At 35.9% G+C, this 139,842-nt stretch overlaps 12 protein-coding genes across 22 annotated transcripts; 7 read left to right on the forward strand and 5 right to left on the reverse strand.

The window, feature by feature from the left end:
• The first annotated feature begins 245 nt into the window (after positions 1 to 245).
• LOC109009549 (U-box domain-containing protein 34-like) lies at positions 246 to 5,392 on the forward strand. 3 transcript variants are annotated; one of them, XM_018990061.2, is made up of 10 exons: positions 246 to 849; positions 1,048 to 1,157; positions 1,337 to 1,458; positions 1,801 to 2,039; positions 2,170 to 2,230; positions 2,366 to 2,678; positions 3,021 to 3,122; positions 3,201 to 3,629; positions 3,747 to 4,505; positions 4,807 to 5,392. In XM_018990061.2, exons 1-10 carry the CDS (start codon positions 651 to 653, stop codon positions 4,900 to 4,902), a joined length of 2,430 nt encoding a protein of 809 aa, XP_018845606.1. In that variant the 5' UTR covers positions 246 to 650; the 3' UTR covers positions 4,903 to 5,392. The 3 variants fall into 3 exon arrangements, with proteins under 3 accessions (XP_018845606.1, XP_035538611.1, XP_018845608.1); XM_035682718.1 differs by having other exon boundaries at positions 1,804 to 2,039; XM_018990063.2 differs by having other exon boundaries at positions 760 to 849; positions 1,348 to 1,458.
• On the reverse strand, positions 4,391 to 14,863 carry LOC109009550 (oligouridylate-binding protein 1B-like). Its single transcript, XM_018990064.2, has 14 exons — positions 14,686 to 14,863; positions 14,330 to 14,459; positions 12,988 to 13,049; positions 12,548 to 12,650; positions 11,525 to 11,601; positions 11,096 to 11,157; positions 10,904 to 10,991; positions 10,551 to 10,626; positions 9,956 to 9,986; positions 9,730 to 9,849; positions 8,634 to 8,719; positions 7,213 to 7,386; positions 5,414 to 6,394; positions 4,391 to 4,496 (listed from the first exon to the last, which is right to left on the reverse strand). The coding sequence occupies exons 2-13, from the start codon at positions 14,441 to 14,443 to the stop codon at positions 6,140 to 6,142; spliced, it is 1,248 nt and encodes a 415-aa protein (XP_018845609.1). The 5' UTR covers positions 14,444 to 14,459; positions 14,686 to 14,863; the 3' UTR covers positions 4,391 to 4,496; positions 5,414 to 6,139.
• A 913-nt stretch (positions 14,864 to 15,776) lies between these two features.
• On the reverse strand, positions 15,777 to 40,492 carry LOC109009551 (DNA topoisomerase 1-like). Of its 3 annotated transcripts, XR_001999076.2 has the most exons (23): positions 40,160 to 40,492; positions 38,555 to 39,322; positions 38,010 to 38,431; positions 37,061 to 37,715; positions 36,483 to 36,569; positions 30,149 to 30,195; positions 29,803 to 29,912; positions 29,577 to 29,677; positions 29,289 to 29,381; positions 27,298 to 27,381; positions 26,871 to 26,954; positions 25,433 to 25,501; positions 24,639 to 24,698; positions 22,504 to 22,575; positions 22,043 to 22,150; positions 21,882 to 21,958; positions 19,754 to 19,837; positions 19,484 to 19,592; positions 19,274 to 19,363; positions 18,155 to 18,220; positions 17,974 to 18,069; positions 16,369 to 16,643; positions 15,777 to 15,972 (listed from the first exon to the last, which is right to left on the reverse strand). XR_001999076.2 is itself a non-coding variant. In XM_018990066.2 (22 exons), the coding sequence occupies exons 1-22, from the start codon at positions 40,286 to 40,288 to the stop codon at positions 16,521 to 16,523; spliced, it is 3,531 nt and encodes a 1,176-aa protein (XP_018845611.1). In that variant the 5' UTR covers positions 40,289 to 40,492; the 3' UTR covers positions 16,159 to 16,520. The 3 variants fall into 3 exon arrangements, 2 of the variants coding, with proteins under 2 accessions (XP_018845611.1, XP_018845610.1); XM_018990066.2 differs by lacking the exon at positions 15,777 to 15,972 and having other exon boundaries at positions 16,159 to 16,643; positions 38,010 to 38,428; XM_018990065.2 differs by lacking the exon at positions 15,777 to 15,972 and having other exon boundaries at positions 16,159 to 16,643.
• Positions 40,493 to 40,580: 88 nt separating this feature from the next.
• LOC109009552 lies at positions 40,581 to 46,170 on the forward strand. Of its 4 annotated transcripts, XM_018990071.2 has the most exons (5): positions 40,581 to 40,686; positions 41,538 to 42,144; positions 42,232 to 42,616; positions 44,585 to 44,853; positions 45,138 to 46,170. In XM_018990071.2, the coding sequence occupies exons 2-5, from the start codon at positions 41,607 to 41,609 to the stop codon at positions 45,884 to 45,886; spliced, it is 1,941 nt and encodes a 646-aa protein (XP_018845616.1). In that variant the 5' UTR covers positions 40,581 to 40,686; positions 41,538 to 41,606; the 3' UTR covers positions 45,887 to 46,170. The 4 variants fall into 4 exon arrangements, with proteins under 4 accessions (XP_018845616.1, XP_018845613.1, XP_018845614.1 ...); XM_018990068.2 differs by having other exon boundaries at positions 41,538 to 42,616; XM_018990069.2 differs by having other exon boundaries at positions 41,543 to 42,616.
• A 1,931-nt stretch (positions 46,171 to 48,101) lies between these two features.
• LOC109009555 (UDP-galactose/UDP-glucose transporter 7-like) lies at positions 48,102 to 55,953 on the forward strand. The gene is made up of 8 exons (XM_018990073.2): positions 48,102 to 48,517; positions 48,628 to 48,804; positions 49,781 to 49,886; positions 49,993 to 50,238; positions 53,250 to 53,360; positions 54,209 to 54,367; positions 55,156 to 55,299; positions 55,560 to 55,953. Exons 2-8 carry the CDS (start codon positions 48,764 to 48,766, stop codon positions 55,722 to 55,724), a joined length of 972 nt encoding a protein of 323 aa, XP_018845618.1. The 5' UTR covers positions 48,102 to 48,517; positions 48,628 to 48,763; the 3' UTR covers positions 55,725 to 55,953.
• A 6,632-nt stretch (positions 55,954 to 62,585) lies between these two features.
• LOC109009557 (probable xyloglucan glycosyltransferase 5) lies at positions 62,586 to 66,574 on the forward strand. The gene is made up of 5 exons (XM_018990076.2): positions 62,586 to 63,785; positions 64,387 to 64,695; positions 64,794 to 65,084; positions 65,208 to 65,321; positions 65,437 to 66,574. The coding sequence occupies exons 1-5, from the start codon at positions 63,063 to 63,065 to the stop codon at positions 66,079 to 66,081; spliced, it is 2,082 nt and encodes a 693-aa protein (XP_018845621.1). The 5' UTR covers positions 62,586 to 63,062; the 3' UTR covers positions 66,082 to 66,574.
• A 2,850-nt stretch (positions 66,575 to 69,424) lies between these two features.
• On the reverse strand, positions 69,425 to 75,380 carry LOC109009556 (probable cyclic nucleotide-gated ion channel 14). The gene is made up of 7 exons (XM_018990074.2): positions 74,692 to 75,380; positions 74,029 to 74,605; positions 73,308 to 73,520; positions 72,919 to 73,223; positions 72,221 to 72,332; positions 71,335 to 71,571; positions 69,425 to 70,592 (listed from the first exon to the last, which is right to left on the reverse strand). The coding sequence occupies exons 1-7, from the start codon at positions 74,709 to 74,711 to the stop codon at positions 69,858 to 69,860; spliced, it is 2,199 nt and encodes a 732-aa protein (XP_018845619.1). The 5' UTR covers positions 74,712 to 75,380; the 3' UTR covers positions 69,425 to 69,857.
• Positions 75,381 to 77,937: 2,557 nt separating this feature from the next.
• Positions 77,938 to 83,346, reverse strand: LOC109009558 (serine/arginine-rich splicing factor RSZ22-like). The gene is made up of 6 exons (XM_018990077.2): positions 83,258 to 83,346; positions 82,674 to 82,776; positions 81,551 to 81,639; positions 80,502 to 80,730; positions 80,189 to 80,308; positions 77,938 to 79,706 (listed from the first exon to the last, which is right to left on the reverse strand). Exons 2-6 carry the CDS (start codon positions 82,760 to 82,762, stop codon positions 79,670 to 79,672), a joined length of 564 nt encoding a protein of 187 aa, XP_018845622.1. The 5' UTR covers positions 82,763 to 82,776; positions 83,258 to 83,346; the 3' UTR covers positions 77,938 to 79,669.
• A 10,878-nt stretch (positions 83,347 to 94,224) lies between these two features.
• On the forward strand, positions 94,225 to 95,631 carry LOC109009496 (UDP-glycosyltransferase 90A1-like). The gene has a single exon (XM_035682610.1). It carries the CDS (start codon positions 94,225 to 94,227, stop codon positions 95,629 to 95,631), a length of 1,407 nt encoding a protein of 468 aa, XP_035538503.1.
• Positions 95,632 to 111,831: 16,200 nt separating this feature from the next.
• Positions 111,832 to 113,248, forward strand: LOC109009560 (probable sarcosine oxidase). Its single transcript, XM_018990081.2, has one exon. It carries the CDS (start codon positions 111,957 to 111,959, stop codon positions 113,175 to 113,177), a length of 1,221 nt encoding a protein of 406 aa, XP_018845626.1. The 5' UTR covers positions 111,832 to 111,956; the 3' UTR covers positions 113,178 to 113,248.
• A 1,921-nt stretch (positions 113,249 to 115,169) lies between these two features.
• On the reverse strand, positions 115,170 to 127,534 carry LOC109009559 (centrosomal protein of 290 kDa). Of its 4 annotated transcripts, none has more exons than XM_035682719.1 (10): positions 127,438 to 127,534; positions 126,899 to 127,030; positions 126,209 to 126,476; positions 119,862 to 126,076; positions 117,653 to 118,511; positions 116,873 to 117,558; positions 116,111 to 116,252; positions 115,909 to 115,990; positions 115,710 to 115,825; positions 115,170 to 115,462 (listed from the first exon to the last, which is right to left on the reverse strand). In XM_035682719.1, the coding sequence occupies exons 2-9, from the start codon at positions 126,947 to 126,949 to the stop codon at positions 115,723 to 115,725; spliced, it is 8,406 nt and encodes a 2,801-aa protein (XP_035538612.1). In that variant the 5' UTR covers positions 126,950 to 127,030; positions 127,438 to 127,534; the 3' UTR covers positions 115,170 to 115,462; positions 115,710 to 115,722. The 4 variants fall into 4 exon arrangements, with proteins under 4 accessions (XP_035538612.1, XP_018845624.1, XP_018845623.1 ...); XM_018990079.2 differs by having other exon boundaries at positions 119,862 to 126,065; positions 126,222 to 126,476; positions 126,899 to 127,036; XM_018990078.2 differs by having other exon boundaries at positions 126,899 to 127,036.
• Positions 127,535 to 134,748: 7,214 nt separating this feature from the next.
• On the forward strand, positions 134,749 to 136,880 carry LOC109009561 (probable WRKY transcription factor 11). The gene is made up of 3 exons (XM_018990082.2): positions 134,749 to 135,627; positions 136,292 to 136,417; positions 136,509 to 136,880. Exons 1-3 carry the CDS (start codon positions 134,897 to 134,899, stop codon positions 136,690 to 136,692), a joined length of 1,041 nt encoding a protein of 346 aa, XP_018845627.1. The 5' UTR covers positions 134,749 to 134,896; the 3' UTR covers positions 136,693 to 136,880.
• The last annotated feature ends 2,962 nt before the right edge of the window (positions 136,881 to 139,842 follow it).

Genomic DNA, 139,842 nt, shown 5'->3' on the forward strand with positions numbered 1-139,842 from the left:
TTTTATTTATTTTTATGTACTTAGCACTCCTCTTTGTTTAATAATGAGTAATTCTAAGACAGGAAAGGAAGAGGTTCGAGAAAGCCCTCGAAGCGTTTTCGACCTCCGTTTTATGAGGGATTGAGCCTCGAGACGACGATGAATTGGACAGCATCTGAAATTTCAACGTAAGATAGACTAGAAAGGTCAACAATTAGCCGCTAATGACGGTCTCTCATGCAACTGAGAGAGAGAGAGAGAGATTTTTGTGGATTGATTCGTTTGAAAAGATCAAATTAGCTAAAAGAACCCAACTGCTAATTTAGGAAGACTGAGAAAAACAGAACTCATGTCAAATTGAAAGTCTTCTTTGTCCCTCCTGTCGTGGAACTTGGAGGGAGACCAGGAGATCCAAAACTTACAGAGAACCTATCTTTTTTACTGGATCGTTTAGAGGCTCTCGAGAATTTCTGGTGACAGAAAAACATATAGAAGTTCCGAGGTGATGATCTCTTAGATTGTAGCGAAAAGAAAGGTCGTACAGCAAGAAGATCCAATCTTGACTTTTCTTATTGGGGTTTTTCCCTGATCTCTTCCGTTTTGTGTTTTGTTTGAACAAAACATAGTAAAGTCAAACAAAACACAGTAAAGGGTTCTTAGAGAGAGAGAAGATGTGGTTGGCTAAAAATCAAGTAGAAAAAAGAGGAGGGAGCGGGTTGGTGGCAGTGGCAATAGACAGAGACAAAGGCAGCCAAAATGCTCTAAAATGGGCTGTTGACAATCTCCTCCAGAGAGGCCAGACCGTCATTCTCATCCATGTCAAGCTCAAATCGTCTACATTTTCCTCCGCAGCTTCTCTTTCTTCCTCGAGTGAGTATCATTCTTGGAAATGTTTTCTTTTTGGGTCATATCACGAGGAGTCTCATGATCTAATTAATGATTGAGCCAAAGGTGATGGGTTTTCATTTGTCACGAACCGTTTCGGTATAACATGCACGTAGCTAGCTGGATTACGTTTCTCATGATCACACGATCGCAATGAGTTCATGATTTTCGTTTCGGGTGCAGGGCTAAGGGCTGGTATTGTTGATGAGAGTTCGCCGGCATGCTACCTCGACCTTGATAAAAAAACCAAAGAAATGCTCCTCCCTTTCCGTTGTTACTGCACGCGTAAAGATGTAGGTCATGATCAGGCCAGATCCAACTGATTTTGCTTCTCTTCTGTTTGGTCGGCCACCTTAATTAAAAGGAAAAAAAAAAAACATTATATATATATATAGTACGTACGTACACATGTTCATACGTACATTATTAGCAGCGAAATTCTTACTTTTGATGATTATCTTTTTGACATCAGATACATTGCAGAGATATCATACTAGAAGACACAGATGTAGCGAGAGCATTGATCGAATATACAAGTCATTCAGCTATTGAGAATTTTGTTGTTGGTTCCTCGTCGAAACCTGGCTTTCTTAAGTACGTACTCTCTCTCTTATCAAGTTACCCTGCTTGCTGCACCAAAATTTATGAAATTACTCATGATCCTCCGGTACATGATCAACGTCTTTCCTAGCTTTACACGAGTTCAAGTATCTCTAGAAATCATGCAGGCACGAGTTTCATTATTTCTCATTCTAATTTTAACAAGGTTACAAGAGTACTGGTAACGTCGTAAAAACACAAAAACGAGATGCCCATAAATTATAGGTCAGGGGAGCATTATATATATATATATATATATGAAGATGTGAATGCATGCCTACCTAGCTAGCTATGTTATTCTGAAAATGATTTTACTTCAAAAATCTGTCTCCTCAGAAGATTCAAGGCAACAGATATTCCAGGCTATGTATCAAAAGGAGCACCAGATTTTTGTAACGTATACGTGATATCCAGAGGAAAGATTCAGTCCATGCGATCTGCCTTGCGTGCTGCACCATCACGGACGACTTCGACAACCTCTCTACGTTTCCAACTTGCTAAATATCGAGGCAGCATCAAATCAGATACACCAGAGCCACAAGTCTTCCTCCCGGCTACTTCTTTTAATATCTACGGTACTTTAATTAAACTCTCTTATTTTCAAGCATATATAATAATTAATATTAATGCTCTTTTTGGCTTTATTATTTTTTTTTTCTCTGTGCCACTTCTCATAATTGATCATCCCCTGGCCTCCTGTATCAGGAAAGCCACCATTAATTGAGCCAGCGCGTAGATTTCAAGCTGATGAGGCAGACATAATCAGGTATATATATATATATGGGCACTTGTATATATACATGATGTGATTCCCCTGCATATACATCATGTGATTTGGGATCACATGCAGCCAATAATTCAAAAGCTCTAATCTAAGTCTCATTGGAATATTTGTAAGCAGGTCACCATTGCCTGGGAGATCAGGCATAAGTGGGAAATCATATGGGGAAATCCATTTGTCTGATACTGATATATCCTTTGTTAGCTCTGAGAGGCCCAGCATCGACCGTATGTTTCCTTCATTGTATGACCGCCTGGAGAGAGACCTCATCACCCCCTCACGGATGTCATGTGTCTCGGAAACAGATGACATCAACCAGAGATATGATTCATCTGAGCAGTTCGACCGGAGGTCACTAGATGTCATTTCTCCACTGGATTTGTCACCAATCTCGCCGGATAGTGATAGGCTATCAAACGCATCTCAGTCAGTGGTAAGAACCATGCGAGTACTCGGCTCATTAATTAATTTGGACTTTAATTAGATAGCAGCTCCCACATGATTATGTGGCATGGACATGATGCATGTATATATTCTCAAACCTGATACGTGTGATAAATTTGAAGAAATTGGAAGATGTTATGTTCAATTTGTTTAAGCACAATTTAAAATTTTGAAAAGCTAGCTTCCTATATATATAGATCAGATTTTTTATTAATTGTAGTTGGGATTTCAGAAACATCTCTATCATGAATATTGTAACTCATGTACAGTTACATGAAACTTGAAGAAAGGGTGCAAGATGAATAACCTTGTATGGAAAAAAATAATACAGGAAGAAGTGGAGGTTGAAATGAGGAGGCTGAAGTTAGAACTCAAGCAAACAATGGAAATGTACAGTACTGCCTGCAAAGAAGCACTCACAGCAAAACAAATGGTAGGTGAAATTAAACCTACTTTATGCCTTGTAATTTCTATAAACTCCAAGCAGGCACTGATACAATTTACATAACAGGCAGTAGAGTTGCAGCGTTGGAAATTAGAGGAAGAACGAAGATTGGAAGATGCACGATTGGCTGAGGAAGCTGCATTAGCGATTGCAGCAAAGGAGAAGGCCAAGTCCAGGGCTGCCATTGAGGCTGCTGAGGCAGCCAAGAGGATAGCAGAACTAGAAGCGAAAAAAAGAATCCATGCGGAGATGAAAGTGTTGCAAGAAACAGAAGAGAAGAAAAAGGCATTTGATGCTTTAGCACAATCAGATGATCGGTGTAGGAGGTACACAATTGAAGATATTGAAATTGCCACAGATTTCTTTGCAATATCCCGCAAGATTGGGGAAGGGGGTTATGGACCTGTATACAAGTGTTATTTGGACCATACACCTGCTGCAATTAAGGTTCTTCGCCCAGATGCAGCTCAAGGAAGGTCACAGTTTCAAAAAGAGGTATACTGAAAATAGAAGTACTTGTCTACACAAGCATCAAATCAAAAAATTATGCTTGAAAGTTCAGTTAAGTATTTAGAAATAGTTTCGTTATGACTCACTAACAACCATTCTCAGGTTGAGGTATTGAGTTGCATACGACATCCGAACATGGTTCTCCTACTAGGAGCCTGCCCCGAGTATGGTTGTTTGGTGTATGAGTTCATGGCTAATGGGAGTCTGGAGGACCGCCTCTTCTGCCGGGGTAACACTCCACCTCTTTCTTGGCAGCTTAGATTTAGAATTGCCGCCGAAGTAGGTACTGGCTTGTTGTTCCTTCACCAGACCAAACCAGAGCCACTAGTGCACCGTGACCTGAAACCAGCCAACATCTTACTTGATCGCAACTATGTTAGCAAGATTAGTGATGTCGGCTTGGCCAGGTTAGTACCCCCATCTGTGGTCGATAACGTGACACAATATCGGATGACATCCACAGCAGGCACATTCTGCTATATAGATCCAGAATATCAGCAAACAGGCATGCTTGGAGTGAAGTCTGATATATATTCCCTTGGAATCATGTTTCTACAAATGATAACAGCCAGGCCGCCGATGGGCTTGACTCACCTTGTTGAAAGGGCTATTGAAAAAGGGACTTTTACTCAGATGTTGGATCCAGCCGTGCCTGATTGGCCAATTGAAGAGGCTTTGTGTTTCGCCAAGCTGGCACTAAAGTGTGCAGAGTTGAGGCGAAAGGATAGACCAGATCTTGGCAAGGAAGTCTTGCCAGAACTTAACAGATTGAGAGAACTTGCTGAGGAAACCATGTACCACACTTCGATAAATGGCAGTCCAGCCTCCTCACCAGGCCACAGCCAAGTTTCCCTGCAGCTAGTAAGTTTGTGTTAGCTTGACAATATAATCTAATGGTTAAATTCATCCATTTTTTGGACAATTACTAACTTGATGAGGATTCAGATCGATGGTCCTAAATTCAACTTTTGACTCCATGATTTACTCTATTTTAGTTAAATATTTCACGGTTAATTTCTTTTTCATAAACCACAAAACTATTCCAATTAATATTTCACGGTCATTCCTGTAACGGTTCATTTAGAATTCACATAATGCTTGTTTGACTTCTACCTCACGATGAAAAGCCTAATCAGAAATGTATTGATTTGACTCTTTGCAGGAGGGGGATCTTCCACCTGCACTTTCTGGAGAGAGTTCCATCATCTCCCTTACGAGTAAAGATCAAGTTCTGAGGAAAAAAATTGGTTTAAAATGATCGTGCCAACTGTTGGAGGTAAAAGCTGATTGATGTTCATAGCATCTCTGATTCTCAAAGCCGTGTTTGCAAACTTTGATATCATGTACAGCGAATCAAGATGAAGTTCCAAGTTTCTTAATCAACGTGTACATATATACACATTCCTTCTAGTTCTAGAGAAAGATTAAAAAGAAAACACACACACAAGCACCCACATACTGTAAAGCCTGGTGCTTCACAAGACATGAATGTGGTTGTCTTGTAATGATTTACGTCTGTGTCATCAGACGGCCGGTAGTCAATGAGGCTGTTCATGAAATCTACTTTTTTGTTTCCTTTCTTGAAAAAAGCAACACGTTGGTATACGAAATTCCGGAGCAAAAATACTCTAAAATACTATTTAAGGTAGAGTTCGTAACGAAGAACAATAACTTCTCAATCTTTCGCATTATATTATTATATTTTTATACTGAGACACCAAGAACCAATATGTTATCGGAAAAACGACTGAGAGTTGGAGAGGCAGAACCTGGTGTTGACAGTGTTCCCTTTGTCCCTCAGAATCTTCAATGCTTTACAAGGTCTGTCCTGAACAGATCCATTATCTAGTACACAGTTTTGTCGCCAACTTCAAGTGTCAAGGAAAGTATAACGGACTGGCTCATTGTAACAAATGGAGACCGCCTTAAGCGATATGGGTAGAATCTAGCTAATTAATATACAATTAGTTTCATAACTCCATTTATTACGAAGAGATTACTTGGTCATACTTGAAAGTCTTATTTCAAGAAGACAGCTATTTCCTGCAAATTATGCCGCAATCGAGTAATGAAGCTCAATTCACTTTCCTTTCCTACAAATAATCCAGAATATTATCTTTCAATTAAAAAAAATTCAATGAACTTAATCTTTGCGCCCCAAATTCGATTAAAAAAAGTTACCGCTAAAGACAATACAAATATCTAACCATGATCTTAACTTAAACACATCAAAAGCACCATAAATCAGTGTACTATGAATTTTTTTTTTTTGGGGGGAGTGGTTCCAAAATCCGACCCCTTACAAAGCGAAGCAAACCTAATCTGACGCAATACTGCATAAGAGACCAAAATTTTTAAGTAATTGAAGACTAACTTGCATCTCAACCGTAAAGCTTAAAGTTAATAAAGAGACATACTGACCAGGACAAAAGAGGAAAATTATTTGCTATTAACCCTACCCAGACAAGGGGGCAGAATTCCCATGGAAACACCCGCTACCGATAATACATGAGCTGTTGGGCCGATGAATTATTAGGATATCCATCATACATGGCTTGCGATCCCCCAGAGCTCAACCCCATGGAAGCAGCAGCCTGACTCAAGGCAAGTTGCCGCTGATAAGCCAACAACTCAGCTGGTGAATAGCCTTGGTTCATGCTTGCAGTCGGAAGGATCTGATATGGTTGACTTGGAGGAGGTAATGGATTTGAAGCAGTCCCAGGAGGAGTTGGCTTGCTACCCCAAGAGCACTGCATTCACGCATGCCAAAAAGATGAGACATTTTCTTCAACGGGTAAAAATGCTGCTTAAAATTTACATGAAAATCATTTAACATGGAACACAGTACTGCTTGTTCTTCTGATGATGGCACCATGCCAAGGACCTCCTAGGTCCTACATTCAAACTGATCACTTAAATAGCAAATCCGCAACCCATAAAGAGTTAAATGCCTAGAGGCCCTAGACTAATGCAAAATAGCTGGAGACCTGAAGTGAACTGGAAAAACGGACATGCAGAAATTTTTTGTATAAAAAATATATATATATCCAGTTCCCGTTTTATCTTTATTTTTTTTCCTTTCCCTTTTTTGCATAACTCAGGTCCTCAAAAATACAACCATCAGCAAATCAGCAGGTTCTAAATATACCATTTCCGGCAACAATATATATATATATATATATATTCACATTTTGGCCTTTTAGTTGACCAGCCAAACAAAAGTCTTTCGTGTCTCTCAAGATCAGTAGTGTATAGCATTCATTCAAGGGCATGGAAATCAGACACAGGTGGGGTTCATAACATGCATGACCCAAACAAGGTTCTCTGTGCATATGTGGAAGGGTGGGTGGGTTGTAATGTGTGTCTTCATGTACATGCATGTAGGAAACTCGTTTGATATTGTCTAGCGTCATGCATCCATGGCCCTGCCAAGGGCTTGTTAGCCCATTCCATCTTAGGACAATAAGGATATGCCTTGGAAGTATCCAAGCCACGATATTATTGTTATATTAAGATCAAATAAAGCTGACTGTCAAATTAAAACGACCTCCTCATAAAGTTTTCTTACCTTCAGGGGCTTCCCACGAATAATCCTCCCATTAGCCATCTGAATGGCTGAGGCTGCTTCCTCATGAGTGTTGTATCTGACAAACCCAAATCCTTTATCCCTCTGGACACGCACTTCCTCTATAACCCCAGCACCAAGACCATGAAACTGACAATGGAGTTCAGCTTGAGTTACCTAAGCACATGATGAAATTGTCAGAGACAAAGTAAATTTCTCGCACTTGACTATGAAGATTATGCCATGGATCCACATTTACAAGATAAAATTAAATAGTGGAAAAACAATCTGTGAAACTGAACAAAAAGATAAATGGAAGTATGATGAACAAATACACATCAAGATGAAAAAGAAAGATAATCAAATATGTACTTGTTACAAGGAATTGGAATGTCAAGAAGTATGGGATCTCATGGTCAAGAGAGCACATGAACTATAACCATTTAAAGAAGGCCAAGATCTAGCTTTGTTCGGAAGACTGATAGGTACAATATTCATTATGAAAGCGCTTTTGCATATGTATACTTCCCGTCTACTTGGGTTTTGCCTATTTACTTGATCAATAAAACTTTATTTTACCTATAAAAAAAAAAATATTCGCTACGACAGCGCTTTCGCATGGCTCCACTACCAATGGGGTAGGCTTGGAGCAAACTGCAACATTGGCCATGTGGGAATCGAGAAAAGAGATGTAAGAACCCAACATGGATTCAGAGCAGGTATATAATTAGTTTTCCGTGCCTCGATGACATACTTCAGTGATTCCATGCATTGTTTAGTAAATTATTAAATTTCAACATGTATAGACATCTGAGGGCTCCAGTGGAAGATGACACTCTTCTGGGACATTTCAGTCTCTCATATTTGTAGAATTCTTTTTCTCTTGTCTGTATTTCTTTCTTAGGATACTAAAAGATTAAATTGCAACATCAGTTACAAGTTGTCAATTTAAAGTTATTAACTTGGGCTATGCCTATTTCTATTAACAAAATTTGTTTACTGATAAAAAAAAAGTTATTAACAAAGGATTTATTGATTCTTAGAGACAGAGCTTCGGTGTTTTTTCACAAGAGCTCCAGTGTTATACGCCTAGTGTGATCATTTTGAACCACAGTTCGCTGGGTGCCTTCCTAATTTTTCTTTTCCCTTGAACTTCCTTGTGTTAACTATTTCTTTTCACCTTGGGCTTGAAGTTTGAATGCAAACACAGAAGTATGAATCAATTATTTGCCAAGAAAACCAAGAAAGAAATGGAGCAGGCAAAGCAGTTACAGGGATGTCAAATTCTTGGTGGAGCAGAGATGGTGAAACACAGTTCCCCCAGATGTTACTCATAAAAAAATAAAAATAAAAGTTTGCCAGGATGCAGGTAGGGTTGAGCAGAAGGGGATATGAAAGGACAATTCTGTGCATTTCTTAATTACCTCGTGAGAGAGGTTGCCAACATAGACAGTGGTGTATGCCAGATTGTTTTCAGGGGCCTCTTCATTGATATTCTCCAGACCTCCATCTACAAAATAAGGAAAACAGAATAACTGTCAACATCCAGAATATCCAAGCAATTTATAGCATTCCAAATCTTTTAAGTAGTTCACATACTTTGGAGACGCAGGAAATATGTCGAGTTTAAACAGGTCACAAAACAAATTATCATAGCTCTTCTGACAAGCTGACATTAGTGTTTACACTCCTGAAGTGATCACGAGGATATTGAGCAGAGAAATATGATAAGCCATATTAAGGAGATGTGAAGAAGGAAACGTCTTTCTCCACTCAGCCCAATTTTACCCTTGATTGCATGCCAATGCCAATGGTCGGGCCAAGTAACTCCTCCCCATAAGAAGTGGGGCGGAGCTTCAATCCCACACAATTGCATGAACTGTATACCCAACAAGAGAGTGTGTTCGTGTGCGTACATGCGTCTCTATATATAGTGCATCCATATTCTTCATTGATTAAATATAAATATTCAAGTATCAATATGCTGCAATTTATTACGCCTTAAAGCATCTCAAGTTGTCAATGGAATGAAATATGAACAAGCCTAAACATTTTTTTTTTTTTTATGAATAAGAAATATTTTATTAATATGAAAGTAGGCATAGCCTAAACAGTGGACTATCAACCATTTGCGATTTAAACAAACAATAGCAAAATACGCCTCCTGAGATTAGCTTGTCACCGAACAGAGTAACCACATTGGAAACTAGCTAGGAGCCTAGGACTGTGGTCTGTGTCATCAAAGTAATTAACTTTTGGTGACTGGTTGTATTTAGATTGAGTGGGTACAATTGTCACTTTTTATAAAAGCTAGTCATAATTATGCTTCTGATATACACCAGCTTTTGGTTATCGAGTTCCCAACATTATGTTGTTATTCCACATTGCATGCATCTGGATATTCTGAGTGAATGTGGTATCCAGAGCCTGAGTCGTCCACAAGCCCTAAGCAGGTGCCTCCATCCTAATTCACCAAGATTCTACAACATGGACTTAATCAAGTAGAAGCTTGCGTGCTACCTGAAGATCCATTAGTAAGTACAACTGCATTTTGGCTGTCATTGATCTGCTTGTCTTCATTAGTACCAGCACCTTTGGCTGCCCAGTTGCATCTTATTTGCCTATTCCCAAGCCATTTACCTACAAGATGGTGGGAAAAACAGATCATACATCCTCAAAAACATTGAGAACCAGGCTACTTGAAAAAGATAAAAACTAAGCAACGAAGGTCAACAAGATGCCTAACCAGTCAATTCATTGATAGCACTCTGTGCATCCTGCAAAATGATTCCACAAGGCTATTTATCAGTTTGTTCGACTCTCTACATTTTTAGTGTTTTTTCCAGAACTCTTAAAAGAAATTTTGTAATGCTAGTCCCACAGCTGTAGCTGGGCTAATTTGGCTCCCTTTTCTTTTTCAAACAAGTAAAGAATAAATGCTAGTTCCACCACCAAGAATGAGCTTACTTCCTTTGTGTTAGAAACCCTCTATGTTTGGATGTCAGCGCAGAACAGTTCTGGTTTTACTAATTATCTTGAATTTATGACTTTTTGTTTTCCTTCTTCTCTTTAGTCAGGTATTCTCTTGTATACTCCCTGTGTACTTGGGTTGCGCCCCTTAGCGCCTATAATATAATAAACTTGAATTACTTACCAGGAAAAAACAAGATATCCAACTGTCCAACTTTTTTTTAGGAAAAATTATGTTTCTTCATGCATCTTCATGCTCTGTAGTCAACCAAATTTAGACAGCTTTGCATTCTTCAAAAAAAGCTTTTCTTCTTTGAAGAAAGGAGGGGGGGGTTAAATATTTTCAGGAACTACTACTTAATAAGCAATACCTGCTGATTACGAAAAGAAACAAATCCATATCCTTTTGAGCGACCAGTTTTGTGATCCCACATGACCCTTGCATCACTAAAAATGATGAAGAAAAAAGAAGGATCATAAACCAGACATCTAAACACACACAACATAAATTATAGCGGTTCACACCATGATCAACGGGAAGTACAAGATTCAAGAAACTTAATGATAATACTTAGAATTTCCCCCATGAACTTCTGGTCATGGACATGTGAAAGCATGAATTTGACTGCAAGCATCAGGAAATCTAGAACGTGCTGCCCTTGTTGGTATATGTACATGAAAAAAATGTACGACTAATGAATATTCAAGGCAATGAGGAACTCACGAACAACTAGGATAGACTGAGAAGCACGCAAATAAAGTCGCATCAGTAACCTCTGCACTCAGATCACCAACAAATACATTGAAATGTCCTGACGATTTTAAAAGCACATTAAACGGGAGCACATATCATTAGGCACTCAAATAAGAACAAAACAAAGAAAGTAACAGAATAAAAATGAAAGGCTTAAGAAACCTGAAGTATCCTCCCTCTGATTACTGGTATATGCCCAATTCACCTTAAGTGCCTGACCATAACTGAAATTGTGCAAAGAAAAAAAGTGAATCCAGTAAATAAATAAAAATAGCATAAAATTAAATAAAGAGGGAGTTGACCGTCAATGAAAGTGAAAGCATTGAGACAATTGTTGAACCACTCAACATGAGGAAAGACTGTTGATTTGAAAATAAAACCACAAACTAGGCAAGAGGAGAATTAAATGGCAAAGTCCATACATGATTACATGGAAATTTAATTACAAAATGTTTAAATTACTAAGTGATTTTTAAAGTAAAAAAAAAAAAGAATCCCCTCCCTCCCAGTTGTGGCCTAACAAAATGCACACATAAAATTCCAAAGAGCACCAGAATGGCCACAGTTGATATCTTATGAGCGAATGCTTACAGTTGGCGGCCATGCAAATTCATTATTGCCAGGGCTGCAGATGTCCGGTCAAGGTAGTCCACAAAACCATATGATGACTGCAGTAAGAATGAATCAAACCATCAAATTAAGAAAAATAATGAGAACGTACAGTGCACAAACAATGAAAAATATCAGTAAACGAATTCCAGCAAATGCATGTGCTGATGTCATACGATGTGATACCCACTGAGCACAGCTGCTAGATGGCAGAGCACCCAACTCTTAGAAACAATGTTTTTGTTTTTTTTTGTTTTTTGCCCTTTTTTTTAAGGGTGGGCAAGGTGGTAGTTGACCAGATTTTATTTTTTAATTCATCACTCAAGTTGGTCTAGATCACCACAGATTCTGTAAAGATGGGTCATTTTCTTGGGAATTTACTGTTGAAAAAATTCATGCTCCACTATTTCAACTCCAGAAATAAACAGCACCAGCTTCAGGTACCATACACAAAGCAAGACCTGAAGGCTTCCGCCACCTCATCAATCACAACCTCACCTCAGCTTTCAGGATGTCATATTATCCATCGCTACCTCACCCTCAGCTTTCAGCACAACGGGTTAACTATGTCCTCATCTTCAGCCAAAAAGCTTGAAAATCACAACAGTAAGAAGATGAACAGATAGTGAGTTAGAATTTTGCCTACCTTCACATGGGATTTTTATTTTTTTAAAAAGTAAGTGCTTGTATATGTTAATAGGAAGTTTTCAATGGGCGAGGCATACAGTTGCCAAAAAGACTGCATCACCAACTTAGTTTATGCACTAATTGCTTGGCAAGTCGCCTTAGCAAGGCCTCAATGTCTTTACTAAATTGAAAATCTCAGAGTGTAGGGTACCATGGAGAATAGACGTTTACATGAATTATTACTGATAACATAATTGAGTAGTTAAAAGGAACTAAAGAAACTAATTTCCACTGTGGACGTTATATAATAAAGCTAGTAGAATGAAAAGTGAAAATTAAGTGATGATGCAACAAAAAAACCTGAGTACTAAACCGAACCTTATCCTTTCTGATGAGCTTGCATCCTGCAAGAGGACCAGCAGTCTGGAAAACTTCCGCAAGAAGCTTCTCTGTGACATTTACATGAATATTTCCTACATAACTGATCATCAAGCTATCAGACCAGTAATTGTATAAAATAAAAAAACGAAATAAAACAACATCTTAGGTAAGCTAGTGCAAACCACACCAGCTCACACATCTGATACCACGAATTTGATTCTTAAAAAGCAACTTGTAAAAAGTAATTTTGTCTAACAAACAAATCCTGACCACTCCATTCACAATTTTTTTTTCACATGTTATGCAATCTTGTATCCTATAGATGTCACATTGAAAAATGCTTACGGAAGCTAAGCAAACTAAGAAACAGAGAGCCAGCGCTAAAGAAAAGGGGGGGGGGGGGGGGACAAAGAAAGGAACTGTTGCACAGCACTCACACACTGCAGCATGTAGATGAGTCAAAGCCAGGGGGCAGATTCCCACCAGGGATGGGCTCCATCTGCAAAATTAAAATTAAAAGGAAAAATGAACAAAATAAAGCTTAGCAGTTCCAAGATGATGTCCTAGATAAAATTAAACAAAGATGCCAAAGAAAACAGAAGCACCTAACAGAACTCTACAAGCCCGGTATAAATCTAACCTGTGTAACTTTTTCATAAATTCTGAAAAATTGAAATAAACCATTTTATTTATAGATGCCTTGGGTAGTGCATATTCAACAATTGGGAATTCCCTCAAGGATGAACAAAGGGAATATAATCAAGAACTAGAATTCTGCAGTTTAAGCATAGGAGAAACACAAACAAAATATTCAAGAAGCAATCATGCCCAATATAGATAGTTGATGCATTAATAATTATGTCAACCAGGAGAATATTCAAAATAAAATCATGAGAGTGAAATGTTGAAAAAAGGTCCACGTGAATCTATAAATGTATATAAACAAGTCTGAAGAAAATTTTGTTTGATTTTTATCAAAAGAAAAAATTAAATGAAATTTTCCAAAAAGCTTTCAAGGAATATAAGCCTTGACTAGTTTATCTCTAAAATCACCACAAATTCAAACCAAGAATACATTTCCACCGTCCTTGTCCCTCCTTTCCTCCAAATAAGAATAAATTTAGAAAACAGATGAAAAGGTGAAAATAAATAGATGACAATGAAAATAAATTTCTAAAAGCGAATAAAAATGTTGCGAAGTGGGACACCACCAGAAAAGTTATTCAGATGAAATATTTTAGCAAATATATCCTTCAAATTCATGCAGTTTCAGTCGTATAATTACCTTTGAGAAATAAATAGGAATGACTTCACTATTCCAAGGCATTCCAAATGATGATGTCAGGTTTTCATAACATTTTAAGCACAATGCACACCAAAATTTACTATAACTGGGCAGAACTAAAAAAAGTATGATATAGGATGGGTGAACTGTGAAGGCATTGTGTGGGTATCAAGTCTCTTTTTGGTTATGTACTTACTCTCAGGGCCAGGGGCTCCAAATATAAGAATATATGTTAGATCCCCCAACCCAGATCCAAAGAAACCAGGTTTTATTTGAGATCGATGCTCCAATTGTAAGTTCAACTACTCCTTTCGGGACGTAGTATCCTTGATCGTGGCATTAATGATATCAAGTAAGACGTGAAATGCCAAATGATACACACTAAAAACAATAAAATCAAAATTCCCTATCGTAAAACATATACATGGAGCATAAAGGAGATAGAAGGTAAAAAAAGACACAGATTGATAATATATATCATGATATATACACACCTGAGACATAGCAGCGGCGATGACGCCAGGGTGGTACATCTGAGGCTGCTGAAGAAGGGCTTGTTGAATTAGGGCTTGCTGTTGTTGTTGCTGAAGCTTCAGCCTCTGTTGCATATTCCTCTCTCTCCCTCTGTATTTTGTTCCCAACAAACAGTTAGATATATCACAACTTTCAAGACGATAACGTTATTATGATTCCCTCCGTTTGTTTCCGAAACAAAACGCAGGAAAGCGTTCGAGCAAGAATTACGATTCCAAGAACTCTGCAATCTCTTTTCATTCCTTGTTTCCTTTTGTCGAGAGGTTTTTTCAGTATTATTATTAATTAATATTGAAAGTCGAAGAAGGAAGAGAACCTGGAGAGCTGATCGACGAGAAGTGAGTACTCCGTTTCTCGAACTTTGACGTTGCAACTTGTTTTCTTCGTACAGGGTTCCGTCTCTGTATTTTGTAACGTAGTTTATCGGAGCATCTCTAGACGGGGAAGGCGCTTTCTCTTCGGGTTGTTTGAGGTTTTTTCATTCTTTATTTTTGTTTTGCTTTTCAAATTATATTGGGACGAAACAATAATAAAGTTATAACTCTTTTACAAATAAAGTTAGGAAAAAAAATAAAATAAAAAAGGTTAGGAAAATGCTTTGTCGACCGACAAAGCATACCGATGGAGTGTACCCACTACTGTTTTTTTCCCTTAAATATTTGTGTTTATTTTTAGTATTTTTTAAAAAAATAACATATAAATATGTTTAAAAAAAATAACAATGCACTATTCGGTACTCGATTTGGTACCCATAAAGTTATCTCCTTTACAATTAATTTATTTTACAAACGATAACTAATGAAATTATTTCATTTTATTAAAATAATTTTAATTTTACATAACTATAGAATTATAAAGATAGTAAAAGCATTAGCGGTGTATTATTATTCGAGAAATAATAAAGTTATAACTCTTTTACAAATAAAGTTATTTCATAATTATTTTACAACAGCAACTAATGAAATTATATCATTTTATTAAAATGATTTTAATTTTACATAACTATTCTTAATTTGAAATAAAATTATAAAGATGGAAAAAGCATTAAAGGTGTATTATTATTCTTAAAAATATTATTATAAGAACTTTTTTTATATTTATATAATTAAAAACATCTCATTCAAAATATATCTGACATGTTATAAAGTTTATTGTATGAAAATTCCAATAAAAGGACAATGAATTTAATAAATGGAAATACTGGGGAGACCGATGAAGTAGACCCCCCAAATCGACCGATACTACCATAGCAAGAGGTAATAATTCACTGAAATCTTCAGCTTTGAAAGCAAGAACTAGCAGTAGCAGCGTTCATAGCTAGTGAAAAAGACGGCTGAGGGTTGCTTAATAAAAAAGAAGCAAAGAGAACAATTTCATACCACATTAAAATATTAAAAACTTGAAAGGAATGTTATTAAACTTTAATAAAACCAGACACTATTCTTAACCATTATTACTGTGAGGGGACAAGGGGCTTAAATAAATGAATACAACAAACTAAACGCTGTTCGTAAATCGTAGGTTCCGTTCTCCAAGCAGACAATATTGCATGCAATATGATTTCACCTGAAAGATTCACGAACGCTTGCATATTCTGCATCTTCTAATTAACCATAAAGAAAAAGGAGAGAATAAAATTTCCATAAGAACAGGATTTATTAAAAGCTTCAATAGCTGTTGAATACTCGTCACCAATATCATTTGGGTTGTTTGTAAAGTTAAAGAGCTTTCTTTCATATAACAAGGAATATATGCTTACTTCTATAGAGAGAAAAAAAACAGATTATAAAGACATCAAAACTCCGGGGATCAGATAGAAGCTCTTCCCGATATTCCGAATAAAATGCTAGTTGCATATCTCAACCGACATCATTATTTTGACATAGCGATGAAGTGGGATCAAAATATAGATGATCCCAAAAGAATCTACAACAATTGTACATGATCATGCAACAAGAATTACAAAAAGACCAATTACTATCACAGTTTGTGTGCGCACCTCTTCTTGATGCACAAAAGAATCTCCAGGTGATGGAAGTTGATGCTCCAGCATTGATCAAATCTTGTTGCAGAGTGGACAATTTGCCACTATTTAGTATTCATAAGTTATTAGTCTGCAAAGAACTTGCACTCTTCTACTATTTGCCGAGGCTACATGGCCTGTGCAGCTTCTTCAACCTTTGGTTTGTTCTTAGGTCGGCCACATCGCCTAACATCTTTACTTGACAAGAGCTCCAATGCTTTCTCGAGGGTGATTTCATTTGGCTTCACATTCTGCACATTTCAGAACACAAATAAATTATTTTAAAATTAACCATGGTAAGCCTCACATTGATAATCACTTGAAATTAATAGAGCCAAGTTTTGCAAAGACATCGCCAAAGAACACGAGGAAATGGTAGTACAACAAGCTCACACATACATTGGAAGCACTGACGTAAAGTTTTTAGTTTCAAGCTTATCATAAGCAAACAAACAAATAATCAAAACAACACACATTTCAGAACGCAATCCATCAACAAGTTAAATATGCTACTGAACCTTTTTTTTTATAAGACAGACCAAAAAAAAAAAAAATTGGTATCAACCCTTGTAACAATCTAGAACTGCGAAAAAGCAGAATGGACCAATTAAATTGCAGAAAGAATACCATAGCATCATACTCCATACTCATTTGACCAGAACTCACACCAAAGTTTGTCTACTTAGCTAACGTCAAGAAACAACGCTATGCAGAATGTGCTCTGATATCTTTAAATGTATTTCAAGGCACCAAATGCATTTAGAAGATGATTGATCAACATCATACAGAGAGGGATTTAGAAAAGCATATTTAACCGCTGCTAAAGAGATTGAACCATAAATTTTGCTAGTGAGGCTCACATGTCACCCATAAAATAACCAGAATCTTTATGAAATCCACACCATAAGCGTGTACATCAACAGGAAGCCTCATAAGCGTGTTTATCAAATTCAAACCATACTTTATAACTTCTTCTTTTTTTCTTCTACTGGGTAAAATGTTACCGTATCTAGTCAAACAAATAGTTCCACCACTGATATGACAGGGTTCTAATGAATCAGGTAGCAATACCGTTTGTACCTTCCAACTTATCAAAATAAAGTTTGTACCTTCCAAGTACAATCACGAAATTCAAACAAACAGAGGACGAACCAATCTCAAGTTAGAAATTATGTGTGAAATGGTGAAATTATAAGCTAAACAAATATGATAAATAATGGTCCACTTGTCAGTTAAGAAACAAAATTTTGCACAATATTTCAAGCTTTTAACCATCTGATAAATAACTTCTCTAGATACAATATGTAAACTTTTGTCGTCTTTATCACGTGTTATATGCCTCGACACATTTTAGGTGAAGTATTATTTTTCCATGCTAGATCCCCTTTTACATTTCCCATCTAAACATTTAATGCCTTTACATCATCACATCTCAGACACTGCAAAATGAACTTATAACAAAGCTTTGAACTGCATAGCGACTAAACTTACAAAAAAAACCATAGCAACCAAACTTTAAAAATTTGTTTTAGTCTGATCACCACCATGTTACCGCAAAATGCTAAACAAATAGAAGCATACCTTGGGGACTGGAGCATTTGAACGTCGATGTCTAATAGAAAATCCCAGCTTTGCAAGCCTTAACACCACTGGTTGGCCATCCTTTGGATGGTTCCCCTAAGAAGACGTTGAAATGAATAAGCTCAGCAATACATAAAGAAATAAACGAAAGAAAACTCAATTTAGAGAATGACAACCATACCAATGTCACAGGGTAGCGCAGCAACTCAAGAGCATCTTCAATAGTAATAGACTCCACATCCTTTATCTGAAAAGAACAGATTTTTAGTTTTCCCTAATTTTAAAGTACATAAACCCAATTAAAAGTATCAAATAAGAGCATTTGCATGGGAGAAACTAGGGAAGAAAAAAGGACAAAACAGTGGTAACGGTAAGACAAGTAAATAGTTGTTCAAGCATGACCACTAACACACAAAAACAGCTAATTAAGCAAGACCATGAACATTCAGTTTTACCATGGTTGATACAATTTAATCATACTGGGAGCTGACAATCGATCCATATAAGAGAATTCTGGAAAGACAAAAAAAAAAAAAGAGAGACTGAATATGGATGGAAGCAGAAAGAAAGGGACCTTTGGTGAAAAATACGGCTTTAGAAAGGGTAATGGACCACCAAAAAAGTTGGGAAGCAGATGAACTACAAAGGTGATGTCCATTAAACAACATGCAAGAAATCCCAGGAGAGAATGATAAGTTGCCGTATTTATTTATTTTTTGTTTCGGGAAGTGAACCTTGCCAAGGAAGAACCCTCCGGAACACCCTTAGGGAGTAAACCCTGATACATGACCCCAACTGCCAGAATGGTGTAGGCAATACCTAGTGCGAACCAAACCCAAGATGTACGAGTCTACAGCTCATCCTTTGACCACTAGGTTGCACCCTGATGGTAAATAATTTTTTATTTTTATTTTTATATATATATAAGTAAAAGGTAATAAGTTATAGTTGATATGTTGCGTCTGCACGGTTTATCGGATTCCTCTTAAAAAAATTACAGTACTTTAATTCCCCTTGATAATCATTTTGCAAAAAAGACATACAAACACAATTCATTTGTTGACAAGATAAACGATATTCCACACAGCATGACCAGAGAGGAGCACATGTGCGTGCCAACAGACAACAAATGGGAATTATGAATTATGATATTTGCTTGAAACATGAAAGATGCAAAGATATGTGTGTGTGTGTGTGTATATATATATATGCATATATTTAATAGGATCCACTTCAATGCAAAAGCTTGCAAAAAGACAGGAGTTGGTTCCAAAAGGTCGTCAAGAATAATGTTACATACATGGGAAACAGAGGTTCTTTTAGGCAAGTATCCCTTCCTGTCTTCACCAAGCTGTACATAGAATCCATATGGACCATTCTTCAAAAGGACCTGAAAGGATGGAACATTTGCACTTGACTTGTACAATAAATATGACAATTGCATCAAAACAAATCAAGCTCCACTGATAACATAAAACAAGTTATTCCAAGAACAAAATTCAATCCAAACCTTTTCGGCGGAACCAGGATTAATACCCAGCACTTTTGGCTCCTCCATGTTGTTCTTTTGAGGAGCAACTTCTTCATCATCATCACCATATAATGTCTTGGCAATATATCTATTCACAGCAACCAGAACAAATAGCAGGTAATCAATAAGGAGTTTTTCGTCACCATTGACACTCTTTATCACAAGCATGGATTTCAGTAGAAAATGTATGAAGAACTTTTAGGCATATAACACAGAAATTAAGCTGTTATCATGCAGTTTCGTACTCACTTGCACTTTGGGTGTTGATCACAACCAATGAAATATCCAGCACCGTATCTGCTTACTTTGAAAATCAAAGTGCCCTCCATACAACTGAGATGTGTCCAGACAAAGATTACCATAAGACCATTGAAGAGTGAAGAAATAAAAAACGTGTGTAGGGAAATTTTAAAACAAAATATTAAACCATCATATTAGAGCTAAGAACTGCAATAACTCCACAAAAACAAGAAATCGAATCATATTAAATTACATCAGAACAATTTCCAAGTGTTGCATCTGTGGTGGCCTATACTCCAAAATGATTAGTCAATGATACAATTGGAGCCCTATTGGAACCTTATAAAGAGCAAGAACTTCTCATTCCCAAGCAATGTGGGATCTCATACACCACCTACCCTTATCCATGTCATATGGGGTATCACAACATCATTATTTAGAAACTGTGGAACGCATAATTTGGCAAGCTCATGATTGGTTTCTCTCCTTTCCATGCCCATCATGCTCACCAATATCAATTTGTCCATAAATTGAGTGCTTAGAATTAAAATTCTATTGAAGTATTTTATCATTAAATAACTGTATGAACAACAGTATATCCCGTATTTTGCTTGAAAGATGTGGGAGGATAACATTTAATCCAAGTGAACCACAAAGAAACGTCCTTGGGGTGTAAAATAGGAAGTTGCGTGCATGGTGTGCTTTTTTTTTTAGGGGGCTAGTGTATGTGCATATATAGAAATCTCAATTATTTTCAAAAGCCTCTTAAAGCAAGAAATCAGAATTTTTTTATGTTAATAATTTAGTGATCTAAAGGCAGCATTTTTTTAATGGATGGCTTCTTTGGGGAAGATTCTCACTCTAGATAACTTGAGAAAACGTCAAATCATAGTCATGGATTGGTGTTGTATGTGCAAGAAGAGCGGAGAGTCTGTTGACCATCTACTACTTCATTGTGAGATTATCATGACTTTGTGGAATGAAGTTTTTACTCGGTTTGGACTAGCTTGGGTGATGCCGAGAAGGGTAAGCGACCTCCTAGCTTCTTGGAGAGGCATTCGGGACAACTCTCAAATTGCATCAATATGGAAGATGGTACCAATATGTCTATGGTGGTGCATTTAGAGGGAGAGGAATGAAAGAAGCTTTAAAGACTAAGAGCGGTCAATGGATAAATTTAGAAATTATTTTTTCCAATACTTTACTCCATTGGTTGATTGTAACTGATTTTTATGGCATGACCTTCCAAGAATTCCTTGTATCACTAACCTAGCACGCTTAGGCGTTGCTCTTGTATACGTCATGTATACTTGGGCTCTTGCCTACTCTTTTGATCAATAAAAATTTGTTTACCGCTAAAAAAAAAATAAGTTAGTGATATATGCTTAAGGCTTGATACACAGATGCAAGGAATTAATCAAATCAAAAGAGCATATAATCTGATGAAAGAGGGATAAAAAGTACACAAATTATTTTCCTCTGAAATCTAAAGCAGTGTTTTTAATCTCGTACCGTACTGGCTGGTACGGTCAGTATTTTCCATACTGGCTACTGGGCTGGTATAGGTATCATATATGTTTCGTACTGGCCCAAATACCAACCGTACCGACCTATATTTCGGCCTTTATTTTTTTTCATTTTTTCAAACTAGAAGCTTATTTTTTTATCCCCAATTCAGACTAGGCTATTGATAATTTATATATATATGTATTTATATATAATTTATTCATATATAGACTATTATTTTAGAATATAATTTATATATATATTTATATATGTAATTTATTCATGTATCGACTATCCCAAAACGGTACAGATACCGAAATATTTCGTTCCAGTGTTTTGACTAGTACGGTATTCAAAACATTGATCTGAAGCATCGAGCACAGTACAAATGTCAAATTAAGCATTTTTAACAGTAAACCAAATGGTCTCTGGACCAAATGGCATCACCTTCCCCATAAACAGAAGGTTGAGTGTGAGGTCATGGATCCAATCCCATACATGCACGATATTCACCATTAAAAAGCCAATAAATATTACCACTTCAGACAGAAGTCACTGCTCCTTTTCATAATTATGTGCATTTTTCAGTTCCCACAGAACACAGAAATGGAAGCATGTGCCATATACATACCTCGGGCATGTTCTGCTTTTATCTGGGAGAGAATCGAATAAGGAATCCCCAAACTTTTTCTCCAACATTTTCTCCACCTGAAAATATTTTTAAGCAATAGTAATTGAAAGTTTCTGCCATGGGGATAGCACACTAAAAACCTTCAACGAAAGAAAGCCAACCTGGTGAATATGGACGCTATTAGCACGATCACAATATGAGCTGAATCTTGTCCAATAATCTCTGAGAAGGCCTTTCCATTCAGTTAATCCAGCAGAAACATTATCAAGCTGGAGCAAGAGTTAAAGAAATCAATAACAAGAAAAAAAAGGGTTGAAAAGCTATCCAATTCTGAATCAATTATGTGATAAGAGATAAGGTAAGGTTAGCTTTTTCTAATTCCTAATGTTTAACTAGGTGTTTCCTTTGTATACTCCTGTGTACTTAGACTATGCCTATTTCTTTAATAAAACTTTATTTTACCTATAAAAAAATAGAGATAAAGTACGGTAAGTCATCATATAACTAAATGTATAAATCATAAAGCTATGCAAAGGAAGATAGTACATTGAAAATTTCACAAAGAAACACTAGCTAATTACAACCAGAGCAAAGTATGCAACAAAAAGTGCAACTATGTTACCTCAGTCTCCATGTCGGCAGTGAAACTGTAGTCTGTGACCTCTGAAAAATGGTGACAAAGATATGCTGACACCTAGATAATCAAACAAAAGCAGATTATAGAAGAGGAAGACAAATATTTCAATAGCATTCCAGAAATACAACATTAAGCATGATATAAATAGGAACTGTTAATCAATAACAAGGCATGAATGGAAAACATTGAGAAGAAAAAAAGTGATCCAAAAGAATCCACAACAAGAGAAAGTATTAAATTTCTAGTGGATAAATAGAATAATGACAAAGCGGCCCAAGATTAGAAAGCTGGTGACTTCACAGAATTTTTCAACTTGCTATACTCCACAGATGTAAGCAATGAAGAAATGAGATGCTTTGGATTCCCTCTAAGAAAAGGAAATTCTGTGGGCGTTCTTTTTATGAGGCCATGACTTTTCAAAACAACTCTTTTACTTGAAGAAGTATTTGGAGGAATAAAGCGCCTCTAAAGGTTGCCTTCTTCGTTTGGAGGATCTTGACCATGGATAACTAGAGAAAGCGCCAGGTCATTGTTATTGATTGATGCTGCATGAGCAAAAAAAAAAGTGGAGAAACAAGGGACCACAGGTTACTTCACTGTGATGTTGCCAGGCCCTATAGGGATAGCTTTTTCAGATGAGTTGGTCCGGCATGGGTAATGCCTGGGAGGGTGGTTGATCTCCTAGACAACTGTAGATGTTTCAATGGTAGTTTCCAAATTGTAGCAGTGTGGAAGACAGCATCTATATGTCTATTGTGGTGCATTGGTTGGAAAGGAATTACCAGAGCTTTGAAGATCAGGGATATTCTCTTAATGAACTTTAAATTTCGTTTTTAATACATTGTTTCTCTGAGTTATAGAATGGATTCAGTTTTCATGATTTCCTTGTATCCATCTCTAACCCTTTATTAGGTGTCTTCTCTTGTATACGTCCTCTCATCCCAGGCAGTGGCATGGCAGCAGCAACATGGGTATGAGTCGTAAGACCCAGGTCCCAGGCCACGCCTGAGTAGCACAACCCACAAAGTCCACTTTTTTATTTTCTAATTTTTGTTTCTAAATGATTTTTTATTTTCTACACAACATGTGGCATCTAGTCATAGCTGACATGGCATTTTTTAGTAAATTATTGATGCAAGAACTGATTGATCAAGATTGAAAGCAAAGAGAGTAAAAGATTTAAAATTAAAAACCATGAGGACTATTTTACTCTGTAGCCATATAGTTTATCTCAACATTTCAATGGGACTAGACCAACCAATCTTCAAGTTTTTGGTAAGAGGAATTACTTGTCAAAAAATTTTTATGAGGAAGGAATTAGATGTTCCTAATTGGTTATAGGGACAACTTTCATACTTTAGGCAACAGGGGCAGGTTTGGGGGGTGAGATGAGAATTTTGTGTTTTGTTTTAGTGTTTAAAATATTATGTTTTAGTATTATTATTGTATTGGGATTTGAAAAAGTTGAATTGAGATTTGAAAAAGTTAAATTGTTTATTATATTTTGTATGAAGATTTGAAAAAGGTGTAATGATGAAATGAGATGAGATGAGATAAAAATTTTGTGTCTCATCCCGCCCCCCAAACCTGCCCAGACTTTTCATGAGAAATTTTCTTCTAAAGGGATTTGTTAGTTATTTTCTAACCTTCAAGCCCAACAAATTTTTATCTTTTCAAAAGTGGAGATTTCAGGTCTGACAAAAACTGGAAGCTCACCTTCATCCCATGCTTTTTAGCAATTTCAGAAACACCCAATTTGCAAAAGAAAAGGAAAAACTAAAATGAAGGAATTTTGAAACTTCAACATATTAGAATCCTGAGAGTTTTAAATACCCATGACTAGAAAGCATCCTGATAAGATCAATCTGAAGGGAATTTTTTAATAGTTTTGTAGAAACTGACTTCTGACCCACATCTACACCACTAAAAAGATAAAATCCTTGAAATATTGCTGTTCCAAGTAGCCCCTTATATAAGCAGAAATGAAACCCGCAGTAAATGTAGTCCTTACAGAAATGGCAATAGTATTAGACTGTTCTAGCAAAAATGCGGTATTTAAATGCCCACACGATCATTGAAAGGATAATAAATCTAAGTATTTAGTGGTGGCCAGAACATACCATGCGACCACGAAATTCTGGATGCAATACACGGCTTTTCACAGTCACATAGTTTCTGTCCTGATGCCGAGAATAAATAAGAAGATAAAACAATGGAGAAAAATACAGATGAGACAAGTTCGTTCTCCACAAATTTGAACACATACAAATCAAAGATTACACATCAATGCTGATGAAGAATGTCCAATAGATATATTTACCTATAAAAAAAAAAAAAAATTTTTTTTTTGCACTGACTCACCAAAATTTCACTAGTTCATGAAAGTAGACGAGAATAATTTTCAAGTAATAATCATATGCAGTATTTATAGGCATACTGTGTCTTATGATAAATTCAAATACTGCCATTCTAGTCAATATAAAATATTAGAAAAAGAGACTTTAGTTAAGATCGGAAAAGGCCCTTCAAAAGGAATTCCACCCATTAAAACCTAAAACAAAAGGGTACAACAAAGGAACGCAACCCTAAGAACATTTTTTTTAATTTGGCACCAGGTGTCCAAGAACAGTGTCCCGACTAATCCCAGGGATGCACAGACCCTCGGCAAGGAGTTTCCCACAAGTACACCTTTGGTAATTCAAGGGGAAAATTCCTCAGTCCGATGGCTTCTAAAGATTGTTTGCACCCAAGGGGATTTGAATCCTAAGAACATAATGCAAAGATCTGTCAATTTGACAATTAAATTACAGTATAACCCTCAGCAAAATATATTGATAAGTAACCATCACGCTATGTATATATAAATATCAATAGATATAATAGATATTCGTTTGACCATTTGCGCACTACTTACCTGTAAAACTTTTAGTGTGCTGGCATATGTCGAAGGTCTTCCGATTCCAAGCTCCTCTAGCTTCTTAACCTATAAATTTCAAGATAGTATTGGAAGAAAAAGAGAAACCCAACATAAGACAGTAGTTCGTACATTAGATAGCAAAACCATGCATGTGTGTAAGTGGGACAGTTTCCATTAACAGTATTATCACATTAAAATGCAACTTTTGGGAGAGTAAATTATCAAAAAAAAAGAAAAATATTTTTATGAAAGATAAGTTTTTATAAGTAATAAAACCATATTAATAACGAGACGCGTCCAAGTACACAGGAAGTATACAAGACAGTCACTTATCTGAGTATAAAAAATATAGAAGAAAATCAAAGTTTATAGAGACTGTCCAGAAGAAAAGAGCATTATAAAAATAAATTATTGAGCTCCTCCAGCATAAAAAATATAATAGTGCACAAACTGATTTTTTAATACTTCAGGAGAGCAAAAGAACAACCTATCATATAGACAAGGCCATCAACCTTTTTTTTCTTTTGATAGGGTACATAGGCAAAGCCATCAACATTTCCAGGGGAAAGTTTGGATAAGGCTGCAAATGACTCAAAACAAGGCAAATTAGAGATTGTTTTAGGTTGGCCAGCTAGAAAGTAACTTTGTTAAGCCTGGCATGAGCTCGAGACAAGCCATCCAGCTTTATTTCAAACTCAGCTCCAAAAATAAACAAGCCATTCAGGTTTAGATAATCCCATGTGTTTACTAAATATACCAATCATTTGGTGGAATGCTCATGGGGTTGGGTTGAAGCTAAAAAATTCAATTGTGGCATGTATAGACAGGCTGGCTGCAGAATACCTAAACCAGCAAAGTGACATGAGCGTGTAACAAAGAGGCAAACAATTGAGGCAGGTTAGTAGAATTGATTTCGTGTATAATAAGTGTGTTCTTGCTGAAGACAACTCAGGAATTAAGTTATAAGAAATAAATGGTAACAAATCTTTTCAAGCTGAAACCCCAATATTGCTCATGCTCAGCTCATTAATAAAATAGCACTAAAATTGTGCTAAACTACAATTATAAAAGTTACAAGCAGGTTTAAAGGAGCCCTTGCGGCCTTAGTCTTGAGTAGCTGTAAAATACAATACAAAATATGCAAGAACAAATGGGAACTGACCCTATTAAAAATATATTAAGAGGCTGTTGGCAGCTAGATCAAAAAACCAAAAGAAGAAGAAGAAGAAGTGTAGACATGCAACAGAACCTTTGCAAATATTGCAGGCTTGGCTTTCTACATCTTTGTTTATATTGTACTAGGCTGTTACAGAACAAAAATTACACAGTTTCTATTTGGGCATGACAAGATGAAGGCTATGTCATTGGGGAACAACGTCAGAGAGAAACATGTTCTTAAATGCTACAGATATCGACAAGGGTGCTGATTATGTACCAATGATGCCTCAGAGTAGCGTGACGGAGGCTGGGTAAAGTGCTGCTTAGGTTCCACTTCACCAAGACACAATGGGTCTCCACACTACAAACAAGTTAATAAAGTTACACTCCAGAGAACATGTATAAAAAATTACTAAGGTTAAAATAAATTTAAGAGACATATTCATGCAAAACACATAGTCAAGTTAAATATTGGCCTCATGATCCATCAAAATCTGTGGCTAGCCTCATTTAAAGATATGAACTAGTATGGTACTGTCAACCCATAAAAAAAAAAAAAAAATGATACTGTCTTTCCTAGCAGTCGGGAGGAGGCATATGCCACCTTCGGTAGGTGAAGAACGGAATTAAGAAAGAACACCTATTCAAAGTATAATCTAATATCATTCCTGTCATAACAAATACTAGGAATGAGAATTTACTACCTTCAATAAACTAAGAATTCCAAAAGCCTCGTTGCGATCATTCTCTTCCTTTTCTTTACTTTGGATTGCTCCAACTTCCACATCCTAGAAAAATAAATAAAAGGACAAAAAAGACAATCTCACATATAAACAGGAGACAAAGTGCCAAATTAAAATAAAGCTTATATAAATCACATGTAAGTCAACTGAATAAATACATAAAGCGATGCAAATTCCAGATCAAGTAGAATATAATGAAAGGTAGGCATAGTGGCTATAAAATGTTAACCAGACTTCTTATACAGATTCAATTTTAAATCCCAACCATGATTAACAACAAAAAAACTCATGCAAACATATATAACCTCAGACATGTCAAAGCCAAATACATTTTTTTTTTTATAAGTAAATGTCAAAGCCAAATACATAGAAGAAAGCGAAAGAAACTATTGTCACAATCACAAAATTTAAAATCAAAACTCAAAAAGGATGAGCACAATCACTATTAATTACCGAGGTATCTCCAATTTGTATGAATTACAGAAAACTATATAGAAAGAAAGTGTGTCACGGCCACCAAACTCAATACAAGTGGACTAAAAAATTATCTCCAGCAATGAAAATTCATCAATAGAACTCAGAGAACAACACAATAAATTGGCAGCCGAAGAATATACTTCAAACCCAGGGCCAACAGGATCTGATTAGGAACTGCAATATGACAGTGCATTATCTAGTACGGAATCCGGAATCCCTAATAAACTTTGAACAACTCCGTTCCTTCCCATGACAAGCTCCTTTGTGTTATAATCAACATGAAAAATAGCTTCAAATTCGATCCATAAGAATGGCTTTATATGTTAAAGCTGTACAAAAACCGAGGACCGGCTGTCACCGACACGAACCGGCCGAAACCAGCATAAAACCAATCGGCCGGCGGTAGAAATAACTCAAAACCGACATCAGCCAGTTTGGTTCCGGTTTGAACCAATATCAAACCGCCGAACTGGCCGATAATGTATATATATATTTTTATATTATATGTATATAAAATGATGGCGTTTCACTTAAGTGAGTGAAACGGCATCATTTTAGTTCTGACTTTTATAAAATAAATTAGGTTAAGCCAACGGCGCCGTTTCTACCTGGGATTAATAACCCCCCTCCTTTCTTCTTCTTCCCTCTGCTTCTTCTTTTAGAATCGGCCCCACCGATGGTACAGCTTGCCGCTCCCCTCCTCCTTCACAGCGACATCGATGGCAAACCGAAGAACTGCACCGACTCATGCCGACACCAAGGCTGTCGGTTTTCTCCCCCCTATTCAGCTGGTTCGGCAGGTTCTGAACATCTCAAAATGGCGCCGGTGCGGCGTTGGTTTTGGACCAAAATTGCACCAACAATGTCGGTTTTCACCCCTATTATATGTAAATATCATGGCCGTCATCATTTCCATACACTTGCACACAGCCATACATAGGTAGCACACGTTTGATTTCACTAGACAAGGAGTGCAGAAATAAATTTTTTTTTTTGATAAGTAAAATAAAATTTATTAAATCACCAAATGTCAATTACAAAGATGTGCAGAAATAAATTCATGCAACTTTTAATGCAAATAGCAGAACAAAAAAGAAGAGCAGCACCAAACTTAATTAATGAACTTCTGAATAGTAACTGTACTCGTCCTCTTGAAGGTTTTCGTGCTCCTTCCTTCTGTTTCTTCTTTCTAATGTTATTCGTCACTTCTTAACGATGAAAAAAAAATTAACAGCAGAGAGCACACAATAAACACGATGTATAAATCTTACAATAAATGTGTCTTAAAAAATAAAGTTTCATGATCCACTAACAGGCAACTGTCAAAAACCAAAAATGGCAAACCACTTTAAACCTTGGCTAGACCAAGCATTCAACTCATTAATTCCATTCCACTCTTCTTTCTCAAGACACATTTACACATTTGCAGAAATATTACAAAACAGATAGTCCTAAGATAGTAGAATAGGTTATACCTCAAAAACTGCCTGATACCCAAGAAATTCAACTTGTGAGCATGCAGATCGTAAAATAATTGACTCATCATCATTTCCAACATCCAATAGCATCTGGTTTGATAAAGAAAGAAATGTTAGCTAAAAGATGACTGAAATTAACAAGTACTGTTGGAAAGGAGAAACAAGCCGCAATTGGAAACAAATAAGTCCAAATAGAGAGTGCAATTCTTTTATTCAGAATCTGGCTCTGCTGACTTGAATAAGGGATAATTCACATAAATATTAAAAAGAAATTTATATTTGAACCTGCTCTATGACAGCGGGTTCCATTTGGCATGCAACTGTCCGTGACCAAATAAGAGTGTATAACTTCATGGAATCTTCATCAAGTACTCCAACAAGCATTGCTGAAAGCCAATTTGAAAAAAACAAATTGTGGTCAATCGACTCTGAGAGTCCATCAGCGGGTAAAATCAGAAACATTAAATTTGCATTACAAACTAAAATTGTCATGAAAAATCAAATTATTTACATGGTAACCTCCAAATATCAGTGGGTCTAATTGCTTCGTGGGCCTCTTGAGCATTCTTCACCTTCTTAAAATATTTGCGAGTATGCTCTGATGCAAACTCTTGTCCATACCTGCATTTACCCGAAATTTACTTTTCCTCAACAATTAGCAAGCTTGGCCTTTCAACAGTGGTAAGCAGTTGCCTTTGCCACCACTTCCAAAACACCACAAATATACATATCCAGATTAACAAAAACAACCAATAGCATAGTAAATCGTCACTCTTGTAGAGCCCATGAATATACATGGCTGCACATACATATTAGAATATTAAAAAAATGTACATGAGGGTAACTGTATATGTCACCTTTCAATTACCATAGCGCGAATGCCCTTAACAGCTTCATCGGACATCTGAGATAGAAAATAAAAGGTGTTTTATCGGAGAGCACAAAAGGAGAATCTTCACAATAGAATTAACAATATTGGCGGAACATGAAGCCCTAATGAACACATGCACACACATCAAAAAAGGGAAAAAGGGGTCACATTGAAGCATTCATAATTTTTTTTTTTGATAAGTTAGAATTATATTAGGCACAATGTAATAGGCGAAGCCCGAGTACACAGGAAGTATACAAAAGAAACACCTAATTACATGCTAAAGCTTTAAAATAACGAAGACAGGAACACGTTTACAGCCCCACCCTTGAGTACAATAGCAGAGAACCAGCTAAGTAAAGTACTCATAAAAAACTTCCAAAATGCATCCCTATTGCGTTCCCGATCATTAAAACACCTCTCATTTCTCTCTAACCAAATGCACCACATAATACACAAAGGCATCAATTTCCATGCAGCTGCCACTTGAGAGCAAGTATGCAGTTGAAAGTTGGTCCAGCTTGCTAGACAATCAGCCACTGCTTCTGGCATAACCCAACACAGCCAACCCTTCCAAACACACCATCCCACAACACTTTAGCCATTTCACAATGGAGTAATAAATGGTTCACTGATTCCGCTTCTTTCTTGCACATAAAGCACCAATCCAAAACAATCATTCCGTGCTTCCTCAGATTATCTATAGTCTGAATATTCCCTATTGCTGCTGTCCATACAAAAAAAGCCACCTTTGATGGAACATGGACCTTCCAAATCCTCCTCCAAGGAAAACCAGTATGGTGCTGATTTAGTATCACCTTATAAAATGACCGCACTGTAAATTTTTTAGAGGTTGTTTGTCTCCAACATAGTTGGTCCCTACCCTGTCTTCTTATCTCCATTGAGTACAACTGTCTAAAGAAGTCAGTAACCTCCTCTACTTCCCAATCCTGGGCAGATCTGGATAAGCCTACATCCCAAAGCACCTCTCCATTGGAAAAACCCATCACCTTGGAAACTGCAGCTTGCTTATTAGTCGCCAATCTGAATACAACCGGAAATGCTCGAGACAATTCAATGTCCCCACACCAAACATCAGACCAGAACCTGATTTTTGAACCATCACCAACCGAGAAGTTAACTTGTTTCCAGAAACGACCCCAACCTTTCCTAATAAACTTCCATAGACTCACTCCATATGACGCCCTGCTCTCCTTGGAACACCATCCTCCCCAATCACTACCATACTTGCAATCGATCACCCCTTTCCACAAAGCTTCCTCTTCCCCATGGTATCTCCATAACCACTTCCCCAACAACGCCTTATTAAAGCTACATAACCTATGAATACCCAGCCCTCCGTTAGCAAGTGGGCGGCAAATTTTTTTCCAACTCACTAAAGGAATTTTAGTCTCCTCTCCCAGGCCTCCCCATAAAAAATCTCTATACAATTTTTTGATACGGTTGGCGACACCAACAGGTAAGGGGAATAGAGAAAGAAAGTAGGTAGGGATATTAGAGAGAGTACTCTTTATAAGAGTAATCCTACCCCCTTTTGATAAGTAAGTCATTTTCCAAGCTGCCAACTTCCTTGCTATCTTCTCGATCACCCCATCCCACACGTGTTTGGCCTTAAAAGGAACACCTAGTGGTAGTCCCAAATATTTTATGGGCAGAAATGCAACTTTACACCCCAGGAATTCAGCCAAGTGATGAATATTATGGACATCTCCCACCGGTACCAACTCCGATTTACTTAAGTTCACTTTTAATCCCGAGATGGCTTGAAAACATAGCAGGACAGCCCTCAAAATTTGAATCTGTTCCCCAACGGCCTCACAAAAGATGAGGGTATCATCCGCAAAGAGCAAGTGTGATATTGTAGAGATGCCACTAGAGTTATTTCCCACTGAAAAACCCGAGATAAAACCTGCACCCACCACTGCTTCCACCATGCGACTTAAGGCTTCCATAACAATATCAAATAGGAAGGGGGATAAGGGATCCCCCTGCCTCAAGCCTCTAGAGCTTGGAAAATACCCACAAGGCTGCCCATTAACCAATACAGAAAAGCGTATAGTTGAAATGCAATGACTTATCCAGCCACACCACTTTTCTCCGAAACCGCATCTTCTAAGCATATACAACAGAAAATTCCAGTTTACATGATCGTATGCTTTTTCCATATCCAACTTACAAAGAACTCCCGGAGCCCCTTCCCGCATGCGACTATCAACACATTCATTTGCAATCAGCACCGAATCTATGATTTGTCTTCCTTTAACAAATGCATTTTGGGATTTAGAAATTATCTTCCCCATCACTTTGCTCATTCTATTTGCTAACACCTTTGAGATAATCTTATAGACACTACTTACCAAGCTAATTGGGCGGAACTCCTTCAACTCCAAAGCACCCGCTCTCTTAGGAATCAAGGCTATAAAAGTGGCATTCAAGCTCTTCTCAAACTTTTGGAGCTCATAAAATTCATGAAAAACCTTCATCACATCCCCCCGCACTATCTCCCAACAATCCTGAAAAAAAGCCATAGAGAAGCCATCCGGCCCGGGAGCTTTGTCTCTCGTCATTCCACACACCACCCGATGCACCTCAAACTCTTCAAACGGCCTTTCCAGCCAACTTGATGAAGAATCATCCACTGTTGCAAAGCTCAATCCATCTATCTTAGGTCTCCAATCTTCCGTCTCACTGAGGAGGGAACTAAAATACTGCACAGCATGCTCTTGGATCTTAGCGGGAACGGAAAGTAGATTATTTTCAGTTCTTAACATCTCAATGGCATTGTTACGTCTATGGGAATTAGCCATTTTGTGGAAGAAGCTAGTACACTTATCCCCCTCTTTAAGCCAAAGAACTCTCGACTTTTGCCTCCATGATATTTCTTCCCTTAAAAGAACCCTCTCAAGTTCTATTTTGACTTCGTTCATCCTAGATGAGCTCTCCTCGCTATCCCCATCAGCTTCCAAGGATTGAAGCTCTTCCCAAAGGGCTTTTTTCTGCTGCTCAACATTCCCAAAAACCTCCTTATTCCAAACCTTCAAATTAGTTTTTAAGGTTTTGAGTTTACTAGCCAAAACAAAACTAGGAGTCTCCACAAACTGATATGACAGCCACCAACTTTTTACCTTATCAATGAAGCCCTCTACTTCTAGCCACATATTCTCGAACTTAAAGTACCGTTTGCCCTCGTGTATGCCCCCACACTCAAGAATAATGGGGAAGTGGTCCGAACCTATCCTTGGAAAACGTTTTTGGCATAACTTCGGATAATGAGCTTCCCACGACGATGATACAAGAAATCTGTCCAATCTAGAATTGCCTCTAGAATTGGACCACGTATACTCACCCCCCACCAACGGCAAATCCAGCAATTCCAAGTCAAAAATCAGCTGTGAGAAAACCTCCATAGCTGTAGTTATTGAAGAGAGACCCATCCGCTCACTTGGGAATCGGATTATATTGAAATCCCCACATAGACACCAAGGAAGATCCCACAAGTAGTACAACCCAGAAACTTCATCCCATAGCAAATTCCTATCCCGATTCCTATTGGGACCGTAGACACTTGCTAATGCCCACAACCACCCATCTTCCACGTTCCTTAATACACATGCCACCAAGTAATTTCCAATGCACTCTTCTACCATCTCGACAACTCTACTGTCCCACATGACAAGTACACCACCAGAGGCCCCCGAAGAGGCTAAATAAGTCTAGCCTACAAACGAGCCTCTCCACAAGCTACTAATAACATTCCTGTCAACACTTTCCAATTTTGTTTCTTGGAGGCATACAATATCAATCTTCCAACTATGAATAATGGACCTAATGCGAAGGCGTTTATTGACATTATTGATCCCCCTTACATTCCAAGACATAATTTTAGGCTTCATTAACAAAAATAACTTCCCTCCCCTTAGATCTGCTCCTCCCAGAAGTACCCTCCTTATTGTCATAATTAATAGAACAATGCAATCTTCTCAACTCCCGCTTCTTTTTCACAGATGACTGCTCAACAGTGGATCGACCAGCTTCAATAGCAACTAGAAGGGCCCTCAATTGTTCTTCATAGCCATCATAAAAGAGACCCACACAGCTTTGGATTTTCTCCACTTGTTTAAAAACCCAATCTGAGGATTCCTCAGACACCATCTGAAGAGGAGTCATCTGTAACGGAGATGAACTATCCATCTCCTCCTCATAAACAGCTACTACGAGCTCTGGTTCCGAAACCAAACAATTTCCCCCCTCCACCATAGATGTCAGAACCTCGTTATGTCCCTCATCAGCCTCAATAATTTCCCCTGCCTCCCTATCCATAACATGGTTGATCAACATCAGCTCACCCGAAGCTTCCAACTCTATCTGTGCCAGTGGTGGAATCAGCTGCGGCTCCACAACACTATCTCGGGTCTGAGCCGAAATCATCTTTCCTATGCAATCACTATAACTCCCCAACATAAGCCCATCTGAGGCTTCCAGTGAGCCTATCGACTCTTTCTGTGACATTGCTGGAAGAGTCTGAACTAATATCGGCTCCGTAACAGTGTCTCGGGACTGAACCGAAACTGTTTTGCCTTTATTCCTATCAGAATCACCTCTACTCCTCGTGATTGACGTCGGAATCTCCGTGTCTACTGCCGTCGACCAAGTCTGTACAGAATCCAAGGCATTTGTTTCTGATCTTGCCACAGAACTCCCTGGGTTCACCTCTCCATGCTTCACGGACCCTGCTACCTGCGGCTGTTCTTCCGTCAAAGCTTCGATGACCTTCGACGTCGTCGTCTGAGGCTTCGCCGGCCACGGTGGCACTGGCCCACCCGTCTCTGAGTCCACCCCGACCTGCGACTTCTTCCTCCACGTCAAACCTTTCGGTTGGTTGGACTCGGGTCGGATACCCTGTGTGGACTGGCCCTTCCCTTTCGGCCTCCTTTCCTGTCCTACACCCAAGGCCTCAGTCCCTTGCTTCACGAGATCAGACTCCGGCCCACTCCCCAGACCCGAGTTCGACCCCATAATTTCTTTACCCAAAACGCACCGTATCAAACCTTTGACTTTAACGGCCATCTCTTCCAAGGCAATCTGCATATCCCGCAAATCACTCAACATACTCAAGTCATTCTGCCCAGACACACCTCTGCCATCACCCTCTCGTCTCTGTGCCTCTACCAAACCAGTCACTTCACCTACTCTATTCAGCTCTACCGAAGCAAGATTGCTCACTACTCGAGGTGTCTGCACAACCTCCTTGTATGACCGAGCCTCTGTCGACGAAGATGGTGGACCTCTCCCCTGAGCACCTTTGTTGCCCACCTCCCTCACGACCACTGCAAGCTTCCTCCACCCCATTCCGTCCCTTTCCCCAGGGATAAAGATGAAGCTCCGGCGCCCACCACCACTGTACTCCACTAGGGCCAGAAAACTACCACGGGGGTTGGATCCCTTTTGCACAATATATCCCCTGTTACCGTCCCTTTTGCACAATTACTATATTCTATAGAACTACAGGAAGCATTCAGAATCAATGAGGATTCTAAGGTAACAATGGCAATATACATTAGCGAATTCTCATAACCACTTCACTAGTTGGAGTGGCCATTTTTTCTCTTTTGTTATTTATAAGTAAAAGGCACAACTCAAGTACACAAGAAGTATACACGGAATACACCTAATAACCACCAAGCAACCATTATCACATAATAATGCAAAGAAGTAAATGACAACTTTCATAATTTACTCGCATCGCCTAGGGGAGGTCTTGGGGCGGATCATTACAAAAACCCAAAACACATTTGTAAGGGGAAGACAAATATTGGACTCAGTACTCATTGCCAATGAATTTCTAGATAGTAGATTAAAATCTATCAAGTTGGGTATCTTATGCAAGTTGGATATGGAGAAGGCTTATGATCACGTTATTCATCTTCCAAGCTAGATTATAAATTGTTTTTTACATTTACACTAGGGCTACCCATCACATGATGAGCAATCCGGCTGCATTTGTCGCATCCTCACCGTACCAAGGCAAGAGTGTCGTCTTCACTAGTGACAACCAAAGTTGCATTCCACAAGCCCTTAAGCAAGGTAGTAATGTGCTAGCTAAAAAATGTTTTGCTAAAAAAAAAATTGACTGTCACAAGAATTAGATAGATTAGTTACTTATACTCTACAAAAAAATCAAAATTTTATGCAACTAAATGAATTCAGCCACCAATAGGCATAAGGGGAAACGATGAAACACTTCCATGTAGTAACCAAGCATTACATAGAAATATCCACGCAGCCAAAGTGATACCTACGTGTAGTCCATCTGTTCTGATGTACGTTATCAGACCTGCTGCCTTAGCATCAGATAATTGAACGCCCTCATAAAGTTTTTGTGCAAGCTGCATTCATATGATAACATAAGTGAGAGGCTCCAGAATACATCTCATCTCGTAAAATATTGCTACTTATCAGCAATAAAAGTCAATGCTCAAGCAAGATTTTCCTCGTACATTCATTACTTTTTCCTAGGCAATTTTATTGAAAGTGCAAAGGGGCACAACCAAGTACAAGGACGTATACAATAGAAGGCACCCAATTAGGGGGAGAGATTTTCAAAACTATTGTAATCAGATACTAGCTTAGCCTTATAGTTCTTTTATGGGTAGCTTGGCCTTATACTAACTGTAAGCTTTTGATTCCTTGTGGTAGCTTTTATTTACCAATGATTAACCATGTCAATTTGTCATTAGAAAAGGGGATATGGGGAACAGAATAAATTGCATCAAGCCTTCCAGGAGCATCTTCATAAAACGTAATAGTAATTTTATAAAACAAAAATGCTACGAATATAAAATCTGCAGAAGAGATAGATAAACATGACTTTCCTAACCTTCATTGTATAGGTCGCAGTAAAATGTAATTTGTTTGCGGCATCCTGCTGAAGTGTTGATGTTATATATGGTGTCGGTGGGTTTTTCCGCATTTTGTTTCTTTTAGAGCTGACCACTTTAAATTTTGCTGAACTAATCTTCCTCTCAATTTCCTTGGCCTCCGTAACAGAGCTGATTGAAAACTGATTCAACTTTTGTGAATCATATTGCGTCAAGTGTGCTGGGAAAGAAAAGCCATTCATTAAAGAACCAGGTCCATATTGGTTCATCTTCACCTTAATACTCCAATACTCCTGAGTTTTAAATTCATCAATTTCCATTTCCCTGTCACATATAAGAGCGAGCGCAGCAGATTGTACTCGCCCAGCTGACTGGCAACCAGGTAGTTTCCTCCATAATAATGGTGAAATGTTAAATCCAATCAAATAATCGAGAGCACGCCGAGCAAGATAAGCATGAACCAAGTTTACATCAATTTCTCTTGGAGCTTCAAGAGCACTTTTGATGGAGGACTCCGTTATTTCGTGAAAGACAACCCTTGCAATGTTAATGTCTTCACGTAAAGCATCCTGTTGCTGCAGCATCTCAATGATGTGCCAGGCAATAGCCTCTCCTTCACGGTCTGGATCTGATGCAAGGATAAGATTTTCTGCTCTGAGAAACAAGGCAACAGGAATGAGAAAATTCAGAAACAGAAAAGCACAAGTAAGGTAGAGATAATAATGAAAAACCACAAATAAAAACTAACAATACTAGCATAATACATCAGCATCACTAATTATTATGAAAATGACCACAAAAAGAAAAAACACCTCTCGCCTCAAACTTAAAATTAAACATAAGGTGATATGTATGACAAAAGATAAATGCTCCACTGTGCTTATGTTGTCTGTTCAATACTTCTGCTCTAGAATAGTTCAAGGTGATTGAAGGCAATGAGAACCATACCCACTTAGTGCAGCCTTGATGCTCTTCAGATGAGTCCAGGCGGCGGATGGGACCTCCCACACCATGCTAAAGTCATCATCAGGCCGCACAGATCCTGACCTTGCAGCCAGGTCTCTTACATGACCATAGCTAGGCAATACTTCATACATATCACCAAGGTAGCCCTGAATAACCTTAGCCTTTGTTACAGACTCTACCACCACTACAGATTTCACAAGGGGGGAATATAGCTGTTTCAGTGTCTTTGGACCCTGATTATTCAATTTGCCTCTCTCTTGTGAATTCTGTTTATTTGGTGACTTGTTAGCTGCTTTGATAGATTTCACCTTTCTACAAGAGTTCCCATTTCTCTCATTCAACTGGGCTTTTATTGAAGCAGAACTATCAAGCACTTCCACATATGTTTTCCCAACTGAACTCTTCTGAAAAACTGAGGTGTTAGCTTAAATATTCTAATGAAATAAAGGACTTAACTTTGATGCGGTTACAACTTTTTTTATATAAATAAGTCAATTTGGTGATCCTACAAATTAGTAACAGCTAACCTCTAACGCCTGTGTGGAATTCTTGCCTCTTTTGCCAGCATTCGGTGTCTTTGCTTGAGAAGAACTTTGGGGTCCTTTTGCTTCAACTGCTTCTTCTGAAGCATTAGCAGCAACTTTATGCACCTTGTTTTTCTTGCTTCTTGAGTGCTGCTTCTGTTTCCCATGAACTTCAGCGTTCTGATTATCATTTTTAACAGGAGAAATTGAAATATTTGATCCTAGCTTCACATCCTTACACCCATCTCCCACTAATTGTTCACTAGAAGTCATCATGTCGACATCTTTAGAGGCTGAAATATTCAAATTTGCAGCTGTTTTTTTCCTGTGAGCAGCCAATGCTTTTGCTCGTTTCCTGTGTTCACTAAATGGTTGGAAGCCCAAGGACTTCCCATCACCCTCTTTGCCACGAACACCAACGTTTTCATATCTATTTGTTAAACTCGCATCTTGAGAAAAAAACCTTTGAGCCAAGCTTCCATACCTAGATAAACTCCTTCTGAAACCTCGGTTTAGAGACCCATAAATAACACTATTTAGAGGTGCCATGCAATTCAGGAACCCAGGTCTTAAGTGGAAAGTATCAAGAGAGCTTTGGAAAATATGAGAATCTGTCCCAGCCTTGGCATGATTAGTTGAGATCCTGCAAGATACTCTGTGTCTGTCAAACTTAAGCTGAGACGCTCTTCTGTATCTGTTGCCATTACCAACGCTAAATGGAGAACAAGGTAAGTAGGTGCTTGGGTTCGCACAGAGTCCCCTGTGCTGCAGCTGTAACAAAAACCACACAGCAATACAAGAATATTCTGCATCAAATGTGGATGGACATAATAGCACCGCAATTTTCTTTTTTATAGGTAATAAGAGATTTTATTCCAAGTAAATAGGCATAACTCAAGTACACAGGAAGTATACAAGAGAATACACCTAAATAAAAACTAAAGCAAAATAGAATTAAAATAAAGTATTACAAATATTCATATCCCTCACTAGATTGTTCACCCAAAAATTTAAATTGCTAAAGAAAAAATCCCTAAATTCCCCCATTGTGCGTTCACAATCTTCAAAGCACCTCCCATTTCTCTCAAGCCATAGACACCAGACAAACACGAAGGAATCATCCTCCACTCAGCTTTATTGCCTCCACATGGATCAGAATAGGACCATGTGAAATCTATGTGAGAGAAAACAGAATGTTTGCTTTGAAAATTTTAAATTCCAGAAAGGGGAAAAAAGATAGTTGTTTTCCCAAATCACTCGGTTTTTCAAACATCTACTGGCCAGAATAACCTTTTCAGGAGTCTTACTTGAAGTTACAAGCGAGCTCTGACGGGTATATCAGAGGAAATTGCAACAGTAACAGAAAATCACACGTTGAAGAAACGATTATACCAAGGTATTCTGGGTGTTATAGACGCATTAACTAGACAATTATTATAAGATGAATGCCATCTTAATCATGTAGCAGCTACCAATCGTAAACTGATGCTGTAAAAGTAAAGGAACCAATATCGGACCCTGGTTTCCGAGATAACAAAGTAAAGGAAATCGACCTAACTAACTCAGCAAGGTGATAAAGAAAGAGCGAAGGGAGAATGATTGGGTAACCTTGGACATTGAGTTGAGTCGAGGAGATGAAGCAGTGGAAGGTTTTGAGAACACGGACGAAGAGAAAGTGGCAGTGCTGACCAATAACGATTTCCTCTGTAGATTAATCATCGTCAGCGGCGGTTTCATTCGTTTGCCATTCTTTCAATTCTTATTTTCTGCTTCGGCTTTATCACTTGGGGCGAGGGTTTACTTGGGGCACGATAGAGAGAGGCTAGATAGAGAGAGGGAGAGGGAGGCAGAAGGCTGATAAGGGTTTTGGGTGGGGTTTTACTTGGGGCTGTGCTGTGCTGAGTTGGGTCATGGGTGTACTTTTTTACCGTGCGCAAGATAGACGCTCTTTTTTGTTTTTCTTTTTTCCGTTTTTCCCCTTTCACCCCTCCCCCGCGCCTCTCCAGTCTCCCCCCATCGCCCCCTCGCCCCCTCCCTTTCCCAAACCCCCGCGACCCAAGCCCCCCAGACCCCCCATCCTTGCAGCCCAGCGCCGCCGCTAGTCCCCGTTGATATTGACGTCGATGCACCGCCAGGTATTTCTCTCTCTCTCTCTCTCTCTCGCTCGCTCGCTCTCTCTCTCCACTTTCGATCTTGTTGTAGATTTATTTATTTTTGGATTATTCTGGGACTTCTGCAAATACGTGGCTGCTCATATTTCAAACGAAGCACTAAATCCCAAGTCCATAAAAAAGCAACAGGGTTGCGCGAGCTCGAACCACTGGGGAAGTAGATTAGAGCAAGGGTGAGTGCGTGGCTTCCGAATATAAGTATAAAACAAGGAAACAAATGGAAAATTTTTCCACTCTCCTCTAATTGCAGTCTTTAATTTCACCATCTATTCTGGTGGATAAAAAAACCTAGTCGAGAGATTACGAAGAACCCAAAAACAGGCTTGCAATGAACTTATAGCTTATTGCTTACAGATAGGACCGTTACCCCATAAACCCCCCAAGGGCATGAGAGACACTTTGAAAATCAATGTGTAAAGCAAATAGGCTTTCAGTTTCTTGCTTTTGGTGATTGGAGCTTAAAGGTTATTGTATATTTTTTTCTTAAATCTGAATTCTGCTCACACTTCTTCTCTGTTTTTGCCCGTGATTGTGTGTGTTTGCTGGGGCTTCAACTTAATGGCATACTCTGCATATTGTTTCCGTTTTCTTCGTGACATGGGTAATCATTATAAATGTTGAGATCCTCAATTTACCGCACATTGAGAACTTGTAATTTGTTTGCATTAAAATTTTGGTTACTGGCCATTTTTTGGAATAGGAATATCAATGAGAGAATGTTTTTGCATTTTCCCAGTTTTTTGTTAAAACAAGTGCACTTTCCTCTTGCTATAATAACGATAGTCTATGCTTTTTTGGGCGCTGTGTGTATTTAGTGTAGGTGAATTTGAAGATTTTCACAAAGGTTGCTGAATTATACTCCTGCTAATTCTCTGTAAAGGGTGATGGATCGACAGCCTCATGATTACGCATCAGCCTCTGCTATGGCATATGCCCAACAGCAGCGACAACCCCCAAGCATGCAACAGCAACAACAGTTTGGATTTCCTCCACAGCACCAGCAATTTCCTCCATCAGTGCATGGTCCTCCTTTCCTACCCCCACATCCCTCTCTCCAACAATTCCCGTATCACCCCCAAATGCAGCAGCTCCATCCGCATCCTCCACCCCATCCTCACCTTCTTCATCTTCAACAGCAACAGCAGGCACCGCCAGCTTTCCCCCCTCATTTACCCTCTCCTCTCATTCCTCCACAGTTTCATGGTCCATATGATGCAGCTCCACCCCCAGCTGCTCCACCTTCCGATCCGGAGCTTCATAAGCGCATCGAAAAACTTGTTGAGTATGCTGCCAAGAACGGCCCTGAATTTGAAGCTATGATTCGTGAAAAGCAGCAAGAGAATCCTGACTATGGTTTTCTCTTTGGCGGGGAGGGGCATGGGTACTACCGTTACAGGCTTTGGTTAGCTACACATCCTCCAGGTGGTCCCTTCAATCCTCCTTTTGCATCATCGTCTATACCTATGATGCATCCTCCCCCTTTAAATGCTCCCCCAATGAATGCCGCAGCTGCAGGTGTTGGGGCATCAGCTACAGTGCTGGGTGCTCCTCAATTGCACCAACCTCCTTTTCCCTCATTCTACGAGCAGCCACAGCACCATCAGCATTCACAGTCTTTTGGGATTCATGGTCGACCAGATTATGACCAGTCATCCAAGTCTTTCAGGGGTCTTTCTGGACCACTTCCATCTGATGTTGCAATGGAGCTCAATAGTGTGCTTAACAATCTAAATGGTACGAAAGAGTCAATTAAGGGTGCCAAAAACTGGTTCATGCAGAGATCCCCATTTGCACCCGCACTGGCTGAGGCACTTAGAGAACGAATTTTTGTCCTAGATGATTCTGAGAGGCAACTGCATATAATATACCTTGCAAATGACATTCTTTTTGACAGGTAACATTCTATGGCTGCACAAATAATGTTTTTTTTATATGTGTAAAAATATATTAATAGGCGTAACCAAGTACACGGTGTATACAAGTTGGCTGCACAAATAATGGTTTTTTTTTTATATGAGTAAAATTTTATTAATAGGCATAACCAAGTATACAAGTTGTATACAAGATGGCTGCACAAATGATGTTGTCTTTTAGAATCATGATTTCAACTCATGCAGTTTTCCCCCCAACATTTTGCTCATATATATTTTTTCCTCCCTGCTAACAAAGTGTTAAGGCTATTGATTTTTGGATCTTCATCAACCATACTTCTCTAGAGAGCTCTAGTAGAAGCATATTATTGCCCCGTTTTCGACCTTCTTTTGGTGGGGGTGTTGTTATGGCTTTGTTCATTGTCCATAAGGAAACCTGAACACTACTCGAGTTTATGGTTGGTGAGCTATTATTATTAACAATACCTAACAAAGATGCTTTTATTACCATTTTAGTTAGCTGATTAGAACAAGAATTGTGGATATTCGTCAAATTTGGCCCGCATCCTTGCAACATTGATAGCAATGACGGTGTAGGGAATAAAAACCAAGTCTTCGAACCTTTAAGTCTACTTGTCTTTTTTTCTTACTTATAAAAAGTCATCCGAACCCCAAGGGGTTGGCCCAAGTGGTGAACGCCTTGGTCTTGGGGTATCACTCACTTCAAGGTCCAAGATTCAACACCTCATGGGTGCAAACAATCCTTTGGGGCCACACCTCTTGGTGAAAAGCCAGCGATTTAACCAGTTTCGTGTAGGAAAACTTTCGAGAGTGCAGTGCACAGGACCAGGGTTTACTCTACAGGGGTGGACCCAAAGGGCCCTGCCTTGGAGAGGTTCCCTGACATAAAAAAAAAAATGTCCTTGTCATCCATCAAATCTGTTTTCCACCATGAAGTTGGCTGTTCAACTTCGGATTCTCTGAGTGTTTTCCCTAGAAACCACCACAACTCAGTATCAGAAGCTCCCTTAAGATAATCCCATGGAGTTTCTTCAGCTTGGATTTCTTGATTGGGAAGTGCACCCCTGAGTCCGAATCCTATTCTGGCTTTGTTTGGTGGCCACCCTTAGGGACCTAGCTTAGGTAGTCTTCTCTTATTTTCCCTAATGTCCATGGTAGTTCTGCTTTGAGAAAGGAACACCAGCTGAGCATCATATTCTTGCCAAATTATGTTTAGGACAGGAGATTGCCTATGGCTGGAATAGTTGGTGCACAAAGGGCTCTTACATTGACAATCAAAAAGAAAAGAGTAGAAAAAACCCTTAAATTGACACAAATTACATCGAACTTGTGCTTCCACCTCCCAGAAAGTGCAATCGCATACACAGCATAGAGGGTGGGAATGCCCAACTATGTGGAAGAAGAGAAAGATCATAATTCCACGAAACTCCGAGAAATTTAAATTATTGTATGCACTATGCAACCATCCAAACAAAAGAAAATTGTTTGTTCATAATTTGAACACTGTATCCACACAATTTCCCAAGTCTCGAGCATTACATTCCCTATAAATACACCAGATCAAACACAAAGGAACCAAAGCCAACAAGCCATCATTTCCACCACCCGCTGTGACATGACCTATCCAATCTCAAAGGTACATAACATCAAGTTCAAAACTTTAGATGTTGAAGATGAACTGTAGTCATTTATTGAATTTTGCTCTTTAACATGATGCAGTAAAAAGATGGACCTCTTCTTGGAGGCGAACCACTTCTTTCAAGTTCTAAGGGATGCGTACTCATGCCAAAATTTTGTCATAGCTCACCTATCTTCACCTTGTAATGAGCATCGAAAACTAGTGTCGACTATTATGCTTGTTCCCTAGTTTCTCAATTTTTAGTTAGATGCATTTTGTTTCATGGTTTACATATATTAGTCTTGCTTTTACTTGTAAAAAAAAAATTAATATTGCTTTGCAAAATTTTCAGCTTGCTACGGAGGACAAGCCCCGACCTTGATAATGAAGCCCTTGCATTTGTACCTGTTATAGGTTCCATGCTCAGGAGGATTTATCACAACCCTCAGAACAAGGAGGAAAATCAGACAAGGTTACAGAAGATTTTAGAGTTGTGGGCTTCCAAAGATATTTTTGATCAGAATACTATCGACGATCTTAAGGGTGAGATGATTGCTGGACCACCAACTAATTCTTTTCCAGGGCTTCCAACCACCAGTGGTTCAGCAGATCCGGCTGCTGGTAAGCTATGCTTTTCTCCCCCGCTCTCTCTAACTTACTCTCTCAAATCATCAAAGCCATGCCAAAGCTGGTGCTTTTGCCATGTAATAAACCTGGGGTTGAGGCAATTTTACTACCCCCATCCTCCCCATCCCATTCCAAAACCCCTTCTATGTTTCTGTTATTTTTTAGGGGCAGCAGGACTGGGTTTCTTTTGGTTCAACGCAGGCGCCTAGATTTGTCTATGCATATGTCTCTATAAATAAAGAATGCTATAAATTGCACTTAATTTTCATTTCATGCAGTATTGCCACAGCATTCAACAAACCATAACATCCAGCAGTGGCTACCTGATAGGAATTTACCAGATCAAGAACTTCCTGATAAACATGCAGCCTCTGCCCAAGCCATTCCACCATCTCTAGCAACCAATCAATTTCTTCCAAACTCAGGCTCCAGTGGTGCTTTTATGGGGTCCATGACCATATCAGCTTCTGTTCAACCTGCAAACCAACAGCCCACACCCCATTTATTGCCAGGCCCAACTGCTGGCAATGGTGAAAAATTGCCACCATATCCTTTGTTTCCACCTGGTCTTATTCCTGGAATGGTCAGAAAGATGCAGATTGGTAGCGGGGTGCCCTACTCTCCCATGAGCCCGTTGGACATACCAACTGTAATTCCTCCATCCAATGTTCCTCAATCTGAAATTCTTGATAGTGTGTCGAAATTCTTCAAAGACATTGGAGAGATTAACCCTTCTGAAGGGCCCATTAATGCTGATTCAAGAGATGAAGATGAGTATGAGAGAGAACCTGCAATACGCAAGGGAGGAGCTTGCATCCCTCCTCCCCCGAACCTGCAGGTGGACCCTGAGACGGGGGCATATGCTGATGGAAGTGTAGATCGGAAGTCAGGATCAGGAAGGTTGGGACTTGGTGCCACAGCTAATCCAAATGAAGCGAGTCAATATGATGACGTTTATACCTCCTACAGGAAACAAAGAAGCACCACCTATCACTCATCCATGAGTGCAAGAGCTGCAGTGAAGTAAGATCCATGCAACTGTTTGTCAAAAGAGATAGGAAAATGAAGGGAAGCATGACTTTTCCGCTGATGATCATTTTCTTCTATCCAGTAGTACGTATTTGAACGATTTACCAGTGACAACTTAATATGGAGCATCAAACTTGTCTGATCTATTATGTCGTTTAGAATTTTGATTTTGAGAAATGTTGATGGTTGCATTGCATCCGATGTGCCATTTAAAATTTTTATCGTGGGAAATGCTGATGTTTGCATGCGCTCGTCATGTTGTGTTGCAAACAGGCTTACATATTAGGAATCTATGCAGAGTTCCAAATTTATATAGACATTTTGGACTTGATCCGAGATAGATGATGCATGACCATAATTCACCCATCTCAGATGTGCTAAAAGCATTCTGCGCTTAGCCGAGATTACAGAATGGTGGTATGACTTGTAGCCCACCTCTAGTGAAGATATTTTCATTAAAGAAAGAATAAAATGCAAATTTTCTAGTGTCAGTGACAACATCCAAATGACGTTGGCATTATATGTAGTAGACATTATTCATGTTCTTGGAACAGGATTTTTATTTACTTACAAAAAAACAGAAATAGCTAGGAGAAGAAAAAGAGGTCGGGCTTTACTTTACGATAAGTATTATAGGCATAAAGAGGTTTTATAAAAGTAAATTTATAAATTAACATAATTTTATATAATATGTTCTATCTATTTTAAAATCATGTTAATTTATAACTTTACTTTTATACAATCTATTCGCGACTAAGATATTTTTCTTGCTTTAATGCTCTAATAGACAAAATTATATTATCTTAGAAACTCAATGGTCAATGCCACTTGTTCACTATTATTGTTCGCAAACGCCAACGCAACTTGTTTAAGTAATACTATATATCACACTCTTATCATATTTTGATCATACTAAGAGTATTTTCATTAGATTAGCTAAAAGTTAAATTCATTGAAGATTTAGCTATTAAATTATAAAATGTGATCGCATTGGAATAGCTAAATTTCAAATAATAAGAATTTAGCTACAGTCACTTCTAAAATTATTTCTAAATTTAAAAAGAACTATTCATTCATCAAATACATTTTATATTAATTATTTATCTCTTCATTTTATATCAATTATTTTTCTCTCTCTTTTAAATGACAATTGAAAAAGATATAATTAGAATATGATTATTGATTAATATATAATATTATGAATAGTAAAATATGATAAAATAAAATAAATTCATATTTAAACAAATTTAAATATTTTTGAAATTATTAATTACTCGTTATTATATAATGAATAAATGGATAATCCAATATAGAGATTTGATGTGAATAGTCAAAGTCAAATTCATCTTATATTATTTATTGTCATATAATGAAAAAATAATTATTCAATATGGAGATTTATGTGAATGAATAGATAAAAATTAAATTCATCTTACATTCATAAAAAATGTACTTTAGTTTTAACTAATCCAATGAGAATGCTCTAAGTAATATGTAGCACATTCATCACCATCAGATGATAAAGAAGCATGCAATAAATGATCATTTAATGGTGATAAATATGACACATCATACTTAGTAGGATAATAGTATGATGTATATAATTTTTCTTTAACAAAATATCATAATAAGTCATGTTTGAATATAAAAACGATTTCATATCATCTAATTTAAATGTGTTACATCATACTTAGTGAGATGGTAGTATAATGTATATAATTTTTCTTTAACAAAATATCATAATAAGTCATATTTGGATATAAAAACGATTTTATCTCATCTAATTTTATCATTATAATTTTTTAAAATTTTTAAATAAACTATAATAAACAATTTAAAATTTTCAAATCTTATAATAATAATAATAATAATTTATTTAATTTTTAACTTTTATCTAAAATCATCTCATATTATCTCACTATCTAAATGGGTCTAAAGGGATCGGACTTGAATTTGAATTCACTGAGATTAGTTAAAATTAAAGTTAAAAGTTGAATAAAATATATTCTGTTAATATTATTTTTATTTAAAAATTTAAAAAATAAATTATTTATTTTATTTTATATAAAAATTATAATAATTAGATGATAAAAAGATGAACAATTATGAAAACATACTATACCTTAATCATAGCTTGTACAGTGGCACAAGTTTTTCCTTGCATTCACTGATTAGCTAGTTAAAAAGTAGACGAAAAGCACGTTGAGAAACAGCAATGTCCGTTAACAACAATTAATCACATTAGAACAAGTTGAGGAGGGTAACGATGTCCCCACTAGAACCTCGGAACTTCGCTAATTGCTCCGGTCTTGGGCGCGACAGCAATGGCGTCCATTCCACATCCGATGGCGATTGCTTTCACATCTTTGCACTTGCCATGTGATTACCCGCCCTCGCGCACTTCTACGCTGGCTATTTCGTCAAATCCACACTCCTTTTATTTCCAATTTATATATTCATTTCTTTCTCGCACTGCACAACCCACTCCACGCGAGCCACGCTCCATTACACTCAGAAAATTCTCCTTTCCCCTTTTGATATCCGATCCAGTAACCTGATCGTTTACAAAGCCCGCACCTATCGATCTTTTCTTGTGCAACGATGTAATTTTATCTACTACTTTAACCAGGTTAATTTTTTTTTCCCCTTAATCTTCGCCCGCTTCGTTATTTTTCTTAATTATTTATTTTTGCTGGTTTTCTCGGCGACTAATCGAATTATGGTTACTTTGATTCGCAGGATTTCTGTACGAATTGGCGGTGAGTTTGGGGCTGTGAATCTGTGATTGGAGTTTTTTTTTGTGATGACGTCACTGGAGTGGCAGTGAGACCGTTCTCTATATCTGGATCTCGTAACCATCCTCTCGTCGTCGACCATGGAAAATCTTAGTGACTCAAATATGGGTCCACATTTGAGGTTCTTCCATTTATGATTATGATTATTATTTTTTCATCCAGATTCCTTTGCTACTTGTAGCTAAGTTGCTTCGTTTGCTATCACAAAATCTCAATTTAAGCAACGTCTTGAAACCTTAGAATTTCATGGATTTGAATGATTAATTGTCGCAGCAGCATTATGAAGGCTATCACTAACTTTCAAGGACCAGCATAATGCCATATCTAATCCTAAGTAAAGCATTTAAGATTTCAAGGCTTAGTTGTCAGTTTTTAATTTTGGTGTACCGTGTTCAAAATAGTTTATACAAGTTTGAGGTGATAAGAGTAAGACGTACTTTCTTTTTGAAGCCCATCCAGATCTTTTTCTTAGACTGCACGTGGTCAATTATATGTTTCTTAATTAAATTGGCTTTCATGTTTATGACTAATGAGCAAGTTATGTAATGATACAAAGAAGACCCAAGCCATATCTGGGTCTATACTAAAAAAGGACCGGTCAATGTTCCAATTAGAACAGTGTGGGATCCCATTTACCACCTTTATATACACAATCTGAGATATTACAATTTCGATGGCTCAATTTCTAAATTGTAACAACTTAATGAAGGCCCAAACCGCATCTAAATCCATACTCTAATGGAACTAATTAATGTTGCAATTGGAGTAATTGGAGTCCCTTGGAATCATTATAAAGGGCTTGAACTTCTCCATTTGAAACAATGTGGGATCCCATTTACCACCTTCCTATACAAAATCCAGAGTTTTACAAGTTATAATTCAACTGAACCATGGATATGATATATCCAAGCCTGAATGTCCTCTTGGCAATAGAGCTGTGCTTATGTGTATGCCATTTTTGTGTGAAAGCAAATTTAATCGTGTTAATGCTATGTATGATATTGATCAGACATTGTTTTTAACAAACAGTGTTGCCACATATAAGATATCTTAATTCTCATTGTGCCAGTTGTAACTCTATACCATTGCCCATGTAGTTTGTTTGCAGCCTTGTCATATGGGATTGCTTCAATGGCGATGGTTTTTATCAATAAGGCCATACTTATTCAATATGCGCACTCAATGACCCTCCTCACTTTGCAGGTATGACTTTGTGAAAGTAAAATAGTGCACTTGCTCTTTCACTAAATTTGTGATGGTTTTGTGACTGTTAATAGTGAATTTTGTTTGTTGTTCTTCATTATCTTAGCAATTGGCAACCACCTTACTTATACACATGGGTCAAAGAATGGGATACACAAAATCCGGATCTTTAGATATGTTGATGGCTAGAAAGCTTCTCCCAATTTCACTGTTTTACAATGCTAACGTGGCATTTGCATTGGCGAGTTTAAAAGGAGTTAATATTCCAATGTATATCGCGATAAAGAGACTCACGCCACTTGCAGTCCTAGTTGCTGGATTATTTTCTGGAAAAGGGAGACCTACAACACAGGTATGTGATGATGCTCTTATTTTATATATGCGAAGTTGCTTTTAATAGATTGATTATAGAGTTTTACTTCATAAAAGATTTCCGTCCTATTAGTTTGGTAGGCGAGATTTATAAAATTATTTCGAAAGTGTTAGCTAATCGTATGAGTTTGGTGATGGATAAAATTATTTCTAAACCTCAAAATGCTTTTGTTCGGGGTCGGCAAATATTGGATTCAGTAATGATTGCAAATGAGGGAAGGTATTCCGGGAGTTCTTTGCAAGTTGGACATGGAAAAAACATATGACCACGTGTGTTGGTATTTTCTTTTTTATATGCTAAGAAGATGTGGTTTTGGAGATAGGTGGTGTGGATGGGTTAAACACTATGTTTCGACTGCTAGATTTTTTTGTTTTAGTTAATGGCAACTCTTGTGGATTTTTTTAGAGTTCGAGGGGTTTGAGACAAGGTGATCCGTTATCCTCGTTTCTTTTCATTATAGTTATGGAGGTGTTGAGTCACATGGTGGATGCTGCTGTAGGGGGAGGTTTTCTTGCTAGTTTCTCAGTGGGAAACAACAATAACGGTGCTTTATCCATTTCTCACTTATTGTTTGCGGATGATACTCTTATTTTTTGTGATGCTGACAATGGACAAATTCAAGCTTTAAGGGCTGTTCTATTGTGTTTTGAAGTTGCTTCAGGCCTCAAGGTGAACTTGGGAAAGTTGGAATTAGTTCCGGTGGGGGATGTGGAGAATATTAACCTTCTAGCGGATTTGTTGGGCTGCAAAGTTGCTTCCCTTCCAATGAAATATCTTGGGCTTCCATTGGGGGCATCTTTCAAAGCAAAGAATATTTGGGATGGTGTTGTAGAGAAGGTTGAGAAAAGATTGTCGGGTTGGAAGCGGCTATATCTAACAAAAGGGGTGAGATTAACCCTTATTAAAAGTACATTTTCCAATCTCCCTACATATTTTCTTTCTTTATTTCCATTACTGGTGGGTGTGGCAAATTGGATTGAAAAATTGTTTAGAGCTTTTTTGTGGGATGGCATGGGTGAAGAGAATAAATTTCATCTTGTGAGTTGGCAAAGGGTGAGCAGTCCGATTGTGTTGGGAGGCTTGGGAGTGCGAAATTTGAACATTTTTAATAAAGCTCTATTAGGAAAATGGTTGTGGAGATATCAATTGGAAGGAGATTCGTTGTGGAGAGAGTTTGTTGATCGGAAGTATGGAAGTGATTGAGGGGGTTGGCGTTCCAAGGAGGGTAGGGGGATTTATGGTGTGAGCCTTTGGAAATTTATTAGAAAGGGGTGGAACATTTTTTAAAAACATCTTAAGTTCGAGGTTAGAGAGGGTGCAAGAATATATTTCTTGTTTGATGAATGGTGTGGTGAGAGAGCTCTTCATACTGTTTATTCGGATGTCTTCAGCTTGGTTGGAAATCAGCAGGCTGCTGTCTCAGAGGTGTTGTGTCGTGCTAATGGGATTGTGCATTGGAATGTGATTTTTACTAGAAATGCACAAGATTGGGAAATTGATGAGATAACAGGTTTTTTCAGCTTTTTGTATTCCCTGAAAATAGGAGGAAATGGGAGAGATCGAATGCTGTGGAACTGGAAACATACGAGGAGCAACAAGTTTTCTGTTAAATCATTTTATAAGGTGTTGACAGATCAACAACATATCTCGTTTACGTGGAAGAGTATTTGGAGGGTTTTTGTGCCGTCTAAAGTTACTTTTTTTACTTGGACGGCCGCTCTAGGGAAGATTTTGACGATTGATAATTTAAGGAAACGTGAGATGATTGTAATAGAGTGGTGTTTCATGTGTGAGAAAATGGTGAATTGATTGATCATCTACTTCTACATTGTGAGGTGGCTAGGGAGTTATGGGTTGGCATTTTAAGTAGAGCTGGGTTGAGTTGGGTTATGCCAAAGAGTGTGGAGGAATAGGCATCATAATAGTTCTCAACTGGCAGCGGTGTGGAGGATGATTCCTTTGTGCTTAATGTGGTGTTTATAGATGGAAAGGAATGAGAGGTGCTTCAACAACAAGGAGCGAGCTGTGGAGGAAATCTGGAATTTTTTTGTCTTCTTTGGTTCTGTGGTTTTCTGCTATTGTACTAAAGGGAGGGAATGTTCATGAGTTTTTGTTTTCTTTTCAGTTTTCTAGAATGTAATTAGGTGTCTCTTTTGTATACTTCCTGTGTACATCGGCTTCGCCTAGCTTCATTTGATCAATAAAGTTTCTTATTTATAAAAAAAATAAAAATCTTATCCATCATGCCAATTGTATTTTGGTTGAACTTCATGTTAACATTGTAGAGTAGGTGTTTTTAACTTGTTCCTTTTATTATTGGTGTCTAAAGTTAGTTGCTTAGTTAAAGCTGTAATTGCAGTCTAAAGCTTGAGTGGACAGTACAAACAGCAAAGATATCTTGATGTGATCTACAGTGGACAGTTCTTAATATTTCAGTCAGCGGTGAACACTAGTGATATCATGATATGTAGTATATGCTCCAAAGAACGACTCCTATATTAATAAGCATGAGCTTAAATTCCTTTAAGGAGATTATAAGTTTGTGACACTCAGGTATCATATCCTGAACAAAATATTTTTTTGATAAGTTCCTGAACAAAATCTAACCCATGGGAGTAGTATGCAGACAATATATTTGTCACAATCCAAGGATATCATAATTATTACTATGCTATCATCTTAACGGTGTAATCATGATTGAAGGAGTGCCTTGTGGGTCTTTTGAAATTTAGGTGCTTTAAAAAATTACTTGACTAAGCCCAACCCAGCTGTCAATTAGTTATTAGTGTTATGTTGTACTCCATGTCCCGATCCTAAATAAAGGAGCTCGTATGTTAGATTTGTAGGCTCTAACTGGTATTTGTTTTAAGTGCGGTGGTTTTTCCTGGAATCTTTGATAAGTATTATGTTAAACTAGCAGAATAATCTTTATGACTATTATCTTTGATTAGGAAGTTCTAATCTGTCATGGCTTCTTTATTAAATTTCAGGTGTCTCTTTCTGTTCTATTGACTGCTGCTGGAGTTATCATTGCTGCGCTGGGAGATTTTTCATTTGACCTTTTTGGATACAGCATGGCCCTTACTTCTGTTTTTTTCCAGGTTGGACCTTTTTTCTTGAACTATGAATGGTTAGATAATAGATAGTAGTATGTATCCTTTTACTGAAAACCATTCAAATTTCAAGTCAGTTTCTTGAAACTACCATGTGTCAAACTAGTGTCTGTGTTTTCATGAAAAGCTTCATTTTGGGTTTTCCCCTATGACGTCAACTGAAATGATAAGATAGGTTAATGTGACACCCCCCCCCCCCCCCCAAAAAAAAAAAAAAAAAAAATCGTGGTCAGGTTCTAGCTGAATCTCCCTTGCCCTTCTTGCCATCTGCATCCTCTGACCTCCTCAGGTTCTCTCCCCTACATCAAACCCAACATTATATTAGAACCCATCCAGTGCTTCAATTCCTCAAATTTAACACGTCTTTCAAAACTTTGATTTGTAGAATTCTGAAACTCTGCCACATTTTCTGCACTTGCTGTAGCAAATCCCTCTACCTCTTTGGGAGCTGCAATGCAGCATCAATGTTTACCCCTATTTTGGTATCATTATCCCTCTTTACTTTCACCAACATCGAGGCTTCCTCAACCTGGTCTCCGGTATGGCTGGTGATAATTCAAAAAGGGACAAGCAGTGGCTCTCAACAATAATAAACAGCCAGTGACATGGCTAGTTACCTTTTTTCTAACAAGTACTTGGCTAGTTGCTTTAAATACTGTTCTTGATTTGGGTGTTGTGAGGCAATTGAGATTGCCAGAGCTTGGACCATGTTGAGGAGGGACAAAGACAACAAAAATACTGCCTAATGGATGTCTATTAGCTTTAAAATTGCTGATTTTTTTGGAGCTCGTAATATGTGAGCTTTTCAAATGGAATTTTGTTCATGTGCAATGCAGACCATGTACCTAGTCTTGGTTGAGAAGTCTGGTGCAGAGGATGGGCTTTCTTCAGTTGAAATCATGTTCTACAACAGTACTTTGTCCCTTCCATTTTTGCTGTTTCTCATCATAGCTACAGGAGAGTTTCCAAGTTCTATATCACTATTATTTGCAAAGGTTAGAATCTAAACTGGCTTTTTTAGTGATATTTATGATTGTTTCGGAGAGTAATAATGCTTGAGCACGAAATAATAAAGACTATCATGAACATTCTATCTAATAGTCATTGAATCAAATAAGTGCTGGACTGTTCCTTCCCTGGTGTCATTTTTTTTTTCTTTTTTCTTTTTTTTTTTTAATATGGACGTAGCAGGATATCAATGGGTGCTTGAAACTGTATTCAATGTAACAATACCATATATTTTGGGATAATAAATGGAGTTATCATGAAGGGGGGAAAGACCAGTTTTATTGGTTAAGGTTGGGAAAACATTCTAATAGCTTGAAGTTAGATAGCCAAATCTCCTTGAAAACCATTTCTTCCTTATTGTTAGGTGTGATGACTCTGTTTCGCCTGCTCATATTGCATCATTCCAACAAAATGTATCTTTGTAGTTTTTAGTCCATAAATATTACCAAATAAAATCAAAGCAAGGTGCCTGCATCTATGAAAAGAGTATGTGGCATAGCATAGCACATCCAAAAGTCTGCCTGATTGATCCAGAATTATGCATTTGTTACCTAGACCTATTTGAGTCAAGCTTTCGATAAGAGTACTGAAATGAAAAAAATATAAATAGGCAGGGTTCATTTCAGTTATTTATAATGCTTTCATTACATCATTAAGATTCGGTTTCTTGTTGGAAGTGGTAGAATGCTTTTCATTTGGTATTGTTTACCTATAGTAGATTGTGCATCTTAACATTAAATCGATATCTAACATGAAATTTGTCTTTAATATGCAGAGTAATTCCTTATACTTTTTGGTGATCCTTATTCTTTCATTGGTAATGGGCATTGTCCTCAACTTCACCATGTTTTTATGTACCATAGTCAACTCTGCTTTAACAACAACAATAGTTGGCGTTCTTAAAGGGGTTGGCTCCACGGTATGCATCGAGGATCTTTAGTCTTTGTTTGTTTTACATAAGTTTGGTGATAGGGAAGGAAATTTTGGAATTTTCTAATAACCAGCCCATTACACACCCTTAAAGGCATTGATTTTTCTTCTGTTTTCCTGTCTTGATATTTGAAACGGCTTGTGGTTTTTTTTTAAGAAATAAAACATTCTGAGTTTCTTGAACCAACACATTTGACATATGCTTTCCTATTTTTAGTTTTTTTATGTAATTTTTTTTTGGTATCTCAGACCCTTGGTTTTGTGTTACTGGGTGGTGTTCAAGTTCATGCTTTGAACGTGACTGGATTGATTATCAACACTGCTGGTGGTGTGTGGTATTCATATGCCAAGTATCAACAAAAGAAGAACAAGCCAATAAAGATAATGTCAGATATTGAGGCGCATCGTAAATAAAAAGCGGTATGGAGGGATAGCAGGTGCTAACAGCTGCTGTCTGTGACCATTCAACTACCTTTTAAATTGTACCACTAAGTAACAAAGTGATGATTAAATTACTTTCTTTTGTATTTCTCATTGTAGTCAGTAAAGCTTAAACATGTGTTCAATTTAACAGCCTATCTTTTGTACATGGAGCAATCAAATGCCAACACGACATGATTAAGGATGTTGAGAAAGATAAAAAGGGAACTGTGGTTATCAATGTTTCTTATGCAGATGGTGAGAACTGTAGCTACTGCTTTGCTAGTGGATTTCATTTCAGTGGTTTAATAAGTGGTATTTTATCCATTTGGGACATTAGCATTTGTTAGATTGAAGTACAGTCGTAAACCGATGCCGAAACGATTTGACTTCATTATGCATGAGAGGTCTTGGAGTTAAGCAAGACTCACACCCGATACAAACAATAATAAATCAATAAATAAATAAATGGACCCACCTCCTACCGACGTCAGCTATAATTTCCTATTCTTTGTAACTGTAAATCTATATAAATAAATGTATATGCATCTCTGCCTATAACATCAATTCACACCATGATGTGTGGGGTGTGGAGACCTCATCATCTCCTAATACAAGTTCATGTGCACACACATGTGGGTTGTTCATGGATTGAAACTGCCGTTGGTTAGAGGAGAGAGACACCAGACAGACAATGACATGGAAATTGATGCGGTCGGGTTACTATGCACCGGTCAACCGCTACTTTATATGGGGACATTTAAGTTGTGTTTGGATGTTGAAGTGAGTTGAGTTGAGTTGAGTTGAGATGATAAAATATTGGTAAAATATTATTTTTTAATATTATTATTATTTTAAAATTTGAAAAATTGAATTGTTTATTATATTTTATATTGAGATTTGAAAAAGTTGTAATGATGAGTTGAGATGAGTTGAGAGTAGTTAAGGAACCAAACGAAGCCTTAGGATGACTTGTGTGAATAATTCTCAGACGTTTTTATCTTAGGGTCTGATTTGGTTATCAAGATGAGCATCTCATTTTATATAATTATTATAATTTTTTTAAAATTTTTATATAAAATATAATAAATAATTCAATTTTTTAAAATTTTAAAATAAAAAATAATATTTTATTTAATTTTAAATTTTTATCTCATATTATCTGTATAACCAAACAAGACCTATTATTTTATCATTATTGTTGAAAGCTGAATTCATCCTTAGCATGTAGCGATTTCACTTGAACCGCCTCCTCTGAACTCCTTTTTTTCCTCGTCTTAACATGCATGGTTTCTTTTGGATTAGCAGCATTTCCTGTTCAAATGAGCTGAAAGGTCGTTTTTTGTTTTTTGGGTCTCTTATATATCTATTAAAATTATTAACTATTCCTGGTAATAGTGATGAAAAATGCATGGCATGGAAAGCCAAACGGCAAAAATGGCTTTAATCAATTAGAGGAATGCTAGTGCTACCACAATCTTTGGTTTAATTGTAGTATTATGGAATGGAAAATGAAAGGTGGGTAGCCCCCCTGCCTGCCTGCCTGGAGGATCCTTCATAAATGTGAGATGTCTATTAGTCATGATCAGTGGACCTGATCTACTTGTGGTGGTTAACTGGACGATCACTGGGAAACATCCTAACATGGCTTTTTCGAAAAATTTCCGATCGACTTTGGTCACTGAAATAATGCTCTTCTACGATTTCTTCTTCCCTATATATATGCTTTTGATTTTATTAAGGCAATTGCAAAAACAGTAGAGATTGTATGCCTCAGGTTGCCAGAACTGGGCTCGGGCTCACAGTCACAGATGTGGCCTTAAAATCATTCTATTATTAGTTGAGTTGATCCATCTTATAATTTTCTCAACATACTAGTATAATGATTTGAGTTAGGTATTGTCTTGTACTGGTTTAACTTTATATATATATATATATATATATATATCTAGTTAGAGATTTATGCTTAGAGCACGCACGTACACACTTTTTATTCCTAATTTTCTCCTCAAATTCATGATTCTTTATTTCCAAATCAAAGATAACATTTTTTGTGTAGATCATGATCATGAGTGATTCATCAACTAGCTAGTACAAAATCCCTGAGGGCGAGCTAGCCATTTAAATATAGATTAATCAGGGGGTCCAAACACAAATAGAGATAAAAGAGTCCACAATCCACTACCGTGTTTCCTTCTCATATAAGTACGTAGATCTATATATTAATTTCCACCGACACAAACTTGGGGGGGTTAGCTAGGGAGCATTTGTGGTATGCTTTAATAGCAAGTTGGGATATTGCGTGTGTGGTCGTTGATCTCTTCCGGCCTCATCATGTATTCCTTATCTCAAGGTACTGCTGGAATAACTTTTTGGAGTAAGAATAAGATCAGTTAAGAATTTAAGAACCTTTGTCTTTCAAATTTTCTTCATCATGTTTTCATATTCCAAGCTGCCAACAATAATATCGCATGTAAGACATTGACTGGATTTTTGCTTTAAAGTACTGTGAAATGGACGGAATAACATTGGAAAACATGATCTAGCAGTACTTTGCAATAGAGAGCGAGGGAGCAGCAGCGCCACTGCGGCATTTTTTTGTTCTTTTATCTGTTGTTTTCCCCATTAGGTAATCAATCGTGTTACTGTTTGATAAAACTGCAAAAAAAAAATTTCTTTTGAAAGGGAGTAGCTAGCTAGCATGCATGCATGCATCTTTCTCGATCTGTTGCGTCACACGGTGCTCATGCTTTGTTATATATTGATCATCATGATGCTAGCTGTCTCTCTCTGATATATATCTCCTTTTCATGTCATGCGTTTCATGAGAGTATACACTGACATTGGAGATTGCCAATTGCTATTAAACCGCTACATGATGATCCAACTTGTATTTTGATCTTTCAAAACCCGGCCACACCCCCTCCGGGCTGGCCAGAAAAAAGGATTAAAAAAAAAAATGAATTTAATTCGCAGAAAGAAAACAGCATACTATTATTACTATATACACATGAACTGAAGATATATAGTACTGTAGATCAGAATAAGCACTTAAACATTGATCTATGAATAGAGTATTATTTGGCTCATTTCCTAGGACGACTAATCTGAATTGATTCTTGTTTTAATTATTTAATTATTTATTGGGTAAAAACGAATGATCATGAATTAATCCAAGAGGTTTGGCTCACACTAATTGGTTAGGACTAAAAATATCTGCATTATCTCCGTTTTTATTTTTTTTAGTGCTCAGCAAATCAATACATGTGTGTGTGATTATTAGAAAAAGAGTTAAATAAGCAGTATGCAGTACCTGTACATGCAACAGGAGGCTGGAGCTATAGTACTAAAAAATAATTCCTCTATGATCACTTTCAATATAAATGCAATATCCCACAAACAACGTGCTCAATCGGCATATCTAGAGAATCCTTTTTTCTGTAGGTGAGAGAGAGAGAGAGAGAGAGAGAGAGGTCCATTAAAACATTTCTGCAGCTCGGGCAAATGATTAACATGAAATTTAGGTCATTCTGGATCGCTTGGGCAGTTCAATATAATATATCACATGTGTTCAGAGAAGGCAGATCTGAAAATAATTGAGAATTCCCATGCATGCATGGAGACCAATGGACACACATGACAAAGAGATCTAACGTGCCTGCATGCATATTAATTTTGAGCTATTTTAATATTCTTTAAAACAGCATTATTGCAAGTTGAACACATGCCTCCTGTATACATATTTTGGCCTTATTTTAATCTTCCTGCGCGCAGCATTATCATGGGGTTGTCCACGACTTCTTTTTATAACTATTGGCGTAAAAAACAACTGAGAGAGAGAGAAAGAGAGATCATTGTACGGATATGAGAAATAATAGTTACAGTTTTAGGTATGTAAAAGATGTATAATCATTTTAAAAAAAATAAATAAATATGAAACGACTCATATGAAAAAATTAATATATATATAAATTTTTTAATAGTAAATCTTACTCTTTTTAAAAATAATTATATAATATTTATATATTCTACGATTATATATAGCATTACTCTCTACGAATATTATTGGCTCTCGAATATAATTTGAGAGGCAAAGAGTAGTACTCGTAGAAGTAGCCTTAAATAAAAATAATAGTAATTAAATAGTAGGAACTCTTGCATGTATTCATACACGTCCTAATTACACTATTCATTGTAGCTAGCTAGCAATATTAATATTATCGTATCAATAGATAGACTACGTACGTACGAGATGACACTATATCCTAGTTCGTTTACTTGCATGTAAGGCAAAACACAAGAAACAAATGGATAAAATCTAAATTAAATTTCTGATAAGTCCACGTGGAGCTCTGATAAATACTTAGCATATTATATATCGGTTCAGGGTTCGAAACTTCCCATGCACGGTAATTGTTTTTTGGTATCACCTTGAATTCGATCTGTTCATAATTATCTTTACATGTGGATATACACTACAACAAATTTACTTTTTAGTGATGAAAATTTTCGTCTCAAAAAGTCTATTTCAAAATATTTTTTAGAACAAAATTTATCATTTCCATTCAAAAATACTATTCGAATGAATTTTCTTTTTTGGACGAAAAAAATTTCATCCCTAATAGTCTTTTGAATGTAAAAAATACCATTGGAATATATTTTATTTGAGACGAAAAGAAAATCTCATCCCTAATAGTTGTAACATAATAGATTTTTATTTTGGAAAACTAGTGACAAATAGTCATTTGTAACTATTAAAACCGTCGCAAATAATTATTTGCAACCAAAAATTGGTCATAAAAACTATTTTTTGGCAAAATTATCTAGCAGGAACTGAGGTTTGTGACCAAAAGTGTCGATTGTACTGAATTGATCTCCCAACAAATACTTTTATCTGAAATTATAAAAATATATAACCATTTCTTGTCTTCACCTAATAGCAAATAGTCATATAAAATCAGGAAAATTAATATAAAAGTTGCAAAAAAATCTTTAGTATAAAGTCCCCTCGAAATCTTAACCATTACAAATTAATTGACAATATATAATACACAACCTATTACATAGCCTTGAACATGTAGAAAATACAAAATAATGAAACGGGCCAAGTTGAAACTTTAGTACTTTTGTTTTTCTCAAATCTATTCAATTCAAGGATATATATTCAAGTCTTGAAATTTTTATCTTTTCTTGTAGTCAAGACCAATCCCAACAAATTTGCATAAACACGTGCAATTAGTAAATAATTAAAGGAACAACTTAAAAGAACATTTTGCTTCTATCTAAGAAAGCACAAATTATATCCACACAACTGTAAGTGTCTAATTAAGATACTAGTTAGGACAAATAATTTTGGAGTTTTACTATTCATCATCCTCACACATCACATTTTTTTATTTTTTTATTAAATTTTTTTTTTTGGTTTTATTATTTTTAAACATATTAAATTCTTTTATTTATCATCAATATATCACTCATTTGGTAAGATTTAAAAAAAAAAAAATGTGTGATACTGTGTGGGAACGATGAATAGAATTTTTTATAACTTTGGGTATCCTTTTTACTTTTCTTTTTCTTTAGTACTTATCTTAACCCTATAAGGAAGAGCTACTTAATCCAGCAAAAAATAATCTCTTCCAAAAGTAGTAAATTGTTGTTATGAGAGGAAACTTCACATTTAAATGGATTATACTATTGATAAAAGAAAATTATTAATTGTACTTATAAAAAATTACTTCTTCATGTATTAGTTATATATAGATACGATGAAAATTTGAAAATTTAAATTTTAAATTTTAAAAGAAAATTGATAAAATAAGTATTGTAAGTATATATAACACTAAAAATCGAATATTGATGGATGTAATTTAAACTTAAAATAACGAGTAGTCACTTTTATGCCCCTCTCTCCGCCTTCGATCCCAAAAAAGGAATCAAAGAAAAAAAAAAGAATGTTGCCAGGTATCTAAACAAACACATTAAGAATGATTAATTACTGATGCATGGGATCATACAGGTATATATTGTATAATATATCTATACCATTGAAGGCATGCAACGTGATTGATTAGAACAATTCATTTGCATTCTATCGTTTCTCTTGTCTTACAATTTATCTCCTCGAAAGGTTCCCTGTATTACAATATGTGATGGGCAAGACTGTCACGTTTCTGCATTTATTTTCCCAAATGTATTTGTATTTCAAATTACTAATTTCCTAACCAATTTTGCGTATTATCGACAAAATCGAGTTAAGGTGGTTTTTTACCTAATCGACAAAATCGGAAATAAAAAGCATTAATACCCTCAGTGGAAATACTTTTCTCCGACACAATAGGTTTACGAGAATTTGGACCCTTAACTGAAGCCACCCTCTCTTTTTATACATAAACTAACTCAAAATTACAATTATGTCCAATGCTCTGTGCGCTCCCGACAGCGTGGAAGCGCAGAGAATATTCCCTTCACTATGCATACAAACTTACATGTCTCTGTCAAAAAATAAAAATAAAAATATTCCTTTTTTACTGCTATTATTCCTACACGAAATGAGGGTGACTTCAAAAGGAAAATAATAAGAATATAATGCGATTAAGGTTTATTATTAAAAATAAATGGCCATATTAAATAATCTTTTTTTTTTATTTGGCTGCACGTTTTTCCATTCCAAGCAGACACTCGGGTCAACACGACGACACCTGAAAGCCTGAAACACGAGAACATGTTTTTTCCCTTGAGAATCGAAAGCGTGTTCCATTGTCAACTTAAGTCAGCAACTAGTCTTCATTCACTGAATCACTATCACCTTGACCTTGCTTGTTTAGAGTGAACTTTTTACTTGATGCCATTGTAAATGCAGATTTCTAACCAGCTCAGAAAATATACACCAAGCAACAGTTAAACTTTTTGGGAGGAGTTTAATTCGGCTGGCTTTGCTTGTCTGGCTTGCTTGATAAATACCGCCCCACATGGTTTTAGGTTATCACAGCTGCGGATACTTGCCCTCATAATGTGGCTTTCCCGTGTTTAAGAGTGAGTGTCCCTGAGACTTTGAGAGAGTTCAACGAAGCTATTAACCACCCCCCTTCCCTTTCTCGCTTGTTGGTTTTTCTTTCTTGTCCGTGCCACATTGTTGGTGGAATGGACAAACTGGGGAAGTGAATTCCTGTAGTTTTTCTTAGTTTTCTTGGTTGGTTCTGAAATGGGTTTTGCTCGGTTCTCAATTTCGAGATCTGAGATATGAGGGTTTCTTGAAAAATTTTGTGGTTTCCTGTTATTGGGTTTGCATTTTTCTCAGTTTTTGAGGTTCAAAAACCACCTTGAATAGAGGGAATGGCTCCAAGACTGGACTTCTCTAACTGGTGGGCAAAAGATACCCGCAAGGGAACTCCGGTCGTAGTCACAATGGAGAACCCCAACTTCTCGGTTGTGGAGATTGATGGCCCCGACGCTGCGTTCCGGCCCTTGGAGAAAAGCCGGGGTAAGAATGCCAAGCAGGTCACGTGGGTCTTGCTTCTCAAGGCCAACCGTGCTGTCGGTTGCGTCGCTTGGCTCGCCACGGCCCTCTGGGCATTGCTCGGAGCCATCAAGAAGAGACTGATCCATAGGCAAGGAGTAACCATGGCGAGTGAGAAGCTGGGAAAGGGGAAACTGCTTTTCAGAATCATAAGAGCGTTCTTAGTCACTGCCTTGGCCATCCTGGCCTTTGAGATGGTTGCCTATTTGCAAGGGTGGCATTATTTTAAGAATCCCAGTTTGCACATCCCGCAGACTTCTGATTTGCAAGGCTTCTTTCACGTGGCTTATGTTGCTTGGTTGACATTCCGGGCCGATTACATTGCGCCTCCAATTCAAGCACTCTCTAAATTCTGTGTTGTTCTGTTCCTTATCCAATCTGCGGACCGTATGATACTTTGCTTAGGTTGCTTGTGGATAAAATACAAGAAGATCAAGCCGACGATTGAGGGTGATCCCTTCAAACCAGATGATGTGGAGGGATCGGGCTATGAGCATCCCATGGTTCTTGTTCAAATTCCAATGTGTAATGAGAGGGAGGTCAGACACCAGTTTTCACACTTTACTTTCTTTTATTTTTTCGTTTTCGTATAGTTATTTAAACTGGTTTTGTGTGGCTTCAATCTAGTTGAAGTTCTGAATTTGGGACTTGTATTTTGTTGTGTAGGGATTAGATTCTACTCAGGAATAGATCCCAAAAATTTGGGACGCCAATATGACATTACCGAATTGGAAAGCTATAAGCATTATTGAGAAAAAAGAATAAAAAAAGGAAAATTTTTCTTTATTGATTTATATAAAATTAAAGGATTCGTACTGTTCAGGAGTAATTTGCATGGTTAAGTAATGTTGAAAGTGTCGTATTATAAATCAGATATACATACTTTACCCCCCTCCCCTCCCAAAAAAAGACACCAGATTTAAATCAGCTCTACAGAAGAAGAATTACAATAATTGTCACTATGCTCAGATCTGTTGTTTCTGTCAGTGGAATTGAAGTTACGCTCATCGACATGTGTCTGATGAGGACATCTAAAAGTGGTTCAAATCAGTATAAATAATTAAATACGATCAATCTGTAAATTATTTTGGTGGACTTTTTCTTGATGTTGATAAGGTTTTCTGCACTGGCCCCATGCAGGTATATGAGCAATCTATCTCCGCTGTGTGCCAACTTGATTGGCCAAAGGACCGTTTACTGATTCAAGTTCTTGATGATTCCGATGATGAGAGTATTCAATTCTTAATTAAGGCAGAGGTTGCTAAGTGGAGCCAAAAGGGCATTAACATAATCTATCGGCATCGCTTGGTTAGAACTGGTTACAAAGCGGGGAATCTCAAGTCTGCAATGAGCTGTGATTATGTTAAGATTTATGAGTTTGTTGCGATTTTTGATGCAGATTTCCAACCTAATCCTGACTTTCTAAAGCAAACTGTGCCCCATTTCAAGGTGGGAAAAGAAATATAGACTCTTAGCAAAATTCTTAGTTAAAAGTACTTTCAGCAACTTAATACACGTCTTTCTTAAATTCTTACCTTGTGCTACAGGACAATCCTGAACTAGGTTTAGTTCAGGCTAGATGGGCTTTTGTGAACAAGGATGAAAACTTGTTGACTCGTCTCCAAAACATTAATCTGTGTTTCCACTTTGAGGTGGAACAGCAAGTTAATGGGGTGTTCATTAATTTCTTTGGCTTCAATGGAACTGCCGGTGTTTGGAGAATTAAAGCCTTGGAGGAGTCTGGAGGCTGGCTTGAAAGGACAACTGTAGAGGATATGGACATAGCCGTCCGAGCCCATCTCAATGGTTGGAAGTTCATCTTCCTTGATGACGTAAAGGTAATAGTACATGTCACATGATGAGTTTAGATTTAATTGAAGAGGTACATGAGTTGGCACTCCCCTTTTTATCCTGATAATTGTCGAACCTTGTTTCAAGCTTAGATGTATGTACATTTTCAGGTCCTTTGTGAAGTTCCAGAGTCATATGAAGCTTACAGGAAGCAGCAGCATCGCTGGCATTCTGGTCCAATGCAACTTTTTAGATTGTGTCTTCCTGCAATTATAACAGCTAAGGTACCTCTGATACTCAACCTCAATTAATTCTCTCTTACCAATGACTTGTAATATAGAAGACCCAGACCCACAACTATGATTTGAACTAAGAGGCTCAAACTCTTTGATACTGCAGATATCAGCATGTAAGAAAGCAAACTTGGTACTGTTGTTCTTTCTGTTGAGGAAACTTATCCTTCCCTTCTACTCCTTCACATTGTTCTGCGTAATTCTTCCTCTAACCATGTTTGTCCCCGAGGCTGAGCTCCCTGTATGGGTCATTTGTTATGTGCCTGTTTTTATGTCCCTCCTCAACATTCTTCCAGCCCCCAAATCCTTCCCCTTCATTGTTCCTTACCTCCTATTTGAGAATACCATGTCTGTTACAAAATTCAACGCAATGGTATCTGGATTGTTCCAGTTGGGTAGCTCTTACGAGTGGATTGTCACCAAGAAGGCTGGCAGATCATCAGAATCCGATTTACTGGCTGCTGCTGAAAGGGAGTCTAAAACAATGAACCAACCACAAATCTACCGAGGAGCATCTGAGAGTGAGCTTTCTGAATTGAACCAAATTAAGGAACAGAAAGAAGCAGCCCGAGTTCCTGTTAAGAAAATCAATAAAATATATAGGAAGGAGCTTGCTCTGGCATTCCTTTTGCTCACGGCTTCTGTCAGGAGCCTGTTATCTGCACAAGGAGTCCACTTCTACTTCCTGCTTTTCCAAGGGGTGACCTTCCTTCTTGTGGGTCTTGATCTAATTGGGGAGCAGATGAGCTAATAACAAAGGGGGTCAAGAGAAAGGAGAAGGAGAAAAAAACAAAGCCACTCTTCTGCTTATATTCAGTGATGTTCATCTCAACAGCAGTGATCTATGTGGGCAGTGCTTGGGAGGGTTCAATTCTTTTTGCCTGGGAGGTTGCAGTAAAGGGGTAACCCTCCAATTCAATAAATGAATTTATTGTGTTCCTCATTTGATTTAAGTATCTTATAGGATTTCTCGGTTTACTATCACTCTCCAAATGACATTCACACCTTGCAATTTTTTCATTTCCATAGGACATTGGTCATATTGTAATTCTCCGTAGGCATTGTATTATCGTTTGCTATTAGGTAGAAATAGAATACTCTATGTTCTTTAATTGTACTACAGTTTACATCAACTCTTGCTTGTGCGTGATTTGGCATCTCCTGTTCAAGCCATACTGTATTTGCATTCTGCAGAATGCAAGAGGCTGAATAGATTAAGGATGATGAGATTGCTTTCTGCTTTATACTTCATAGATTCTTTGTTAGTGAGCGAGACATGTAAAACATGTTTCTGTACAAGTATTCTGGTATATTTAAATGGAACAAATAATATCTCCCTCTCTCTCTCTCTCTCTCTCTCTCTCTCTCAACATATGCACACAAGCAGTGGAACTCAACTGCTTTTGGCCTTTTTATCTGTTTTGTTTCTTTTGCAATTTTCTTATGTGTCAGTGTGAATGCGCGCACGTGTGCCGGGTTATAGCTGCAATCTAGATGAATAAAGTGTCGGCAGGCTAAGCGGGTGGTAACAATAGTTTGTAGGGGTGGCTGAGGTTTATGGGTCCTACATTTCACACTTCTTCAATTAAAGGGTTCACATAATTGAGGCACAGGATCTTTTGTAGGGCATATGCGGATTCTGGCTTTTTAGATTTTGCTTATGGTTGGCAATATAATCAAAGTACATATTTACCCATCAATCTCTAAGGTCCACTCTATTTCGGCATGGACATTGGACAGGCAATCAGCAAGATCTTAGATTTGACAAGCCAACTGCTCTCCCCCTTAGCATCTCAAATTCAATTGGGATATACATTTTTTTTTACAAAACTGCTAGGTACAACCGGCACGTACAAACGTGGGGTAACCGGCTAGCTTACGTGGAAGTGAAAAAACTAAAAAAGTAAAATTGAACTTAAAAAGTAAAGAAAGAAAAAAATGAGAAGTCAAAAAGCTGAGTTTTTCTTCTTCAAGCGCTAGCAAACCAGAGCAAGAGGGTATTCCCCCACATAGCAGCTTTTTCTTAAGGCTTACGTGAGAGTGGATCAAAAGGGGCCTTTCTTTTCTTCTTTGATAGCTGGTCATTGGACGATTCATCATATTTTTCCCATCTCTTAACAACAGCATAAAGTGAGGCCTTTGGGCGGATTTGGCTCAAGATGGAACAGGAGAATGGTTGAGGGAGCTGCCTATTAAAACAAATGAACTTGGTACGTTGAAGCATTTCTCCACCAAGAAAAAAAAAAATCATCCTTTAGATTTCATCATTAACATATTTTTTTTCAAACCCATTTCTTAATTTTTTTTTTCCAAACCCATATCTAGATTTTTGCCAAACCCATTTCCTAGGTTTTTCTTGAACTCATTTTCAACGTATTTCTATTGTTTTTTTTTTTTTTTATCTTTCCAGATAAATCACTGTTCGTTGATGATGGCCGGCTGCGAGTGCTCCCAAACCCAAAATGGTTGCTGCAGAACAGAGTTGTATCATGTATTTTTGGAAAAATCCACTCCAGTCAGCCATATAATGCAAGCAAAAAATTTGTAAAAAATACCCATTAGAATCAAAATCCACTGACTGTGTAGAAGACGAAAACTGGATTGTGGCTTCGTGGGGCGGTAACTTCGTGGAGAAGACGATGGAGCTTTGTGGGGATGTAGAAGACGAAGACGAAGACAATGAAAATAGTAATTTTCGTGAGGATGGGGGCAAAATGGCAAAGGTGGCCACCAGAGCCCCTTCTGTCTTCGAGGGAACAGAAACGGTGTCGTTGTACTTGCCACGTCAGATGCGATGCCGCGGGGGTTCCCCAGGGCGGTTGCAAGTAGCATTTTTCTTTTTTTTAAATGTGTAATGTCACGTTTAGTCGTGAAGTGCGTAAGTACTGCGTAATTATTTTGAAAAAGAGCGAAATTCACTTTTAGATAATTAATTTTTTTTCATATGGATCTCGTATTTACTCACTTTTATCAAATGGATTGCATAGTACTTGTACATTCTACGATTATAAATATTATTTCTCTTTTTTAATATACATATATAAATTTGAAGAAAAAAAGGAAAAAAAAAAAAGGACGAGACCCCATATTTTATTAATGACCCCCACTTTGATATACCTAAGCTGGCAAGTTTGATGCTAGTGGTTTAGGTTTAAGGTATTCAGGTGGTTGAGAAATCCAGCGTCAATGTGTAATTGGCCTTGCCTGGATGGCTTTTCACCCTTCACTCAATTAATTGTATAGAGCATGTAATTTTATCAACCTCTCAAATATATGGAATTGCATTTTGGATGGATGCAATGTATCAAGATATGATGTTGAAAGGGATACATCATTTTACAATTAACGTACCTTCGGGCCTTATACGACTCAGCACAAAAGATTAGCCTGACTTAACAAGGAACTAAGCCCAAAAGATGTTGTATAATCTGAGCTCGGGGTCCAGGCTGAAGGTCAGGTTTTTCTGGGCTCAACGATGAAACGTAGGGCTGAGACTGAGGTCGTTTAAATATAGAAATAATTTCATCTCATCTCATCTTAATATTATAATTTTTTTAAATTTTTACATAAAATATAATAAATAATTCAACTTTTTAAAATTTTAAAAAATAATAATATTTTATTTAACTTTTAATATAAAATCTTCTCATTTTTTCTCGCTTTCCAAACGGGCTGAGTCGGACGCCAGCCTAGCCCAGCCTGCCTGATTTTGTATATAGTTAATACGAAGATGTTTTTTTTTTTTTTTTCCGTCTCTCTTTCTTTTGAGCAATAAAAAAATTTGTATTCCGCGTATAAGCAGCAAAAGATACCAGAAATACAACACAAGTGAGATCTAAAATGTAAAAGTCGTTGTATTCCGCGTTTTACAGGAGGTCTATATGTGAAGGAAAATTTTAGGCCATAGTGAAATGAGATGAGATTATTTTTTATGAAAGTTGGAAGTGAATAAAATAATATTAAAATATTATTTTTTAATATTATTATTATTTTAAAATTTAAAAAAATTGAGTTGTTTATTATATTTTGTGTAAAAATTTAAAAAAATTATAATAATAAAATGAAATGAAACCGTTTCCGTATCCAAACGGGACCTTAATTATCGTGTATAGAAATGCAGAGCTTTCATATCTATAGTGACTAGTGAGCCAACAACTCAGTTTTGCACCACAAATTGATGCCCTTTTGCAGTAAAGTTTGCTTGAACTGTGGCAACATTCTACTTTCAGCAAGACATGCTAAATATAAGTACAGACTATGAATATCATACAATTTAGAAACAGCTTTTGAAGGGCAATGACCAATTTACCTTACAAGGATGTATGCAACCGTACCTGCTGTTACAACCAATGATAACGTATGAAGAATGGATTTTACAGTCCTTCCAATGATGTTTTTGAAGCCTCGCCATCTTTTCCATCCCTATCTATGATACTTAATTGTCTGTCATATAATTTACTTTAGCAGCGTTGAACTTAAATCACCTTCTGGCTCCATCGAGAAGTCTGGTTCTTCAGGCAGTTGAACTTAATCATCTTCTGGCTCCATCGAGAAGTCAGGTTCTTCAGGCTTTTGCAATTTAGGCATTTGAACATCCTTGATTTTCTGAGCTCCTCTTCGCGTGTTTGCAGCAAACCTGGAAGCTAGTATCGTGACACCTAGGTTCTGTTTCGCCTGTGAATTATATGAAGGTACAGTTGAATGCTCTTCCTCATCTTGTTCGTTTTCACTGGCTACTTGCTCGTCAACACTATATGAGAATGACTCTCTCATGCTAAGGTTCTTTACCAGCAACCTCTTCTTGAATCGACGCCAAGCAACTTGAATGAAGCAGGCAGCCCATGTCCTCCAGTGATAAGAGTAAAAGCGGAAAGTGTGCTGTAGCTTCTTACTATGGAGACGTCTAAACTGATTGGCAACAAATTTGAGATCTTCTGCTCGCAGTGCAAAGGCTTCCACTTCACCCAGGGATCTAACTGTTCTTGTAGAAGAAGGCAAGTTGAGAGTAGATTTTGGAAGCAATGCCCAAGCAAGCAACTCTTCCCCACAAAAGTCTCCCGGGCTCAAGGTAATTGAATTGAAGAAACCCGTCCTGCCTCCATTTGTCGTTGAGCTCTCAAGCCTCCCTCGGATGATAAAAAGCATTTCTGTCACAGGGTCACCTTCACGAACAATGTAGGTTCCCTCAGTGCTTAAGGAAGACACCAAGCGTTCACAGATGGCATCAAGTAGCTGATTGTCCATCTGTGAGAAAAAAGGTACCTGCAATTGGGGAAAAGGTACTGGTTTAGCTACTAGTGGAGTAAGAAAAATGAAGATCACTGCAACTAGACCTATGGCTTTCAATATTGGGAATGAGAAGAATTAACTGTCTTTGCAAGACATTTTCAGTAATCACCAATCAACATTGACCACTTAGTTCGCATTCTGCTATATAGTAGCGCTGTAATACCCAGGCCCTCTTTAAAAACACACTTTGCACAAGAAATAGGCAGTCTACTATCACCTCCCGAAGGGTGGGGAGAAAAGTAACAATCTGGATAGGACACAAAGTTATAAGCTGCATAAGACTTACCAGCGCCTGCATTTAAATCTACCAGCAGGATCATAAGGTTCGGACACACACTATTTGCATTGAGCAACAGCCTAATGGGTTATTTTGGAGGGCAGGCAAAGATACGCCAATAATGCAGGAGAATAAGGCAACATATCAGCAAGAAAAAAACAGGCATGCATAACTAGACCAACTGCACAAGCAAATAACTCTTGCCAATTCTTTTAAGAGTGATGTAAGTTTGTATTAACACTAGCTCATTTGAACAATTAATTGTCTAGAAAAAACCAAGTACAGCAGGTAGAGGATAAGAGCTCATAATTAGGAATAAAAACTAGGTTTAACAGCATTGTGTGTGATATATATTATCAAAGATGGAACATGTCCTGACAAAATCATGGTCCGGTGCAGACTTTAGCATGAATAAAATGATCCAGAAAGAGAACTTACACGTAGAAGAAGGTCCAAGCATAGGTGGCGTTGGATATCTCGACGTAGATCTGTAGGCAAGGCACTTAAGATCGACTCTTCATCCACCCCTCGAGTAGCAAGCCACTTATACTGAATAAATCGTCGGACGCGTTCTTGAAGGCCTCGAGGAAGTTGACGATGTCTCATCCACTCCTCAGTGTCTCGTCGCTTGAGCCTCCATTCCTCCAATCTCACGGTGATGGATTGCAGATAGGTCTACACAAAATAGAATGTCTGGAAGATGGTATCGGGACATAGTTTTCCCTATGCATAACAAGTTAACAACTAACATCTACATGGATTGATGCCAATATAGTGCAACACAAGAGACCTACTGACTGTCACTTTATTAAATATGGTTTTAATAAGTGAGATGTTCAAGACTAGTAAGAAAATGGTGTTCTAACACCTACATACTATACAGCAGATAGAAGAGTAATGAATTCCGACTTCTATAGTTCAAGACATCTCCTAGAATCAATTATAACACAAATGCTGAAAAAAATCGTACTAATATATACCTGTCCATGACATTAAAAAGAGTTTAAAAACCTTAGTGATTTTAGAGATATATTTAGTTCTATATCCTGTCAAAGATACCAAGAAAGAAGTTTTCATACTCTTCAGCTACTTATTTAAGCTGAAGAGATAAGAAAGTAAAGGTTCTGAAACTTCAACGGTCAATCAGAATGAAAAATAGAGGCCTTAAGAAAAAAAAAAAAATGTTTTCGCTGGGTCTAGTTAATCATTTCCAAGTATCAACCCACTAGAACAACAATTAATTGCTTCATGGAAGATATTGAGTTAGGATAATAAATATAGCCTGTTGTGAGGATAAATGCAGTAATTAATGGTGGAGGAGTACCTGCATGTTTCCAATCAAATGCGCAAACAAAACCAGACCCAATATTGCAATGAGGATGGCAAATGATGTTTCCCCAATAAATGTGCTTGTGCTTAAATTCTGGCCATAGGAACTGAAAAAAAGAAAAAAGCAAAAGAGATGAATCATAATTCTGAATGAGCGAGCCATTTAAATTATTTTTCTGGTTTTGAAGCCTATAATTTAATTTTAGACGTGTACAGAAGTTCAGAATCAGGCATTCATCTCCATTAAATAATCTCCATTAAATATATCTAGTGCTGTCCGTATTAAGAACAGCATTATTGTTTAATGATTTCCTTTTGTTCTGGGAGGTCTTCTGAGAGCCAATTAGTCTTTTAGGAAAGCTAAAGTCCGGCTGTAGAAATCAGTTTTTCATACCTCTGATACAATAAGTTCAGGATGTTGTAACAAATGAAATTTATATCGTCTGTGGCTATATTTTGATTTTTGTATGTAGGAGACTGGACGTGAGATGCAGTCATGAAATTTCATGAGTATTGTATACACAATCAGATAGATTAGGCCCTTCACTTAAATGTATGTAATCATAAACATCAACTTCAACAGACTACACAGATAATTAGAAGACACACGTGTATCATCATATCCTTTAAATAGGAAATAAACATAGTGATGATTGGTGAATATGATTCACATAGCATGTTTGCGAATCATACCTCAAGTTCTGTAAGCCAAACCATAGGCAATAAAGATACTTCTCAATAAACTTTGAGGAGATGACATTATTTGTCACAGCTTTTTCAAATATGCCAAAATTGAAATCGCTACTGCTGTTGTTTGGATTGCAGCCACTAAACACAGCAGTAGTGTTTGCCCATTTCCTGAACTCGGTTGTGTTCCAACTTGTACAAGCCAAGTAACTAAGGTCACATCCGACAGGGCTATCTTCCTTTTTGCATTCTGATTTCCAGCATGTTGCTTGTCGTTCAATGGACAACAAATACCATGATGCCCCTATGACCTGCAAAAATAGAAAGTCAAACTACTGCATAATACTCTAAAAAGAAATAAGACGCTAGATAATTAAGTGAAGAAAGTTGCATACATGACTGGCTAACATGTATAGGACGAGATTATATGCAGCCCCGGCCCAAGCAGTTTGTGTGACTACACCGGTGGCTTTAATAATTTGAGAACTTAATGGGAAAATGAGATATAGTCTGGGAATATATTGAAGCAGAACAATCAGTACAAGGGCATTGTCAGTATGATCAGCTTGGGAACTTTTAAGTGCTGGTAGAATAAACCATATCACGATCTGCCAAAAAATATAAAACACAAGCTGATGTTATTTCGCTTCAGATTCAAATCAGAAAGATGTGAAGGAATTAAGAATATCACTATGATGTGAAGGAATTTAGTCCTTTATAGACTTGTGTGGTGTGTAAACTGTATAGGACTAAAGTTTACACTATCCATTAACAATAAGAGCAAGTTCGCTGTAAAATCATTAGCCCTCCCTCCTCACTTCTCTTATTCTAAAATAGGCTCCAATTCATTGTTGAAGGCATGCCTTGAAAATAGAAGAAAACTCTAACAACCACTTCAACCCCAATCATCTACATAATAGTAACAATTTTTTTTTTATATTAGTAGAGTAGAAAGTAAACAAAATTCACCAGTACAGTCTCATTTACTACAGGTCAGTAATCAGACTAAATCAAACTCGATAAACAATAGATTGGTTTTTCATTTATGATTATTGAGCCACCACAGAACCAAAGAATCAATTGCACATGAATCAGACTCAAACTAATTTGCAGTACCTGAGGAAGAGGCAGTGCAGCCATGAGATCTATGAGGAATTCTGATCTTAAATACCACCTTGCAATCATCTTTGGATCCATGACAAGTTCACCCCTCCCAAAAACTCTTGAACTCGGCGATACATAAGCCGTCCGGAACTTTATAACCATATGCAACATATAAAATATGTCTGCAACAGTCCGAAAACAGGTTATCACAATTCCCAGATTCAAATCAGTTGCCATACACGACGAATTATCATTGTTCACCACCACCACTGGAACGTAGAAAAAAAGTGGATCAACAAAGAGGGCCACCAAGCAAAAGAATAAGAAAACCCTGTTCCATTGAAGGATAATATCACTTCCAGGATCGAGAATTCGTTTCTGCCATAGCTTATGATTCTCTGGGAAAACCTTTAACCTCCCAAACGTGGAAGTTGTACTAGTACTCTGGTTTCTATCACCAGTACCACTCCCTTCTAGTTTAATCAGAGGCGCCGTTGCCTTGTACAGTGACAAGGGCCTTTCCACGTTTTTCTGGGTGTCATTTTTCTCCCAGGAAGGTCGGAAACTTTGATTTTCATCATTATAAAACCTATGAATTTAAAATCTCACTGATCAAATCACAACAAAAGTTGAAAATCGGAAGGAGAACAAATAGAGGATATGGCAGAGAATTACCTCACTTTCTTCAACTCCATGCTTGTATTTTTGTTTGGTCACATACATAAACTAAAACCAAGAGCATACAGAAGAATATTGCAGGCTTGCAGCAATACTGTGAAGCGAAGGAGACATTGATTGCATGAATTCTCCTCGGACAACATTTTTCCGAGTATCCCAATTTTTTCGGAAAATGAAAAAAAAAAAAAAACTTTATGCTGCTCAGTGAAAGTTGAAATCTCTCTATTTTAACAAACAGATCCTAGTTGAGACTTCAAACAAACAGGCTGAAATGCACCCAAAATCATAAAATCTCTTCCAAAATGTAAATTAAATTCAATGGAACTTTTTTTTGGAGAGAGAATGGGTAGCGCCTGGCTTTGTTGTTTGTTGAAGGCTCAAACTGGGTGTCAACATTAAACATGGTTATTACATGCGATTCGGTGGTTGACTTTTCATTTACTAAAGCCCAAAAAGAAAACTAACAGTAAAAACAGGGGAATGCAGCTCAGACAATCAGTTATTGATGCATATTCAATTAAGATAACGCGGGATTTAGAGAGAGAGAGAGAGGCCGTGGATGGCATGAAATAATGGATACGACTGGGTAAGAGTGTCTCCAATGAAAGACAAAAAGAGAAGAGCAGAAACCATGTAAAAAAAAAAAAATCTTTTAATAACAGATTTTTAGCTTTGCATCAGAAATTCATATGGGATCGATCGATTATTTCTTTCTATTATCCCGGAGATTCGTTATCGAGGCACGACCCCTTATTGCAGAAGAGTCCACTTCACGATTTCAAGGGCCTTGGTCCCACCAAGGCGGAGCTGACAAGTGGCATGGTTCACAGGTTACTGAGTTTTCTAGTGAGTTTGGCCGGAGGATGAGAGAGAATATTCGATTCATTGACCTCAGCATCATCGGTTCCTCTACGAAAAGGTTAAATTTAGATTTTAGCCGATTTTATGGTGTCATGTTCGCCCAATTTTTTCTATTGCCTTGTCGTGTTTTTGGAGGCTACATAATCCGAATAAGAGTAATGTTACCGATCAACCTCTGTTTACGGTTGATTCATTTACGTGTCATAATTTAACCACTTTTTTTTTCTTTTTTAAAAACTTGCTCACTCGTTTCCCCATCTCTCTTTCCCGTTTCTCTCTTTTTAGAGTCCAGATTCGCCGTCGCCACCAATTCGGCCTCCCACCGCAGCCACTGACCACCACCACTAAGCCCGTCCTCCTCCCCCAACCCAAGGCCCGTAGCTCTTCCACACACATGCTCGTAGCCCAACTCCAAGTACCCACGTCGCGACTCACATTCCGCCACCTACAGCTGCGTATCGCCGCCCACGAGCACGCCAGACGTCCACCCCTCAGCCATACCCTCCTTCTCCAGTCCACACCAACTGCCCACATCGACCATTTCTTTCTAGAGAGAGAGACCGAGACGAGAGAGAGAGTCGATGAGAGATGAGAGAGGGACCAAGATGACAGAGAGAGCATGAGGGATATGAGAGAGAGAGAGAGAGTCAAGGAGAGAGAAAGAGCCGGCGAGAGAGAGACGCTGGAGAGATGATGAGAGAGAGAGAGGAATAGAGAGGGGTAGAAGTCGTCTGTGCATTTTGCACCAAAAAAAAAAACAAATGGACCAAAAGTAGCCACGTAATGTTTGCAATGTGTGCACAACTACAGTAGCTGCTCTATAGCAATACTCAAGAAATAAAGATAGAAAAATGCTAGGTAGACCGAACACTTGCACCGATAGGTGCATTTTTATTTTTTATTTTTTTGTTTCAAATGCTAAAAAATGTATTGAATTAATTTTTTTATTTATTTTTTATTTTATTTTCTTAAATATTAAGAAATTTTTCTTAATGTTCTAAAAATAAAAATAAAAATAAAAATAACACCATCGGTCAGCTATAGGTTGACCATCGGCCTTTGTAACATGACCCAGATAGATATAATTTGTCGGAAAATGTTTAGTTTCTTCCTTAGTTTTGTCTCTATATTTGACCGACAATACACTTTAATTTTTTTTTAATGTTTAAAAAAATTATTAGTAGTAAATTTTTATATATATATAAATATATATATATATATATTTATAAAAAATAAGAATGAACTAGCTATCATACTCAGTGGTAAGAGCTAGCGGCCGACTAGCACGATCCTTTCCATAAAAGATATTATTCAAAGGGTCCTGCTAGTCGCCCCCAGCTCTTATCACTACTAGTTCATTCTTATTCTTTTTTAAAATTAAAATTTTAAATTTTTTTTTTTTTTTAAATGCACAAATTTAATGAACTTTTTAAAACATTTAGAAAAAACAAACAAAATACACTAACTAACTTTGAGCGGTATACTTAAGGGGGGATTAACTAACATTTTGCTTATTCAAATTCTATCTAGTTTAACGTAACAATCCGTGAACAAACGTGGATAAATTCGTTCGAGACATAATTTACGGCCACTCAGAAGTTGCACTTCTATTTTCCTTTTCTTTTCTTTCAAGAAATCAATAGAAAATACTGAGTAATAAAATCCACAAATCTATGTAAAAGGAATGATTGTGAGAGGGGGTATAAAGAAATAATGTTTTTGCTTACAAGATTTAATGATATATAAAAGAATAACACGGACAATGTAGAATGTTTTTTTTTTTTTTTTTTTTTAATAATAGACAATGTAGAATGTTGTAAGAACAATAAACTGTATTTATTTCTCTCCAGACTTTATGATAAAATTTGGACAAAAAACTATAAAGATATTACTCGCTCGCATATAAAGGCAATACAACAGTAACTTGATGCGAAGAACAATGAACTGTGGAAGTGAAGTTAAAAATTACGGCAAATATCAGGCAGCCTCTACCTTCGATGGCCAAGGATGCAAGATGGGAATCGATGGCGAGCTATCAGAGAAAAGACTCAAGACTAATACAAGTGAACTTTTTATATGTCGTGATCAGATAATAAAGAAAAGACAATGGATTCTGAGTCAGAGCACTGATATATGGCTTAAACTCGTATTTTCTTAGCAGTACAGAAACATTAATTACATTAGGGAGCCACATTTGACTAAGAGCATTTTGAAGATCAGATCTTATTAAATGGACACTACTCATCGCGCAACATGAACAGACAGTATTAGATGTTGACTTCGCAGATTCTAACACTGCTTCAGTTTGCTCGCAAGAAGTACCGTTCAAATTGAATGCTACAGCATTCCCCGGAAGAGTTTTTACTTTTCTTGACTCGAATGTATCAAAAAAGATACCATTACTCATGCTAAAACAACAATTACTGTTTACAACCACACTCGAGTTGTATCGATTTGGACCAGTTATACAACATTACAAAATGCATAAAAACCAGCACACACACACAGATATCTTACGGACGTAGTACCGCAGAACCGAGTCTTGAAAGAAAGAACATATAGATAGATATATATATATATATATATATATATCTATATAGTCGATGCATGATGAAAAAGATTTGAAAATCCGTGTAAAAGATCCAGTATAAAGCTACTTGGGGCGGTGAATCTCACCCAACATCATCTGGCAGTGTCGGACTTGGAAGACCCAAAAAATAATACCTTCCAACAAACGAGTTCTGACTGCTTTTACTGACATAACTGCATGTTCAGTTCAGCAATTATCCCATTAGTCCAGGAACTTGTTTACTTACGTTGCAGTTGACCGGAAAAATCATTCAGAGTGCCGAGCTTTTTTGAAGAGATTAATCATCAGAAAAAACCAGACCAACTAGGGAAGCCGCTTAAGCACAAAACGCCAAACCAAATCAGATAGCCGCTTCAGCTCTAAAGCCAATAGCCAAAGCATCTCTCTACAATTGGAGTCATTGATCTTCTAGTGAAACCAAAACTTAGCCAGAGGTCGCCAACCCACAGCATGAGAACCACCCATGACCCGGTAGATATAAAGACAAAAAAATACATGAAGGAAATTACAGCTGGCGCATGTAGTCGTATAAACAAATCTTTCAACTACCGTGAATGTCAAAGCCTTTCCCGCACCCAAATAGAGGTAAGAGTAATCTTACTCCATTTGAGCATCAAGGGTAAGATTATTTAGAACTCTAACCACCATTCACAACCCAACCACTGGAGAGATTAAAGATCATCATCGCTACAAAATCAAAATCCTAAAACCAATACCCCTTTAGAAAAAAGCTGAGAAAAAAAAAAAAGACGAAGGCTTTCAATGGATCATACACCCCCAAAGTTTGTGAGAAAATCCAATTTAGAAAACAGAACCCCAAAAAAAATACTTAATTAAGGAGATTCCCCAAAACCCCTCAGCTTCTGTAGAACAGATACATCATACACCCCCAAAGTTTTTGAGAAAATCCAATTTAGAAAACATAACCCCCCAAAAAAAAAAAAAAAAATCTTTATCAAGGAGATTCCCCAAAACCCCTCAACTTCTGTAGAACAGATATGTATACCTGCCAGAAGCGTTGGACGCCGCTCCTCAATCCTTTCATGTTAAAAAAAATGAACGCCACAAGAGAGGGAGGTGCATCACAACTGGAGAGATTCAATCAACTAGAAGCATCTACAGAAGTAGCAGGCTGGGACCCACAACCATTCAAAATTGAAGATCCCAGGGTCAATGAAGAACGAAATCCGGGGAGTGCAGAAGCACACCAACAATGAAGCAGGACCAGATGAGACCTCAAAACCAACAAAAAAAAAAAGCATAGGATTTTAGCAAAGCTCTCAATGAACTGCCCTCAATAAACTCATAATGTTGAGATCTGCTATAATGGAACTACATATTCTGCATAGAGAAAAAAAAAAACCCAGCTCAAAATTAAAGAAAGAAAGGAACTTATCCAAATCCAAGAGTAGAAGCTGAGGGCGTCGCCCATTTTAACAGTCATACTGAAGTCCAAGCACACTAATTAACATTCATTTCCAGTATCTTCCTCTTAACAACGCCAAGAGAGGGAGGCTTCAATACTCAGCTCCTGCTTCGGCGTCGATCCCTAAGACCATTTCTGCATAAAATTAAGCAGAAACATTACCAAAGATAATAAAATTAATAAATGAAGTTAACTCTAATACTGCCAAGACATGCACTTTTGTTTGTGTGGTAATGGTAATTTTGTGAGTGAGTGGTCCAAATATTTGGTAGTTTAATAATCTATAGCTACTAACACGGAGAATCATGTATGGGATGAAGCTAAGCTAATAAGGTCAGGCCTGATGCTCCTGTCCAGCAAACAAATTAAAGACGGTGGAACTGTTACACTTGTGCCCAGGTACAGAAGGCATGTGGGAAAGTATAAGCTCATGTTTTGGCTATTGACAGGAAAAATATGGTAAACAAAAAGGTGTTTAACAGTTATGGATATGCAGACAAAGCACTTGGCTGTTAAACAAAGTCTAGCAACCTTCCTGCAAGAGAGCAGCTTCAAACAACCACCTAAAGAATACAATTTAAAATAAATAAATAAAAAACAGAGCAAAAGAGCCTCACCCATTAGCATATGGCACTTCCTCACGTCCACGCCCACGGTACGGAGGTGACTTGCTGTAGCTGCGCCCACGAGGTGTCAAACTGCGGCGTCTAGGGGATCGTCCACTAGGACTGTAACTCCTGCCACACAGTAAGAGTGTCAAAGGGCATCAGGCTACAAGTAGCACAGTTTTCCAACCTAGATTGGGCATATCCCCCATCTTAAGCTCCCACCCCAGCTCAATATCACATGTATACTAATAAGGCAACAGCAGTATTAGTAAAAACACTCTACTTATCAAAAACATAATAAGACTATCTGACATGAACTTGCCTTCGACCATAACTTGGGCTTCTTCGATATCGAGGGGGGCTGCGACTACGACGCCGTCCCGACCCAACACGCAGACGACACTCACGAGCAAAATGACCAGGCTCACCACACTCATAGCACTTCAAATCAGAACCTCCAGAGCGACCTCGCCCACCTCCACCTCCACCTCCACGACCACCACCCCCACCTCTAGAGTTGTGAGAAAGTTCAACTCTCCAGCCGTTCTTGCCTGTTCATAACAGGAACAAATAGCTAAGGAGAAGGTCTAGAAAATATTCTATGAATAGTAAAAAAATATTTTGAAACAGCTGAAGATAATAGTGAACATTCACGCAGACTTTTGGAAAATTTAAAGTTCAATAAATACAGAATTAATGAACCTCTCCAGAAATAAATTCACAGTATCCAAGTATTAATAAATTATGAGACCACAAATCTAAAGGCTTTGTAGAGAATAAAAAAAATCAGAAATAGAAAGTCTGGAAGTGTATGACAACTTAAAGTGTAGCGAGATGGCTTCCACATAATAAGGCATTCTATAAGGAGCATGGACATTGTACACGAAGGAGTTCTGTTCACGGACTTATACCAGTGGGTAGCCCAAGTGGTAAGGGTGAATTTGTGTGGAAGAACACCATGTCACAGGTTCGATTCCCCCTAAAATCAAACTGCGATTTAAGTGGGAGGCCATGGCGGTGGGTTGTTGTGCTCATCTTCTCATACTAAATATGAGGAATTACAAATTATTTTTGGAAAGGTCTTTCAACCTTCCGGGGCTGGTTAATAATCTTCTATACCAAAAATAATATATTAAATGCACATTTATATTCATTAGTTGGTTAATATCAATATCCATATTGTATCCTAATTTTTTGAGTATCGTTGTATTGCCATATTCACATTACATCACAGTGTCTTGTACTGAAATAAGTGCTCCTTGGAAAGAAGTTTAGTTGTTACATCACATAGTGTCTCGTACTGAAATAAGTTTAGAAACAACTAAAAACTAGATAAGCACCATAAAAACTAGGAAAACCTTCTACACATACCATCTAGCTCACGGATTGCATCCTCTGCATCCCTACGGTCCTCAAAGTCAATAAAAGCATAACCTGGTGGCCTTCGTGCAACCCACACACTGCACAAGGAATAGATAATCTAAGAAAAAAATATAACACGAAATTCCAACTAAATATAACAAAAGTTTCACATGAAATAACACATTCCAAACCATGTATAACCTCCTGTTAGTACAAGGCATGTTTTCCTAATAATAGGGGCAGCTAGTCGAGAGCTAGAAAGTAGGTTTTGCCACCCTTTGAGTTTTTCTAGAACTTCTTTGTGCTAGTACCACTCAAATTGCTTAAAAATGTATACATATGCCTCACCATATCATGATTTTGAGAAAACAAGTCCGAGAAAATGGGGGAAAAGGGGGCTTGGAACCATTAAAACATATACCAAAGATGAAAATAATGACAGGCATAGAAAAGGTTTTTAAACCACATTTCAAGTGGTTCGGCGCAATACCTAATCCTGGAAAAAGAGTGAATCAACCAAAACAAATGCCAATATGTCCAATTCAAAAAATCAGATCAACAAAGATAGTTGATAAAAACATTTTATGTAGATACTCACTCTGTAAGGTAGGGAAACCAATGGTGTAATGATAAGTGTTAAGCATACATAACTTCCATATTAAATTTTCCAAAAGAATATGGTTAGGGATAAATAAATTTCTAATATTCACATTTCAAGCTTATATTTAGAATATATTCTTTCACTGAAACAACCATCTCCTTCCTTGAGACATTGCTAGCACTCCTCACAAGCTTAATAAAAAGCAACGAGATGAAACTACACATTTTAAAAATAAAAAACAATCTTAATATGTGGAAAAAAATTAGCTAACAGAAAAAGAACCTTAATGACTTTGACATAGGCCATATAGTTATGGCCAACAATTAAGCTGGGCCCAACCAAAGGGCAGCTAAATTAACTTACCTACCGATGGCATATGATACTCATGATAGCATTTCAATTTTAAAAACAGGTATGCACAAATAAAAGCTTGCAAAGCAAGATTGAAGAAATGAACTACAAAGGCTGCAATAAACCAAAATTGCTAAGAACTAAGATATATAGATAACAGTTGCTTCAAAATTGTTCTACCTTTCTATAACTCCGAAAACACGAAATTCATCCTCAAGATCCCTCTCACTAACTCGTGGATCCAAGTTTCCCACGTATATGCGAGTCATTTCGCCTACAACAACTGTCAATCATAATGAAAGTGATCTGTCAAATGAATAATGATTCAAGCACACAGTGTTTGAAATAGATGACAATATCCGCCGGTAAAAACTCTAAAACTAACATACAGAAAAAATATCTTCAACATTGGTGACATTCTTCATTATAATACGTTTCCCCCATATTCTTCAAATCACAAAGATTTTCGGTTCGTTGGTTTTGGGGAGAAACACATAAAAGCACATATCTTGAGGTTTTTCAGATGCAGTAATTTTCCCCCGACTCCCCCAGTTTTCAGGGAAAAACTGTTCCAAAGCCTCCAATTAAGAATAATTCTTTCTCGAAATAAAACTTTCTATCGAAACGAACATAAGGAGAAAGAAAGTTAACAAAACGAATACATGCATACAGATCATTAGCAAGAAAAATGAGAGAGGGATCTGAACCGGAAGCAGATAGACAGAAAATATAATAGTTTTACACAGAGAGTGAGAGATCTGAACCTGAAGTAAACACGGAAAATTTGGAAACCCTAGCAGCAGACTTTACAATTACCCCTTTCTCGTCTGCGCTACGCGGCTTGCTATTTGCGCTTTTATAGATGACGATATTAGCAGCCGAGCCCTGTAAACTTTTTAATTTCCGCTTAGGCCCAACATAACAGAAGTTTTGACTTTTATTACCAAACCTGTGATCAACGATACATGACAAACGGCAAGACGTTTCTGAACCGAGGCACCCATCTTCAAAAAGAGCACTGGAGATATTGTCCAATGGACTTTATGCCCCGTTCGTGTTTAAATTCCCTGTACATAATGGGCTTGATGGAATACGGCCAGATATAGGAAATAATAGAACGAAGAATAATGTTATATTCAGTCGTAAAGTGCTAAAGTGTTATACAGTTGTTTTAGAAAAAAATGATATTTATTATTAAAAAATTAATTTCTTTTTATATGAATTTCGTATATATTTATTTTTTTAAAAATAATCATACGATACTTGTATACTTACCACTGTAATTATCATTTTTTTCCCTCTATGCTGGTGTGACATCTTGTGTATATATGAATGGGATGGTAGCGTGGTATAGAATTTTCCTATGTAAGAAATTCATAAGCTAAATTGTGACTTTATTGGTAAGAAAAACTAAGGAGCCATGCGTGGGAGCAAACTAAGGCTTAGTTTGTTTTCACAATTATTCTCATCTCATCTTATTTTATCTCATCTAATTATTATAATTTTTTTAAATTTTCACATAAAATAAAATAAACAATCTAATTTTTATTAAAACAATAATAATATTAAAAAAATATATTCTAATAATATTTTATTCAACTTTTAACTTTTATCTCAACTCATTTAATTTTATCTATGAAAACAAAAGAGGCCTTATTGTTCGTCGCAGTTCAAGAAAAACGAATAAACGAGAAAGAAATTATTCACGCCTTGTGTAAATGTCGATATTTCTCCCCCGTGAGCATTCTAAATGAATTCTTCCTCCTATTTTTTAAAATACACCATCAAAATTCACTTTTTCTATTTTACATATTGACTCTTATAATATACCATACATCAACTCATATATTATTTCTTCATATCATTTTTATATTATTTTTTATTTATTTTAAATATTTTCTCTAACTAATTTACAATATTCTCATATCTTTTAACATTTACAAAATCTCCCCCATCTTCAATATTTTCATCAACTGAAAAGTGATTAATGTACTCTGAAAATAGTTTTAGTAAAAATAACACTTATCGTCTTTTTTTTTTCCTTCACCCGAGTGAAATTTTTCAAGACTTTCTCAGCAACCGAACAAAGCTTGAGTAATACTAGCAAAACAAATATATACCAATTTATTATAATCACATAACCCAGGAAAAAAAAAAAAAAAAGCAAAAAAGAGAGAGAGAAAACACATATTTGATACCCAAATATCGGTAATGAACTTTGCTCTACAGATGCAAAAGCAACACAAACGAAAAGCTTACATTAAACAAACAACAGAGGCTAAATGAAATTATACTAAAGTTCAACAGTGGGGAAATAAGCATTCACACGAAATAATCATTTTTCTTATTAAATTCTAAAGAATGAGAGATAAAAATCCTAATATATTTAAAAATAATTGTATTGGAGATTATGAGGGTGAATAAATCGAACTAGAAAATTGTTCAAATATGTTTTTAAGATAAATTTCCTTTTGATATATATAAGATTGTTTTGATTTTTGTATTTAGGTAATTATCATATGAAAATTTGAAATAAAAGAATTATCTTAGATTTAAAGATGTTTAACTTAAGATATTCTCAAATATTTGCAAGTAACTTGCTACCAAACAAGCTACTACAGTGATGGTAAGGAAAGCCGAAAGATTATTAAAAGGAAAATGCTACAGTAGCCTCTCCTCTCAGTTATACCACAATTATGCATGGATTAATGACAGTGATTATTGTTATACAGATAAGTATACTTTCAGTTATTCATTTTTTAAAAAATATATAAATAATTAAAGAAAAATTATAACCAAGCATCACTTTTCACGACATTTTACGTAACAATATTTTAAAATGAGATGTATTTTTGTAAATTAATTTATAAAAGTAACATCATTTTATAAAAATATCACTATTGTAAAATATATTGTGTGAATGTCATTATTCATAATTTAAATAATATGATATTTTTATAAATAATATGAAAAAAAAATACTTTAGACACAAATAAATTATACAAAAATAAATCTACAAACTGATGAGGCTTGATGCGATACATCAGATTGTAAAATTATTTTTATTATAAATAAAATATAACGGATCTCATGAAACTACATTAGTTTGTGAATTTACTTTTGTGTAATCTATTTAAATATGTAATAGTTCTTACATAAAACTTTTCAAAATATTTAGAAAAATGCTAAGTAATTTCTTTATGCTTATAAATAGTTATGAGTTTTGCTACTCATCATCCCACACACTACACGTCACATTTATTTTTATATTTTATACATCTTAAACTAATTGAATTTTTTTACGCATTATCCATACACCATATATTTGGTAAGAAAAAAAATAAAAAATAAAAAATTCATGTGTGATGTATGATATGTGGTACAAGAATGATGAGTATAATTTTTCAGTAGTCATAATAGGACAGTACCAACATCTGTGCCCATTAGCGGGTGATAGCTAAAGGTGTACAGAATTAGATCCAAACTGGAAAAACTGATCGGACCGACTGAATTTTTTTGACCAAATTGGACCGGACCAAATATTGTACCAATCAATCTCGGTCTCAAAAATTGTGGATCAAAGACATTCAATCCGGTCCCGAGGTCTATATATATTTTTTAAAATAATCTAATATATTATTTTTATATAGTAATTATACAAATTAATAATGTGATTTTCATCTAATTTATTATCATTGGCCATATAAAATATTAACAATACATGCTATCAATTAATAATAAATTATAAATAATGTGATAATTCATGTATTTATATGTAAATAGTTAATACATTATACATTCATACATACTTTACTATTTACATTTAATTAAAGTAATCATGTAATTTTTTTAAAATACTTAAGTTGCAAGCAAGTATGAATAATCTGTGTACAATAAAATTATTTGATATTCATTAACCATATATTCAATGTATGACATTATTAATAATTATGTATACTAAAGAGTAAACTCTAAGTTAGTAGGTATTAACTATCAACATCATAATATAATTATAATTAAATATTTTTTAACGAGTTAGTTACGTAATTTATATTAATAATTTATTTATTTTTAATTTTATTAATTTAAATAATTTGTTAAAAATAATAATAATTAGACAAAATCAAATATATCGATCGAATTAGATTGATAACTACGGGTCTGATCCGATCCCCATAAGTAAAAGCGTAATGATAAACTTATAACCATTTTACCACCACTTTACTACTATTAATATCTTTAATTATTAAAAAAATTAAAAAATATACAATTTCACTAATAGTTATTTTCTTAACTATTAAGCAAAAGAAAAAATTTTAAAAAATTAAAAAATTAGTAAAAGAGTAGTTAGGCTATCAGTATTCTAAGGTTGCATTTAGATATTGAGTTGAGTTCAACTGAATTTATAAATAATAGTGAGTTGAGACAATTTAGTGAACTTTATAGATTCTATTTAAAATGAATTTATATATGTTTAAATATTAATATAAATTTAAATATATTTATAGAAGATTATGAAATAATTGGATCCCATCGTAAATATATTATTGTCATGTCAGCGTTTTCTCCCGTACAGCCAACGATTATTTCACTATTCGCACGTTGCTAAAACTTGCTAGTCACAGCACCCATTTTTCAAGCTTGCGCCCAAGTATGAAATATTTATCACAAAATTTCTGACAAAACAATGGGACTTTCTTTTCTTTTCTTTTCTTTTTTCTCTGATTTCAGTGTTCTCAGCAACAATGAGACTTTCTCATTTGAGTCGATTTTTTTCCCAAAGCTGGCATTTCACACAACAGAAGTTTTCTACGATTGCGATTGGGAAAAAATCCTTCGGCACGCGGTGAAGTTTTCCACGTTAGCTGGTGAGAGGGTTTTGAATGGAACTTCAATTTTGGGATATGTTCTGGAAGACAGGTTGGGAAGAAGATGAACGAGAAAGAGAGAGAGAGAGAGAGAGAGGAGTTATAACATAAAGGGAAAAAAAGTAAGAAAAAAACTATTATAATTTATATCCCGCTCTATTTGATCGTTGAATGAATTTTATTATTATTTATTTATTAATTAAGGAAATAATTTTTAATATATTTTTATATTATTTTAAAATATTTAAAAGTGATAAAAAAATATAAATGGAAAAAGTGAAAGTATATTACTTTTACAGTAGCAGTCACCTACAGCTTACACAATAGTGCAACTCAAAAAGTAAACAGAACTGATACATACAGTCGTTCGTGGGAGTCGCCGTGCAATCGGCATTTGACATGGCGTGTTAGTAAAAAAAAAAAAAAAAAGGCAGCATTTTATTACTATTTTGTTTCACTGAATCACTGCAGAAAAGATTTCAATATCTGAGCAACTCTCCCGAACCAATCTGCAGTGAAACCAAGTATATCTCCTCTCTCCCTCCCGCAGCTCGCAAACCAATCTGCAGTGAACCAAGCATATCTCCTCTCTCCTTCCCTCAGTCTGCAAACCCATATGCAATGACTGTAGTTTATTTTCATTTCCATCAACTTTACTTGTTCAAAACTGGAAGCTGTTCCAAAAATAGAGATTGGGAATGGGAAGAGGAGCAAATTAAGTTCGATGTTAATGTGATTATCTCATTTCGATTTCTTTTGCTGCCACATCGTCATTCCCCTAGTTCCTTGTTCCTCTTTAGATCTGCAGTTACTGAAGGACCCGGCTGTCGCATAGCAAGCACGGCTCTGTTTTCCCCCCGCTGTCGTCGCACCTCGGCTCGTCTTCATCCCCAACGCCTTGGAATACTCTGTTTTCCTGCACCCAAAACAGAGCACGGATCTTCCCTTCGCAAGCTGCCCAGTCGTGAACCACCGCCACCCCCATAGCACCCATAGCCAACCACCATCGTGCATGACCCGCGCCACTGCACCTCCACCCCACCCGACAAAGAACTACATCACCAAAATATCTCTGGTTTGACCCCCGAAAGCAAAGCCCAGCTCTTCCATTTGGCACGACTCCTCCGCAAACAGCCAGCTCCTCCAGGCCACTACCACCTGCACAGAGATCATCGCCGAACATCCCAAGCCACCCCAGCTTGTCGCTACTCCTCTCGGTGAGTCCCTCTCTCGGCTTACTTCTTTTCTCCGCTCACTCTCTCGCTCATCACCCTCTCTTCCTCTCTCAACCAGTGTCCAACCGCATGCCCTCAGCCAACTTCAGCCGTGCCACCACGGTTCATCCAGACCCGTCGCGCCTTGCCCCTACCACGGGAAAGGTCTTGCCGTCTTGCAACGTGGGTCTAAAGAGAGAGAGGGAAAGTCTTGCAGAGTGATTTGGGATGGAGGAGAGGGAGGGGTAGCGGGACAAACGAAAAGTTGGCAAAAATAAAATGCAGTGTTTTTTTTTTTTTGCCAACTCAGCAGCCATTTACATGGCGCTTGAGGCAAGCGACTGTCTTAAGCAATTTTCAAAAGCAAAAGTATGCGCAAAGTAATGTGAGGAATTCTGTAAAATCGATATATGTCTATCAACAATAATAAAATGAGTTGAATGATTTTTACGCTTCATTTAGAATTTAAATTTATCTCAAATTTTTATTATAATTTTTTTAAATTTTAATATAAAATATAATAAATAATTTAATTTTTTTAAATTTTAAAATAATAATAATAAATAATAATATTTTAACTCAATTCAATTCAATTTAACATTCAAACACACAAACTCAATTCAAAATGCGTGTGGATGATGAAGTTGGATGATGAAGTTCAAATTTAAATTGAGCTGAGATGCTTTTATCTTCCCAAAAGTACCGTGGTAGAATATAATAAATATAAATGATTTGTTCAAACTCTAAATAGATAAACCCCATATAAATCTTTATAAAAAAGTGAATCACATCTTAAAAAAATGTAAAAAAAACTATTCTTTATTAGTGAGATCTTTTTTTACAAAATATTTGTATGAAATTTGTCTATTTAGAGTTGGTCTGGGTCCCAAATTCGAGATCCAAAATGTGTCCCAAATGAGATTTTTTTTTTTTTACCGAATGATTAAAAAAATATTTTTTAATGATTTTTTTATTTTTTTATTTTTTTAAAAAATGTTTATAGTAATTTAAAAAATACATAAAAAAATAAGAAAAAAAATAATTTATTCGAGACATAGTTTAGATCCAAAATTCGAAATTCATAGTAATTTTTTTTTAAATTTGTATCTAATACTAGAGGTAGAGCTACGTGCGAGGCACGTTTGCCCTGTATTACTATAAAATAAATTATTTAAAAATATAAACATTTAATGTATAAAAAAAAATGAGAATAATATAGCTCATTCAAATTACAACATATAGTTACATGGTGTACTACATGTATTTTTAATGGAAAATGCAAATATGCCGCCTGAGTTTGCTTCTTCATTTTGATTGTTCATGTATTTATTTTATATTTTTACTATGATTGAGGAAGTAGCTTTTAATGTATTAATGTATTTTTTTTATTTGTTAAAAATATTTAAATATATATTAAAAAAATATGAAAAAAAATATCTAACAAGTGCTCAGAGTGACATTATTCTATTGAAGGAACAAATCTTCACAATCTCTTCACTCTCCATATTCTATATTTTTTTTAATTTTTATTATTTTTTTATCAAATATTTATTATATGAATAATGAATAAATAATTTCAAAAATTTAAAAAGATTAAGTTAAAAAAAATTTAAAAACAATATTAAAAAATTTAAAAATTTAAAAAAATGTAAAATATAAATTGTGATAGAAATTATATAGTAAAACTCTTATAAAAAATGTAAAATATAAATTGTGGTAGAAATTATATAGTAAAATTTATAAAAGTGTAACGTCTTGTGAATAGTTGGTGGGTGGGGGGTCGCATCAACTCAAACAACAACAGCCTTGCAAACTAATGAATACGGACCCCAACCAGCCTCGTTTTGCGCCTTCGAGTGAGAAAATCTAATGAGCAAAATGGCTGCACATGAGATCAAATCAATATAAAAGGAAGAAATGAAAAGAAATTTCAGAACAGCGTAAAAATACAAGCAAGTACCATCATTTGTGCATGTATGTGTTACTGTATATATGCCATCAGTCAGTCAGTCAGTCAGTCAGAAAAAAGAGAGAGAGAGAGAGGACATCATGACGCCTTTTCTAGCCTGACCCTCTCTCCTACAGCTATTATCCCATGACCCATGCGCTTCATATCTACCCGTCCGCCTGTCTTTTTCCCTCTCCCTCTCTCTCTCTCTCTCTTTCCCTTTTCCTTTCCCTCTCTTTCTTTTTCCCTTCTTAGCCGTGCGCAGCGCCCTTTAGTCGATTCTTCCTCTCCAAATAACCCAGCCACCTTCGGCCACCAGCTGCTCCCCTAACGCCGACAACCACTCTCATGGACTCAAGCTACCGTTAAAGCCCCCACGGCAGCCATATTCTCCCTGCAACTCAATTTGTCGAATGGGTCAGACGTTTTCTCCACCATAGCGCCATCGTACGCCATCCCCACGCCACCGCACCACCACCATCGAGCTCCTCTTCCTCCGGCGACCACCCCCACGGACCCAAGCCACCGTCGAAGCCCCCATGACAGCCCTCGTCTCCCCTCAACTCTCTCTCCCGAATGGGTCTCACACGGTTTCTCAACCATACCGCCTTCGTACGTTGTCCCCACGCCACCGCACCACCACCATCGAGCTCCCCTTCCTCCGGTGACTACCCCATGCTTTGTTGCGGTGATTTTGTGATATTTTGTGTTGTGATTTTGTGATCTATTATGATGATTTTGTAATATTTTTATGGTAATTTTGTGATCTATTGTGATATTTTATAATATTTTTGTGGTAATTTGAGGATCTGTTGCTGTGATTTGTGGTATTTTGTGAAGAGTATTGTGAGGATGTAGAGAGTACGAGGAAGGAAAGCGTAAAGTAGAATTACTGTTCATTACTGTTCATTAGACGATAGAGGCTTTTAAGTATAAGGAGATTACTCTGCAATAAATGATGGAAAACAGTAATGGTACGAAAAGACTAGGTCGGCTCTCAGGCAGACGGCCCATTCTGCGATGGATACAGAGAATGCCCTATTCTACGTGACCCAGTCTTGATGAATCATTATTGTATCATTATTTATGTCAACTAGTCTTCCGTTACATTATTGTTCCTTTTCCATCCTTTATTCCGAGTAGGGATTAGGGCAAGTTTGGGGATAAAACATAAAATTTTCATTTTATTTCATCTTATTATTATATTTTTTTAAAATCTCCATATATAATAAATAATTTAAATTTTTTAAATTTTAATACATATTTTTTAAATTTTAAAATAATAATAATATTAAAACATAATATTTTAAATTTCAAAACAAAACGTAAAATTCTTATCTCACTCTTCAAATTTGCCCTTATTGTACGGGTAATTTTAAGGATCCCGTTCATTTTCTCGTTTAATCTTCCCCCCTTTTTTTAATGATTAAAAAAATATTATTTAAGTAATATTATTAAATAATATTTTCTTAATTATTGTATAAAAAAATTCAAAAAAAATAAATTAAACAAAAAAATGAGCAAGATCCCCTAACAGGATCCCTATCATTTTTCTTATTGTATTTAGGGTGGGTCTACACCCATCGTTGGAGCTCCTCTAGGCCATTTCAATTCTTTTATTTTTTTATATCATTTTTTAATACTTTAAATATTTTTTTTAAAATTATAATATTATTAAAAAATACTTTATCAATCATTAAGCAAAAATAAAAAAAATAAAAAAATAAAAATAAGGGAGCAGTGGATTACAGCGTGATCCCTAACTTTTTCCTTGTATTTAAAATCTTAACAAGCAAAAACTGAATTTTTCACCAAAGCTAATTAACATATCCTAAATTTTACTCCTTTATAATATAACGTGGTATTTACTCGATCCCCATTCTATGTACTAAATTATAAGCATGACATATGAAGTCACTTGATTTTGGTATTAATATGAAATCAACATTATTTAAAGATGAATGGTCTCATACTATTTATGATTATTAATAAAATAGACGAGAAATAAAGGCTTTTCTTTTTGGAGTGGTTATTAGTTTTTATACATTTAATTATTATATCACTTTATTAATACATTTTTAATAAAGTAAAAAGAGTATTGATTTTAATGTAGATATTGAATCAACCTTATTTATCCTTTCGGATTCTTTTATCTCTTAGTTACTGTATTTTAATCATGGTTGAATTGCAACGAGAATTTTGCGAGAGGTAAATGTAGAGGAAGAATTTTAAAATAAAATAGTTCACTAGATTGAGTCTGACTTTAGCTAAGGGTCCTGATAAAATATAAAATTATTACTTATCCGTAAAAATAAAAAATTAAGCGGATAGAAAAATATAGATTTAATTATTTGTATGATATTTTTAACACTCTCTCTCACACGTGGGTTAAACTTTTTCTCAATGAATGATCTAATCCGTGAGATATTTAATTAAATAGAAGTAAAGTGTATAGTTAAAATTCGAACTCAAAACTTCTGATCTGATACCATGTTAGAAAATATGATAGAGATAAGAGAAAGAGGAAAAAAGACTTTAAATACTACATTTTTTTCTATTCTTGAATCTCAATTGTATTGAATATAAAGCAATAAACGTTTTTATTTATAGAAAGATTATATGGAGATAATATAAGATAAAAATATATTTAAAAATCAAATATCATGATTTGATAATTATGAAAATTGATTTGATTTGATAATTATGAAATGAAATAAGGATAATAATCAAATCAAATCAAATCCTTGTTTTGATATTATCTCAAACAAAAGCTAATTAATATCTCCTAAATATGGATTTTTTGTTGAGAAAAATCGCCTTCGTCTGTATAAGCAAAGATTACCATGTATTATGATTTATGACAACTTTAATTAATTGTAAATTGATAATGATACACTTATACTTTCTTTACAACTATTTTATAACTCATTTTCAATCAATCAATACACTCATACCACTCCAATAAAAATAAAATTCAATACTAAAAAATTATCTTTAATTTTATGTAGAATTGTAAAGTAGTTGTAAGTAAATCATTTTCCATTACAAATTTACATGGCTTTAGTCATGATAATATCACGTAGCATTTACTCATTCGCCAATCTATGTGCTAAATTATATGCACGACATATAGAGCTGGTTTAGATTTAGAGATGAGATGGGATGATTTTAGATGAAAGATGAAAGTTAAAAAAAATATTGTAATAATATTATTTTTTAATATTATTAATGTTTTGAGATTTAAAAAAGTTAAATTGAGATTTGAAAAAGTTAAATTATTTATTATATTTTGTGTAGAAATTTGATAAAATTATAATGACGTAATGAAATGAGAGATTTTCTAAATCCAAACAAGGCCATGAAGTCACTTGATTTTTACATATTAAAATTGCATGCAAATTATTTAAAGATGAAAGGTCTAATACTATTTATGATTATTAATAAAGAGGATACAAAAAAAGGTTTTTTTTTCAATACATTTAATTATTATATCACTTTATTAATAACTTTTTAATAAAGTAAAAAGATTATTGATTTTAACATAGATACTGATTCATCGCTATTTATTGATCTGGTTATTTCCGAGCATTACCTAAGACACGCGAGGATCCCATGCATTCTCGATCCCTCTCCACTTGTGTATATAAAGAGAGAGGAGCTAGCAAAACTTGAAAAAACCTTTCTCACTTCAAGTTTATAAAATGATCTCCAAGCCTCACATTGTCATCTTTCCCTTCATGGCTCAAGGCCACACCATTCCTCTACTTGATCTTTCAAAGAAACTAAGCTCCCGAAGCCTTAAAATAACCATAATAACAACCCCTTCAAACTCTTCCTCTATTCGCTCATACACTTCACAATACTCAAACATCCATCTCAGAGAAATCTCATTCCCTCGTATCCACGAACTTCCCCATGGCTGCGAAAACACGTCTCAACTTCTGTCGCTCGATCAGCTCCTTCTGTTCCTTCGTGCAACCAAAAAACTTCAAGCTCCTTTTGAAGAAACCCTTGAAGATTTGTCCAAGCATCAAGACCCACCCACCTGCGTCATTTCCGATTCATTCTTGGGGTGGACAAACGAGTCTTGTCGCGCTTTTGGCGTCTCCCGACTGGTTTTTCATGGGATGGGTGCGTTTGCAATGGCTGTCAAGAAATCTTTATCCATTAACCAGAATCACAAGTGCGTCAAGTCTGACACAGAACCATTGGATGTCAAAGGAGTGCGACTTCGGTTTGAGGTCAAAAAGAAAGATTTGCCAAACTCACTGAGGCAGATGGATAGCTGCTTGTCGCAGTTTTTTGTGGAAGCTGAAAAATCTGATTTGGGAAGTTCGGGTGTAATTGTAAACAGCTTCAGCGAGCTAGAAAAAGATCATATTGCCTCATTGGAGTCCTTGTATGGGAATGGGACAAGGGCATGGTGTGTTGGTCCGCTGTTTCTACACGATGAAATGGAGGGAGAAAGAACCACCCAAAATGGGCAGACATCTTTAGGGAAATGGGCCAGTTGGTTGAACCAGCATGAACAAGAAAATTCAGTGATATATGTAGCTTTTGGGTCGCAGGCTGATTTGTCTGAGAGCCAACTTGATGAATTGGCATATGGCTTGGAACTATCTGAGATGGATTACATCTGGGTTGTCCGATCAAAGAGTAATTGGGAGCCTCCAAGTGATATTGTTAGTGAAGGCAAGAAAGGGTTGATTCTTAAAGAGTGGGTTGAGCAGAAATGGGTCCTGGCCCATCGAGCCGTAGGTGGGTTCTTGAGCCACTGTGGGTGGAACTCAGTGTTGGAGAGCTTGTCAATGGGGGTTCCGATTTTGGCATGGCCCATGCAAAATGAGCAGCATCTGAATGCCAGATTCTTGGTAGAGGAGATCAAGGTAGGAGTGCAGGTTCCGACAGTGAGCCGCGAGGAAGGGAAGGTTGTGAGGCGTGAAGTGATTTGTGAAGCGGTGAAAGAATTAATGGGAGGTGGGAGTGGAAAGAGAGCAAGAGAGAAAGCAATTGAGTTGGGGAAATGTGCAAAGAGAGCAGTCCAGGTGGGTGGGTCTTCTTACAAGTGCATGGATGAGCTAATTCACCAATTAAATCATTCGGAATGACATGTTTCATCTTGCCAATTAATAATAATATATACGGGTATTAAGCCCTCCTAGAGTTATTTTTCAAACTTTTAAGAAATAATGAGTATCTATTTAATATAGATTATCTGTCATTTTTCTTTTTATATTTTAAAAAGTGATTGCATTAATGATATGCAAAATGACAAAGAAAAAATCTATAATCAGATATGCTATAAATCAGGTTTTTTTAAACTCTCTAAGTGCATTTTCATTGGTTTAGTTAAATGTATATTTAAAATTTAACCAATATCATATTTTTTTATATTTATCCATTCTATTTAAATTCAATTTTCACATTGAATTAGCCATTCATTCTATATATAATAATAAAATATTATTAAATTAACAATTTTTTTATATCATATTTTATAATTCTATCAATTTAATATTAATAATAATTATATTCTAATTAAATTAATATTAAAAAAATCATATTTTCAAAAGTCATTTAATGCTAATAACCAAAAATTGAGATTAAACTTATCTAAAATTCTATCTAAAATTTTTATTCACTAATCAAATATCTAGCAACATACCCATTTCAATGTCAATAAAAAATTTGCATCTACATAAATATCTACGAGTGGTTGGAGTGAGAAATTAGTATTTTAATGTTTGATGAATCAATTGTGATTCTCCATATTTGGCCAACCACTATAGCAGAAATCTAAATTGCTTTAGAGATGTCCAATACTATGTGGAGTCTTTTTAGCACAGATTATCTAAAATTTAGCCATCATTCAACTTTGGCCAAGCCAATGAGGATGCTCTAAGAACATCCTCATTGGCTTGGCCAAATGAGAAGTTTGGCTAAAATTTGCATAATTGATGTAAAAAACATTCCACATTAAATTGGGCAAATCTAAAATAATTTAGATTTTTGCTATAGTTGTTGGCCAAAGATGAAGAAGTACAATTGTTCACCAAACATTAAAATATTAATTTCTTACTCCAAGTAAACATTAAAATATTAGTTTCTCACTCTAAGCAAAAATATTATTTAGTTTGTAATTAAGAAATTTAGATAAGTTTAATCAAATATTTTTTGTTATTAGCATTAAAAGGCTTTTGAAAATATGATTTTTTTAATATTAATTTAAATAGAATATAATTATTATTAGTAGAGCTACAAAATGTGATAAAAATAAATTATATAAAAAACTATTAAATTAATAATATTTTATTATTATATAGAGAGTGAATAGATAATCCAATGTGAATATTGAATTTAGATAGAATAGACAAATATAAAAAAGTGATTGTAAATGGGCGGCAGATAGATTAGAATATTAAGTACTATATGTTTGGATTGAGAAGTGATTTCATCTCATCTTATTTTTACAAAATTTTTAAATTTTTATATAAAACATAATAAATAATTTAACTTTTTTAAATTATAAAATAATATTTTAATAATATTTTATTTACTTTTTAATTTTTATCTTAACTCAATATCCAAACCGCACGTAAAAGGGAATGGTAAATTCTTCTGGATTGCAGTTTATTGGTGGGGGTTATTGCCCCATGATAATTAGGTCAGTTGCTGCGGCTGCGGACCACGTCCTTTTTAATTGATTGATACCTCTATTCGCCCATGTTGTGCTGAAGGAACCGTATTAATTATGGCAAGCTGGAGCCTTGGAGCTTTATATAAATTACTTGCTAGTGGTCATGGTTATGATTAAACAGAACATGAAATAAATTACTTGCTAGTGGTCATGGTTATGATTAAACAGAACATGAAATTGTCACTTTGTGCTAAAACTTGATCGATACACAATTATCTTGTGGTGTATATATATATATATATCTGCCTTTTCTTTTTGGATGTTGGGGAGGCATTTGTTGGAAATATTTTCAAAATAGTATATATATAATATTTATTATTAATAATATTTTGGGGATTTATTTTTGGAAGTTGTGAATTAGTTTGGAAAGAGAGAAGTTATGGAAACTTATAATGGCTATATTATTGTGTTTTTGTTTGCAACCATAAGCCTTTAACTGGTTTAGTGGTATTGATGCTTCCCATGTAAACCCATGGACTGGGTTCGATCCACGCCTCTTCCAAAGGAAGGGTTTTTGTGGATTTATTTAGAAGCCTCTCCAAGAGGCGTGCTGTCAGCACCAAGGGGTGCATGTGTGAAGCACTGCAATGTTTGGGGTTCAAGGGGCGCGCGCGAGGCACATGCAGCGAGGTGCTGCAATGCTTGGGAAAATGAAAATAAAACTCCGAAAGTGTGCGTCTCATGATTCGAACTGGTGCCATCCAGTTCAAGTGGAAGCAAGGCAACCATTGGACTAAGTCCAACTGTTGTGTCATTTGGCAACAGACATAATATATGTACTGGTTCTGAACAGTTTTCAGAAATACGAAGAGTTATAACTTTTCGTTCACAACCTTTGGTCATCTATAAATAGACCCATTGGCCTGCCATTTGAGAATAATAGAATATAATTTCGAATTCTCTCTCTCCCAAGTTCTTCACTTCTTCATATTATTAGAACTTGTTAGAATCTGTTTGTTCTCGAGAGAACAGATTTCTAATTTCTTGGTTGAATAGCAAAATCTGAGGGTATTCGGGGTCTAATTTCGTGTGTGCATAACGCAGTTAGACAAACAGACTTGTTCTGGGCTTCATTGTATCTTGGAGGCAAATTTGCTTGTAACCCGTGTGCATACCGTTATTGGTGGGGGCGAATATTGTCTTAAGGAAAGCGACATTGTAACGCGCCTTGAAGCAAACTTTCTCTCACTATTGTCTGTTTTGCAGCCCCTTTACTCCAACAATCTTAAGACAATATTACATTATTAATGGCACATAGTTTGAGAGAGTTTGCTGCGGATTTTGTTAAACTCGAACGTTTTGATGGAGCCAATTTTCGACGCTGGCAAAAGAAGATGCACTTTCTCCTGGCCAGTCTTAAAGTGGTGTATGTTCTAACCACTCCTAGGCCGTTTGCAAATGAGGACGAGACAATTGCTCAAAGTCGGGCAAGAATCAAGTGGGAACAAGACGACTACATCTGCAAGGGTCACATCTGCAATGCAATGTCTGACACATTGTTCGACGCGTACCAGAACAAAGCAACCGCCAAGGATCTGTGGGACGCACTTGAGGCTAAGTATCTCTTAGAAGATGCTACAAGTAAGAAATTTCTGGCTACCAAATTTTTCAGTTATAAAATGGTAGACTCTAGGCCTATTGTTGAACAATTCAATGAAATTATGCATATTCTTGATCAATTCACTCAACACAATATGAAGATGGATGATTCTATATCGGTTTCATCCATTATCGATAAACTTCCTCCATCATGGAAAGACTACAAAAGAAGTCTAAAGCATAGAAAGGAGGAAATGTCTCTGGAAGATCTAAGCCAACATCTTCGTATAGAAGAGGAAATAAGGCTCAGAGATGGTAAAGAAGAGCGTGACTCTTTGACCTCCAATATGCATATGGTAGAGGAAGGGAAGACTCACAAAATTGGACAACCCAAGAAATCTGGATATGAAAACCGGAAGAGAAAGAATGACTTTGGAAGAAAACAAAGTTACTTCCAAGGCAAGAATCAGAAGAAACTGAGTGTAAATTGCTTTCATTGTGGAAAGCCAGGCCATTACAAAAGAGATTGTCGTTTCCTTAAAAAGAAACAACAAAACTCTGACTCCAAAGAGAATTTTATGGCCATGATTTCTGAGGTCAATATTCTCGAAGGAGACAACTCTTGGTGGATTGACTCAGGAGCAACAAGACATGTTTGCAAAGACAAGAGTTTGTTTAAAAAGTATGAGTCGGAAGAAGATGGATGCGTTATCTACATGGGAAATTCATCCACTGCTACAGTTAAAGGCAAAGGCACAATAGATTTGGAGTTCACATCTGGAAAAGTGCTTACTCTCAAGGATGTATATCATGTACCAGAAGTTAGGAAAAATCTTGTATCTGGTAGTCTTCTGAATAAGTATGGGTTTAAATTAGTCTTTGAGTCAGATAAATTTGTTCTGACCAAAGGGGGTAATTTTGTGGGGAAGGGATATCTGAGTGAAGGCATGTTCAAACTCAATATTAATAATAAAGTGAATGTTTCTGCTTATATGATTGATTCATATTCTTTATGGCATTGTCGTTTAGGACATGTTCATGCTAGAAAGCTTGATGACATGGTTAATTTAAGTTTAATTCCTAAATATGCTAAAGATATGATAGATAAATGTAGAATATGCATGCAAACAAAAATTACAAGAAAATCTTTTTCTAAAGTAGAAAGAACTTCATCTTTATTGCAATTAATACACAGTGATGTATGTGACATGCATAGCACGCCTACTAGAGGAGGTAAAAAATATTTTGTGACTTTTATAGATGATTTCTCTAGATATTGCTATGTTTATTTGATGCATTCAAAGGACCAAGTTTTGGATAATTTTAAGGCATATAAAAATGAAGCAGAAAATCAATGTGATGTCAAGATAAAATGTCTTAGATCCGATAGAGGAGGTGAATATCACTTTCCTGCTTATTGTGAATCTGTAGGCATTATTCATGAAACTACTATGGCTTACACTCCACAACAAAATGGAGTAGCAGAAAGGAAAAACAGAACTTTAGTAGAAATGGTTAATGCCATGCTTACTAATTCTGGTTTAAACAAAAGTTTTTGGGGAGAAGCTATGCTGACAGCATGCTATATTTTGAATAGAATACCCCACAAGAAAACTAAAGTTTCTCCATATGAATTATGGAAGAAAAGAAAACCAAACTTAAATCATTTTAAAGTTTGGGGTTGTCGAGCCATAGTTAGATTACCTGAACCTAAGATAAAGAAGTTAGGACAAAAAGCCATTGAGTGCATTTTCTTAGGTTATGCACATCACAGTGTTGGCTATAGATTCCTAGTTGTGGAACCTAACGGTTCTGTTGATGTCAATACAGTGATTGAATCCAGGGATGCTGAATTTTTTGAAAATAGATTCAGTGAAATTCCACTTTTTAATGATAAAATAGTGGAATTAGACAGATCACTTGAAAATAATGGTGAATCTGGTGAACCATTTGAACCAAGAAGGAGTAAACGAGTAAGAACTGAAAAGTCATTTGGACCAGATTTTGTTGTGTACTTGGTAGATGGTACAAGAGATTCATCTTGTAACCAAATCATGATTACACACAATGTTGAGAATGATCCTATGACGTATGAAGAGGCTATGAAGTCTCAGGATGTAGCTTTTTGGAAAGAAGCTATTAATGATGAAATGGATTCAATCATGGGTAATAATACTTGGAAATTAGTAGATTTACCCCCTGGTTCGACACCTATTGGTTGCAAATGGATTTTTAAAAGGAAACTGAAAGTAGATGGAACAATTGAAAAGTTTAAGGCAAGACTAGTAGCAAAGGGTTTTACCCAGAAGGCAGGGTTAGATTATTTTGATACCTACGCACCAGTTGCTAGGATTGCTACTATCAGAACTTTGATTGCCTTAGCAGCCATCTACAAGTTTGAAATCCATCAAATGGATGTTAAGACTGCCTTCTTGAATGGTGAGTTAGAAGAAGAAATTTACATGGAACAACCCGAGGGGTTTGTCATGCTTGGCCAAGAACATAAAGTTTGTAAATTGGTTAAGTCACTTTATGGACTTAAACAAGCACCAAAACAATGGCACGAAAAGTTTGATAAAGCTGTAGTGAAAAATGGTTTTAGGATACATGAATCTGATAAATGTGTCTACAGCAAGTTCAATGGGAATAAAGGTGTTATAATATGCTTATATGTGGATGACATGTTGATTTTTGGCACTGATAATATGAGCATTGAAAGTACTAAGAAATTTTTGTCATCAAATTTCGATATGAAGGATTTGGGTATTGCAAATGTGATTTTGGGTATTAGAATTATAAGAAATGATAATGGTATAACTCTAACCCAATCACATTATATTGAGAAAATATTAAAAAAGTTTAATTACTTTGATTGCAAACCCATGGCTACACCTTTTGATTCAAATTTTAAATTGTATCCTAATACTGGGAGAGCAGAGCAGTGGATCAACTTGAATATGCTAGAGTTATTGGTTGTCTAATGTATGCTATGACATGTACTAGACCTGATATTGCATTTGCAGTAGGCAAACTTAGTAGGTACACTAGTAACCCTAGTCATATTCATTGGATAGCTGTACAAAGAATTTTCAAATATTTGAGAAATACCATAAATTATGGTATTGAGTACAGCGGATTTCCTTCAGTAGTAGAAGGATACACAGATGCCAGTTGGATAACTGAGCATGATGATCACAAGTCAACCAGTGGGTGGATATTCACCCTTGGTGGAGGAGCAATCTCCTGGGGATCAAAGAAGCAAACATGCATAACTGACTCTACCATGGCAGCAGAGTTTATAGCATTGGCTTCTTGTAGCAAAGAGGCAGAGTGGCTGAGAAACTTATTAATAGAGATTTCTATTTGGCCAAAACCAATGCCACCAATATCTTTGCATTGTGACAGTCAGGCTACACTGTCGCGGGCCTATAGCCATATATATAATGGCAAGTCTAGGCATATTGGATTAAGACATAGCTATGTAAGGCAATTACTCACAGATGGAGTAATTACAATTGATTTTGTGAGATCTTGTCAAAATTTGGCAGATCCATTAACTAAAGGACTTGCAAGGGATTTGATGTGGAAGACATCAAAGGGGATGGGTTTAAAGCCAATACAATAAAATCACCAATAATGGAAACTCGACTCAACTCTTGAACATATCAAGACTTGAGTTCAATGAGCAAAGTACATTATATGTTCGTGATTTGCAAGCACTGTAATATTTAAATTAGTTTTAAAACTAATTTAATCATCCCAAAGTTTGAAGTGCTTGGTACTGTAATGAAAAGGAGAGGTTGAGCACTAAGCTCTTAATAGACTTATAACATGGTTATGTTAAAGTGTTTAGTTACAGGACACTTTTGATAAGTCTACCTATATGAGTGTCGGGGGTGGTGCCGCCTCCTATGCGAATTAAGGCTTTGTCACTAGAGCGCTCATGAAACCAGGATATAGACACAAGACCAATCCACGTGTCGGCTTTTATGAACTACCCAAAGAGAAGAAAATTTATATGTGAGATATATCCGGCTAATCGTATAGAATCGCTAGTTCAAAGCATTGTCTACTATGCCATTCTGGTTAGCTTTGATGTATTTTCACTATGTGAAGGTTCAAGTCCAAAAGACACCTTCATTTATGTATAAGTTTTCCTATTCTAATCAAGATGTATTTTGAAAATGGTGGGGGATTGTTGGAAATATTTTCAAAATAGTATATATATAATATTTATTATTAATAATATTTTGGGGATTTATTTTTGGAAGTTGTGAATTAGTTTGGAAAGAGAGAAGTTATGGAAACTTATAATGGCTATATTATTGTGTTTTTGTTTGCAACCATAAGCCTTTAACTGGTTTAGTGGTATTGATGCTTCCCATGTAAACCCATGGACTGGGTTCGATCCACGCCTCTTCCAAAGGAAGGGTTTTTGTGGATTTATTTAGAAGCCTCTCCAAGAGGCGTGCTGTCAGCACCAAGGGGTGCATGCGTGAAGCACTGCAATGTTTGGGGTTCAAGGGGCGCGCGCGAGGCACATGCAGCGAGGTGCTGCAATGCTTGGGAAAATGAAAATAAAACTCCGAAAGTGTGCGTCTCATGATTCGAACTGGTGCCATCCAGTTCAAGTGGAAGCAAGGCAACCATTGGACTAAGTCCAACTGTTGTGTCATTTGGCAACAGACATAATATATGTACTTGTTTTGAACAGTTTTCAGAAATACGAAGAGTTATAACTTTTCGTTCACAACCTTTGGTCATCTATAAATAGACCCATTGGCCTGCCATTTGAGAATAATAGAATATAATTTCGAATTCTCTCTCTCCCAAGTTCTTCACTTCTTCATATTATTAGAACTTGTTAGAATCTGTTTGTTCTCGAGAGAACAGATTTCTAATTTCTTGGTTGAATAGCAAAATCTGAGGGTATTCGGGGTCTAATTTCGTGTGTGCATAACGCAGTTAGACAAACAGACTTGTTCTGGGCTTCATTGTATCTTGGAGGCAAATTTGCTTGTAACCCGTGTGCATACCGTTATTGGTGGGGGCGAATATTGTCTTAAGGAAAGCGACATTGTAACGCGCCTTGAAGCAAACTTTCTCTCACTATTGTCTGTTTTGCAGCCCCTTTACTCCAACAGCATTGAATTTCAGATCTGGCACTAGTAAGGTGCCGAATGAACTATCTTGCATGCGCTGGCGTCAAGCCTCAAGGGCACCGCCACCGCAAGCCCTTCGCTTTTGTGACGAGTTGTAGTTTGTAACCTGCTGTAAGCCCTTGGCTTTATCATTGAAGAGGGGAGTCTTTGATGAGGCCCGAGAGGACATGTTGGCAAGAACGGGGCCTTTTAATGACGACGTATGGGTACTTGTGACATGAGCATTAATGTGGTGGATGGCGTGGCTTGACTTTAGCCCATATTTGCAAGCACCAATATCGCCGCGCGCAGGGTCTCGATCGATCTTGATGATGAATTGCATTTACGCCACTGGTTGCATATTTGAGTTAGACGAAGAACGTCAGTACGCCAGTGATGATCAGGTAAAGTAATTTAAGGATGAATATATGCCCTTTTAATTATTAGATGTTTTTGAACGTCTATATCCTTTTCTTTTCTTAATTTTTTTCCCTGATCAGGTTCCTCAAACGTTGTTTAGATTGTGAGACGAGATGGAATGATTTTATATAAAAATTAAAAGTTGAATAAAATATTATTATTATATTATTTTTTAATATTATTATTATTTTAAAATTTAAAAAATTTAAAAAATTTAAATTATTTATTATATTTTATATAAAAATTAAAAAAAATTATAATAATAAAATGAAATGAAATAATTTCACTGTCCAAACAGAGGCTTAATTTATGACATTACCATGCGTGTTAGAGCTAGCTAGTTTTCTTGATCAGCCTCGATCTACATGGTCTTTTGCATGCTGACTTGACTAATTAATTAAGAAAAATGATAAACACAAATTATTTTTCACAACACCTTACACAATAATATTTTAAAATGGGAGGTATTTTTATAAAATATCTTATAAAACTAACATTATTTTATAAAAATATTCTTATTTTTCAACATATCTTATGAAATATGTTGTCAAATGTATTGAAATACTATCATTACTTATTAATTAATATCGTACTGTGGCATGCAAGAACCTTGCACATTTAGCTGTCAGATAAATTCTATGTACAAGTCTTATATTATACATTTTTATCTCATTAATATGTGATTTATTATTTTTATTATTTTATCTAAATATTTAAATAAGTGTATTTTTCAAAAAAAAATATAAAATTAACAAATAACATATTAATTAGATAAAAAAAAGTATGGTATAAATTTTTTTTTTTTAGTATTTATCTTAGTTTGACCGGACTGGTATTTCTACTGAGATCAGCAATACTGTACATGTATATATATATATAGTAAGCGACATGTGCCCAGTTAAGAAGATATGAAAAATATTCTTAGAAATACAAATTTCTTGTAAAAAAAAGTAAAAAGGAAAAATATATTAATATATATAATCTTACTTTGCTACCTGTCAATTGAAAATGAAGAAAAAAATGAAAATTTAAATCTATATAAGTTCATGAGCTTAACTATGAATGACTAGAGTTTTATCTATATTTTAAAACTTTCTTCATGATTATAAAAAATATAACATATATTATGTGCAAAATATCTATAACTATAACATACAAATTTTCACAAACACATTTACAAGTACACATAAATACAAATCTTACCTCTCTTGCATGTTATACAATGTTTGTTGTTGTATAATCTAAGATTTGTTCTACTACTGATCTAAAAGCGATCACTGGAATTGATGTACTGTCATCTTAGACTTTTAAATAAACCCGGCATTTAAGAATAGTAAATAAATTCTTATTTATTGATATTAACAATTAATATATTGTAATTATAATGTAGAAATTGTTAACTTCAAAATATGAAAAAAAATGTGTTTATAACCATCTTAGGCACGATCCTCTCCAGAGGAGGTGCTGTCCCCTTGCACTTGCCCATCGCGGTTTTTAATTATGTTACAACTTCTATCATTTCGGGTGAAGAATAATAGTAGAAGCTATTACAATGAAATTTCTAGAAATATCAGCAAGTAAACAAACAACATATTACATATATCATAAGCATATAAAAGTAAACACAAACAAATGCATGAACAAGTACGCATGATATAAAACTTTGACATGTGCATCGTAAACTTTTCTCATAAAAATAACCTTTTATCATTTTATTTTTAAACTACCTTTTTTTTTTCTTTTATCTTTCAACCCAGCCTGTTTGTTTTCTTTTCTTTTTCTTTTTCTCATATAACGCAGCCAGTCCCAACCCACGCATTCTCTTTTTTATTTTTCCATAGGACATTGGCAAATTCTAAATTTTTATAAACATTATTATTAAATTTGGAATAATTATTACAGTATAAATTAAAACAAATAAAGTTTTACAACAATGTAAAATAAATTTTTTTCAATATTTTAAATTTATAATACAATTTTATGTGCAATTCGTATTCTTAAGTAAAATATGTGCTAGTATCTAGGTCTAGAAACACATAACAATGGATTTTTTTTTTTAATCATTTGAAGCCCAACAAAAAAAAAGTCGGCCCAAAATCAACCATGAAGCCCAGCCCACCCACCAGCCCAAAACACAAAAGGGCACCGTTTTGAGCACAAAATCATCCACCCAGCCCCATCTCAAACGCAAAACGGCGCCCTTTTTATTAAAAAAAAAAAAAACCCTAATTTTACACCAGCCATATAAATTCATCCTTACCAAGTTTTATTGTTAAATTTTATATTTTTATAAACATTATTATTAAATTCGAAATAATTATTACATTATAAATTAAATTTTATTTTTTTCATATTTTAAATTTTTAATACAATTTTAAGATGTGAGATCCTTAGGTTTATTTCTTTTTATTTATTATTATTATTAATGGTTATGGTATTTTATTTTGAGAATGGATATTTGCAATCGTGAATTGTGTAACTGTCGCGTAATCGATTTGAAAAAAGTGAATTAAACATAAGACCCAAATGTTTTTCCTCGTACAGGTCTGAGTTGGTGTATATTTTTTTTTAAATCTATTTATTTCTGTTTTTTTCTTGATGGATTGACGTCGTGTTCCCAATTTATTCTTTTTCGTTGGGACAGGTTCTTGTTTGTATATCCTTATTCTACTTTTGTTTCTTGTAGGTTTTTCTATCCGTCTTTTTTTATTTTTCCATAAATTTGAATAGATCTTCACATGTTTGACTTTGTTTTGTTTGTTTTTTCTTCTATTGTGAATGTGTACATGAATGGATGATGATTTTTTTATGTTATTTTTTTCTGATTGTCCAATTTTTTTTTTTTTTACCTTTCACTTCAATCTTTTTTTATTTTATTGTTTTCTTTCTTGTAGATTTTTTTGTTGTCCTTTTTTATTTTTCCATAAATCTGAACAGATCTTCACATGTTTGACCTTGTTTTGTTTATTTTTTCTTCTATTTTGAATTTGTACATTAATGAATGGATGTTAGTTTCTGTTGGCTTTTTTTTCTTAGAACATATCTTCACATGTTTGAAGATATCGTGTTCAGATTTCAGACTTATTTATTTTGCATCCCAGTTGCTTTTTATTTTTTGTTTCTCTTTGATCTTTGTTTTGTTTGTTTTTTCTTCTATTGTGAATCTTTGCATAAAGGAATATATGTTGGTTTCTGTTTTTTTCCCTACACATCTTCACATATTAGATTTGTTATTACGTAAGAGCATCTTTCTTAGTCATATTTTTTTCTATTTATTTATATTTATTTCTATTACGTTATGAATTTACTTTGTGTAATATTGTTTGTTTGTCATATGCGCATATTTATTTATCTACATAGCTTCAAATACTATGCACATCTATTTATTTATGTGTTTTTGTTTTGTTTTTTGCACTCTACATTTTTTCAAACATGTATGTGTATGTATTATTTGATGAATGCATAGAAAATATCATATTGAATTGAGCAGAAAGACAGTATTGGGTCTAAAATTATTGAAGACAGCAAATTCAGAGCTATCAAAGCCATAAATGTTTAACAATTCTGTTAACGTACAATTTTATTTTAGTTTGCACTCTATTATTTTTTTCAAACATGTATGTGCATGTAGTATTTGATTTATGCATAGAAAATATTATATTTAACTGAGCATAAAAGCAAATGGCAGCATACCTAATTTATTCCGAAATTCACAAATGAAAGAGCAGGATTGATGGAATTTAGAATTTAGACAAAATGGGAGAAGACAAATTTAGAATCCGATAAAATGAAATATAGGAATTCGAGAACAATATAAGGATAAAAAGGATAATATCGTAAACTCACTCAGAATAGAAACAAGGACATAAAATGAGAAAACAAAAACGAAAAAAATAAAAGACATAATGCGCTTATTATATATAAGATATATATAAAATAAATTCTCATTTGCCGTAGGCATTTTCGTAAAACACTAGACAATATTTAATGATCCATTGGTGTGCAATTATTCTCTCGTACTGCGCGCCTACTGGCAGGTACTGCTGCTGCATGGGTGCAAGTGTGCAGTGGCAATCACCACGAGATCATAGAAATATAAATATTCAATGGAGACAAAACTATATAAATTACTGTCTTTGTACGCAGATTAAAGCTATATGCGGTCTTCGTACAATTATTTTAAAATAAAATAAAATTTATTAATAAAAAATCATTATTATTTTTATATTAATTTATTTTGTTAAAATATTATATAACGTTTATTCACTATATAACGTTTAAAAAGCTAGCTACATCGAATCGATCATCTGCATGGAAAGTGAGATCAGCACTAAATATTCCAACTATACACCATAATAATTAATTGTTAAAAACTATTTATATAGACTTACATGTGATCAGTTATTTATTATAAATATGATTATTTTTTGTCAAAATGAATATATTTTTATCTCAATTAATTCGTCATAAATAATAATTTTTTTTTTGGGAATTGAATATTAATGAAAGCATACTTTATTAGTCCATATTAATGGTGGCCTAGAAGAAAAATTAGAATAAAACATTACAACATATTAAAATCAAATGCGTGCGTAATTTTGACCTTAACTATCAAGTAATACTAAAGTTTCGTGGAAGTATATGGTTCCACCTTTGTTTTAAGTGGCCAGAAGTGACAGTAGCTTTTCTTGTTTTTTATCCCAAAGAAGTGGAAGTGGCAAAGTGCAACGCGCTAACCTGTTTTTTTTTTTTTTTTAAGTGTCAATAATACTGAATATTTATATTGTTTTTCTAATTAATATATATATATATGATATATCATATCAATATCAAAGTTGCTTGGCCCGCCATCATATATATCTTTAAAGAAAAAGCTGATTAATATGATCTCTAAGATTCTACATAAAAAAATATATATATATATATAAGATGCATCGATAATGGGCGGATGGTGACAGATGGAAGGCTGCATGTTCCAAGATTCATCCAACATCAAAGCAATATTAGCACATGGCTTGAAGGACATCGATCCGAGCTGGCATGTCAACTTTTAAGTGGTTGATTTGACACGATATTTTCGTACAACGTCACAAAACATATAAAACAAGGATCATGCTACAGCCCCCGCTGGGGGCTCCCGCTGGGGGCTGTAGGATATATTATATGTGTTTTTTTTAAGTTGTTTTTTATATAATTTTTTTTAATATTTTTTAATATTTTTTAAAAAATAAAATAAATTTAGAACATCATTTAAAATACTTTCTTAATCAAGAAGTAAAAAAAAAAGTTATTAAAAAATATTTCCTTAATCACGAAGTAAAATAAAAAATTATAAAAAAATATTTTATATTTTACTTCGTGATTAAGCAAGTATTATTTAATAATATTATAAATTTTTTTATTTTTTAAAAATATTTAAAATTATTAAAAACATCTATATAAAAAGAATTAAAAAAAACACATAATAAAATACACTGGAGCTCCAACGGGAGCTCTCAGCGGGAGCCCCCAGCGGGAGCTCCAGCATTTTCCATAAAACAATGCTACAGCTACTGTCATGTGTTTTCATGTATTTTGTTTTAAGTTATTTTTTATATAAAATTTTTAAATATTTTTAAAAAATAAAATAAATTTAGAATATTATTAAAAACATTTTTTAATTAATTTTTATTTTATTTCGTGATTAAGAAAATATTTTTTAATAATATTATGAATTTTTTTATATTTTTAAAATATTAAAAAGATTTATATAAAAAATAATTCAAAAAAAAAACATGAAAACACATTAAAACTCCAACAAGAGCCCTCAACAGAAGCTCTAGCATTATTCAATATATATATATATATCAAAGGACGATGCTACATCCACTATCTCCCGTTGAGTTATTGTTAGATATAATTGATTTTTTTTTTAAAAATTTATTTTTAACAATTTTAAATATTTTTAAAAAAATAAAAAAAATACAATATTATTAAAAGCTATTTTCTTAATCATAAAATTTAAAAAAAAATAAAATAAAAAATTACAATAATAATACTGGGTGATAAAAACCGATAGTAAGAATATCATTTTATTTAAAAGATTACATAAAAGTAAGATACTAAAATCACTGCTGATAACTTTTTGGGGGCTACGGTTAGTTATTTTGATGTGTTTTTTTATTATTACATTTTTTGATATGTAGTTTTTTAATACTTTTAATTTTTTTAAAAAAATATTTATAATATTATTAAAAAATAATTTTTTAATCACAAATTAAAAACATAAAAAAAATCCTTCCCGTCCCATCGAAAGTGGTAGCTAGCTACCTAGCTCTATCATCGCATGCACCAACTATGCTATACCCACAAAAGTTAAACAAAATAATCTATATAGATGATCAGTGGCTTTGATAAATATTTTTTTCGTATTTTCAAGGACTGATCAATATATATATAATGAAATGGAAGAAGGGGTCGGAGATCGAAGTACTACTATTACTGCATGTTATGAACTTGTTAAGTAAAATTTATTCTTAAAAATTAACTTACAAGAAAAGGATATATAAGAACTTATAAATCATCAATCAATCACATACTTAGTTAATATAGAATTGTAACACTGCATGTTAGGGAGAAATTTCTCTTTTGAATATTTTAGTTTCTTCTCGAAGGGCTTTAACGTTGGTGACGAAGATGAGGACAAAGGGCTTTAGATGCAGCTTCTAAGAGCATGATCAGCCACATTGTTGACTCGGATCGATATATAGTCCATCCAATATTAATTAATTAATATATAGTTCTAATTCCTTTTTTAACAAAAGATGATTATCAGATAATAATATTTTCCTCTTTTGTTTAATCCGTTAAAAGAAATAACATATCACAGGTAGATAAATTGGATTGGGATGATGAGTTGGATGCAAATAATGGTGAAAAGGACCCCGCCATAATCAAAACTGAAAAGGCCCCGCCACAATCAAACACTTATGATCATCATCAATCATCTCATGCATGATTTTCGTAACTATTTTAGAATGAAAAATTATATACATGAGCCTCACATTCCTGTACATTACTTAAAAGTATGTAAATTTATTTTTCTACCCTTATGTTTCATGAAATATAAAATATGAGGATAAAAGAATAAAATTACATATTTTTTAAGTGGTCTATAGAATGTGAGGCTTACGTGTAGCATAACTCTTTTAGAATACGAGAAACAATTAAAAGAAAACACAAAGACAAAATTTCAAAACTTCAAATTAATTTCATTTTTCCTAATCATAAATTAATACTTCAATAAAATATTTTAAACGATAAGAATAAAAATAAAAAGCTATCAGATCGAACAATTGAGTTTACAACGATTCCAATTTAATTTCCTTTCCATTTTAGTATGGAAACATTTCGATTTCCATTTTAATAATAATATTGAAACATTTTGATATTTTCTTTTTCTGGAAGGGAAGAAACAAATGACCAACCAAACAAAATAAGAATCAAACGATGGCGATGGGGAGAAACTTGGTGCTTTTAAGGAGAGAATTTGGGCGTTAAAAACCATGTCACACTCGCATCCAACCCAAGCCAATTAAGAAGTAAGCTCCATTCAACAATAATATTTTGTCCTTGTCCATCTGAGAGAGAGAGAGAGATGGCAGTTTCAGGCCATGACTTCGACGTGATTATCGTCGGCGCAGGCATCATGGGCAGCTCCACAGCCTACCAAGTCGCCAAAAGGGGTCACAAAACTCTCCTAATCGAGCAATTCGATTTCTTGCACCACCGCGGGTCGTCTCACGGCGAGTCCCGCACCATGCGCGCAACCTACCCGGAGGACTACTACTACGCTATGGTAATGGAGTCCTACAAACTCTGGGAGGAGGCCGAGTCCGAAATCGGTTACAAGGTCCACTTCAAGGCCCGACATCTCGACATGGGCGCGTCCGACGACAAGTCCCTCCATGGCATCATAGAGACTTGCATCAAACACTCCGTCCCACACGAAGTTCTCGACCCCCGACTACTGGCCGAAAAGTTTTCCGGCATGTTCAATATCCCGGAGAATTGCGTTGGAGTGTCTAACGAGTATGGCGGCGTTATAAAGCCCACGAAGGCAGTATCCATGTTCCACACACTAGCGCTTCAAAACGGTGCTGTTCTTAGGGACTTCATGGAAGTGAAAGATATCAGAAAAGACGGTATCAAAGGGGGAATATGGGTTTACACAAGCAATGGTAAAAAGTTTTGGGGCAAAAAATGCGTGGTGACAGTTGGGGCTTGGACAAGCAAGTTAGTCAAAAGGGTTAGCGGGGTTGAGCTGCCTATACAACCCTTGGAGACTACCGTGTGTTATTGGAGAATTAAGGAGGGGCATGAGTCTAAGTATAGGATCGGAGGGGATTTCCCGACGTTTGCGTACTATGGGGAGCCGTATATATACGGGACGCCGTCGCTGGAGTTTCCAGGGTTGATCAAGGTGGCGGTGCATGGTGGTTATCCATGCGATCAGGACAAGAGGCCATGGGGCCCGGGAATCGCGTTGGAGTCCTTGAAACAATGGATTGAGGAAAAGCTGGCAGGGCAGGTTGATTCGGCGGCAGGGCCTGTGGCAACGCAATTGTGCATGTATGCGATGACCCCGGACGAGGATTTTGTGATCGATTTCTTGGGCGGGGAGTTCGGGAAGGATGTTGTGATCGGAGGTGGGTTTTCGGGGCATGGGTTCAAGATGGGCCCGGTGGTGGGGAGGATACTGGCTGACCTTGTGCTTGGTGGGGAGGCAAAAGGAGTGGAGCTAAAGCACTTTAGGATGGGAAGGTTTGAGGAGAATCCCAAAGGGAATGTCAAGAATTTTTTAAGTTCAAAAGTCTAATCTCCAGTCACTTGTTTCGGTCCCCACCGAGTGAATAATGAATGAAAACACACCCGTTTTCTCTAGTCTTACTCTGCTGAAGCAAGTATACATCTCTGTATCAGAAATCTCTCTCTCTCTCATGCAAAAGCAGACGGAAACACATGCGAAAAGGCCAAAGAGTAAACACATAAGCACAACGCTCACACTTTTTGTAGTACAAGTTTATGGCCTGATCTCACAACAGAACATGACAGAGTGGTACTGCATTTCATGTTTGGCTATGGTTTTTAGGGCTAAAGCGCCTTCCCCCCCCGCGCCGCTCTTTTTGGTATAAGCATACAGGCTAAAACACATAAACCAGACTAAATTAAAAACATTTAGAAATTATATTGATTCTGAAATTATATTGGGTGGATTTTCCTCATGCCCACTCTTTTACACGTTGCCAAAATATATCCTAGTTTTAGTTTCAACTGGGGATTTCCCCCTATTGGTCGTATAACGAGCCAATGAGGGGTCTCTTGGAGAGAGAGAGAGAGAGAGAGTCCGATCAGGTCCAATAACCCTCCTCTAAAAAGAGTTAATAGACTTCTATAAAGTACTCGACTTATGAACAAAACTCACCTAGGAAGCAACTCTCACATGGGAAAAGCGGAATATAAGGGCAAGTGAGACTCACCGTCCTGACACCCTCCCGATAACACCTAACCCTTGAGAACCTGTGAAGGCAAGTGGATGAGAGATACGGGGAACACTCGATCTCCTAACAGCAGGGATGAATGGGCTTAATAATGAACATCCACAGGATAAAATAAGTCAGGGAGCCACACCGTATTAATGACGCCGCTCCCCAAACTTCACACTGCATTAAAGGATTATGACTAAATAAATAGTTGAAGTGACATGAACTCTCTAAGGCAATGTATGAGTTGTCCCCGCCCAAAAACTTAATAGAAAAGCCGACCCCCAAGTATGAAGAACTCTCTCTAATTCCCGAAATCTCTTGCATAAACTACTAAGAAGATATATTGATTTAAGCATCGGAGACTCCCCGACCTCTACTAAGGCCCCCCACTCTGTATTTTCTTATGTGTGCAAGTGAAAGGCCCAAGACGCAATATGCTGGAACCTGACCTAAAAGAGTACGAAACACGATGTTAACACCAAAGATGCCTTCTCTTGATAAATATATTGACTGCAAAAGACTTATTTGTATGCGTCGATGACCTAGTTAACAATGGAAAAATGCGAATGATCATAGGAAAGATGGTGAATGGCTACAATCTCTTTGTAGCTATAACACTTCTCTTACAATTAACACTCTCAAGGGTAACATGCACAACTACATTTCATGTATGCACTCCATTTGACACGACATGCATCACATGCCAGTGCTTAACCCTTGATTCCCCTACTGCCTCTTAATTATTTTATGCATGCAATTAAGAAGGCTACCTGTCTTGCGTATAGACTAGCAAATTAATTACGATGCGGATGATCATGGTATCTTTTTTTTCCTCCTCTACTCAGCTCCCTAAACACATTTGCTTTGCCAGATGGTTCTTGACAAGTTGGGTTTACCCAATTTTCGACATTGATGCTTCTATTTACAATTATTTTCTTTTCTCTGATCGGTTTGTAGATGTGTTTACAGAAATGTGATGTAGCCAAGGTTTTTCTCCACCTTGAGAGGATCGTTAATGAATTTTCCAGAGATTTTCCAATTAAATAAACAAGATTGGAAAGTAACAACTCCTGATCTGGGTCATGCACAGAGATGGTTAGTAATCAAAAGGCATGTGTCGATAGTCACAATCTCTTTAACAAAACCTGCTCGAACACGATAATATATACCGGCCTGACTTTTACAAGCAGCAAAACGTACAGTTCGTGCCTTGTTTTTTTTTAACATGGGGAAGGGGAGATTTGATCATTGGTTCTCTTGATGGGAAATCAATGTGCTGTCAATTGGTCCAAAGGACCTTGCCAGTTCGTGCCTCTTGTTAAAGGTGGATAACTAGAGATATTCTTTTGGATTACAGAGCAAACTGTAAGTACAACAGTTACGAATTACAACCTTGGGTTGGATTTTGAATAAACAAACTCCCAGTCCATTTTTTTCTTATTGGGTGCCACCACGCAATCTGAGATTAACAAGAATAAAAACAGGAAATCACAGTTGCTTGGCTGAGCTGGATAAAAATCAATCAGATCATATCTAGGAAGAATAAAAAATCAATGATTATACTAGAAATAACCAGATCATGGCCGGGCCCTCTAGCCTTCCGACTAAAAATACCACCCTGCAAGTCAGGAATTGCAACAAAGTTAATTTAGACCAATATCGAGTCATTTCACATTGAAACAGAATTTCCTATCATATCAGTCCAACAAATTGGTAATGCACAAATAACGCATGATATGTTTTGTAATAAGAACAAATATTGCATGACAATACCAACAGGAGAACAACAAAAGCCATGCATCCAGTCAATCAAGCAGACTTGCGACACAGCTACCAGATGCTGTTAAGAAGAAAGGTTCACTGACCCGTTTTTTCTTCTCAAACCACAACCGTGGCAAGAAGTGCATGCAATATGGCCCAATAGATTATAATACCCAGCCGTAGAGCAGGTTGTCGCATCAGAGCCCGATCACAGGAAACCCTGGCAGATTGTGTATAAAATGGTTTTAGCTTTAATAATGTAGAAGAGTTCCATAGCAAAATAATAAAATGGGATGTGCCTACCAAAGGCCATCAATCATGTCAGTCACAGGTCGCGTAAATCTTGGCACAATTCTTGACGTAACAAGTGACTTGAAACCATGAACTGCAGTGGAGAAACAAAACGACAAAGAGGACAAAAAAAATTAAGAAATGAATTCATCGGATTATAAGCTTGTCCAAATAGAAGAAGAGAAGGCCAATAGTTGCATTGTTCTAGGTTTACCTTTATCATCATCCTCATCTTCTAACCTACCACTACTACCAGGATCCATGTCTATAGCAATAGCAACTTGGTCATTGTTGCCTTTGCGCAAACTGCGGACTTGAGACGCAATGGAAGTCCCAGCTACTGTCCTTTTGTTCACCTGTGCGGAAGTACACGACAATTGGTCATTCATGCCAAGAGTAATCTAACAATAAGGAAAAAAAAAAAAAAAAAAGAAATAAGAAGAAGAAGAAGAAGATAAAACCATATAATTGCTCCATATAACTAGTAAAAATGAATTATTATAGAAGATAGAAATGTGTACAACTATAAAAATAAAACTCAACGCAATGAAGATATGGCCATGCTACTAACTAATGAACCAATTCTAACATTATGTAAATATCACCAAATAGTTCTTGTACGTACAAATAATACAAAAGAATGCAAAATGTTAGGCTAAGATAAGCGTTTGTTTAATTTCAAGTTCTTTCGGTAAAAGAATACGTAAATGGAATTCCTCTCTTTTTACGTTTTTTTTTTTTCTTTGGTGGGGGGACAAGTGTATGCAACAGTATGTTAACGTTAACATCAGCAAAACTTAATGCATATACTGTGATAAAGAGACTAATGTGCATCCAAAACTTGTTTTCAAAGACATCAACAAAACTTAATGCATATTCTGCGATAAAGAGACTAATGTGCATCCAAAACGTGTTTTCAAAGACAATACGAATGCTATATCAAGGCAATAGAAAATAAACATCTACAAAATCTCACCACAGGTTCAACTTCCAAAATTTCAGATGTCATGCTAGTTGCCCTTTCAGAATCTCTAACACCCTCAAGCAAATTTAATCTTGATTCCTTCTCACGTAAAGACTTCTCAAGAAATTCTTCTTTATGTGTTAACTCTTCTACCTTGCTCCTTTCAACTTCTAACAATGCATCCTTACTTTGAGCGACCGCCCATAGATCTTCCAATTCCAATATGATAGATGTAATCTTCTTCTGTAGTATTTCCTTGTGTTCATGAATGTCACGGTCATTCTTATCATCAAGATGCACATCATGCACCCCAAACCGAGCAATCATTGAGTCAAACCATGCCAAGAACTCATGGATCTCATCTGCAGTCCTCTTGCTACTCATTTGTGATGCAACAAGAACGTCATTAGTGCATCTAGTAACCTCTTGCCTTAAGAAAGAGATCTCTGCATCCCGATCTTGCATTTGTGCTTGAAGCTTTTCAACCTCAGCAAGGAGACTCTCAGAAAACTGATGAAGCTCATCGAACTTGGTCACAGTGATGGAGAGCTTTTTCAGAGCCTTTCCACGGGAACCTTCAAGGTTCTTGACATCTAGATTCTTTTGTTGCACAACCTTTTCCAATTCCTCAATCTTGTTTGTCAGAGTTTCCATCTGTGCCTCCTCTTCATCAAGTGCTTGCATCAGTGCCTCAATTTCTGTGATCAACAAGTGGTTAAGTACCAACAACTAAATTAACCATTATAGACCATACATAAATTAAGGGGTAGATTCAAGCAAAATGTAACTGACCTTGGTCTTTGGCAGCAAGTACATCAGTATATGATCTAACCCTATCCTGTAACTCTGTTGAGGCGACTTGCGCATCCTGCAGCTCCTTTACTCTCTGCTTTAGTAAATTCCTTTCCGTCTCTATCGCTTCAACCTGTTCCTCCAAATCATGCACCCGTGTTTGGGAAGATTGAAGATCTAGCGAGTAACTTCTTGTGGCAGCTTCAGCTTCCTTTATTTGACTAACCAGCTCCGAGCAAATCCTTTCATTCTGAATGTCCTTCTCATGAAGCTCTTTCTGTAAATTTGCTATTGTAATCTTCATTTCCTTTCCACTACCAACAATAGTTTCAGTTTTCAAGCTAGCAAAATTCCTCACAGCCAACACAAGTCTATCTGCCATATTCCTGATAGATTCCTCAGAGGAAAAATGAGCCTGTCCACCATCAGCAAATGCTGTTGATTTTAAGTTCAAACCCACTTCTCCAGCAGTCATATTATTACCAACCAGGTCAACTCTATGGTTTTCGACTTCCATCACTGAACTAGCACATGCTTCGTAAAGCACGGCAATGTTTCTCTGCAAAATAATAAGTTCCATATCTTTTTTGCTTTTGACTGACTCTACACGAATAATGTCTCTCTTCATAGATTCAACTGACTCTTTTTGGGAAGTCATCTCCCCATGAACAGCTGCCACTAAGTTAGATAGACTGCTGTTTTGTTTATGTAATGAGACAGAGTGTTTGCGTAATTTTTCTTCAAGATCGCCAATTTCTGTCACAAATTCATGCAGATGATGCATAACAAAATTATAAATTCCAAATACATCTTCATCAAGTTGCCCATGAGTTTTGGAGTCTGACCAAGAATCCATTTCCTGAACAAGATAATTCGGTGAGGAAGGAAACTAATGAAGGATTGATACAACCACCAATCAAATACAGCAGGTAACAAGCTACTTAAGGAGAATATTGTATAATCTTTGATTTGCAAAAATCTTATTGTCAAATTACAAGGGTATGTTTGGTTTGTGAAAGTAGATATGAGAATTTTTTTGAGATTGGGTTTTGAGGAAGGAGAGAATTTTTTATTTTTTTAAATAAGTTTTGCATTGGAGTTTGTGAAAGTAGATAGGCAGAGTTGAAAAGTTGTTTGAATAATAGAGTACTTTTGTAATTTGGAGTTTGTAAACATTGTATTAATTTTTATTTTTATTTGTAAAAGTTGAATGAAAAGTTGAATAATTTTTTTAAACCAAACATTCCCAAAACATTTTGGATCTGTTAACTATTTTATTCAGTTGTAAAGAAAGATCTACAGAAAAACTGCAAGGCAATATAAATTATCACAAATGACTTGAAGCAAAGACAGACAAAATGTAGATCCGTGTAGGTTGAACAAGTACAGAGCCTGCAAGTTAAATGTGTATTGCCATTAAGACAAGCCCTAGAGGTTGGCTTTCTTAATTTAAGGGAGCATGAAGAAATCAATTGCACATAAGTAATCTAAAATATCCAGGCTTGCTAGGAGTACTTTGATTTTCTTTTACAAAAATGAAACAGTAAAGTATGTAATCTTTGAGACAAGGGTGGTTTCTTTTTCTGTACAGAATATTAGACTGTAAACAGTACGATTTTCAATCATTTTTATCTGTATGTTTCAAAACCCTTTTGCATAACTGCCTATACAAGGCCTCAAATTTTGAAATATAAGTGGCTCGGGAGTTCTTACTCTCAATAAAAAATAAGGAGGTTCCAGCTTTTGCAAGAAACAATCAACAACATTGTAGGGCTTGGCAAATAACTATTTTATGGTGAAAAATAAATAACTTCTTTTTTACCCCTAGCTTTATCTCACAACATCAAACGACTGTCAGACACCCCCTCAAAATATTTGGGCATGAAAACATGAAGCTCACTTCAGAACTCAATTACACGTGTTTTTTGCAAATGGCCAACGAGGGGACAAGTCTACAAGTGACTTAACGGCATTTGAGCCACAAATGTAAATAAGACAACAAAAATCTCCAAATTGAATTTTAAAAAAAAAAAACTTTCAAGAACCAATATTGAACAAAATTGGTTCTTGGATGCATCTACAGAGGTTTTACATTAGAACCTGTGGGAGATAAAAACAAAGATAAGATTCCTAATATTGAAGCAACATGACCATTGATAGATAAATGTGTGCAAAAGTACACAAACAAATAGATAAGCATGAACAATACCTTGCTATCTGAATCGCCAGTTATAAAGCCATCAGACCCACAGAAAAAAGGCACAACAACTTGCTCAACATTTTTTGTTTTCAGACATGAATCAATGCCAGCCTCCAGATTGTGCAAAAATTCCAAGTCCTTGGAGAAAACGTCAGCTAGTAAGTTATTAACATCATGAAATCCCTTCCTGAGTTGATTCAGACCAGATTTTATTCCCATAAATTCAGATAATTGGTTCTTTCTTTCCTCAGAACGAACAGTAGATAAACTTTCAAGCCGTGAATTAGCTTCAAGTTTGGCAGCCTCTGCCAAATCCCTTTCCTTAGTAAGCTCAACAACTTCATTGGCAGCTGTTGCCAGCTCCTCCTGGAGAACATCATTTCTCTCTTGCACCTCATTCAACTCTGCAAGGAGCAGCTCTGCTGCTTTTTTAGATTTCCTCATCTCCTGCTCTGAAGAAGCCACAGCAGTGCGTAAATCATAGAATAGTTTGCTAAGTTGTTCCAACCTCTCAATTGGATCACCACTGTTGAATTCACCATCAACATCAATGTTATTTAAAGCATTCAAAGCCATGCTCAATATGCGCCCTTTCTCCTGCAAGTAATGTTCAGTTTCTGTGAGACGATTTCTCAACAACAAACACTCCGATTCTAGGGCTTCTACTCTTTCTGGGTAAGCGGACAACTTTTTGAACTTCTGCTCATACTCTGCAAGAGCATTTTCCCTGTAGGTAATCTCAGATTTCAAATTTTCCACCTCGGCATTCTTCTCATTGATTATTTGCTTCAGACCATCCCTCTGCTGCACTAGTGACTTCCCTTTTCTAACAGCAACATTAAATTTCTCTCTCACAGAAGCCGACTTCTGCTCCTCCTGACTGAGTAGCTTTTCCAACTCCTCCCTTTTTATACTGAGAGCTTCTACTTCACAAAACAAAGATTGCTGCTTCTCCAGATATCTATCTCTCTCCTCCCTCACCTGCATCAACTCACGCATAGCCTCCTCTAGTTCTGGTTTCAGAAGAGCCATAGCCTGTTCCCTGGAATCATGCGTATCTATACTTCTCACTTCAGCAATAGCATCAACATTTTCAGCATGGTGTCTGTCAGCCACATCCCCAATCACAGGATTCTTTGAAGAAAGAATTGCATAATTCTCTATAAGCTTCCTCAGCAACTCTTCCAGGCAATGAATACTATCACTTCCAGAAACCAGATCTATGGTTCCAGATTCTTGCAATGCGTCGCTAGCCAAATCCTGCAATCTTTTGATTTTGCCTTCAATGATGACAATCTTCTCCTCATTCCCGAGCCTCTCAACTAATTTCTCACTCAAACCAGTAACTTCATTCTGCAGCTTTTCTTTCTCAAGTTTGAATTCAACCATCCTCACTGAAAGTTTTTCATGTTCATGAGTCAGAATCTCCAATCTTTCAGAGAGGTCCTCTCTCTCTCGACTAACTGCTTGGAGGTCTGCCTCGAGTTCAGACACTCTCCTTTGTGACTCTTCCAAATCAGCACTTAGTGATCCACAATAGTTTTCAAAATTATCAATCTTCTGCAGGAGAGAGCTTCTATCATGTTGAGCCTCCGATAGTGCTTTTCCTAACCACTCAATCCTATCCTCTGGTTCCACAGACCGAAACTGTGAAGGCATATCAATCCTGTCCAAAAGTTCTTCCAATCTCTGTACTAAATCATTCCTTTCCATTAAAGATTGTTCAAGCATTTCATTTTGTTCAGCCAACCCATATAACCTATTTTGAAGCTCCTCAAATTTTCTTCTCATATCGTCCTCTGAATTTGAGCTTGGCTGTACACCATCTTTCCAAGCATCCAAAGCAGCAAAAGCTGCATCAGAATATGAACCTCCTCCAGCAGAACTTTTCTGGTCCCAATCAGTCAGAGGCACCGAGTTTCCAGTAGTTGACCTTGCCAACCAATCAATCTTTTCAATTATATCTCTAGAATGAAAATGCTCTGGCAGATCTAGATCTTCTAAAATCTCTTCTATTCTCTGCAGGACAGAATCTTTATGAAGGAATGATTCTCTTAATGCAGTGGCTGAGTTGCGAATGTATGACAGCTCAGATTCCAGAGCTTCCACACGCTCACCAGCCTCTGAGTAGGTCTTAAGTTTTGTTTCAACTTCTTGAATCCTAGAGTCTTTCAACTGTATCTCATGCAAGCATCTCTCCAGTTGACTAGAAGTATCAGCCAGGGACTGTTTGAGACCATCACGTTGCACAACCAAGCCTTTGCCCTTGGCAACAGCGATGCCGAGTTTCTCTCTAATAGAAGATACTCGCTGCTCTGTCTGTTCAAGTTCACTTCTTTTCTCCCGTAATTCAGAGCGTGCAGCAATGAGGGTTTCCTCCGCGAGGTGTAAACTGTCCTTAAGAATAAAGATCTCATTTTCGTGCTCAAAGCACAAGGATTCTAACTGATGTATCTTATCCTGCAATTCAGTCAGTTCAATCATCTTGGACCCAAACTCTTCTCTAGACAAGCCAACCTGCACATCAAGCTCCTTAGATTTCTGAACAAGAAGAGACACCACCGTCTCCAAATGAGAAGCATGAGTTTTATCCAAGTTAATCTCATCTTCACCCAGTTTTAGCACACTTTCCACATCATCTACTAATTTATGGACAGTATATGCATCAAGGCATCTTCTGCTTATTTCCTCAAACTCTCTTTCTCTACGAATTAACTCTGCTGTGAGTTTATTGTTAACAGTTCTGAGCTGCAGCTTCTCCTCTAAAAAATCGTCCAGTTGTTCCAACAGCATCTCATATTCACTATAATCTAAAGGATCAAGCAGTTTCTCAATTTGTATGTTTTTCTCACTTTCATCCACAGATCCACAGGAACTGATCACAAGTTGCCTCAGTCTACCATGCATCTTATGCAATATACTAATAGCCAATTCATTCTTTCCATGCAAATCATCAAATTTCTCATTCACATGTTTGTGTAAGGTACAGATTTCCTCATGGTCGATCTGAGCAGCTTGGAGTTTCCCCTGCAGAGCCTCAATCACTTTGGTAGCAGCACTAACAGAAGCAACAACGCGGCTACTGACGTTCATGCCATCCTGAGTGCCAATTGAGATAGTCGAGGTTAAAAGTTCCCCAACTGATTCATCAAGCTTCCCAACAGCTTCAAGGATTTCGGCCACTGTAGAATTCCAATCTTCAAGTAACAACACCCTCTCAGCCATTTCTTTCTGCATATTCTCCAACTGATTGCTGATGGAAGCAGCCATCTCATTTGAACCATGCTGTAAATCATCCAAACGACTTTGCAAGTCACTAATTCTTGATTGATACCCACAAAGCTTTTCACCAAGCTCACGGTTTTCTGCTTTGAGATTAATGCCTTGCAGCTTTAAGGATTCAAAGAGAACTTCAAGTTCGCCATCCTTCGCTTCAACCTCGCAAACATGTTGCTTTAAAGCTTCAAATAGAACCTCAAGCTCAATGTTGGCTGCTTCCAAATAGTTACTATGTTCCTTCAGAGCTTCGTGTTCAGCCATGAGTTCCCTGAATGTGGCATCAGCTATTTTCCTACCATCTTGCTCCCCTGTGAAGAGTACACTGGCATTCTCAGCATCCATTCCCAACTGCTTTATCAATGTTCTCAAATTTCCAGCTAGCTCTTTTGTTACCATGAATGGATCTGCTGCTGGTGATTGATTTTCAGTAGGATCCCTTTCCCCTTCCTCTTGTTCATCAACATGCACCTTTGACTCAAAGGCTTGAATCAGTTTTGATATCCCCGGTGCAGCAACTTTCCGGCTAAAAGAAGTGGAATGAAAATGTGCCCCTTCTATTGCTTTTTCAAGTTTCTGCAATATTTTCTCCGCCCCCTCCAAGTGTCCCTTCAAGGTAACAAACCCACAAGGGTCGTCAAAGACTTCTTGTTCAGGCAGCAGGATTGGTGGTCCTACTGCAAGGCCATCAGATAAGGGCTTCTCCAACACAGGAGAATAAACTTCACCATCTTGCTTCCTAGTAGTCTGGTGAGAATCTTCATAATCTGTCACACTTTCATGGCCCCTACTTCGTACTTCCTGACTGACTTCATTCCCAGCTTCACCAGCTTGGCAAGGTATTGGGCTTTGCTGGCCATCTATCTCTCTTACTTTAGCTTTGAATACCTCCAGACTGCTCTGAAGTAGAATGTTTTCCTCAGTGAGTTGTTCAAGGCGCATTGTCATTTCCTTCAGGCTGCTTTCAACCTTCATCCGCTCGGTGTGTTCAGTAGAAAACTGGTCTTGAAGAACAAAAAGTTTGGAAGTAAACTTCTCGCTCTCAAGATTAAGATGCTCCTTGTCCTCTTCAAGCCTGCTTCTTTGCTCTGTTACCAAAGCAAGACTCCCGTTTAAGCTAGTGTTTTCAACCTGCAAAGCTGCCACCAAACCTTTACAGTCAGCCAATTCTAGAGATAGTTTCTCATTAGCATGGAAAAGATGCTCCTTTTCCTCTTCAAGCTTCGTTCTCTCCTCTGTCACTGAAGACAGACTCCCACTTAAGTTGGAATTTTCAACCTGTAAAGCTGCCACCAAACTCTTGTCATCAGCTAATTCTTTTGACAGATTCTCATTCTCATTGAGTAAAAGCACCCTCTCCTCCACAAGTTTCTGTCTCTCTTCAGTCATAGAAGCAATGGTCCCATCTAATTTCTTATTTTCCACCTGTAAATCTGCTATCAAAATCTTGCAGCCATCCAACTCTGTTGACAGGCTCAACAAATCCCTTTCTGACCTTTCCAATCTACTCTGCAACTCGCGTGCTCCAGAAGAAAATTCCTCAACTTCTGCCTTCGCTTTACGAAATTGATCTTCGAGCTCCTCCCACCTGCTAGTAACAGTCTGGAGTTCAGATATGCACTGAACATGCTCTTCAGCGAGGAATTGATTACTCTCATGAGCTTCCTTGAGTGAAGCATTAAGCACAGATATTTCATCAACCAGCTGATGGTGCTGGTGCTCTAACTCCATCTCTAGCTCTGAGTGTTCAGCAAGTTGCAAGTGAAAGATATCTTTTGTAAAATGTGTGAGAATTAACTCTTCATTGAGTCTCTGCAATAATTCTGTAAAGCCATGTTTTGCAAAAGCCCCAAAATCAGTCCCCAACTCTGCATTAGAAACAGATTCTCTTGAATCGAGCAAAAACCTAAACTCTTCTTCATTGAGCCCCCTTATCACTTCCGTGAGCTGCATGAGACTGATTGCACTCACATCTGCAACAGGAGACACAGTCTGTCCTTCAGCATAACATTTAGCTTCAAGAGGTCTTTCAGGGCCTTTAGCCTCAGCTATAAAAGATTCTTCAGGCATATATTGTCGATTGTAACCATCTGTGCCTGTCCTATTCTCTGAAACAAAATGAGTATTTTCTTCCCTGCCTTTTCCTAGGCCATCAGACTGGAAAAGCATGACCAAGTTTTCTTCACAAGATGAACCTGATGATATTTGTTCTCTTTGCTGATTTTGGATGGCAGGATTACCAGTTGAGATCCCATCTGCCATATTTAAAGCCAAAACAGAAGCTGAAAACCCATCTGACAAGGTCGCAACATCAGGTGCAGACACTTCTCCTGATTCACCAGTTTGTTCTGCTTCATGGGATGCCTCCTCCACAATATTATTTACTGAATCTATCCTTGGAAGAGCTTCAGCATTTATGCCAGGCTCAGACAGAGGAATCTGCTGGTCTACTTTAAGCTCTGTTTCACTTTTACCTTCAGGTACAAAAGATTCATCAGACATATATTGCTGATTGTACCCCTCTGCAGCCGTCCTATTGTCCAAAACTGCACAACTCTTTTCTTCTCTGCCTCTTCCATCATCCCCAGATGGAAAAGGAATGAAGAAGTTTTCTTCGAAATACGATCCAGGCACTATTTCTTCTCTCTGCTCATTTGTCATGGCAAGATTAGATGAGATCCCATCTACCCCATTTAAAGTCAAAACAGAAGCTGAAAACCCATCCAACAAGGTCGCACCATCATATGCAGATACATCTCCTGACTCACCAGTTTGCTCTGGTTCAAGGGATACCTCATCCACGTAAGTCTTTAGTGAAACTATAGTTGAAAGAGCTTCAGCGCTTTCGCCAAGTTCAGAGAAAGGAAGCTGCTGGTCTCCTTCAAGCTCTATTTCACTGCTTCGATCAGATTGCTTTGAGTCCAAAACATCAGCTTCCTGCATTGCCCCTACCCAGCAACAAATGAGTGAATACGATTATACATCAAATTCATGCATCATTGCTACTAACCAGCCAAACGTATTTCTCAGATGAGACAAAATTTACACTACAAGAAGTATCAAGAGAAGGAGAGCACAACCTATATCTGTTACCTGATCTTCCCTCAGCTGAGTTGAGGACGTATCAGGCTCGCCAGCCCCCATTGAGTGCGATACTGGTGAATCGGAGATCTCCGTATGTGAATCGGCACGAGGAGTTTCCTTTTCAGTAACCTCAGGCGGCGCTGTTGGAATAAGAGTAGTGGAAGATGCATCAGCATCAGCTTGCTCAGCTTTATCATATTTTTTTGATGATTTTCCATGGCTAGCACTGCTTTTAATTTCCTTTTTCTGACGAAATTGTTGAAGCTGGTGATAAAAAAAAAAAAAGAAACAAACATAAATTTGCACTCTTAGGGAATGAGCATAAACAGCCAAACAACGATTCAAGAACCAATGTCTAGCACCAAACATCATATCATCAAGAAAACCTTTTCTATCCCCTTGCTGGTATACCAAAAAAAAAACAATAGAAACCAGGAAGTGAAAACTCAATCTTCTTCTGCTCTAGTCCCGCAAAAAAAGCAACCAGCTTGCTCGTCCACACACAGTTATTGAATTTGAACCCAAAGTTTTAAGTATTATTTCAAGAGGAACTCAACATCACAGAACGTGCGATTAGAACCTATTCCTTTTAAGTTCCAAAGTTACTCCGCAACCAAACAGGAAGTACCAATTAACAGCAGTTTCAAATCTGGAAATTGTAAACTATAATAATGATAGATAAGGACCTTTTTCCGTCCGGCAGCGAGCAGATCGGTACGGCTCTTGTTCTTGTCCATCCGATCGGCTCTGTTCTTGGTTGCCGCTGAGACTCCACACAAATCACACCCACCGACAAGGTTCAATCACCATTAGAGAAACTGCCTCTATACCATGACCAGCGAAAAATGAAAAATAAATAAATAAATAATCAAAACTGAATGAATAGATAACATTTACCGAATTGAGAATTTGTTCGCACATAGAATACAACAAGATTAAATAAAACTCCAGCTTTCCTGTCCTTTTCAGAAAATGAGACACTCGCCTAGAGTAAGTAAATCCGAAGCTTTACGAATACCTAAGATTCAAAATCCCAGTTTCTTGTATTTTCTCAGCGACCAGACAAAACATAGAAAGACCTGATTCCAACTTTCTACTATCTAAAACTCAAATTATAGGACCCTAATCACAGACGCCCCCAAACGAAAATTCAAAACAAAACCAAGAAAAGGGAAAATAAATGAAACGAAAACAGTGTGATTCACTAAACGAAATGAAAGCGCACCTCGATTCCTCTCGGCTCGATCTATTCGACGTTGTCGTCTTGATTACGGTGGGGTTCCCGTTTGGTGCCAATTGCTTCCGTTTCAAAAATAAACCAAAGCCCGAATGTGTGATAGTCTTTTTCTTTAGCTTACTTCTCTTTAGATCTAACGCGACCTTCGTTTTCTCTGTGGGCTCGTTAGGTAAAATGTCGAAATAGGCCCACAAAGCAAACGGTTTCGAGCCACCGTCCGATCCCCGTATGTGTTGCAGATGCCAGCTATACATACTTCCGTAGCAAGTAAGCGACAGAGGAGACCCATATGGGCTCGAGCCCGCACAGTCTTTTTGGGCCTATTCGGCCCGGTGTTTATATTTAACGGGCCTCTAATCACGGCTCAGAGAGAATGGGGTCTTCGGCTTTAGCGGCCCTTATCAAAGTTGTAATATTAAGATTTGATTTTAATTGAGTGACATAATTTTATTAGTTGTTTAAAAATGAGTTGTAACAAAATTATAGGTATATAATACTCTGTATGGAAAATATTCCGGACTGAATTTCATAAAAATGGAAAATAATATATGGAGAAATATATTATTTTTTATAATAAATATCTTTATTAAATCTTTTAAATTTTTTATAATCAATTTTTTAAATTTTCACACAGAATATAATAAAATTTTAATTTTTTTAAATCTCAAAATAATAATAATATTAAAAAATAATATTTTATTTAAATTTCATCTTAATTCACTATCCAAACTGAATCTTAATCTTTATTAATTTTTGTAAAATACATATATTTTTCAAAAAAAAAAAAAAAAACATTTTCACCGTGCTGTTGATATTAGTCTTGCTTTGGTACCTATCTAATATGAACTGTATTGTTATTTATAACTCATAGTTATTTTGGCATTAAATTTCAACATTCTTATGTAAGTTAGGTTGATTGATTTATTCTTTAATATATAATGTAACATAAGAAAATGCACACATGCAGCCCTTACGCATGGCTTGTCTCTTTAATTCAAAGTTTAAACGGTCTAAAGTCAGTGCAATTTTATATCCTCTGTAAACAAGTCGTCGATATTCTTTTTTCTTCTTAATTCCCGATGAAAGAGGACGCCAACAAATATTGACTTCGATATCGAATATATATATATATTTTTGAATTATTCTTATTATATATTCCTCTAACCACCGAGAGAAGCTGTGCCCTAACAGTAGCTCAATCGATTAAAGAAATGCGGGGCATCTTTTTTAAGGCAACTTGCAAAAAAAAAAAGGTCCAAAGCAAAATTCCTATTGCGTAGCACGTGAATGTTACTCAATCTGGAATCCTATGGCTATGGGTCAAAGTCTATCATAATGTATATTAAATAATAGATAACCATATCATATCATATTCATTAATTATAAGATATGCTTGGGATTCTGATCTGTTAATTGCATGCTTTATTTTTTTTAAAAAAAAGTAATAATTTAGCTTGGGTTTTCTAGAATAACCATTCAAAGTTCAAACCCATTGATTTATATTAGATCAATGATATTTACAGTTATATAATGTACTAATCTCGTATATTTCTTTCAAAAAAATTAATAAATTTAAAATGTACATAAAATAATTATTTTATTAATTGTGAATTCAATTTCTTTTGAAGGAAATGCCCGAGACTTATGGTATGTTTGGGTACCAAACTACTTTCAATATTTTTTAAATATTCTCATATTTTTAAAAATACTTCATATACCAAACAACTTAAAATATTCTCAATGGGACCCACAAACCCACTTTAATCTCTACTCATAACTATTCACAAACATTAAAAAATAAAATCACAATAATATATAAATAAAAAATAAAATTACTATAATATTTATCACTATTAAATATAAATAAAAAATAAAAAATAAAATCACTATAATATATAAATAAAAAATAAAATCGCTATAATATATAAATAAAAAATAAAATCACTATAATATATAAATAAAAAATAAAATCATTATAATATTTATCTCTATTATATATAAATAAAAAATAAAATCACTAGAATATATAAATAAAAAATAACATTACTATAATATTTATCACTATTATATATATATATAAATAAAATCATTATAATATTTATCACTATTATATATAAATTAAAAATAAAATCATTATAATATTTACCATTATTATATATAAAAGTAAAATAAAATCACTACAATATTTATTAATATTAAAAAATCACAATAATAAAATTATTATAATATTTATTACTAAAAATAAAATCACTATAATATTTATGAGACCCATACATTTTTCAACTACCTACTCAAAAGTCAACAACTCAACATACTTCACACATCCAAACAACTCAAAATACTCTCAATGAGACCCACAAACTCATTCCAATATCTACTCATAACTATTCATAAACATTCTCAACACTTCTCACTACCCAAACGTACCCTTAATAGTATTACATTTTCTGTAAATTGTGAACAACATAATCATTATGTGATCTAAATGTATGGATTCGTGTGGATAATTTTACGTGATATAAAATATAATAATTTTCCGACCAGAAAAATGTAATATTAATAATGTCTCGTAACAAATTAAGATCCGTTCGATAATAGTTTTATGGGACAAATGATCTGTAACGAGGAATCAAATCCCAAACCAGATCGGCTGGAATGTTGCTTAGCAGTATTTAATAAGATTTCCAAGGAGTCTGCAATAATGTTGTTTTCCATTAAAATGTTCCATTATTACGAGTCAAGTCAACCAATATGGGTTCCATTATTAAGATTGTTAAAGAAGGTAATCATTGTTGATTATGAGAAAAAGGCATGCAGTGATCCTGAAAAAGTTTGTGGCATTGTGCTTCGTGCCCGTGTATGAGTTTTTTTTTCCGTAAAAAAATCATAATAATATTTTAATTTTATTTATTTATTTATTTTATAAAATATTTTAACTCAAATTATTTTACTATTATTCATAAATTTTCTCGTTACTATTTACAGATTTTTCATCTCATATATATAATCCTAAATTTTGTATTTAATAAAATTAAAAAAATAATAATAATAATAATTTGTAACTTACTTTAGCATCTCATACTAAATAAATACAGAGTAGTTTTACAAAACTAAAATTCATTTTATACAGAGCAATTTCATTTCATCTCATAATTATAGAATAGCGGTAAATGAATTTGAGTATTAGTCAAAACAATACGACATCGTCAGAGACAGTTTGTGAATGGGAGAGGCTTATAGATTGGGAGATTTCTAGATGATGATCTCTTTTAAACAATCCTTATAGGGGTTAGGTCAAAATCAATTTTGCTGTATAATAATGTGATGGTCTCGTTCTCGAGGGGAAAAAAAATACGTACTAGTACCAGTTGACTTTATCAGACAACGAAGGCAAAATGTTATTGAAACATCGTTCTCTTTCAATTCTACTTGTGAAAAATATCCCAAGCAAGGAATCAAATCCAAGCGTGTATCAATACACTACTAAAATAATCTGTCGCGACTTTTAAATATCATTGATCGGATCTTAAATGATAATAAAAATTGCTAGAATACAATGATTGAACGTTCAAATTGACTTAATTGGTAATTTAATGTGCAAATTGAATAACTATAAGACCTAGTTTATTTTTACAAATGAGATGAATTGAGATTAAAGTTAAAAAGTTGAATAAAATATTGTTAAAATATATACTCTTAATATTATTTTTGTTTTAAAATTAAAAAAATTTAAATTGTTTTATTATATTTTGTGTGAAAATTTAAAAAAATTGTAATGATTAAATGAGATAAGTTGTAAAAAAAAACGAGACCAAATTTTCACAATTATGATAAGATTAGCTAAAGGAAGCCGAATATAATTTATTTCCCCAATTATGAGATTTTTTTAAAATCATGATTAAATATCTTTGATGCGCACTCACATCCCACAAAACAAAACTAATGTTTTGACATGCCTAGTGACATTTTATGATATTCTTTATTCCCTCTATATTATAGTTTATTTTGGTGGAGTGTGACCCTTAATGATAGCATCTTGATCCAAGGATATCCAATTGGCTTAGACTTGGTAGTAATGAACACACACCTAGATGGAAGGGTAACAATCCCTTTTCATTATCTTTAACATCGTAGCAAGTAAAAAACACTCAACAATATTAATGGTTTGGAATGGATATGAATGGACTTTGAAGAAAAAAAAAAATCACAAGTTTGCAGTATATTTTGTCTACGTATTTTTTTCATATATTCTGTTTATTTGATTGGCCAAATGATTTAAATAGTCAAATATTGAAAAAAAATTGATAAAGATAATACACACAACGCGAACACAATTAGATAGAATATAACTTATTTAATGGGAATAATATTTTTATTTAAGATATAGAGTATTTATGTAATTATAATAGATAACAAGAAAACTCTAAGGCCTTGTTTAGATTCAAAGTTGATATTCACACATCTCATTTCATCTCATTTTATATAATCATTATAATTTTTTAAATTTACATAAAATATAATAAATAATTCAATTTTTTAAAAATAATAATGATATTAAAAAAATATTTAAAAAATATTTTATTTAATTTTATACTTTGATCTCATATGAATTTACCATCCAAACCTCTTAAAGTCAAATAATCAAAATATACCATATTTTACTATATATAGGTAAATGGAAGGGAGATGTATTCCTCAGCTGGTTCAAAGTTCAAACTAATTTTTAGAAGTGATTAAGGGTCGGTTTGAATAATAAAAATGTTATTTCATTTCATTTCATTATTATAATTTTTTAAAATTTTTATATAAAATATAATAAATAATTCAACTTTTAAATTTTAAATCAATAATAATATTAAAAAATAATATTATAATAATATATTTTTTAATTTTTAATATTCATCTCAATTCACTATTCACTATCAAAACAATACAAATTTTCATGCCACGTGGCGGAAACAAATTGTACCACTTCGGGATTGTCGAGAATTAACACGGCCATGGTCAACTATCTATTTCAATTGTGACCGTAGATTACATCGGGGGAATCAGACGGTTGAAAATCAGAGATACCGGCAAAGTTCAGTTTTTATGTAAAAAACAAATAACAATAATAATAAACAAAAGAAAAAAAAAAGGTTGGTCAACAGTTTGCTGATTAAAGAAAGCAAATAACACCACGTGATCCCCACTTTTTGGTCAGCTTTCTTACTCCAAGCACAGTGTCCACTCACCATTTTTTTTTTGGCTGTTTTGATCGGCAAATTCTCGTGGGAGTATCACTTCGTTTCCCCGCGATGAATTAGGCATATGATTTTTAATTCTTTATTATATATTATACATTATATTCTCATCTTATTTTAATTATATTAAATAATATATAACACATTATCATTATTAAATAATAAAAAAATATATAATAAATAATTATTTAATAATAATAAATATAACACATTATATAATAAAATAATGTATATAATTTTATTTTTTAAAATAACTCACTCAATTCCACCTGTCAAGTTGTAAAACTCCTAAGCGAACTTACTCTTCTTCATAATTTAGGCAACGTACCTCGTTTTACTATAAACGACAAATTAACAATAAATTAGGCTCACAGGTTATTTATTAATTAATAGTTGGATCATGATTTTGCTGCAGCGGAGGCAAGAGTATATTATGCATATATTAATATATATAGGTGTATATAATAATATATACATATAGTTCTAATTAGTTCAAAAGAGTATATTATTATTTTATATTTTTATAAAAATATATAATATTAATAAAATGACATTATTGTACTAATTGATTATAACAAATCGTAAGTAGATAATTTTTATTTGATAAGAAATTAACTTCATTTATTCATGAGTGAAAAGTTATATTCATGAACGAATACATTCAGAAAAATTTACAGATCACAAGTTAATTACTGCATCTTGAATTTTATTTGTACATAAATTCATTTATGACTAGTATGATATTAACTACTGTTGTAACTCCTTATAGACAAATCGTATAAGAGACAACATCTTGTCTAAAACAGAAACTTATACTCCACTCTCCACAAGAGAGAATGATTTAACCTCTACTCACAAAACAACTCATAGATTATTTTTTAAAAACTAAACAAAATGAAACAACAATTAAAATAGAAATATAGATATGAAAATGATTAATTACAGTTTAGATATATTTCGATATACTTCAAAATCAATCATAAAAAGTTATATTTGAACGATTTGATCTAGTGATTCACCATTATCTTTTCAACAATTGGCTTAGGAAGCATCTTATACTGCTCGTGTCTCATAAAGGGTGCTAAAGAATTGTAGATACATCTTTTCAATTTTGAAGGGAATAAAATAAATTAAGAAAAAAAGAGAAATTAGGAAAGAAGAGGGAAAGTAGGAGGGAGAAGAGGGATGGGAAAGAGAAGGGAAAAAGAAGAGAAAAAATGGATGTAGAAGCTCTCCCCCACCTCTTCTTCCAGCGATTTAGAGGATTTAAGAGCACAATCTAATGAAAATTTAGCTATTAAATCATAAAATATATCACATTGGAATAACTATATTCTAAATATTTAGAATATAGTTATAGTAATTTCTAAAGTTATTTCTAAATTTAAAAAATATTATTTATCCATCAAATATATTTTATATCATTTGTTTTATTATTATATAATAAAAAAATAACTATTTCATTGTAAAAATTTATGTGAATGAAATAATTAAAAATATATTTTTTTTTATATTTATAAAAAATATCATTTAATTTTAACTAATTCAATAAAAATATTAAAGGGAGTTTGTGGGAGAGATAGTGTCGGCACTGAGATTTCTCCTACGGTCGGAAGTGTAAGTAGATAATTATTATGGATTGACTTAAAAGGTAAAAAACAAATAAAAATACCAAAAAAAAGGGTAAAACTAAAATTTCAATTAAAGAAAGAAGTTTATTAAGCATACAGCTTACTTCTTCTAAACGCGTCAACCTTTACTTTTTCTCTCTTCGAAAAGTTGGAAGGGCAATTTATCAACTTGTTAGACCAAATCCAACTAGTCCTCTATTTCTTTCTTCTTTATCTATTCAAAGTTTCAAACCTAAGGACCCACCACACAGCTCTTATACGGTCCAACTTCTGTTTGTTTGTTTTATTTTTTCCCTTACCTTCCATTGAAATCTTCAAACCCATCTCAGCCCTCAGATCACGTACCCACTTTGACTTCCACCTCCCACTTCTTACCCAGGTCATCCGGTCACCCCTCCCACGCCCTTATATCATCCACCATCTCTCTCTCTATCCAACTCTTCCTCCCAAACTCCCCGTTCGTCTTCTTCCGCTTCAGACTTCAATGACTTGTTGAGTTTCTCGTATTTTTCTCTCCCTGAAAAGCTCCTCCTTTTATCTCTTTTATCTTACTCCATATATAGAGCCTGAGAAATGGCCGTGGAGCTCTTGCACTTCCCCAAGTCAATGGACGACCAGACGGCTATTCAAGAAGCTGCGTCTCAAGGCATCAAGAGCATGGAGCATCTGATCCGCCTCTTGTCTCACCAGCCAAATCACTCCGACTGCACCGATATCACGGACCGCACCGTTTCCAAGTTCAAAAAAGTCATTTGTCTCCTGAACCGGACCGGTCACGCCCGGTTCAGACGCGGACCCGTTCACTCCTCTTCTTCTCCTTCGTCCTCATCCTCGTCTGCCTCTATCTTTGTCCCTCACTCACAGACCCTCACCCTAGCTCCCACTCCGATCACTTCTAAGCCCACCTTGCCTCCGGCGCCGATCGTTACTCCGGTGGCCTTACATCAGGCTCCGATCATTTCTCAGCCGAACTTCGTTCCCTCTCAGTCTCAGACTGTGACACTTGACTTCACGAAACCTAATGGTTTTTCCTCAAGCTCTAAGGCCACCGAGCTCGAGTTCACGAAGGAGACCTTCAGTGTGTCGTCGAGCTCGTCGTTCATGTCTTCGGCAATCACCGGAGACGGCAGCGTGTCGAACGGGAAGCTAGGGTCCTCGATCTTAGTAGCTCCTGCACCGACAGTTTCCGGTGGTAAGCCGCCGCTCTCGATGGCTCCGTACAAAAAGAGGTGCCACGAGCACTCCGACAATCTCTCCGGCAAGTTATCCGGCTCCGGTAGCAAGTGCCACTGCTCTAAGAGAAGGTACGCCGTGTTCCTCTCCATCTGTGCATCTTAGCATAACCTTAGTGGTTCAGCGTTTTTAGTAACACATGAGGCTGATTTAGCTGGGCGAGTGAACCGAGTTTACTCTGTAACTCTTACCAGTCGACCTTGAGTAAAACTTTTGATTGCGATACAGCATTTTTCTTTGCTTTGTTTTCACTAAGGAGATAAAAGATTTAAAATTTAAATAAAATATTATTAAATATATTTTTTAATATTAATATTATTTAAAATTTTTATTTTATTTTATGTAAGAATTTAAAAAATATATAATAATTAAATAAAATAAGATAGCTTTGTAAAACGACCTTAATTTTTATTAGGAAGGTAAACAACTCGATTGAGAATGAGTTGAATCGCTGGAGTTGTTTGTTTGTTGAAGTGGAAAGTCCTAGATCAGGGTCAACCGTCAACCAGATGTTTCGTAAACAGTTATTCCTCCGTTGTGCACGTACAGCACGCGTGACACTCACACTATTCTTTAGGGGTGGATATTTTTAGGAAAAGAAAAAAAAAAAAACCGGTTCCGGAATCCGGACGTTTGAACGTCGTAAACGACACAGTTTTGTCCTTTACATCGCGATTTTAAGTAGAATTTAGCCTCTAGTTTTTGTATATAATTATATTTATTAAATACTTTCAGGAAAAATCGGGTGAAGAAAACAATCAGAGTCCCAGCAATAAGTTCAAAAATCGCCGATATTCCACCAGATGAATACTCCTGGAGAAAATACGGTCAGAAACCGATCAAGGGATCGCCCTACCCACGGTACCTACTGTATACTCTCGTACCTGACCGTTGATCCTTCTACGAATCAATCTTTTTAACACTTTTTTTTCTCCAATTTGTTTTGTTTCAGTGGATATTACAAGTGTAGCACGATAAGGGGCTGCCCGGCGAGGAAACACGTGGAGAGAGCTCCGGACGATCCGGCGATGCTGATCGTAACCTACGAGGGGGAGCACCGTCACACTGGTGCACCCGGGGTGCAGGAGAACGTGGGTGCCGGTGTAGGTGTGGGGTTGGTCTTCGAGTCAACGTGAGAAAAAAGAAAATAAAAGGCAGGCAGTAAAAGCGACGTAGACTTTCGTAATTTCGAGGTAGTGGGAGGGCTGGATTGTAAATTGATTCGTTTTTGTTTTTTCTTTTTAATTTTGTCGTTGCTGTATTTTTAAACAAGATAACTTCAGTGGGTGTGGAAATGGAATCTCATCAATCCGTTTAATTAATTAATTTATTTTTTAGATCGTCAATTATTAATTAATGTGCGACTATGGATTGGAAAAGATGGGGGGAACACAAATAGGAAAGAGTCAGAGGCGTGATGGGAGGGGAGGTGGGTTGTTGGAGAGTGGGACGAGCAATCAGATAGCTCTGTAGTTGGAGATGGGCCATGGCAGCATCGTCATCCTCATCATGGCGACTTTTAACATTGGAGAATGGATGAGGTGGACACTACTCATTGGTCAAGTCATTTTTCATTCTAGGGAATATTTTTGTGCAAAATTTATATAGGGCACAATCATATATGTAACGTGCTATGATTAGGGGAAGGCGTAGTTTGACTAAAATCCAGAATTAATTAATTATAGGTACTGAAATTTTGGGAAGGGGAGAGGATTGGGTTAATAATTGATATAAAAAAATGAGTGGTGGTCTGTGGACGACACAAATGGTTGTTTTCAATTTCTTTTTTTAATAAAGATGAGTTGAATTTTAAATTAAATAATTGAATAAAATATTTAATATTATTTTTATTCTTATATTTAAAAAAATTATAATTATTAAATAAAATAAATTGAGATAAACTCTGAAAATAAATTAGAGTTTCATCTATCGACGAGTCTTCATTATTGACGAGTCTTGATTATTGGGTTGAAAGTCAACATTTCAACTCGAAACATGTCCCCACCAATAAAGTAGAATTTTCTGGTGGATGTCCCTGTGGACCATACATACAAGTTTAGGAAAAAGGCTGGAGTATAGAAAGTAAAAACTACGCTTATACATTGACTTGATGGTAATTTCATTAAATTCTTGCCTTGTAAATTTTGTTTTCCCCATTGAATGCTGGTCTCTGAGCCAGCCTTGACCAGTTAGGTAGGTACCTACAAGACTACAATACCCTCAATGGTCTGCAGCAGGCTTGCGTGTAGAAAAGTGAGATCGGCCTTAATTTCCAGGCCCTAGAGGCTCAAACCGTACTGGAACTTTAATAGAGAAACGTGTGGCTGTATTTTCACATTATAATATACAAAATAATTGTTCTAAACGACGCATGCTTCATGCTTGTCTGATGTAGCTGTTCAAACAAGGAGAAAAAAAAGATCACATGGGCTGCTTGAAAGTTCACGTTGGATCAATTTGTCAACTCTTGTTCCTCTCTACTTTATTCCAAATAATCGCTTCAAATAAGACTTTTCTTTTCTTTTTTTTTTCCTTGAAAAAAAAAAAAAGAAAAGTATTGATTCCGTTATGACAAATCTCTTTCCAACTTTTCAAATCACTTGTATGTTTTACACACTTTATTGTCTTTAATATTATCTTTTGAAACTCCTCGTCGTTTTGGATTGCGTATGGTACAGACATTCAAGCTCAGTAAAACACTAATTCCACGGAAAATATCCACCGAAATTCTTAATCAAAATTATTTTATTTTATTTTTTTACTTAATAATTAAATAAATATTTTTAAATGAATATGTAATTTTTTAAAATATTTAAATAGTTTAAAAAAATAGTGAAAGAAGGGATAAAAAATATTTGTAGTGTCCAGTAGAATATCTCGATTACCGCAATCTTTTATGGACGTAGCAACGTCTCTCAAACTCAAATGTCAAGCTTTTAGCTACACTAAGATTTCCCTTATTCGAATTTGAAGACTTCATATTCATAAACACATTATTTCATTAGCAAAATTATACCATTTCGCCTGCGATGTCATTACTTTTTTCTTTTATTTTCCTCTATTTTCTTCATCTTCCTCCTGAAATCCCTTTCACTGCCTTTCTTCCTCTCCGCCCGAAAATTCCCAAATCCCTCACATCCTCTACCTTCCCCAATCCCTTTTCACTTCCTCTTATTTTCTTCTCGATTCCCATAAATCCCCAATCCCTTTCTTCCTCTCTAATTGAAATTAAACCTCTACTAAAGTTCAAGTTCCTACGAGTACGGGGTCTCTTCTCTTTTTCGATTATCCGCTCTTCTACGAGTACAAACCTCTAGGCAAGCTGTTACAGCTCCTTTATCTTCTTCGAATTTCTGAGTTTGTCCACCCCGAACATAATCTATTTCCGTGAGTCGTCTTTATATATTAATCCTATATGCATGTATGAGAGATTTTGATAAGAGATTTGTATGCTTATGTATGTATTTTTTCATGCGAAGAAATTTCACTCCATGTATGTATTTCAATCCTTTTGTTGTTTTAGTTATTTGAAACAAAATGTTATTTTTTCAATCCATTTTTTTCAATAATTTTGGATTTTCATTCTGTCATTTTCTTCATGAGTTTTTTTTTTTTTTTTTTAAATGGATGATTGTATTTTGAAAATGTTAACTTTTTATGGGCTGATTGGGTTTTGAATTGTGACTTGATGTTGGGTATGTTTAGATACTTGTTATTTTGTGTTATGACAACAACTTGAGTTAGATTCATTTGAATGCGTGGTCTATTTAGATGCTTGCTATTTTTGTGTGATGATAGCATCTTATTGTTGAGTTAGATTAATCTAAATTTCAATGCCTTTTGTTGTGGATGACTGTCCAGAATAAGCCATCCTTTTGTTTCACGTTAAAATTTAAACTGCAAACTTCCTTTTGTCTTTAATGTCATGTACTGAGCTTCCTCACAGTATGATCATTATTGTAATTTCATGTTATGAGGGAAAACTTATTTTTGGGGATTATTCTCTTCATACTACACTACACATTCATCCAGATGTCAATATGATGGGCTGATTCTTCTCTTTACAGTTGAAAATAACATCTCATTGAAAGAATAGGAATTGCAATCCTCGATTCTTTAGCCAACTACTATCATTGTTTGATTGTCTTAACTAAATTCCTTTCAGTTATTGACTATCTATGTTTTTGTTGATATTTTTTTTCATACTCTAGATATTTACTGTTTAAGTTTGTTTTAGATACTACTCAAGTTGTCATAATCTTTTGAAGAAAATTGTTAGTACTTAA

The sequence above is a fragment of the Juglans regia genome, chromosome 11 (assembly GCF_001411555.2).
Source record: "Juglans regia cultivar Chandler chromosome 11, Walnut 2.0, whole genome shotgun sequence".
In the NCBI taxonomy this organism is placed as follows: Eukaryota; Viridiplantae; Streptophyta; class Magnoliopsida; order Fagales; family Juglandaceae; genus Juglans; species Juglans regia.

Coding starts and splice junctions, on each gene's coding strand:
- LOC109009549 (XM_018990061.2), top strand. CDS start 651: ATGTGGTTGGCTAAAAATCAAGTAGAAAAAAGAGGAGGGAGCGGGTTG. Junction 2,040..2,169: donor TACTTCTTTTAATATCTACG/GTACTTTAATTA, acceptor CTCCTGTATCAG/GAAAGCCACCATTAATTGAG. Junction 2,679..3,020: donor CAAACGCATCTCAGTCAGTG/GTAAGAACCATG, acceptor AAAATAATACAG/GAAGAAGTGGAGGTTGAAAT.
- LOC109009552 (XM_018990068.2), top strand. CDS start 41,607: ATGGATCGACAGCCTCATGATTACGCATCAGCCTCTGCTATGGCATAT. Junction 42,617..44,584: donor AATGACATTCTTTTTGACAG/GTAACATTCTAT, acceptor CAAAATTTTCAG/CTTGCTACGGAGGACAAGCC. Junction 44,854..45,137: donor TTCAGCAGATCCGGCTGCTG/GTAAGCTATGCT, acceptor CATTTCATGCAG/TATTGCCACAGCATTCAACA.
- LOC109009558 (XM_018990077.2), bottom strand. CDS start 82,762: ATGACTCGCATATACGTGGGAAACTTGGATCCACGAGTTAGTGAGAGG. Junction 80,731..81,550: donor TGCAATCCGTGAGCTAGATG/GTATGTGTAGAA, acceptor TGTTATGAACAG/GCAAGAACGGCTGGAGAGTT. Junction 80,309..80,501: donor AGCCCAAGTTATGGTCGAAG/GCAAGTTCATGT, acceptor ACTGTGTGGCAG/GAGTTACAGTCCTAGTGGAC.
- LOC109009559 (XM_035682719.1), bottom strand. CDS start 126,949: ATGGACAAGAACAAGAGCCGTACCGATCTGCTCGCTGCCGGACGGAAA. Junction 118,512..119,861: donor CTGGCGATTCAGATAGCAAG/GTATTGTTCATG, acceptor TATCTTGTTCAG/GAAATGGATTCTTGGTCAGA. Junction 115,991..116,110: donor AGATGAGGATGATGATAAAG/GTAAACCTAGAA, acceptor TCTCCACTGCAG/TTCATGGTTTCAAGTCACTT.
- LOC109009555 (XM_018990073.2), top strand. CDS start 48,764: ATGGAAAATCTTAGTGACTCAAATATGGGTCCACATTTGAG. Junction 50,239..53,249: donor AAGGGAGACCTACAACACAG/GTATGTGATGAT, acceptor ATTAAATTTCAG/GTGTCTCTTTCTGTTCTATT. Junction 54,368..55,155: donor TATCACTATTATTTGCAAAG/GTTAGAATCTAA, acceptor TTTAATATGCAG/AGTAATTCCTTATACTTTTT.
- LOC109009556 (XM_018990074.2), bottom strand. CDS start 74,711: ATGGAGTTGAAGAAAGTGAG. Junction 73,521..74,028: donor CTGCACTGCCTCTTCCTCAG/GTACTGCAAATT, acceptor ATTTTTTGGCAG/ATCGTGATATGGTTTATTCT. Junction 73,224..73,307: donor TATACATGTTAGCCAGTCAT/GTATGCAACTTT, acceptor CTATTTTTGCAG/GTCATAGGGGCATCATGGTA.
- LOC109009496 (XM_035682610.1), top strand. CDS start 94,225: ATGATCTCCAAGCCTCACATTGTCATCTTTCCCTTCATGGCTCAAGGC.
- LOC109009557 (XM_018990076.2), top strand. CDS start 63,063: ATGGCTCCAAGACTGGACTTCTCTAACTGGTGGGCAAAAGATACCCGC. Junction 63,786..64,386: donor CAATGTGTAATGAGAGGGAG/GTCAGACACCAG, acceptor GGCCCCATGCAG/GTATATGAGCAATCTATCTC. Junction 64,696..64,793: donor AAACTGTGCCCCATTTCAAG/GTGGGAAAAGAA, acceptor CTTGTGCTACAG/GACAATCCTGAACTAGGTTT.
- LOC109009560 (XM_018990081.2), top strand. CDS start 111,957: ATGGCAGTTTCAGGCCATGACTTCGACGTGATTATCGTCGGCGCAGGC.
- LOC109009561 (XM_018990082.2), top strand. CDS start 134,897: ATGGCCGTGGAGCTCTTGCACTTCCCCAAGTCAATGGACGACCAGACG. Junction 135,628..136,291: donor TGCCACTGCTCTAAGAGAAG/GTACGCCGTGTT, acceptor AAATACTTTCAG/GAAAAATCGGGTGAAGAAAA. Junction 136,418..136,508: donor AAGGGATCGCCCTACCCACG/GTACCTACTGTA, acceptor GTTTTGTTTCAG/TGGATATTACAAGTGTAGCA.
- LOC109009550 (XM_018990064.2), bottom strand. CDS start 14,443: ATGCAACAGAGGCTGAAGCTTCAGCAACAACAACAGCAAGCCCTAATT. Junction 11,602..12,547: donor AGCTCATCAGAAAGGATAAG/GTTCGGTTTAGT, acceptor TTCTTACTGCAG/TCATCATATGGTTTTGTGGA. Junction 11,158..11,524: donor AATTTGCATGGCCGCCAACT/GTAAGCATTCGC, acceptor GCACAATTTCAG/TTATGGTCAGGCACTTAAGG.
- LOC109009551 (XM_018990065.2), bottom strand. CDS start 40,288: ATGAAACCGCCGCTGACGATGATTAATCTACAGAGGAAATCGTTATTG. Junction 19,364..19,483: donor ATCCTGGTTCCGCCGAAAAG/GTTTGGATTGAA, acceptor CCATCCTTTCAG/GTCCTTTTGAAGAATGGTCC. Junction 16,644..17,973: donor CAAATGCTCCAGTCCCCAAG/GTATGCTTCTAT, acceptor TGAAATGTGCAG/AATGTGAAGCCAAATGAAAT.